Source organism: Myxine glutinosa, chromosome 10 (assembly GCF_964187855.1).
Source record: "Myxine glutinosa chromosome 10, kmMyxGlut1.1, whole genome shotgun sequence".
NCBI classification, from domain to species: Eukaryota; Metazoa; Chordata; class Myxini; order Myxiniformes; family Myxinidae; genus Myxine; species Myxine glutinosa.
The window spans coordinates 75,302,630-75,446,808 of NC_136270.1; the positions used below are offsets into that span (position 1 = coordinate 75,302,630).

The following is a 144,179-nucleotide window of genomic DNA, read 5'->3' on the forward strand; positions in this document are numbered from 1 at the left end:
GATGGACGTTAAAATCGACATTCCCGGCATGCATTTCAATATTTATCCAATAGCCAATGTTAAATTCAATCCCACCTGCCCAATAGCTATTATGAATCCCAATATCCCAATATAAATTGTTTCAACTCGACTTTCAACCAATTTTACCGCCAACAAACCACCATTAACCTACCTCCCCCTGTTATTTATTTATTTTTCGTAAATAAACAAATAAACAAGAAAATAACCTAGTCTGTTTATTGAAAATAAAAAGTTCCCATATGTCTTTCCCTGTAACACTCACCACGGGTGTGCACTCCCGCAAATACCCCCACTCGCGTGCTCCGATGTGCCCCCTCGCACACTTGCCACAACATAAAACTCCCATTTACTGGATTAAACCTTGGCCCTCCGTGGAATCGCACCACAGACTTACGATCAGACAAACAGGCAGACACGTCTTTCCTACATGACATCATACATTGGGACCTTGTCAGTCGGATCACAGGCCACAGGAGAAATATTCCATTTTTAGCTTACAAAAACCTCCAACCTACTCTCCAACACCGTCAGGTTGGAGAAAATATCCGAGTAAGTGTTTCTACGCCCCCTTAACTATTTCTAAGCTTTCTATGCAACCTTTTAAAACTCACAATAGTTCAATTTCAGCAAGATTTTCTTTACTATTTTCCCACGTCATTCATGCCTAATACACCTCACACATCCATACATACAGCACAAGTAGCCAATACCAATCGACATTGCATACAAGAAACCCTTTCATACGTCAATGACACACACACACAATGGACACAAATACATACTTCAATGACAGACATCCATATATACATTTATTCATTCATTCATATACCAATGAGTCTCTCAGACGTCGCGCGAACACCGGATCGACTCCAACCATGCACCTCCAACAGCCACTCCCCTGCCAACCTAGGCAACGCATTTTAAATCATGCGTTTCCCTATACATTCTCCATACCACGTGACTGACAAACCGGCTCGCATTTCAAACCACTGCGCACATTCAGCAGTGTGAACAGTCGCAAAAATTCACAGCACAACGACCTGAGTGGGTCGTGTACAACGCCTTATGTCTCAATCATTCAAAAGAAAGGGGATTCTTAGACCGGGGTGGAAAGGGTGAGTTGGGGTGAAAAGGGTGGGGCAGGGAGGGTGGTGTTGCCTGGAACCCCGGGACAGAGCTCAGGGCTGGGAGGGTAGGGGTTTGGTATCTGCCTGACCCTCCCACGGGGACTTGACTTTCAACGAGCGGCATCAGTCACTCGTTAGCCTGCCTCTCTATTTCCTTAACCGCTTCATCCTGCATTTTATTCACCTGTTTCCTCAGGCCCTTGAGTTTTAATACCTCACCGGCCAGGCTGGCCTGTTTCGATCTTGCCTGTCACTTCATCGCTTCTTCCTTCCACCAACCAAAGACTTTCCAATAGTCAGGTGGGAAGTGTTTCGTGTCCTGTTCTAACTTTTCTAATGCCCCATACAACACGTCCAATTTTTCCAGCGCAAAAGACCCTCCTTCGGGCCACGGTTCACCTAGATCCTTAGTCAGCGCAACCCATGACTTCCCTGGTCTCGCAGCATCATAGCCATACCTCCGAAACATGAAAAATGCTGGGGTATTTCTAAGAGGTTCACCTGCCTTTACAGTCTTATTACCCATCCAGTTCCCCATCCTAGGAAAATTTAGTTTACCGACGTAGCCTTGTACCCGTGAGGTTCGCCCGCCTCGCGAAGTACGGCCTTCTACCTAACTCTGAGAGGCCCGTAGCCTTGTACCCGTGAGGTTCGCCCGCCTCGCGAAGTACGGCCTTCTACCTAACTCTGAGAGACCCGTAGCCTTGTACCCGTGAGGTTCGCCCGCCTCGCGCGATACGGCCGTCTAACCTACCCTTACTGTACTCTCCTGGCGTCCTACGCCCTTATAATACTTCTAACCTTACTTATAATTCCAACGTCTCCCGGGTAGGCCTCGGATCGGGACACCGCCCTTATCCTTACCCTCACAACCCAGAGATCTATTACCCCTTAACCTCGGGCGCCCAACGTGGGCACCCCCCTTACGTAACGTTACCCTGACGAGTCCATAAACAGTCAGTTGCTCCGGGACCCAAGCGGTCCGTATTTAAATTTAGGTTCGTGGATCAGGTTCGAGCAGGGAACGGAACAAACGGCATCCGAGCAAGAGAGTGGGTTACAATTTAGACTGACCCCTAGGCTAAAAAGGAAAAACAAAAGAAAACCACAGCTCACCTGACCCGGATCAATTGCCCGCTGGTCTCACCACTCACTTGCCTGGGACCGCGTCCCGGACTGCACAGACTGATCGACACCGCTGCCACCACTTGTCGGATTGGGACTTAGAACTTGGGACTCAGAAGACTCAGAGAAAGGAGCAACGGATATATTTATTGGAACTCGTTTACACAAGCTTGCGGAGAAACAGGAAGTCGCAGGAAGCTCACATGAAATGACCAACACTACAACAAGATGCTCTGAAATAATTCGATTAAAACATGCTTTATATAAGGAATATCGGGTGTGGTTTTAGCTCACAAGATACAGAGACAGAATGGGCTCATTGGCCCTCCCACCATAGTCCCATCCTGTTGTTCAGTTAGTTAGAGGAAGCTCATCCAAGGCCACTCATAGGTTAGCTCAGATAAGGAGATGGTCAGCAATATGTGGCAACATGTTTACAACTTTCTGTATAGAGACCTTGGTTGGGAAAGTACAAAGGGAGTGGGCACTCATAAATGTGTCAGCCCACAGGATATTGGCAAAGTCATATGGGAGGCAGAGAGATAGCAGCTGCAACCAAGGCCAAAGAGGGGAACTAAGAGATTATGCCATCCCAGGGCAAGAGCTCACAAGCACAGGACTCCTTATTAGGGTATTACACATCCTCAATGCACAAGAAAGGACTAAGTATTATAAAAGAGTACAGCAATCAGTCAAAACAAAACATATAATTGGTTATACTTGGTAATTGGTAAAGCAGCAAGAATTAACAAAGGGGGAGGGGCATAATAGCTCCCTACATATATATATATACATATATACATATATATATATATATATATATATATATATATATATATATATATATATATATATATATGTATATATATATATATATGTATATACATATATCGTTACGGTTCGCGGTTAAGGATGGTATGTTTGCCGAGCGGAGGCACCGCGACCTAACAGTTTCCCCGATTCACCCGATTCACTCGAACGTTGGCCGTATCGCGCCACCGCTATTCAATGAGGGAAAAGACAAAGACGACACGGATGTGAAGAAGAGGAAGACGAAGGCAAAAATAAGGTTTGAAATACGATTACTATTTATTACTATTTACAGGCTCAAATAAACCAAGGAGAAGGAAAGATAATAAAATAATATACAGAAGCTTTTTAGAGACACAGTGAAAATACTAGCTTATACAGCCTTAATTGAATACCCAGGACAGAACAAACAGAACAAACTCATGTACACGAATGGGGAACTTGTAGGCAGGAATGGCTGGAAGGAGAGGAAAGTCCAATGGGTCCGGCAGCACGATCGGCGCGTTGGGCAGCCGCTGTTCCTTCGCGGCCCTGCTCAAAACCGCCGTCCAGGCCCCAAGCGGCTGTCGAGTGTTGTTGCTGCTGTGGACGCTGCTGCTGGCGAGCAAGGCGACGAATAGCAGGCTTTGTGCTTCCCTGGATGATCTCTTCTCTTGGACCTCCCAACCCAGCTCTGCCTTGGACCCTTTCAACTCAGCTCTGCCTTGGACCCTTTCAACTCAGCTCTGCCTTGGACCCTTTCAACTCAGCTCTCCTCTGACGACCCAGCTCTTTTCTTTGCACCTCACCATGCAGCTCAGCTCTCCTCTGACGACCCAGCTCTTTTCTTTGCACCTCACCACGCAGCTCAGCTCTGGTCACTCTTGCGCGCGCGCTTTTATAACGCCGCCGGCGATTAAGCCGCCGGCCTTCAGGACACGCCCATCGGTGTGCTCACCTCGGCCCTGGTTGGTCGCGCGACCCTCTGGCTCCGCCCTTGATGATGACGGGCGGGCACGCCTTTCTTCCCCAACCCTGCCTCGTGGCCAATGGCGGCAATTGTTGGTTGGCAATGCGAATGGCAATTGACGAAAGAGGAAATGGAGGTTTTTGGGAATGGGAATGAAGGGAATCTATCTTTTTCACTTGGTGCAATGGAGTGTCATGTTAATGGAAGACAAGGCCTTACCCTATAACACATAATAAAGGATATAAACTACTGAACAAGGGTTTTATCGTGTCCTTCAATGTGTGCTTTTATGGAATTAACTACCGGGACGCCCTTTGACCTTTACACAACACTGGAGGCAGGAGGGGCCAGACTCAAGCAATAATTCATAACAATTTCCAATACAATACGACACAATCAAAAAAACGCAATCCTCATATCCGCAACAATATATATATATATATATATATATATATATATATATATATATATATATATATATATATATATATATATATATATATATATATTGTTGCGGATATGGCATTTGGCCTCCATATCCGCTTGTAAATATTCCCCTATTTCCCCAATACTCCCCAACTATCCCCAATCCCCCATTCCCTAGTCCCATTGCCTGTAAATAACACTCTGTAGAACCGACCTTCCCCTTTTTCCCCCATTAAATGTCGTGCCCAGGTCCACCGCATCTCACGTAGACAACTTTCGGACATCTTGCTAGTTATTCTTAGTCTATGTCAGTTAAGGACTCGTTTCCATTAATTCTGACTCTTCGTTGCACCAGAATGTGATCGTATGGCACCAGTAGTGAGTTTAGGACCTCCCCATACCTCCTCCCATCTTCCCCATGAAACAACAACCACAACAACTACAACAACAACTACAACAACAACTACAACAACAACTACAACAACAACTACAACAACAGAGGGGCGCGGCGCGGCGCGGGGAGTGTGCGTCCTCACTCCGGCTCGGTTAGCCGCCATTGCCCATGCGCTCCACGGGGTTACCACGAAGGGGCTGGCTGTCAGCTCCTCGTCAGGGGCGGAGCCCGGTAACCCCCCGCAGCCAGTGAGAAGCGGCGGGCCGATTCCATCTGGGGCGGAGCTAACGAGCCGAGGGCGTGTCACTCCCCGCCGGATATGTGCAGCGACTTACCGGATGTGAGATCAGATGCGCCCCGAGCTTGAAGAAGAGACAAGTCGCGACCTCCAAGCGCTGAGCGACCTCCCCGCATCTACTGGACCGGACCGGGTCGATTCTGTCCCTGAGCCAAGGTGCACCTTGAGCCATCGACTACCCGCTTTCCTTGCCATCAATCCCCGTGTGAGTCAGTTTTGTCCTGTTTATCTGTCGTCTGTCGGGGCTACTACAAGACCGTAATTAAGTGCCTACCTTACTATGCTGTCTCTCTCATCCCTGTAATCTGACCTTCCGCAATATTATAACCTCCTCCGGAGGTCTTGAGAACTGAACCCTTGGTGTCGTGTCATTTTAACCCAGCCGTTGTGTCCTTTCCCTCAATTGATTTAGCGTAGCGCGACTCGGCCAACGTTCGAGTATAATCGGGTAAACGTGCAGACGCGGTCATACCAAACCGCTCGGTAAACCAACATCCACAACCGCGTCTGTAACAATTGGTGTCAGGAGTGGGATTCGGACCTGGGACTAAATTTATTAGGCCCAAATTTTGGAACACCAATTGTACCACTAGGGTAACAATTGGTGTTGGGAGGTAGAATTCGATCCGGAGCGCGTTTCCCGCGCTCGAAATTATAACGGCGAAATTTGATTGTGTTTTACAAAATATAAAAACCCGAATTTTGAAAGTCGCGCTATGGCAGACCAAGTCGGCTGGGGTCCGGTAGAGGAGAGTGAGGCAGGGTCGGTCCAGGACCAAAATGAGGGACATAAGGAGAGCGAAGCAGCGAGGGTAGCAGACGCACGAAATAGCGTCGTTGCGCCCGACGTTGCGGGCGCGCAAAATGGCGCCTCGCTGGTCGCGGCGCCCGCGACCGTGGCAGCGCCCCTGGTGGATTCGAACCTTTTCCTCCTGCAAATGAGGGCCCTTATAGACCAAATGGTGGGAATGAGGGCTGATAGTGAGCGGTTGGGAAACCAAATGGGGGTAATGGGAAACCAAATGGGGGTAATGGGGAACCGGATGGATGCTCAGAGTGAGCAATTGGGAGTAATGAGGGACGAAGCGAGGGGTACCGGTGAGGGATTAGACAAGAAATTAGAGGGGTTAGACAATGGGATAGAAGGGGTGAAACATGGGTTAGGAAGTAGAATAGAGGGATTAGACAATAGATTAGGGGAAATACAGGAGGGGTTAATAGGGGTAGAAAACAGAATGGCCGCTCAAGAGAATCAAATGGAAGGGATGCAAAAGGGGTTAGAGGGGTTAGAAAACAGTATGGAAGGCAAATTGAGGGACATGAGGGACCAAGCGGAAAGGGAAGTTAAACAAATGGGGCAGCAGATAGAGGGGGTCAGAATGGGGGTAGAAACCAAACTGGATGCTCACAGGGAACCGAGCGCTGAGAGACCTCCCGCATCCATGGCTTGGCTTTACGAAGCCGGGCTTTGGACAGGAATTGGCGCACCGAGAGGCATTAGTGAGTAGACTGGGTGATGAGGTTAGTGTTTTGGACCCAAAATTAGAGAAAAACAAAATTTGATGATTGGCAAGGGATTGGCAGTAGTGATTGGCAGATGATGGGTAGTGATTGGCAAATTTTTAATTTGTTGAAATTTGATGTGCAAAATTGGTAGTGAGCGATGGGCCCGGTGGGTAAGGCTGGCATCCCTGCCGCCCTTCCCATGGTGGGGCAAAGGAGCTATAGTTTATGGGGTGTATGGCAGTGAAATCTAGCCCGGGTGGGTTAGGATAATGATAGGGCCCTAGAAGATGACAGTAGGTAACGTTAAGTTTAGTTAGTGACTGATACCTGTAGTGGGGACGCAGGTAGATTAGTGTGGATGATAATGACGAGGGAGCGCAATAGTTTAAAGGGACGACTGGGAAGCGCAAGTTTCAGAAGGGAGTAGTTAGCTGAGATGATGCCGTGTGGGTGAGAATTGAACAGGTGTGATTGCACAGGTGTGCAACTGGACAGGTGTGTGGAACAGTGTGTGAGTAGTGAGTGTTGTGGATCAGCGCGAATGCGCTTGGGGAGAGAAGGGTGCAGGTGGCACCAGGTGTGAGAGCACAGGTGTGCAAGTACAGGTGTGTGGAGAGAGTTGGAGTAAGTGGTACGGAGTGGTGTGCATGGTGCGAAGGTGTGGATGGGGGAAGAGTGGACCCCTTTCACGAGTACCCGGGGCGGGTAGTGTAAGTGTTAGGTAGAGGGTATAGGTAAATTGTGGTTGGATATTGGCATTTGTGGTGCGGTTGCAGAATGGTATTGTGGATGGGTGCATTAGTGTTGTGGAAATGGCTGGGCGTGTAGCCTGTTAGTGTGTGTAGTTGGTTGGGCACTCCACCACTGTGAGGATGTCGGCCAGGTGAGGCCGCAGGTGGGCTCTGGGAGCCGGTAGAGTTGTGGATGGGGCCCGAGGATCCGGAGGACGGACCCGGGTAGCCCAGTGCCAGAGAGGGCACCGAGTGGGGAGAGCGCCAGAGGGCCTTCCCCAGGTAGTTAGGTTAGGGTAAGGAGCAGGTAAGCTCGGAGGCAACTGCAGTGGTGGGGGTGTGCAGGTGGGTCGACCCGCTGGGAGAGGTACACGTCGCGGCCCAGAAATTGTGCGAGGGCACCGGGAGATGAATCGGGGGAGTGAGACCCCAAATTGAAAAGCACCACAGTTGGTCAATGGGAATTGGTTTTTAGAACCCATAGTGTAAGTTGGCCAATGGATTGGCAGGGAAAGACCCCGGGTAGTGTAAAGTTGTTAAAGTCATTTCGGAAATAGTTAGGATTGATGAACCTGTCGCACCATACGCAGCCACTTACCTGTGGTGATGATGATGACTCCACACCTGTGTTTTCTTTGTTCTGTTGCAGGAAGTAAGGATTGCTGTTTGGATTTGTGAGACGCATCACGACGTGGATGAGACATTGGGGTGATTCCATCTCTCCCTCCTTAGGAGGGACTGATGATGAATTGGTGATGGCAAATTATGATGTTCAGTTGGAGATGGCAAATTTTGATGAGAGTTGAAAATGGCAAATTTGATTGGTTAGGAGGGAGAGAAGACGAATTTGGTTTATGGGAGGAACGGGGAAGACAGTAGGGACGTTTGTTGATTTGTAAAATAGATGTTTATGGGTAGTGTTGTGTTTTGTGGATGCAGTAAGGGGTAAGGGAGGGGCCATGTAGGTTACCTGGTGGGGGGGGGGGGGCGTACGATAGGAACGTACCTGTCTCACCTGGTTCCCATGTGCCCCCCAGTGTGCATTACCTTACATTGCGTGCACTTTTGCGCCCTTACCACCTTACTCACTTGTCTTCTTCTTTTGTCTCCCACCTACGAGGATCTGGCTTTGGGGCAGAGAGAGAGGGGAGAGAGAGGTGCTGGCTCCGCATTTGTGGGCCTGCACTTTCGCTGCTTGCTGCCTGGATCGATACACCATATGGACCGCAATTTTGGTGGCCACCCACAATGGACCGCAGTTCGTTTGCGGCCAAGCACCACCCGTGGATGGACCTATGGGTCAACGTGGCACCTATGCCATACAGGTGAACCACTAATAGTTGGCCCCTGACGGCCACAATACAGAAATGGACGCGGTTGGCGCCTTTCTTTATTTTTGAAAGCAGTAAGAAGGCCAAGTGCACCACACGAAGGCAAGACCAGCGGCAGACCATCGGCCGGCTGCGACACCACACCGTGATTTATAGACACTTTATTGGTGCACCGGATGGTGCTGACTGTGTGTTGGGGTGGTGCTTTTGGTGCTTGGAAGGGGTGCTCTGCACATTATTAAAGGCCGTAAGGCCACAGAGCACTCGTGGGTTGGTGTATCGATGCTGGCATGCGTGCTCTCTCTATGCATAACATCTGCATGTGTTCCTCCAAAAACAGGTCCTGGATCGTAGTGTAAATAGCAGCGTAGTCTTGTAAATAATGCTCCCTACCGGCTGTATGTTTAGTTTGCGAATTCTTTCCGCAATTCGGTTATCCTGTGGGCGTGTTTCTGTGAGGAGAAGGGTGCAACGTCGCAGGGGGACATATTTACTCATTTGTGAATATCTGTAAAACTGTCGCACTCAGGGTAGAGTTAATAGTAGAGGGAACTACATCTGAGTGCCACACTAAAATAGGTAAAAATTTATCGGGTCGGGACGCCCCGAGGGTAGAGAAGGGTGCAATGTTGCGGATATGGCATTTGGCCTCCATATCCACTTGTAAATATTCCCCTATTTCCCCAATACTCCCCAACTATCCCCAATCCCCCATTCCCTAGTCCCATTGCCTGTAAATAACACTCTGTAGAACCGACCTTCCCCTTTTTCCCCCATTAAATGTCGTGCCCAGGTCCACCGCATCTCACGTAGACAACTTTCGGACATCTTGCTAGTTATTCTTAGTCTATGTCAGTTAAGGACTCGTTTCCATTAATTCTGACTCTTCGTTGCACCAGAATGTGATCGTATGGCACCAGTAGTGAGTTTAGGACCTCCCCATACCTCCTCCCATCTTCCCCATGAAACAACAACCACAACAACTACAACAACAACTACAACAACAACTACAACAACAGAGGGGCGCGGCGCGGCGCGGGGAGTGTGCGTCCTCACTCCGGCTCGGTTAGCCGCCATTGCCCATGCGCTCCACGGGGTTACCACGAAGGGGCTGGCTGTCAGCTCCTCGTCAGGGGCGGAGCCCGGTAACCCCCCGCAGCCAGTGAGAAGCGGCGGGCCGATTCCATCTGGGGCGGAGCTAACGAGCCGAGGGCGTGTCACTCCCCGCCGGATATGCGCAGCGACTTACCGGATGTGAGATCAGATGCGCCCCGAGCTTGAAGAAGAGACAAGTCGCGACCTCCAAGCGCTGAGCGACCTCCCCGCATCTACTGGACCGGACCGGGTCGATTCTGTCCCTGAGCCAAGGTGCACCTTGAGCCATCGACTACCCGCTTTCCTTGCCATCAATCCCCGTGTGAGTCAGTTTTGTCCTGTTTATCTGTCGTCTGTCGGGGCTACTATAAGACCGTAATTAAGTGCCTACCTTACTATGCTGTCTCTCTCATCCCTGTAATCTGACCTTCCGCAATATTATAACCTCCTCCGGAGGTCTTGAGAACTGAACCCTTGGTGTCGTGTCATTTTAACCCAGCCGTTGTGTCCTTTCCCTCAATTGATTTAGCGTAGCGCGACTCGGCCAACGTTCGAGTATAATCGGGTAAACGTGCAGACGCGGTCATACCAAACCGCTCGGTAAACCAACATCCACAACCGCGTCTGTAACAATATATATATATATATATATATGTATATATATATATATATATATATATATATATATATATATATATATATATATATATATATATATATATATATATATATATATATCCTATACACTGCATATGTACACGAAAAATGTTACAGGGAATATGTATAATATGTATATATGGTTGACTAAATAAATGTAAAGCTCACCAGAGACCTAATACACACGTGTCATGTCACTTTTGATTTGAAACCAATATATATTAAGCGATTTCACTTACCGAACATAAATATGAGTAAGGTGATGGTTTAGGGGTCGTGCAGCCCCCGAATCCGTTCGGTGGTAGTCGAGGTCACCAGTTTAGGTGTCGTGGGCGGCGAGAGAACGAGGCCATTTGGTTGAGTTCAAAACATGTTTATTCGTACAGAACCCAGCACACTCTGTGTAGCCCGTTTATCGGGTAGCGATATATATACACATTCAAACACGTCATGTCGGAGCGTTTGCCCGGGAAAGGCGAGACCGGGCATGCCCGGGCATCCTGGGCGAGCCCTGGAAAGGCGAGTCTGGACGTGCCCGGGCGTCCTGGGCGAGCCCTGGAAAGGCGAGGCTGGGCATGCCCGGGCGTCCTGGGCGAGCCCTGGAAGGCGAGGCTGGGCATGCCCGGGCATCCTGGGCGAGCCCTGGAAAGGCGAGTCTGCCCGGAGCCCAGACCCAGACCGCCCAGACCTGCCCGCCCAGACCTGCCCAGACCCAGACCCAGCCCAGACCTGCCCAGACCGCCTGCCCGCCCAGACCGCCCGGAGACGCTCAGTCTTGCCTGTCCCGGGCATGTCCGGACTCGCCTTTCCAGGGCTCCTCCAGCACACTCTGTGTAGCCTGTTTATCGGGTAGCGATATATATATACACACTCAAACACGTCATGCCGGAGCGTTTGCTCGGGAAAGGCGAGACCGGGCGTGCCCGGGCGTCCTGGGCCAGCCCTGGAAAGGCGAGTCTGGACGTGCCCGGGCATCCTGGGCGAGCCCTGGAAAGGCTAGGCTGGGCATGCCCGGGCGTCCTGGGCGAGCCCTGGAAAGGCGAGGCTGGGCATGCCCGGGCGTCCTGGGCGAGCCCTGGAAAGGCGAGACTGGGCGTGCCCGGGCGTCCTGGGTGAGCCCTGGAAAGGCGAGTCCGGACATGCCCGGGAAAGGCGAGACTGAGCGTCTCCGGGCGGTCTGGGCGAGCCCGGGAAAGGCGAGTCCGGACCTGCCCGGGAAAGGCGAGACTGAGCGTCTCCGGGCGGTCTGGGCGAGCCCGGCACAGCGATCGCTCCGTGGTTGCGTCCCCGGCAGGTGCAAGGCGATTGTGTATACCCAGCGGTAACCGCTACAATGGATTCCATCCAACTCGGCGTATTTTAACCGCCCAAATAGCACTTCGTTCCTTGTCTCGAGGAAATCTGTGCATTATACGACCTTGTCCTGGTCTAACAGAACATCCCCAAGCGGCACAACACACCATATTGGTTTATTTTATTGAAATATTACTCAAATGAAATATGCAACGATACGAAGCAATGGCACGGATTGGGTGCAGCGGGAAAGCTGCTCGGCTGAGGTGGTATGCAAAATGGCGCCTGTAAACCACGTGACGCGGGCTCGACCAATCACGGTGGTAGTTGAGCAGATCAAAGGCTGGCCAGACTCTGTTAATACACAGCACTGGTCTGACCCATTGCAAATCATTAAGACATTGGGAGCAGCCACCTTTCGCCTGCACGATGGATCACGATGGCATGCGAATCGCTTGAGGAAGGTTCCTGTATCACCAGGTAGGGCAAGGATAGGGAAGCATTTCTCCTCTTCTTTCCTGGCAGCCGCCAATTGGGATTGACAACAGGCCTGCAGACACACCTGCACCTCCAAGGGCTCCTCAAGTTGTTCAGTGACCTCAAAGGGCTAAGCAACAGCCCACATGGTTGAAGGATTATGTGGTTGGCTAATTGTTTTGAAAAAGGAGAGGGAAATGTTATGTTTGGAATTCACACGTTATAATTCACATGTAATTTATGGTTGGAATTCACACGTTCTAATTCATATGTTGGGGAAACGGTAGTGATGTCATTGGAAACGGAAGTGAAGGAGTTTTGGAGAGTGGGAGGAGCTGAGCAGACACTGGGTTGGAGGCCCCATCGGACTGCAGGTGATTGTCAAAAAGTGCCTTAAAAATGGCGGAACTGGCAACTAGCTTCCGACCAGCTACTTTTGGTATTTTTACAAAGTCGGGGCCTTGACAAGTTCACAAACCAAAAATACCCAGAACAAGTACAGAAACATTCAAAGTACACCGCCCCCATGCCAAATAAATATCATCCAGCGCCTCTGGCGCCCGGCAACACCGCCGTGCAGCTCATAGAGACTGTATTTGGAGGGAGAAGTGCGCAATAATTGATTGATTAATTGCATAATTAAAATCAATAAAAGATTGTCATAAAATATTTTCTTAATAAATTGGTCTCCAAGTGTTCCAACAAATGTACCAAACCAACACATTCGTCAAACTAACACAAGCGCCAAACCGACACATTTGTCAAACGAACGCATGCACCAAACCAACACATGCGCCAAACCAACACATCCGCCAAACTAACACAAGCGCCAAACCAACACATGCGCCAAACTAACACATGCACCAAACCAACACTGGCGCCAAACTAACACATGCGCCAAACTAACACAAGCGCCAAACCAACACATGCGCCAAACTAACACATGCACCAAACCAACACATGCGCCAAACTAACACATGCGCCAAACCAACACATCCGCCAAACTAACACAAGCGCCAAACCAACACATTTGCCAAACCAACACATGCAACAACCTAACACATGCGCCAAACCAACACATTCACCAAACTAACACATGCGCCAAACCAACACATTCGCCAAACCAACACATTCACCAAACTAACACATGCGCCAAACCAACACATTCGCCAAACCAACACATCCACCAACTAACACAAGCGCCAAACCAACACATTTGCCAAACGAACACACGCAACAACCTAACACATGCACGAAACCAACATCATCCACCAAACTAACACAAGCGCCAAACCAACACATTCGCCAAACGAACACATGTGCCAAACGAACACATGTGCCAAACTAACACATGCGCCAAACTAACACATTCGCCAAACCAACACATCCACCAAACGAACACAAGCACGAAACCAACACATTAGCCAAACTAACACATGTGCCAAACCAACACATTCGCCAAACTAACACATTCCCCAAACTAACACATGCACCAAATTAACACATGCGCCAAACCAACACATTCACCAAACTAACATATGTGCAAAACCAATACATCCACCAAACTAACACATGTGCCAAACTAACACATGCGCCAAACTAACACATGGGCCAAACCAACACATACGCCAAACTAACACGTGCCAAACCAACACATCCGCCAAACTAACACATTCGCCAAACCAACACATTCGCCAAACCAACACATTCGCCAAACCAACACATGTGCTAAACCAACACATTCACCAAACGAACACATGCGCAAAACCAACACATTCGCCAAACTAACACATGTGCCAAACCAACACATTCACCAAACTAACACATGCACCAAACCAACACATCCGCTGAACTAACACAAGCGCCAAACCAACACATTCGCCAAACTAACACATGTGCCAAACGAACACATCCGCCAAATTAACACAAGCGCCAAACCAACACATTCACCAAACTAACACATATGCCAAACCAACACATCCACCAAACTAACACAAGCGCCAAACCAACACATCTGCCAAATTCACACAAGTGCCAAACCAACACATTCGCCAAACTAAGACATGTGCCAAACCAACACATCCGCCAAACTAACACAAGCGCCAAACCAACACATTCGCCAAACCAACACATCCACCAAACTAACACATTCGCCAAATCAACACATTCGCCAAACTAACACATGCGCTAAACCAACACATTCACCAAACTAACACATGCGCCAAACCAACACATTCACCAAACTAACACGTTCGCCAAGCTAACACATGTGCCAAACCAACACATTCACCAAACTAACACATGCGCCAAACCAACACATCCGCTAAACTAACACAAGCACCAAACCAACACATTCGCGAAACTAACACATGTGCCAAACCAACACATGTGCCAAACCAACACATGTGCCAAACTAACACGTGCGACAAACTAACACATGCGCCAAACCGACACATTCGCCAAACCAACACATGTGCCAAACCAACACATGCGCCAAACCAACACATTCGCCAAACTAACACATGCGCCAAACCAACATATTCGCCAAACCAACACATTCGCCAAACCAACACACGTGCCAAACTGACAAATGTGCCAAACCAACACATTCGCCAAACCAACACATTCACCAAACCAACACATTCGCCAAACTATCACATGCGCCAAACCAACACATTGCCAAACTCACACATATGCCAAACCAACACATTCGCCAAACCAAAACCAAATTTGTTTTTTTGGAGGGTGCTGCGGTGAGTGTACTTTAATAGCAACAGCAAAAATCACCCGAGCACGCCATTTTGAGTTACATTTTATAGTCTGTGCATTGGAAATGATCCAGATACAACACCATGGATAATACAGTGGCACAAATGATGAATGACCGGTTATACAAGAGCACTGCAAATTAACATTTAAGGCATATATCAATGTCTTATATCAGTTAATTCAAACATATTTACCGAATCGTTCTCAGATTTAAACATGAACTTCCTGTATTTTCATATTGTGTAGATTGCTGTTGAAACAACATTGGAACTTAGTCCTGAACACCAGCCAGATTATTGTTGGTTCTCTTGCATCAAGCGTACTTCTGCAGCTTTGATGGTCCCATCGGTTCCAACTCTGCAACAAACAAGTCTGGAGGTTATGAAATGTCTAATGAGACCTGATGTCTATTTTGTCTTTATTACCTCCGACACCGAAGAGGGACGGATGTTATGTTTTTACCTCTGTCTGTTTGTTTATCTGTGAGGACAATATCACAAAAGGTTATGGATGAATTCGGACGAAACTTGGTGGACAAGTTGGGTGTGGGACAAGGAAGAATTGATTCGAATTTGGTGAAGATCCGGATCCAGATACAATAATTTTTAAGTGATTATTCACCATTGATAAATGGGACCAAAAGCGATATATCGCACGGTATCTCAAAAAGTTGTGGACGGATCATGACAAAACCTGGTGGACGAGTTGGTTAGGTGACAAGAACAAGCCGATTAGATTTGGGTTCAGGTCCGGATCCACATCCGGCCTTTTGGTGAGATACAAAATGTAAACTGTTCAGCCTGGTGGAGGTATGTGCTCTACTGAATGCCGTTCTAGTTATCTATATCTATCTAATGCTGGATTCCATAATTTCCTATGAGGTTCTTATAATTCCTAAATAGATCTTTATCTTTTTCTGATTTTCACTGCTATAAAACAATACACGCACCCATATTTTTATCAAGCATAACTGAATAAAACAATTAATAACATGACAGCATCCAAAGGGAGATGGAATATGCATTGGCAAAGTTTAATGATGGATATTTGGCATCATGTACAAACAATAAATTAGACTGAAGGTTGAATGGGTGACTGTGGAGAAAATTGTGTTCCTTCTTACTTTTCAGATTCAAGGGTTGTGAGCACCTTGGTCATATCCTGTGTTGAAATTTCACCATCAACTCGACACAGAAAAAGGAACATCTCAGAGAATGCAGAGAAGGGGATGCGTGCTTGGCCACCCTCTGGGTCTGTGGACAAGACCTTGCATGCCAGCTGCATGGCCTGTTCTAAGTTCTTACAAAGGACAATCACAAGGAAATAAGAAAGTAGATGTAATCTGCAGAAGTCATCATCTTTAGCTAATGTACCATCCTAAAATATGCAATTTGGCGTCTATCTGTCTGACTGCGATACATTCGGTTGTTACTGATCCAATCTCAACCAAACCTGGCAGGAGGACTAATATAAGGGGAGTTTCCACCTTCGGCAAAATCCTTGTTAAGATGTATATTCATGTTAATGTAACGGCGTCTTGATAGTGGATCATCATCGCTTCTAATAACAAAAGTAATTAAATAGCAACACCAATGATGATAACATAATATTAATGTTATTACAAAACAAAATTAATTCTAATAATATCCCCTCTGATCCCCAAGGCGTTTTCCTCCTCAGACAAACTCCATGTTAATGCATATAAATAGCTTATCGTGGCATTTTGTGGGGCACCTCAAAAACATTATAAACCACAAACACTTATGATTACCTTTATAAACAGTCACTATTGCTGTTTAACATGAAACTGAAAGGGAGGAAACCCGACGACGTTCTTGAGGACCGAGCCTAGATATACTGCAATCTATATACCCCAGAGAGGAAAATACCAGGACCCTTCCTGCGGCTCCCATAGGGAGTGGGTGTGTAATATCAATTCAAATGCACTTTTTGCGTTTGTAGATTTCCAATCAAAAAAGTTGTATGTGTTCAAAAGATCACTTGCCTCTGCCCTCTCAATGTACTCCATTTACCAGAGGCAGAAATACAGCATGTTAGCCTATTCTCATAAATGGGAGCACCACCTGCTGACACAGATATCCAGAATGTATTATATGCTCGAAATAAAAAGCTTGTTCTCATTAAAATTATACGGCAACGTTGAATCTCTGCATAAAGTTCTCTATGTCTTATTCCTTACTTGGCTTTTTCATGTCAAGTAGTTTAAAATCACTGAATAGCCAAAAGGTCAAGCATGTACACATTTTAAAATCGTGTTTTTTTATTTTATTATACATTGTCGAGGCTTGGATAAGTGCTGAGTGCTCGTATTTTATACATTACTCGAATGAGTACCCATCGCAAATGACGGCAAAAGCTCGCAAAAGTATCCGTCCCCAGTAACGGGAAAAGTTTAAATTAATCTTTCAATTTAAATAATATTTAATGTACTTTAAAAAGTTCATTTGTGTTGAACTCTTGGTTGCACTCAGAGACACAGCTTTGAGCTATTTATACTGCCCACCGCAAAATGGTCGAGAAACATAGGGCCGCGGAACTTGCATTTGCTCAAAAAGAGGGCAAAATATCCTGGTTGGGAAAGAAAAATTGGCATCACCATGCCTGTTCCCCCCTCATTTCAAAAGTGAATGTTGAGCTTTTCAAACGCAGCGCGGGAAGTGGCCTCCATAAATGGGAGAAAGACAAACGCATGGGCAGACACCATAGTTCACCATATATAATAGACTAGCAGGAGTACCCGGTGTTGCCGAGGGGAGGTCGGGGTTGCCGGGGGGTGGGGAGGGTGGGAGGCAGGAGAGGGAGGGGCGAGGGGAGTCGAAGGGGGAGGGGGGAGAGGTGAGGGGAGAGGGAGGGGAAAGATATACTACATATACATTTTGGGAGGGGATGGCTTTGACAGGCCCCTCTGTTTTGGGGAGAGGGAGGGAAGCGAAAGAGAAAAAAAATTAATTTGTGCAAAGAGTGATTTAAACTCAGTGTTGTCCAGGTAAAAAAGGAAATTGTAATATCCTCCACCACCATCACCAGGTGGCGCCACACTGTACACATTTACATAGAGAATTTACGCCCCTCCCTCGGCCTCCCAGACCCCTGCATGAGGCCGCAGCCACATAGCCTATGTTACCCCCCAGACAAAGTTGTATTTGTATTTGTACCCTGAGTAAAGTATTATGTCGAGTCTCCTCGGGCAAAGATGGCATTGCCTTTCTATGGCTGGTACACACGTGTAAGTAAGTGTGTGGTATAGACGGGGAGTCGCCACTCCTTTCCGTCTCTCTGCTGGCCGTTGGGGAATTCACCCTCTTCCGCCCATGCTGTTGGGAGTTAACTGGACTCTCATCCACCAGATGTGCAGAGCCGAATGGCTCTGCATGGCGCATGGCTGCGGACCGTTACCCTGGTAAGGGGGGATGACAGGTACTACACCTTGCCCACAGGTGACCTGGGATTATGCAAGGCAGGGGCATCTATCTCCCTGAGGTATCAGAAGACACCCGCATACCTGAAAGCATATAAGCGTTTATAGCTGGAGTACCCAGCGTTGCTCAGGTGAAAAAGAAACATTAACATATTTGAAATGAGGGCAAATATAATGGAAAAGCAATTACATCCAAATCAGAATCCATCTCAAATGTCAAATCATCATTTTACCTTTTCGTTGAATATATGTTGGTGAATGTGCCGTTCATCACGTTTCTGAGTTAAGCATTGTTATGTTTGTGGGGGTAGTGATATGTAGAGTCAGGTAGATTTGTGTAGGTATCATGCTCCGACTGTCGTAAAGAAGAAGAAACACCCCATGAAATAAGTAGAGCACCTGTTTAGCTGAATGTCGGATTAAGTTGTATATTCGTCTCCGTCACGAGGGGGCGGGGCATGTTAACTAGATTAGGGCATAAGGGTAAATTATCCCTTGTAAGTCTTACCCTATGTGATTTATCCTTTGTCCTTTATGGCACCGCAATAGACACTATTGAGAAATGCCCATTAATTGCACTAAGCAATAACCATAAAACCAACCAGAAGCCAGTTCTGAACACTGCCGATGGACACCACCATCTACATCGCCTCACATAGCTCGGGCAGGCCGAAGACAAGCCTTGGGGACTCGTGACGTCAGGGTGGAGCAAGAAGCAACACGCTATTGGGTGGGAGTTGACCAACAGGAAGGCAGGGTAAGAAGGGACTCGTGATTGGCGAAGACTACCAATGACGTCAGGGGCGAGCAAGAAGCGGCGTGCTGATTGGTGGAAAATCGCTGATGACGTCAGGACCGGACGTTAAAAGAACTCAAGGACCGACATTTTCTCTCTTCTTGACCTCCAGCTCGCTGACCCTGGATTCTTGCTTTTTGCCCTTCACACCTGCATTTTGCCCTTCCTCGCCTCTCGCATCTCCCTCTTGTCCCTTGAAGTTCCTTCCCCTCGCTCACCCCTGGCCTTCGACACTTGTACTGAAACCATCCATTGGCGTGCGAGGAGAATGGAGGCCTGACTTCGCGTGCGCGCACGTGCCAAACGACGAGCGGTTTCCCACCAACACCGGAGCTGCGTCAAGACTGCGCGCTGGGGCCTGAACGATTGCCGACGAGGCACCAATTTGAGTTGAGTGCCACAATTAAACCACACGTTTTTATTTTCCAACGTTCTTTTTTTCCTGTCTGTGATATAAGTCTGGTGTGGGGACGTCCCGATTAGGAAATTTATTTTACCGTCGCGTTTTCTTGTTATCGGCATCCGTTTTAATAAACTATTTCATTATTTTCTGTACATTTATAAACCCGGTTTTTGTTTGAGTTTATTTTTGCAGGGTGAAGACGTCGGCGAGACCCGTCCAGGTAAGTCGGTACTCTTCTTCCCCCTCGTGTATAATCCACCACATAGTTGGATTCAAAAAGCCTCCATTAAAGCTCGTTTGCTTTCCATGGTTCTTTCAGTGTTCATTGAGGGAACCACAGGACAGTATGATGACGTTCAGGAAGAAGAAGAAGCCTTACCACCAACTTCGACCACTCCGGAATAGTTTGATTATTTGTGTTCAAATGTCTGGTGATTGTTTTGTATTTATTTATGCGAATGTGTACTTGTATATAACTGTTATTAATCAAAAAGGATTAGGCACTATAGAGCGATTTTTTTTTAATCCCAAAAAACAAACCTTTTTTTTTTTTGGCCTTAAACACTCCTAGGCACTCACTGATGAACCTCTGAAAGTTTGACGAAGATCCGTTCAGCCATCTCTGAGAAACATGGCCACACACTTTCAGACAGACAGACCAACGGCTCTCTTATATAGTAGACTAGCTGAATGCACCCGGTGTTGCCCGGGTTCTTTTTGAATGAATTTAATCTTCTGTACATAGGTCTGACGCGAGCCCAGTATCAGTTAGTGCTCAATGATTCCTTGTTCTTTCTTCTGTTGGGCCCCGTGAGAGAGAATTTTGAAAGCATGTGTTGCAATCAGTCCGGTAATCCTATTAAGTGCATAAGTTGTGTGGTGAAAATGTAAGTTGAACCCAGGTGTGACGCTCACTTAAACCACTGGGCGGTGTCTATAAGACCTCGGGACGTCCGCGACTCGAGGCCACTCCTGCGACTTTATACAATGACATGTAGAATTGAATGGTATGTACCCACTTATATTCTAGGCTTGCTTGCATTGACTGATATATCCAATCTTTCTCATATGATGCCTTGATCCTGACATATATGTTGCATGGTGGATTTTACAGGATGATGTTACGATCTAATTGAAATTAAACCTATCTATGGGACGAGTTGTGGATCTGGTTGATTTTCACAACACTTAATTTCAATTATGATCTTCGGAAATGGCGGGACACGAGTCTTGCGATGGCCGGATGAACGCAGATCACAGACGAGCGTTCCCGACATTCTCCGCGCTCCTGCGAGGCCCACCTCGGAGAAGAATGACCGGCGGAGGACCCGTCGAGCTAGCTCCAGCTACGGAGCTCCGACTACTCTCGCCGCTGGTCTGCCTCAAAAGGACCGGATGCGATGGGGACCTCGCAAGCCTTTTGCGGGACCGCGTCGTCAAAACGCAAACTGCTCTCCTGAGGCCCGAATGCCGGAGCAGGCATGACGGACTCCGGCAAGGCGCCTGCTGAAGGAGGCCACTGGGAAATGTCCTGGGCCGCAACCCCGTCGGAACGACGGACCCGCTAAGGGACGAGTCTAGCCTCGGTTGCTCGAAACGCTAACGGCTTCGTCCGAGAGAATCATCCTAGATTTGCGTGCCTCGGCCCAAGATGAGATTCCCACGCGAGTGATCACGACTCCCATGTCGGCCATGCCTCCAGACGGCCGGCACACTCAGACCACTCGCTACACGGTGGAATCGCCTCCTCCGCGCGGGCCGGCACACTCCGACCACTCGCTGCTCGGTGGAATCGCCTCCTCCGCGCGGATCGCGCACTGCTCGTCGGGATCACGCCGTGCCTCACACGGCCGGCTCACCCTGACCACTCGCTTCTCGGTGGAACCATCTCCTCCGCACGAATCGCGCACTGCTCGTCGGGATCACGCCGTGCCTCACACGGCCGGCTCACCCTGACCACTCGCTTCTCGGTGGAACCACCTCCTCCGCGCGAATCGCGCACTGCTCGTCGGAATCACGCCGTGCCTCACACGGCCGGCTCACCCTGACCACTCGCTTCTCGGTGGAACCACTTCCTCCGCGCGAATCGCGCACTGCTCGTCGGAATCACGCCGTGCCTCATACGGCCGGCTCACTCCGGCTGCTCGGTGGAATCACCTCCTCCACGCGAATCCCCTCGCTGCTCGGTGGAACCACCTCCTCCGCGCGAATCGCGCACTGCTCGTCAGAATCACGCTGTGCCTCACACGGCCGGCTCACTCCGGCTGCTCGGTGGAATCACCTCCTCCGCACGAATCGTCGTGCACTGCACCCATCGCGTGCTAATACTCTGGGAGGCCCACGATTCCATTCTGATTCTGATCACCTCCTCGCCGCGAAGCCGCACGTTGCTCCCTTCGCGGGCCCTACTCGGCGAGGCCGGCGATTCCTATCGCTGCTCGCCGGAATCACCTCCTCACGCACAAATCACGCGCTGCACCATCGCTAGATGGCATCCTCACTAGGCACGATGCGCCAGTCGCGCGCGCCGCATCTTCGCTGGATGGACCCCTTCTTCACACGAAGCGCATGCGATTCCCCTTGCTGGCACTACTCTGTGGCCCCGTTGCTGCTGGTCGGAATCCCACCTACGCATGGCTTCTCAGCGAGGCCGGCGAACACCGCTGCCCGGACTCGCCTCAACGCGTGTGGCTCGTTTGGCTCCACTCGGGGACTCGCCGAGCATGGTCTTCCTAAACTTTCATCTTCTTCCGCTGTCATAACATTAATAAACAATCTTAAAGGGTTCTAAGGGGTTCACGGCACTCGGGGATTTGTGTAATGTGATTTGTGAAATGTGATTTGTGTTGGCGTGATGTATCGTATCATGCTAGATACCGTTGATAACTACCGCACTGCGGCCGCTATTCCCCCGCTTCAACCCCGGACAAACCCTGCCCGAAAGCCATCGAACAAGACGCTACTTCAGGCCTCTCGTGCGTCTCGTGCGTGCGTCTCGTCTCAGCGTGCCACGCTGGCTGGTTTCGCCAACGAACCGCACGTGCCCGAACCAATTGATGACGTCACCGACTAATCACGCGTTTGCTCTACGGCGTCATTAACGTAATTGCGTGCTTCACGCGATCTCATCGGGGATTCGTTTACATTTCCATGTACCTTGGTAAACTACGTACCAAATGTCCTTTACGTAAACGACGTAAACTACGTAACGCGGCGCTACCTCAAGGTCGCGCGCCCGCGCCGTTTAGGGAGTACACGGTGACCTCGTGAAATGGTGACATTGAGCGTCGCGCCCGACTCCCTTGTCACCTGCGCAAGTAACGGGGGCACCGTACTGCCTGCTCGCCCTTGACTCTGGGCTTGTTGTTTATCGGACAGAGCTCTTGGCTCGTATCCACGCACATTTCGAGACTGCGAGACGCCTCGTCTGATTCCATTTTCCCTCTGCCCCAGACTGACTGTGACTCAGACTGACCCAGACTGTGAAGGTCGTCTGACTTCGGTATGCAGCGCGCTGCTGCAACCTCGGTGGGGGGGGAGGGGGGGTGGGATCCCAGGAGGTTATTGTTGCTCGCCCGGATGCCGTCCGGTATAACGACTCCCACCTCGCCCCTTGTGGGGACCCAGGATGACGTCCATGGATGTCTTTGTGTCTTTGAGTGAGTCTTTGTGTCTTTGAGTGAGTCTTTGAGTCCATGGATGGTCGATCCGAGCCATTCAATGAAGGTGTTGAATGGATGGATTGGTCGGACATCCGTGGATGGACAGTCCATCCGGGGCGATGGCTGTCTTTGGGTCTCTGAGTCTTTGCGTCCGTGGATGGTCGATCCATCCGCGGTCCGGCTGGATCCGTGCCATGCAATGAAGGCGTTGAATGGATGGATCGGTCGGACATCCGTGGATGGCCAATCCATCCGGGACATCTAGCATGACAATCATCTCGACATCTAGACAATCCATCCGGGACAACGCTGGGACAAACAAGGTTTGTCCAGCCGGGACTCTCTCTCGGTTTGCCGATCTTCTCCGATCCTCCGCACGCTGTACAGCAGGACAGGATTGCCATATGCATCCCGGAGGTTCTGCGCGCTTCGCTGGAGAGGCGCGTTTCGGTCGTTTTTGTCGTCCATCCGGGACGTTCTCTCGGCAGCCGGTAAAGCCGGTCTTCTCCGATCCTCCGAGTGCTGTACTGCAGGACGGGATTGCCGTATGCATCGCGGAGGTTCTGCACGCTCCGCTGGGGAGGCGCGTTCCGGTCGTTTTGTGCGTCGTCGTAATCAGCCATGCCGGTCGTCCGGGCAGCCTTCAGAGGCCGCTCGTGTCTCGTGCGAAGGATCGCTGCCAACGGTAGATTCGCGTGCCGAAACAAGAGTTTGTAATGCGTATGAGCTGCCGTCAGAGGACGCTCGAGTCTCGTGATTCAACAGGGCCGCTGCCGGTGACGAGTAACTCTCGTTATGGCTCTCATCGATTCTCTCCCTCGGCAATTCCATGACATGGACCTAACATGGATCGACCATGTACCCTTGGGAGCCAAGGCAGGTACAGACTTACTGTAATGGACTTACTGTAGTGGCCTCCTGTCATGTAATCTTCCTTACTGTTACGACTCCTAGGCCGGTACAGACTTACTGTAATTGACTTACACTGTCATGGCCTCCTGTCATGTAATCTTACTTACTGTTACAGCTTACTGTAAAGAGGCTTACTGATTTACACATCTTCCATATCGACACATCTTCCTGTAATGTGTTGCCTTGCGACGAATAGACATGGCTTACTGGATTACACATCTTCCACATCGACACATCTGCCTGAAATGCGTTGCATTGCGACGAATGGACATTCGCTCTTCGACAAGGTACACCTTATGTAATGAGTTGCATATCGCAAAGGTACACCTTATCCAGCACATAGGCCTGTGAGACTAGCCTATTGTGACCCACAGGCTCATCGTCTGCCAGTATCGGACATGTTTACTAACCAGGCTATGAGTGCGCCTAGAGAACATCTGCCGTCCCTCCCTTCGCCTGATACACCCCTGCCTGAAGCGGTGGGGGCACTGAGGTGCCCCTCCGACACCTGCCTCCAGCGGCTACTCCGAAGCAGGGGGCTCCGGATTTGGGGACGACGTACCCGGTAGTTCCCGAACCTGTGCTGGCAGGGTAATTCGCCACACTGACCTCTACGGATGGACCGACTGACCTGTACTACTGATAATGGATTTGTTTCGTATAGCGCTTTCCAGGAAGCCCTAAAGACGCTTTGACAGTGTGCGAAACATAACACAATGGCGCAAAGACAAGAATCAATAGGGATATTTCTTTGACACCCTAATAATGATATAATGACTTCCTCTACCTATTAATGCTGACGCGCGCTCGCTTCCTGCCTAGTGGCAGCATAGTTCTAACGGCGGGGAGAATGTGGTGAAAATGTAAGTTGAACCCAGGTGTGACGCTCACTTAAACCACTGGGCGGTGTCTATAAGACCTCGGGACGTCCGCGACTCGAGGCCACTCCTGCGAATTTATACAATGACATGTAGAATTGAATGGTACGTACCCACTTATATTCTAGGCTTGCTTGCATTGACTGATATATCCAATCTTTCTCATATGATGCCTTGATCCTGACATATATGTTGCATGGTGGATTTTACAGGATGATGTTACGATCTAATTGAAATTAAACCTATCTATGGGACGAGTTGTGGATCTGGTTGATTTTCACAACAAGTTGTACTTCAAGAGAATTTTGAAAGAAGAAGAAGATTTATTGCGAAATGCACCCAGCCCGGCCGAGGCGGCCTCGACCGGCCTCACCACCTCGCCTATAACCTTCCCGGGACCCGTCCCGACATTTTTTGTTTCAGAGGTTTACTCCTATCTTTCACCGTTCAGGAGATTAGCACGTGCAGACAAACAAACAAACAAACAAACAAGAATATAATAATAATAATAATAAAGGAGTCTTATATAGCCCCATCAAGCAGAGTAAACTACCCTCATGGCGCTTTACATTATCATGCGAACGCACACACACCGCACACACATACACAAACATACACACACACACACAGACACACCTTCACTCTTGCCCTATTCCTCTCCCTCCACATTCAAAACCCACAGATGTGTACTCCCCCTCCTCCTCCCCTCCCTCCCCCGCACATGTACACAGACATACTCTCGATCTCTGTCCCACCTCAAACCAAAGGGAAAACAGGACTTAGACTTTGAAAGACTTGTGAAACAGATAGGTTTTGAGGGAGGTTTTAAAGGCAGGAAGAGAGTCAACATGTCGAACAGAGGAAGGCAAGTCATTCCAGAGCAGAGGTGCAGCAAAGGAAAAGGATTTCTCACCAAACGACTTGGTGCTGGTGCGCGGCGGCTCTAAGGTCATAGAGTCGTCGCTTGAACGAAGCCGTCGCCGAGGTTCATAGAGAGTGAGCAAATCGGAGAGATAGTGAGGTCCCGTTCCACACAATTATTTATAACATAGTGTGCAAATTTTGTACTGCACACGAGCAGAGACAGGCAGCCAGTGTAAAGATTCATGGAGCGGAGTAACATGGTCAGACTTCTTCGCCTTACAGACAAGACGAGCGGCAGAGTTTTGAACCTTTTGTAACTTATCCAAGAGAAACTGAGGGCAGCCAGCATACAAAGAATTACAATAGTCTAGCCTTGAGAGGACAAGGGCACAGACCAGAGTTAGAGCAGCTTGAGGAGTAAGAAAGTGGCAAATGGATGCGATCTTTCGCAGCTGAAAGTATGCTGATTTGCAAGTTTGAAGTACTTGCTTGGAAAATGTCATGTTACAGTCGAAAACCACACCAAGGTTCTTGGCTGACGAAACAAAGTTTACATCGGTTTCACCAACATGAATAGTGGTAGGAAGTGAACATTGTAGAGGACATCTGTGTGATCTTACAATCATAGACTCTGTTTTAGCATCGTTCAGCTGAAGTTTGTTTTTGGTCATCCACGCCTTCACGTCGGCAATACAGCCTTCTGTATTGAAGACCTCATGCGGAGCACGATACTTGCAAAAACCGCCCCCCACCCCGAAGAAAAAAAATTCCATTGATACAGCAAATTGTCCATTTCATCAAGATTAAAATTGACAATCTTGATCAAAGATCGGGTCAATAGGAAGAAAAGTGACGATTTTTCAGATGAAAAATGATGATTTTGGAAGGTTGACCTTGAGTTGACCTTTGACCTTTTGACCTCAAAAAGTTAGCTTCCCTATTTAGTGACTCAATGTGCAAATGCTCTTCAATTTTCAAGTCAATCGGATGAAAATTGAGGACTTTAAAAACTTGGCCTATGGTGACCTTTTGGCCTATGTTGACCTCAAATATACTTGGTGGTTGAATTCAGTGACCAGTTATGCAAGTCCTCTTCAAATTTCAAGTCAATCGGATGAAAATTGAGGATTTAAGAAAATTAGCAAAGTTGGTGACCTTTGGCCTGCGTTGACCTCTTGACCCCAAAAACAATAGGCTTCTTGCTTTTGACCAACTCTACCATTTGGTGAAGTTTCGTGAAGATCGGTTGAAAATTGTGACCTGTAGGCCGGTGACAAACAAACAGACAGACAGAACCACAAACGCTACCGACCAATATACTTTAAAAAATCTTCGATTTTGCAAGTAACAAACAAAAACTTTCTTTTTTTATATATACTAGGGCATTGCCCGTACTATATCTATATCTAAAATTATATCCCCCCCCCTCTATTTACATGAAATGGTTTGGTCCAAAGCGAACGGCTTGCGAGTACGGTGACAATCCCCCCCCTCTATTTACATGCAATGGTTTGGTCCAAAGCGAACGGCTTCCGGAGTTTGGTAAAGAAATCGCCATCGCGTGCACAAACGCGCAGGAAAGCGAATGAATCGCAAATTCGGTTTTATTAGTTTTAAAACATAGTTTAACGCCAACATAGTTTGCAAACGTGAAATAAATGAATACGCTCTCAAATGTGCCATCCGAGGCAGAGTGTGTCCTCCACGTTCGGCACACGCGATCGTTCGCTGCTCTCTGATTGGTTGAATCGTTTTTTGGACATAGCTCGGTAAGTAATTGTCCGATTAATATGAAACCTTGAAAAGGCACATCCTCGGGTCCCCAGCAATATACCTGGCAAGTTAAAAGTATATCGGACCCGTGGTTGTCGAGAAACAGCGGTCACAGACAAACGTACAGACGTACAAACGTACAGACGTACAGAGATTACTGGAATTATAGATAGATACAGGGTCCGGCTGGGAGGTGTGACGATTTTCAGAAAACTCGTACACAGTTATTTTTAGTCGAATTTAAATTTTATTTTTTTTAAAGACTACATATATAATGCCATTTAATACACTGTAACAAAGACATTTAAAAAATGTAATTCATGTTTGAATTGGGTATAACAATGCAAGTGGGGGGTCTAGCGCATGCGTGATGGCTGTTGGTTACTCGTTGTTAGGCGCCATTTCAGTAGCCATGGAGCTGTGGACGATTGAACATCGCGTCTTTGTTGTTGAGACGTTTATTCAAACGGGTAGTTCGGTGGTGCTTACACAGCGCAGCTTTCGTACTCACTTCAATGTTGGTCGACGTGGCGCCGTTCCGTCTCGAAACACAATATTGAAGTGGATAAAAAACTTCAGGACAACTGGATCTGTGAGGCCAGGAGCAGCTCGGGGAGGCGATCGAACCGTTAGGACCCCGGAAAACATCGAAAGGGTTCGACAAGCTGTGGAGGCCAGCCCTCGTCGGTCAGCGGTAGGGCACGCTCGCGCTCTACGGATGTGTGGAAGTGTAATTCAGTGTAACTTATTGATTGGCACTGGTAACTTATTGATTAAGACTGGTAACGTAGCAGATACATTTTACCTGCAACCTCTGTGAAAGCCGAGTTCGTAAATGAGTGTCAGGAATGTGCCCGAACATGGTAATCTCTTGTCCACCTGGTCACAGCCCCAGGCTGGAGCACCCTCCTACTGTGTAAATGGAAATCACAGCAGGAGGGGAGCGAGTTGATGCCAGGGCTTGGTGCAATACATGACCTCGGGGCATCAGCGGAAGAAGGATTAACGTTTCAGCGGACAGAGGATTAAGTCCAGTTCGTCCATATAAACTAGAGCAAACGTGGAGTCGACAGGACTTGCTACGTGAAGCGCTGACCGAACGGGAGTGTCGGATGAACGAGAAGGACCAGCGAAAAGAGTTAACCTGATCCATTATATTATGCGGTATCATTTTGGTAATTGGAAATGAAATAAATACAGTTAATAAACCAGACATTTTGTAAACCTGTGTGCGGTCATTGGAGTCCTGTGAGTCATACACAAAATTCTTCCACAATCTTGGAGGCACCGCTGGGATCAATTGTACAAGCAAGTAAAAGGTGAGTGTGTCTTGTCTTGTCCAATATGATTTACGAACTTGGAAGTTATGTGTACATACATGGGGGAGCAGGTGGTCTGGGGCTTCTTTGCGCACCGATGCCGCGATATAGGTGGCGTGAGCCATCACGAATGGGATTTCGATAAACGACTGTAGCAATTTATTCGTTTTTTTTCTAAATGATTTCTGTAAATACGTATTTTTGCGCTGGTTATTAAAGGGCCTTGCTGTGACCTGGAAGCAAACGGAGCAAGTGTGCACCTTGCGACCGCTTGCTTCCAGGACGTGTAAGGCCGGTACACTCGTTTACCCACCCGCACACGTATAAAGTACTACTTTTTTTTGCACTTGTTCGAAGCACTTGACTTGCTCGGCGCTCGGCGAGCGACAGGGAACCGGGAAACGGAATTATATTTATATATATATATATTTCCAATATGGTACACCGGCCACAACGATTTTAGCGATTATCCGAGTTTTTTTTTAACGATTTCTGTAAATACGTATTTTTCCTGCGCTGTGTAATTCTTCTCACACGCGCCACGAAGAAACGCACCACTGATGTGCATGAAGCGACTTGTTTGCCGGTTCGGTAAGGTCCGTACACGTGTACAATCGTGTACACCCGTTTTAAATAGAGAATTTTTTTTTCAGTTTTCCCGCCATAACTAAAACTCGTTCGATCAACAAATAAATTCATGACAGACAATCCCACCTCATGCCGGTCCAGAATTACTGTGAAAGATGGCGATTGGGAAAAAAAATTGCATACCAACACTCCCTCACTGTCCCTCATTGTCCCTCATGTCCATTCCGGCACCCTGTCTCTTTCACCCGCTCTTTTTCCCTCCCTTTACTTCCCGTTGGCGGACGTTTTGCGAGAAGCAAAGCGTTTTGCAGGACGCTTCCACGGAACCAGTGCTGTTGTTTTTTTGACGAAATTTGCTAGATAAATAGCATGGGTGACACGGAACCAGTGCTGTTTTTTTTTGACGAAATTTGCTAGATAAATAGCATGGGTGACACGGATTAAATGATTTTATGATTATGAATTAATGAGGAAATGATTTTATATTTAAATATAAAAAATTGATCTGCTTGGTGTTAGTTTAAGGGCTGTTCCAAATTTATCTTGATTATGAGACAAAAAACAGCAGAATGGGAATCAACAGACAATGGAACAGCTCGCGACGAGTGTTTGTGGGTGACAACCACCCTCTGGTCGAGGCTCATAGAAGGGGTGATGCTTACTGATTCGGCACGCTTACAATAGGTGTTAATGGTGGGATGTCAGAGGTTTTGGTGTGGGTTAATGTTCACACTGTTTTGGAAAATAATGCTCGATGCAACATGATCCTAAAAAAAGAACCCAGCCCTACATCGAAAGATCAGGAAGGGAAGGAATGGAAAATTTGTCAAGGTTTGAAATTAATCGGACAAGGGGGTCCCAAGGTATGGTCACCGTACTCGCAAGCCGTTCGCTTTGGCTCTGCGGATGGACCGAACCATTGCATGTAAATAGAAGGGGGGTTCTGTGGTCGTTCGCTTTGGCTTTGCGAATGGACCAAACCATTGCATGTAAATAGAAGGGGGGTTCTGTGGTCGTTCGCTTTGGCTTTGCGAATGGACCAAACCATTGCATGTAAATAGAAGGGGGGGTTCTGTGGTCGTTACTGCCACGTGGTTTCAAAGTTTTGTTGTTGTTGTTTGCACGCATGTTTTTTTGCAAGCACATACGGGCGAGCACGTACGTGCGGGCACGCCCTAGTATATATAAATTGAGGTAATATTAAGTTATGGAATTAATTGCTTTCAACAATGCAAAGGGTGATAAAATATGGGATTTTAATGGGATTTTTTAATGGGATATTGGTTTAGGAATGTTTAGAGGTCATTGCAATGTGATAATGACTTGTGACCATTTGTTGTTGAAACGTTTGGGACCATTTAAATGTTGGGTTGTGCTAACGTTTCCACAACGTCGCTACAACGTTTCACTTTCGTTGTGGCAACGTTTTGCTCCAACGTTTTGTGAACATTTAAATGTTGGGTTGTGCTAACGTTTCCACAACGTCGCTACAACGTTTCACTTTCGTTGTTGCAACGTTTTGCTCCAACGTTTTGGGAACATTCAAATGTTGTGTTTTGCCGACGTTTCCACAACGTCGCTACAACGTTTCACTTTCGTTGTTGCAACGTTTTGCTCCAACGTTTTGGGGACATTCGAATGTCAAGTGAATCGAATGAGAAATCAGGAATTATTTCATTATTAACGATTAATGAAGTACTTATTTAATTAATTACATTGCTTATTAAATTACAGTAATTACATTACAGTAATTACCTGAGGTAATTACAGTAATTACAGTTCCGGTAATTACAGTAATTACAGTAATCATTACAGTAATTGCAGTAATCTTATTACAGTAATTACATTACATTAACTCAGGCACCTTTTGAGTAAGGAAGCTGATATTTGGACATAACACTGACCAAGGGATGTGGCTGTCAAGGAAAATATTAATTTATTGATTAATCATTTAATAAATTAACTCGTTGATTTATAAATGACTTATTTAATCAAAAGTCCTCAGAAATACATCTTCGGATGAAATACTTACAGATTGGTTATGCTATGAGCCAATTGATTAAGGAAAATATTTTGTGATGGCCATATTGGCAATTTCGTGGCCATATTCGTGGCAACTCAGTTAGTGCCACTGCACCTTTAAAATGCATCCCTGCGTTCATTTTTCGATCGATTGAGTTAAAATTTTGAACAATCGGATCTGGACTGTCGTTATTAACGACTCTAGCACGCACCCGTCCAATCAGGATGGAGCGGTATGGTCCCCGGATTATCACTGCCCGCAGTTTTAATTAATTTTACTTTTTCTCTTGGGCATATAATTTTGAAGACATGCATGTCATGATAGAGGAAATGTTTGTTCTGTTAAACGGAATAAATGTTGTTTATTTGTGTGGGTGTGTATTTTTGGGTATTTGGATATATTTTCACGACTAATTCCAGTTATCGTCCTGCAAAAGGTCTGCTCGTTCTTTTCCTTTGAGTCGTAAATTCCTGTTGAACTCTCATTAAAAAGCGGAATTAAGTACGCTGTGTGATGATGGAGATCCTTGATGACGAATCAGGAATAGTGAATGAGCAGACAAATATCACGGATGGTACACCAGATAGGGAAAATGTAGATGAAACCCCTTTTGCTCAGGTGCTGTGTAGCGCTGCACAAAGATCCATATGAGCGGGGCCTGGGTGCTGTGTAATTAGTACACAAAGAACCAATTACTAGGGTGCTGAATAAACACAAAGATCCATTTTTGGAGCTGGTTCTCCCGGTGCTGTGATTTATTCAAAGAACCAAAATCTTGTAAGAATTAAGATATGATTTGTCGACATCATAAATACTTTAATATATGTAACGATTTTTGTAACGATCATCCTGCAAAAGGTCTGCTCGTTCTTTTCCTTTGAGTCGTAAAATCCTGTTGAATTCTCATTAGAATGCGGAATTAAGTACGCTGTGTGATGATGGAGATCCTTGATGACGAATCAGGAATAGTGAATGAGCAAACAAATATCACGGATGCTGCGGCTGGAGCAGGGGAAGCGATTTTTGAATTGTTCAATGATTATTCGATATTGTTATGACTTATTGTCAATAGGTATACTAAGTGGCCATGAGGTAGCCTGTTGCTATGTACAGTTTTATTCTATTGTTGATTATACCACATAGCTGTGGTGATAAAGGAAATGTTCGTTTTAAATAGATGATTATGATAGGACCATGACTATAAAATCATGATGATTATTATGAATGATATCATAGGGTTCAAATGCAGAATGCTGCATGAACTTGGGAAAGAACTTTCAAGCCCTATGGGATAAATTGGGTATTACAAGCGATGGAGTTTCAAAATTTAGCATGATTGAAGAAATTTTACAGTCTTATTTCAGGAGTTTTACGAAATTTATATTGCCAAGAGATTTTGGATACTATTAAAAGAAAAATGATGAGATATTTTTCCCAATGAACTTTAATATCTGCCATCCATTTTGGCTGTCTCACGAATGAAGGATGAGTTGCCTTTAGTGGTTGCAAAGAAAATTTGTGGAGACCAGGCAAAATGGGGAAATATGTCAGATATGACCCTAGGACAGGACGGTGATTCATCAATTAACATGAGGTACGAACCAGAGGTGACGGTCAATGGATGGACCTGTCCTGACATCATTGGGGAAAGGGCTTATGCAAGGAGTCATCCAGAATGATTAATTTAATTTATTGATGAATATTGATGAATTAATTGAGATTGAATCTAATTGATTGAATTTAATAGAATAAATTTAACTGAATAAATTGAATTGAATATATTGATTGTTTGATTGATGAAAATGCGGTCTCAAGAAAGAAGCTTTGATATCTTTGCGTGATATTAACAATGTGGAGACAACCTGGGAATATTGAGCAAGGTGGTGAGTTTATATACAGATATATATGTGCGGTTACCATTGTGTGATTTCCCCGTCAACAGAGCGGACACCTGAGGATTCACCCATTTCATACTGACCCTCCGGCTCATCTGCAAATACTGATCTGTGAGATTGGATTGTGCAAAAGCCACGGCTGAGGGAGATTCTCTGGAAATCACCGTGCGAACAGGTGGAGAGACCCTTCCTGGAGGTACGAGTGAAGCTTTAGAGGAACAAACTACAACACATCCAACGCTACTTTGATAAAAGGCAGAATGGGAAATGGAGCCTGCAAGAATACACAAGGACAACCAGAGATTCCAAAAAAAGGTACTTGTACACATCATATGTACGACCGTTATGGTGCAGAAGCTATAAGGCAGGTCGAGAATTGGTATTTGTGGACAAAGGGACATGATGAGGAGTTTCCAAGAGATGGTACATTTGAGCGAAGTCGATTGGAAAGATTGGAACAAAGATTGAAAGCCAGGAAGAGACAGAATCTAACGGTAGACTGGCTTGCATTCCATCTTTGGGATGGTGAATCCAGACAACGGGAACAGCAAGAAAGGATAACGGAACTAGAACTTAAAATAAAAAGGATACAGGATACAGTGGAGGAGACAAATGCACAACTGCCCTCGAAATTAGGAATGAAAGTCACAGTTGTCCCATCTGATTTCCAGTTGTCTCCCCAAAAAGGACGGTACAGAGAATTTTTTCGTGTTTCAGGAGATAACGAGAGATTGCAGTGGCAACTCAGGGATGTAGAGATGCAGCCCAGCAATACAAGTGCACAGGTGCACAGATCAGACAACGACAGAAACCGGTGTTTCGAGTGTGGAAAGATGGGACATTGGAGAAGAAGATGTCCGTATGTCAACAGGAAGACAAGGTCATGGGGCAAACCAAGATCAAGGGTACCAGTGCTTACCGGTACCTCAGACAATGATTAGGCCTTCATTGCTGCAAATCCCAAATGATGATTGGCCTCAACAGATTCGATTACTGGACAAACATGAATAACTGTCGATGATTCTTGTGTCTGAAAAGTTTTCAGAGCAAGAATGATTCATTTTTTCTTTTTGCTTGTTAACAAATTAATAATTAATTGATCAAATGCCAAAATTGGATCTTCTATTTTGGGCACAGCAATTTTAAATTTACAAAGTTTGGAACAATTGCGTTGCAATTTTTGGCAAACCAAGTAACAAGAGTCACATGATGATCAGGTGGGAATTTCGGACTATTGTTCCGCACGATTGATAGGTCAATGGTCGACTGACATGCAAATGGGTGTGTAGTCAAAATTTGGATAGATTATTGTGAAGGCAGAAAGGGTAATTTCAATGTGACATCATAAGGGTTTTCTAAGAATGGACTTTTGGTTTATTTGTCTATAAGCATTTTGAATTTGATTGACAAATTTTATGAAATTGAAATAAAATTGACACCCATCTGATCTGTAAATAATGGTTCCAACGCAAACAAATATGCATAATGCATGTGTGTGTGTGTTTTTGTGTATCAATCTTACAAGATTGTTGACACCGACAGTGTGCCTGTCTGGAAATGGATAGTTATATGTGGATGGGATTGGGATATGTGGATGGGATTGAATATCCAGAGAATCCGTAAAATAAAATAGAAATATAATTTGATTATGAACATTATCTCTTTTGTCAAGGGACATGGAATATAAAAATTTGATGTGCTGGGTTATGAGCAGCCATTAATTAATAGTAAAATTGTGAGTAATTTTGGGATTCCATTTTTGATAGAATGTATATGAGAATAACATCTATTTATGGATATGAGCTTCATAAAAGGAAATGAGGAAGTACAAAATCATCCAAATTTGGGAGAGGTCTTACACTGACTTCCCAGAATACTCTGCTCATGGATTTTATATATATAAACTTGAATTTTATCAGCATATAAATTGTGCTGTATGTATGGATGTGTTTTAGGCATAGATGATATGGGAAAAGAGTAAAGAAAATTTTGCTGGTTTGAACTATTGTGGGTTTTCAGTTCTGGAGTTTAAACAAAGTCACTGGTTAACAGATGAGAAAGGATAGTAAATAAATTATTCTCTGCTGGGCAAATTAAGTACGATATTACTAAGACTTATGAGAGCTATTGTTCCGCCTTACAGCAGTGGAAAATTATTGGAAAAAATTAGATCCAACATAATGAATCTATAAAAGAATGTGATAGGGATAATATCCTCAATTTGTACTAATTATTTGATTGTGGGTAAAGGAATTAAGTCATCGTAGTGGATTGTTAACAGCAGCCTGAAAATGTCCTGAGAGTGTGCATCCATGTAATCAGAAATCCCAGATTTGTTTTTTACAAACAACATTTTGGTAGAGGTCTTGTGTGGAACACTTCCTTGGTAGATAAAAAACGGTACTGCATGCTGGCAGCCACTTTTGCGGCCAGTTAGGCCAAACAAATTGAGAGGAAATTGTAGTTAAATACGTAAGTTACACATGGCTATTTGTAAAAAAGGAAATTTGTTGAGATGGGAAACATTTTTTCGAAGGTTTATTAAGGTGTTATAATATGACATGTGGCAAGGCAAACTATTGGATGGGAAAATTAGATCTGGCTATAGAATAAATTTATTGACCCCTTGAAGTTAATCCTTCGAATCATTGTTTCACTGGCATTTTTGTTCAAATTGGAAATAGTTTGGTAGAGCTTTGGTTAAAACCTTTGGTTGCGGTATCTTGGAACGAATTGATAAACCATAGGAGATTGATAAGAATAGAAACAAATATGGACCCAAAATAGAAAGTTGGATTCATGCCTCTCATTGCAAGCAAGCACATGCGGCTAAGGTGGACGATCCCACAGAAAATGAGGCTGCACCTAGCAGCCCAGCAGAACATTCAGTGGTAGAAAAATGATAGTCGTGATTTACAGTCATTTGAATTACATTTTAACACCCCTTGCATTGATAAACATTACATTTTCAACATGCGATATTCCTACTTGGAATAGTGACATTTATTTGCCTACATGACATACAATTACCTGCTGATATTAATACAGCATGAGTGAAAAAAAAAAAAAATGTATCACAACTACACTCATGATCAGGGGATTGAGTTCAACCCCGGGAGATAGGGGGATCAGGGTAAGACAAATAATCTGATTATGTTACATATTAAGGGATTTTCTTTATTTACCTTTTAGGAAGCTTGTTAGTTTGGTATATAATGTTAAATGTCATCGACATATAACTATGTCATAGGTATGAATATATACAAGGAGTAGCAGACTTGTTTGTTGGTTTAGTAGTTATATTGGCAATTGTTTTAGTGGTGGCTTGCTTGAAAGCCTTAGTGACGGTGTGTTTGAATAAGGTAACCAACAACACGATGATAACGCATGAAGTGACAAATGAGGAAAGAAATGTGGAACCAGAAAAGGAAGACTTTTATGGCGACATAAACAGTAGAATTAAGATAATGGCATAACGACAATGTTATGAGTTGTGTCAATTACAATATCAATGAACTCATATCACCACGAGTGACACACTGTTAGGAAAAAAAAGAGGGAAAAGAAAAAGTGGAGAGGAATTATGGTAATAATACATTATGCTTAATTTGTTGGTTTGGGAAAATTGTTGTTGGGAATTAGGTATTCCCGTTTGTGATTGTAATCATATACAATGCTATTCTTAGTTTAGTAATAAAATACATACCTGATTGAATATTATTTGTGTGACGCATATAAATGAATATAACTTTTTGAGTTAAGGAAAAACAACAAATTGTTGAATGTGAAACTGTCGGAAGATATACATGATTATGCTGATTTCATGGTAAGATGTACCCTATCTGATTCAGTGTGTGCGGAAAGCAGATTCAGATATGACTGAGCATAAGGATAAGACGAGATCACATTTTGGAGGGATTGCTAACGGAATTGGGAAGAAGAAAGAAAGAAAATTTGTGGCTAAAAAATGAAGTTAATCGTGGCATACACCCTCTTTCTCAAAGAATGATGAAGACATTCTCCCGTGTAACTTGGAGATGAATGCTTACCTTCACCAAGGAAATTTATGTGACCATTTGCCTGGATCACACTGCAACATATGAAAGAAAGGCGATCACTTACTCTTGTTCGAAGACTTCGAACATTCACCACATCAGAAGTTGCAGGACAACGACATTTTACCTGCAACCTCTGTGAAATGCGGGGACATATGTTATTACTTCACCAACGTCCGGGGAACCAGCATGGAGCTGCAAAAAAACGGCTGTGCCCTTGTCACAACAGCTGTGCACGATTCTGCTGGTTGCTCCTGGTAAGGACCATGAATGACCTGAACACCATGGTCCCAACATCAGTGTGGATGCATCCGGCATCCCTGTTCCACATCTTGCTGGCCAATCAACGTCACACCAATACTTGCTGCCCACTCACAATGAGGGAGGAGGCAAGTCGACTACAACTGGGTGAAGGCCTTGTTCAAGGAATCATTATGGTTCACAGCAAAAAAGTGGCAAGAATGCTACATGGAGAGAAGGGTCAGTCTATGACTCCGCAGTGTTACCACAACAGCGAAATCCTACACGAAGTAGTGCAGGAGCTATGAAGACATTAGGAGAAAATGTTTCATACCTGGATTCAAACACAAGTGATCAGCCCTTCCTTTCAAACAAAGTCAACATTTGTGTGGAGGCAAACGTTTTTTGCCAGATGGTGCAGATGCTTTACAAAACTTGAAAATGAAGTGAAATTGTTGTATCTTGGTGATGGTGAAGTGTTGTTTTGAAAATATATTTGTGATGCAAATGCAATAGATTGAACAATATGGAAGGAGTCAATGACCAACGAAATGTTTTGTGATTCTTGCAGGAGGACGGTGTATGCCTAAGGGAATTTGATTACCAAAGTTATTGATTATTTACTTATACTTGTAATGATGTTTACTTGCAGTGATTGATTATTTACTTATACTTGTAATGATGTTTACTTGTAGTGATTGATTGTTTACTTATATTGATGTTTAGATTAATGGTTAATATAAACAAAAACAAAAAGATGAGGGAATTGTGGAAGTGTAATTCAGTGTAACTTATTGATTGGCACTGGTAACTTATTGATTAAGACTGGTAACGAAGCAGATACATTTTACCTGCAACCTCTGTGAAAGCCGAGTTCGTAAATGAGTGTCAGGAATGTGCCCGAACATGGTAATCTCTTGTCCACCTGGTCACAGCCCCAGGCTGGAGCACCCTCCTACTGTGTAAATGGAAATCACAGCAGGAGGGGAGCGAGTTGATGCCAGGGCTTGGTGCAATACATGACCTCGGGGCATCAGCGGAAGAAGGATTAACGTTTCAGCGGACAGAGGATTAAGTCCAGTTCGTCCATATAAACTAGAGCAAACGTGGAGTCGACAGGACTTGCTACGTGAAGCGCTGACCGAACGGGAGTGTCGGATGAACGAGAAGGACCAGCGAAAAGAGTTAACCTGATCCATTATATTATGCGGTATCATTTTGGTAATTGGAAATGAAATAAATACAGTTAATAAACCAGACATTTTGTAAACCTGTGTGCGGTCATTGGAGTCCTGTGAGTCATACACAAAATTCTTCCACAGATGTCAGACAGATCAGTTCGTCGAATTTTGCACTTGGACCTTCATTATCACGCGTACAAAATCATGGTGGTTCAAGAACTGCAGCAGAATGATTTCGTACGGCGGTTTACGTTCGCAGAAAGAATGCTGGAACTGCTGAGGGATGCTGCTGTGCTGAAAAATGCTGGAACTTTTCCGCGCGTCTGCAAGAATGCTTGGACAAGAACGGCCGCCATTTAGATGATGTCATTTTTCAAACATGAATTACATTTTTAAAATGTCTTTGTTACAGTGTATTACATGGCATTATATATGTAGTCTTTAAAAAAAATAAAAATTGAAATTCGACTAAAAATAACTGTGTACGAGTTTTCTGAAAATCGTCACACCTCCCTGACGGACCCTGTAGAAATAGAAGATAGAGGAGAAGAAGATAGAAGATAGAAGATAGATGACTTCCCTTCCTAGGATCTTCACCACACAAAGACCATTCAGCCCATCAAGCCTGAACAATGGTTGCCAAGCAATGACATTTTTTGTATGCAGAGTCAAAGCTCATGGAAGAGTTTGAAAACTAAATGGATCACGACACAACAGGACAAAACAAACAGTAGTGAGATGGCGGGGGACACCAACAGTTGTTGAAGGACAAAATAGAGGGAGGATTGGACAAAATGGGGTGGGAGGAATAGGGTGGACAGGTTGGATACAGAAGGAAACTTTTTCCCCCACCTCCCCCCAATCCTCCGTATCCCGTCCTCTCTTCCTTCCTTTCTCTCCCCCTTGTCTCCCTTCCCTCTCATCTACTCACCTCCCCTCCTCCTGCCTCCTACCCCTCCCCCACTCACCCAATACCCTGTCTCTCCCACTCCCCTTGTAGTAAAAGTAGCGAGGCTTTAATCGCAGGGGGGGCCAAAGGATGGATGGTGGGTGGGTCGCACCCTTATGGACACTCATGGGCCATGCTGGCGTTTCGACTGCTCAGCTTGTCCTGATGACCCTTGCACGGTAGAGGTGCGGATCTGTCGTGGCCACAAGTAGTTATGTAGTACAGATCACCGTTGGAGGTGGATCCACATACTTGCCAGTACAATGGGAGAAAAGTGAAATTTGGAAAAATTTAATTGGTCCAATGGGAGAAATTTTGGGATTCTGTAGGGTGGATGGCACTTTTGGACCTGACCAACCGACAACTACCTGCACTTGAGGTAAGTGCTTGGATGTGTAACATCGTTCTCGCTCCTGGAGGGGGCGCTTCTGCTTGGATGTGTACTGTCCCATGCTTCAGGACTTGCTATGTAAACTGGGGACATGTAATTTGGAGAAGGGGGCGGGTGAGAGTGATGGCATGGCCGGTGAGAGGGATTGGAATGTGTGCCACACAGTGTCTTGTGGGTGGCGTTTGTTTATGTGTCGAGGTGTTGTGTTTTTATGTCGTCGTGGAGAATGGAAACTGAGAATGAGTGATGACTATTGTGTTCGGTAATGTGATTTGAAATGTGAATGGGGATTTCACATGAAAGCAGGCCATGGCAAAAACCTTTTTGTGACATCTTTTCTGGAAATGTGTTGAAGAATTGAATGGCAGCTGGGGAGGAAATGTGTTTTGTGGATTTTGTGGGTAGGGAAGGTGTGCGTGTCCACAGGTACAGATCGGGCTCTAGAGGAGCCATGACTGTGGCTCCCCTCTGCAGCGATTACCTCTGGCAGCCAGTGGTGACTGGAAATTGGAGCCCGTCGGTGGTGGGGTCTGTTGGGCGCCCTGGGGTGAGTGAGACTCCCGGCGACCCGTGTGGCTGCAAAGAAGCAGGAGGCAACGGAGCCTGGTGTGTGGAGACCCTCACCGGCGGGGTAACAGCGAAAAGAGCTGTTTGGCTATCACGGGCCAAGAGGTAAAGGGGGGGGGGGGGGGGGGAGAAGAAATTGTAAGTCGGGTGACTTGTTTTTGGGACTGCGGGCACCATAGCCTGAAGCGCTCCCACCATCTTTTTGGAGGGGGCGCTTCAGGCTGGAGAGTTTTTGGGGGGGCTGTGTTATGAATTTTGGGAAGGGGGATACAGTCACGTGAAAAAGTAAGTACACCCCATGTAAAGTTTTGACTTTTTCAACATATTTCAACATTCAGCGATTTGATCTTCATTTAAACAATATTGATAGATAAAGGTGATATAATATAACAAATATCATGAAATATTTACATTTTGTAGTCCATTGTATAATTTAAATAAATATAAATGCAAATTTCGCAAATGGAAAAAGTAAGTACACCCTTGGCTCTAATAGGTGGTATTGCCCCCTTTGGCAGAAACAACCTCAAGTAGGCGTTTCTTATAACTGTCTACCAGTCTCTGACAACGACTGAGAGAAATTTTTCCCCACTCCTCCATGCAGAATTCTTTCAGCTGTGCGATGTTTGAGGGGTTTCTTGCATGCACAGCTTGTTTCAAATCCCCCCACAACATCTCAATGGGATTTAGATCCGGGCTTTGACTTGGCCATTCCAGAACCCTCCATTTCTTTCTTTTCAGCCATTCCTTGGTGGATTTACTGGTATGTTTAGGGTCCTTGTCATGTTGCAAGGCCCACCTTTGGTTGAGCTTCAACTTTCCGACAGATGGCCTCACATTATCCTCAAGCACCCTCTGGTACAATGAAGAATTCATAGTGGATTCTATGATGGTGAGCTGCCCAGGCCCTGATGCAGCAAAGCTGCCCCAAACCATAATATTTCCACCACCGTGCTTTACAGTTGGTATCAGGTTCTTGTGGTCAAATGCTGTCTTTGGTTTTCGCCAAACGTGCCTTCTGGTACTGTGGCCAAATAGCTCTACCTTTGACTCAACTCTCCAGAGCACATTGTTCCAGAAGTGCTGGTCTTTGCCTCGGTGTTCATTGGCAAACTTTAGTCTTGCCCTGATGTTCTTTCTGGACAGCAAAGGTTTCCTCCTGGCACACCTCCCATGTAGATCAAGTTTGTGCAGCCTCTTTCTAATGGTAGACTCGTGCACTTTGACGTCAACAGTGGCAAGAGCTACCTGTAGGTCCCATGATGACATTCTGGGGTTCTTCAAGACTTCTTTCAGCATCTTGCGGTCTGCTCTCGGGCTGAAATTGCTGGGGTGACCTGGCCTGAACAAGTTGGCAGTTGTTTGGAATCTTCTCCACTTGTAGATGATCTTCCGGACAGATGGATGATTGATTTCAAATTGTGTGGAGATCTTTTTAAATCCCTTCCCAGACTCATAGGCATCTATAACCTTCTTTCTGAAGGCTTCAGAGCGCTCTTTTGATTGAGGCATGGTGACGCTGCACACCAACAACAAAGAGCAACCCAAACTAAATGTCTGAGGTATAAATAAGACAGGTTCCTCCAAGATCCTCTCTGATGATGTTCTAATCATTTATACCTGAGCTGGTGCACCTGATTTTAATTTTAGGTATTTGAAGTAGTGATAAATGTAGGGGTGTACTTACTTTTTCCACATGCAAAATTTGCATTTATGTTTATTTAAATTATACAATGGACTACAAAATGTAAATGTTTCATGATATTTGTTATATTATATCACCTTTATCTATCAATATTGTTTAAATGAAGATCAAATAACTGTGTGTTGAAATATGTTGAAAAAGTCAAAACTTTACATGGGGTGTACTTACTTTTTCACGTGACTGTATATAGATCCAGGTAGATCTGCATCGGTAGGTGCTTCAATGTCGTGAAGAAGAAGAACCATTTCGATGTACAGTAAGTCAGGGATCTGGTTTGGCTGTTTGTCAGATTAAGTGTATATCTGTGATCATACAAGGATGATTGTGTGATAGGTAGAGGAGGGATTACGCTATTTCCCCTGTATGTCAAACCTGTGATCATTCCATTGTCCCGTATGGCAACGCAATAGACATTAGTTAGGCCCAATAGTTACACCACACAAACACTACTTAAATTCCCCCTCCGCCACAATAATAATAAAACTTACTGGAAGAAGAGTCAGAAACCGGCCACGCATTACGACACCATGGCAATGAAACATCGAGCAGGCAGGCAATGGACAAGCTCAGAGGGGCAGCAATTGGTCAAAGCAAAGGGTGAGTAAGAAGCAGGCCGATGATTGGCAGAGAAGGAGCGACACACTGATTGGCCACCGACCGATGGCATGACACCAAGGGCGTGAAGCGCTCAGCCAATGAGAGGGGACGGATGCGATCAGAACATTCGAGAGGTCAATAAGTGATGCACTGATTGAGGTGAGGGAGAGCTGACGCCACGAGACGGCCAGTAAAACCACTTGCTGGCCGACATTTCCTTCCTCTCGTCTTTGGATTCCTTCCTGCCCGGACCTCTCTTCCTTCTTGCCTTCTCTTGCATTGGATCTCTTTCCGTTTGGACCCTTGCTCGTTGGGCGACGAACTTTGGAGAGACGGTGGAGCGCCACTGATCATCCTCCCCTGTTGTTCACGTATGGGACCTCACGTGCGAGTGACGACCGTGCAGGCGAGGCCTGCAGCAGCGGCGTATGTGGGCCTGGTGGAGCGCGAACCAGGGTGCATCGAGGCCTAATTCCCGCCAACAGGAGCTGCGTCCGGACTGCACGCTTGGGGCCTGGACGATGTGCTCGGACCTAACGAAACCTGACACACCTCAGCTAGACTGAGATAAGCTCGCACCACACAAACACAAGGCTTATTTTAATTTATCCTCCCCATTTGTCTGTTGTGCAAGTCTGTGTGTAAGAGCGCTCACTAGGGGGTTTAGCTTTACCGGCGCGTTTCTTTGTATCGGGGTCCGGCAATAAAGCCGCGTTTATTTTTGTACCATAAATCGGGTTTTTGTGAGTTAATTTCCACAGGGTTGAAGACGCTTGCGCGCGCGGACCGTCAGGTAAAGTTCCGGCATCTTCTTCTTTTCTTTCCTCCTCCCGCACATATGAAGTGAAGTTTGTGTTTGATTTTTGCCTCGGAGCTAAAGCTCGCTTTGGCTATTCGTGATTTTCCCGGTCTTAACCGAGGGGGAGTCACGCGACAATACATACACACACCTTAACATAGATTCCGCCCAAATTGGAAAATCCCCTTGGGGATGGGGGCAAATTAAGTGCCCTTAGTCTGCCTGTAAAGTTTGGTTGAGATTAGATAAGTAATGTCCGAATGTATCACGGTCAAAAATACACAGACAGGCACCAAGTTGCATATTTTAGTATGATGATGATGATAATGAAACAGGCTGTGAGTTGTGTTTGTGATTCAGCTCAAAGCAAAGAGATAAATGTGCACTGTGCAGCTATATGTTCAGTCCTTACTTCACTGAGAGCACTGCAACCAAGCACGAAAAACTGCAGCCATTTAAACTTCTCATCAAAGTCTCCTAGCTCCTTCATGCTGTCCAGATGCTCCGAAAGCAGGCCCAGATCTTGCCACCGCGTCATCAGCTCAGTCCAATCTACCAAGCCCTTGTACCCGAGCTGCAATGAGCAGAGCGTGTGGCAAAGATGGCACATTATTTCAGAAAGTATAAATTCAATCATTCATGTTTAATTAAGGTCGCAGTTTTTTCAGGGCTCGGTGGTGGTGAAGGAAGTCTAAAGTTAAGTTCATGTGTTAAAAGCAAAACATACACATTACACATGCTTCCTCGATTCTCCTTGATTTGTTTTACTCAGATGCTCAGTTGTGGTTGAACTGTGGCTTCAAACAGTCCTATAACTGAGTGATGTCTTTTGATTTTTGTTTTCTCAACTGAGATGGATCTGCCCCAGAGGAGTAAGGATTGTAGACGTTGCTGTTTTAAACATGAAACTCCCAGAGGATCACAATTGGCTTCGAGAGGTGAACGAAGGCACTGCAGTTTGTTCAATTTGTAGTGTTCAACTGAGTTAAATTTAATTCTATAGAAGCTACTTTATATCGTGCAAAGACCGAGGGTATCAAATTAAAGTGTGCGAGCCCAGATGTGATCCAATATAATGGATAGATTCATTATTTGACAAGATAGCCACCGCTAAGGAAAAGCAAGTGTATACAGCTGAATTGATTTTAAAGACATGGGATCGTGCTAGTCTGTAAATTGACAAATGCATCCATTAAAGGAAACAAACGTATTCCCAGTTGCATTCCGATATTTTAATAAAGACAAGGCCACCGACATGTCTACCATAGCCCTCTTTAAGAGTGCGGGCAAATTATCAGAAGCAATCGGCCAATAATTTCTGAAAATACCTTGTATGATTATACTCGTAGATTGGTAATATAATTGTTGCATGTGGAGCAGATAGATAATACATAAAGATTTTGGAAAATACAAGTCTGTTTTCCTGCACCTAAACCATGTTGGATTTGTCAAATATTGTGCGAGGGCATTGCAATGCTCACACACAGCCTAGAAAATACCAGGACGAGTTTATAGCTGGGATGAGATTTGAACCCACGAGAGACATCTCGGAGTTGAGTGGGTGCATACCACTCGGCTATTCTGGCATTCCGGCTTGAAGAATGCTTTCATATGTCCAGAGAACTTGGTTCTCAATGTTTAAATGAATTTTCAGCCAGAGAAAAGAGGATTTGTGAACTTAAAGAGTTTTTTTAAACTTCTTAGGATGTATAAATCCGCCGCTATGCAGTTTGCTGACCTGGTGTAAACATACAATAATGTGCTTATGTAGGCCACAAACGCCACCTGGTGGTGGACAGGCTGCTGAATAATAATAGGGCAGTACGAGGATTTTATTTTGTGAGCAGAAGAGAGGAAAATGTGAGCTATGTAATATGGGCTTGTATTTCTGAGTAACAGGAGGTAGTGTATCTTTCCCTTTTGAAGTGATGCATCTACTTTGTTCACAACGTCATGAACAATTCAGCAATACCACAAATAACATTGAAAGTCGCATCCAGGTACAAAGTGTATGCTACCTGCAACAAACTAAGGACAGAGTTTCTGAATTGACAAGAGAATGGGTTATATGGGCACAACGTGGCACGGTGCTTGAAAAGCATATCGTTAAATAATCATTAAAATTGTTCAAGTTGCACAAAGGGTTTATAACGCACATGCTCCATTAAATGATCAACTGACATCAACACACACAAACACACACACACACACACACACACACACACACACACACAGTCACCCCCTTCTGAAAAAGTTGAACTAGAACGATTCTGAAAAAAAATTATGAAGATCGAAAGAACACAACAAGGAGGCGGATTGGATCCGAAACCTGGAATTACAAACAAAATATTTTAGGCAACAACTCACAAAAATGCCAAACCTAAAAAGGACTGGCACAGATGTAATTCCAAACTTCTGGCAAGAGCAATTGGATGCTCTCCACTTTCACTACGCTTGAGCATTCAATGAACTAATCCAAAGAGACAAAGAAATGGATAAATGGCTCACAGAAGTTGAACACCTTATTGATCCCAAAATCTGAAGAACCCCAACTACCTCACAAATACCAGCTAATAACCTGTTTACCAACAACATGCAAACTTTTAATGGGAATCATCACACAAATGATATAAGCTTACCGACCTAACACGACAAAGACGCCTAATAAGGATGATGATAATGAAACAGGTAGTTAGTTGGGTTTGTGATTCAGCTCAAAGTGGAGATACAGTAAGTGCACACTGTGAAGCTATACTGTATAGTCATGCCTTCATTGTGGTCATTCCTTCCTACACTGAGTGAAGGACACTGTAGAGGACACCTCTTCATGATGGTCGTACCCTCCAACGCAAGTCGGGGGGCAAACCTTTGCCATTCTTCCCTGCTGCCCGGATTTGGCGGGGCAGCACGGTCTCGAGCAGAGTGCCAATTTGGTCCCCATGGTGGGCTTTTTCCCTCTTGTGTTCGTCTCTTTTCTCTTTTCTCTTTTCTCTCTCTCTCTAACTCTAACTCTGTTGTGGCCCTGACTTCATGAAGGCAGGGGTACACCATCCTGGATGTGGGGGATCTCTGGATCACTCATGTGAGATCAATTGGCTGTCTCCATGCCGTGGGCTTGTTCAAGAGAACTGTCCGGGGCGATACAACAACAACAACAACAACAACAACAATGCCTAGAGTCAGAAAAGAAGCGATGTAAAAGAGGATGCTTTGGAATGATAGGACACCTACTGCTAAATGAGACCATACTCAAAAACTGTAAAATGAGATGAACCAAATTGTCCACAGCATGGAAAGGCTACACAAAGTTTTTGACAGTCTTCCACATTCATGGATGGTAAAGTGCATGGAAGTGACACAATATAAACCCCAAATAATTAATCAAACTGAATGAGAAAGCAATAGAGCTCTGGAACACCACGTTGATATTACAGCACTCAGAAGGAAAGACTGAAATACTAGGGAGTGAAAATACTTCGTGGGATCTTCCAGGGAGACAGACTTTCTGCCTCCAGTTTTAGCTTGCTCTGAAACCACTAAGTAACCTCATCAATGAGCAAGGACACGGATACACCCTAACATCCAATAAAAGAACATTCAAAGAAACAATAAAGGTAACACATCTACTGTACATGGATGATTTAAAACGCTCCACACCAAATGACAAAAAACTGGCAGAGCAACTGAAATTAGTGAAGCAGTATTCCAAATACATTCAAATGGAATTTGGGATAGATAGACAACGAAGGGACATACAAATACCTCGGAATAAAGAGAGCCACCATAACAAAAATGCACATGACAATTACCAAAGAATACCTGCAGAAAATGAAGCTGATCTTAAAAACATACCTTTCTCCAAGGAACAAAATCAAAGCCACAAACCAACTCGCAGTACCAGTATTCCACTACAACTGTGGAATAATAAACTGGCCGCAAGCGGAAATCAATAAAGTAGATATCAAAGCTGTGTGGACCTCAAACTTCCGGGGCCTCCATTCCTACTTGACAGATCTCCCAATCCAGGTCGCTGCCGAGAAACCAGACATCGTCTGTCTAACAGAACCCTTCCTCCCACAGGAGGTCCCTGACTCCTTATAGTGTCTCTCTCTGGCTATTGTCTTCTCCGGTTTCATTGACCTGAAACCCGTCATGGCAGCAGAGTTGCACTGTGAATAACAAAAATCAATTTCTCACTCTTTGTGTACTGCTTTTACACCTCCCAAACACCAAGAATACCTCTGGCTCCATGGGCAACCGGTAGATGCAGGTAACTGTGAGTGGTAGGGGAGAAAGCAAGGGATGAACAAATGGATATGTAAGCAAGGTTTTGGGAGGGTTGGGGATGGTTTATTAGGTGTAAAAAGATCATGGTTTTGGATGGGGGATGACTTGAGATGGTGGTGATCAGCTTTCCCTCCTCTCCCACCTCATGTTTCTCCATGTGTTGTACCGTCCTCCCAACAGTGATGACTTCATCTACAACTCTCTCTCAGACGATATGGACCAACTTTTAATCACTCATCCCAACTCTCTCTCCCTCATATGTGGTGACTTAAATTGTCACCATGGTAATTGGGTGGGTGTTGGTACCCCTCTCACCAGCCATGGAACTTCTGCAAAGAACTTCTGTGACTCCATGGGAATGACACAATCCGTGAATTTTCCCACCTGGATCTCTCCCAATAGCAAATCTTTCCTTCTGGATCTGGTGATGACCAACATCCCTGCCAATGTATCTTACTCAGTCTCTGCCCAAATTGGCTCATGTGCTTGTGAAGGTCAACATCTCTCTGGCCATTCTCAGAGAACAGCCCCAGTGCCTGCGAGTCAGGCAGTTCACTCAGGCAAACTGGCATGGACTGCAAGCAGCCATCATGCTTCAGGACTGGTCTCCTATATCTACCGCCCCTGATATTAATTCATCTGGAAATTCTCCCACAGAAACCTGCTTCCTCTTATGCACAGATTAATCCCATCTCTTATTCAGTTATCTTACCCATCCTCCCGCTCTTGGTATTGGTACTCTGAATCCTGTGGTCTCTGTCTCTGTCTCTCTCTGTCTCTGTCTCTCTGTCTGTCTGTCTCTGTCTGTCTCTCTCTGTCTCTAAATTCTAAAAGGACAGTATAGCAAATCCTCCCATCTACATTCTCAACTCTTGACTTCAACCTCTTGAAGAGGTTCAGGCACTCAAACTCTTGGGTCTCACTCTCAGCCATGATCTCTCTTGGGCAAGCCACATTTCAAAGTTGGCCTCCAAAGCCAGATGCCAAACAGGCATCTTCCATCGTGCAAAGTCCTTCCTTGACACACCTGAGCTCCTATCCACCGACAAGGTTTTCATCTGCTCTCCCATCTGAGGTGACTCCCTTGACTCTCGTATTTCTCAGCTTGATGTCATGGAAACAAAGGCTTTTGGGATCATTGGATTGTCTTGCGATGAAGCTGAGTCTATGGGCCTATGACTTCGCCATCGCCAAAGTCTTCTTCCACTTAATTTCTTGTCTTGCACCCTCTCCCTTTCCATGCTCTGTCCTGCCTCTCCACCTCCTCCCCCCCCCCACCCCCCCTTGCCCCAATGTATCTGCAAGAAGCACGCAGTCCAACAGCAACCCCCTCCAAGTGAAACTGCATAAATCCAGATCCACTGCTCACCTGCACCCATTTAGTCCTCGTTTTCAGATCTAGGGAACCATCTTCTACACTCTCTTCGATCCAATTCTTCCCTAAGGGTCTTAAAGACAGCTGATCACCACCATCTCAAGTCGTCCCCCATGCAAAACCATGATCTTTTTATACCTATTAAACCATCCCCAACCTTCCCAAAACCTTGCTTACATATCCATTTGTTCATCCCTTGCTTTCTCCCCTACCACTCACAGTTACCTGCATCTACTGGTTGCCCATCCCCATCGATTTTCTCCCTCTGTCCAGCTATTGGCATTTCACCTTTCTCCTGCTGTTCCGTTTGCTATGTTGTGTCCTGTGTCCTACCTCTTCCACTCTTAGACCTTGTACAAAAAAGCTAGAAAACTACTCACTATCCACAAAATGTTCTACAAAAACCATTGCATCCCAAGAACGTATATATATATATATAATTATATATATATATATATATATATAATTATATATATATATATATATATATATAATTATATATATATATATATATATATATATATATATATATATATATATATATATACATATATATATATATATATATATATATATATATATATATATATAATTATATATATATATATATATATATATATATATATATATATATATATATATACATATATATATATATATATATATATACATATATATATATATATATATATATATACATATATATATATGTCAGCCATTAGGGTTTAAACCCCATGACTCAATTGAGTATAACATCTGAAATTATATATCGTGCTTCTGAAAAACTGATTTGAACTCAGCTGTAGGCAGAGGCGAGTGGACAAAATGTGGTTTCGAGGCTCGACGTGCAGGGTGGATCCTTAGCCCAGTAAACAAGTCCTTGAATGTATGTGCCAAACAGTAGATAATATGCTCGCGACCCACGTACAGGGAAAACATGTCGCTAAACGCCTCCTTCACGAAGGGAATAATTAATTATATATCTTTGTAGTTTCTAGTATGTCTCCTAAAATCAAAGACGTAACCAACCTCGGGAGAAATATAGACATTACATATCCTCGATTGTTATTGTATTCAGCACGTGTATCCAATCATTCATCTACCATTTAGCCTAGTGTATGAGAATATTTACTTCGGCCTGCGCTCGGGTCTGATATGTTTAGATAAAGAGCCAAAAAAGCTCAGCCTATCCCATGCTTACATCTGTTTGTCCAAGTTTGGCCTTCTGTAGGAAGGGACAATGGGAGGTGTTGTCGTTATGGCCCAGGGTTTGCTATGTCTTTAGCGCAGATTCTTGTCTGATATTTTGCTATAAATGAAATGACTTTTTGCTTATTTTTCAGCGAGTGTCTTGAGAAATTGCCCGCTGCGTGTTAGGCGGGTGCATTCTTGAGCCTCGCTCCACACTGTGTGTTTGTAATCGATTCCATTAAACATTGTTGCTCTGATTCTTCTTCTTCTTCCTTTCCCTTGAGGTCTTCGACCGACAATTTTGGTGTCAGAAGTGGGATCATCCAAGTGTGCAGACGAGGTGGACCCTCACGTTCCAGGTCGGGGAGGAGGCCTGCCGGCACTAATTTGGGTAAGCAATTTTTGCACATCGAAATTGAAGCCTCCTGCCTTGCTTTGGACGTGTGGACCTCTGTCGGCTGTACCACCTGGCTTGCATTCCGAACCATATTTAGTTTAAACCAGAGCAGCGGTGGGTAATGAATCGATTATACAGGGCGCCCGAGATAAGGAGGGATATCCCTCAGGTAAGCTTCCTGCGTGGGAAGCAGGTAGACCCATATGTGGGTGATAGATAATAGGTGTTAAGTTACTCCGGCGTGAGAACTGCGTTTAAGGTTAGGGATCGGGGGGCGACCCGATCTTAGGACTACCAGGAGGGACTAGCCCAAGAAAGGTAGGACGATGAGTATTTTAAGTTAAGCTACGCACTGGATGTGTTGGAGTGAGCACAGGTATTTGTGTATAAGGGAATGAATGATCTGTCATTGCAGCGTGTATTTGTGTTTATGGTGTGAGTCATTGAAGTGTGTCATGGATTGACAAGGAGTTCCCCAAATTGCCTACGGGCGTTGGGCAATCCGGATGAGTAAAATTGGGAGTGAAAGTCAAAAATGATAGGCTGACAGTCCGACTGGGTGTTTATTCAACGGCATGGCCGGGGCTTGTATTTGGCCGACTTGGGATGGCAGAATGCGTTGAATGAAGGCAAGAATGACATGTGATGCTGACATGAGTCCAATCGGAAGGATGGATGGTTATGGTTTCACCCGGTCTGTTTATCTGTCTGTCTGTCTATCTGTGAATGGAAATTGAACTGGACTTCGACAGAAGGCAGGTGGGTGGTCACCTGCTGTGAATTGTGGTGGAACATTTGTGACGTCCCCTAATACGAGGGGACGAATTGGTTTGTAAATGTGTTGTGCAGGTACTTTCTCTGTAGGTAGCTAAATTCTACCTGGGATAAGTTCAGGTGGAGAGGGGAGTTGTCTCTGATGCCTTGCTCCACGGGGCAGGAATATTGTTGTCAAGTCTCATGTAACCTTGGTTAACGTATATTTACGGACAAGAGCTGCACTTTATTTTAGTAAGTGACTGGGAAAGTTTGTTTTAAAAGGTGCCAGCGGAGTTGTTTAGAGTTATGGAGGTCACAACTCGCTGGAACCTCTTTATTTATGTTTGGCTGACTTACATTGGCTAGTGTATGAGAAAAGGGGGACTGAAAATGCTTTGATTTTTTCGTGGATTGCCCATTGGGCATGTTTAGGATTTAATAGAGTGGTGGAGTTCTGTGAAATATAATGACGTTGTCTTATGGACACTTTGTGAGTGGCTAGACACGTGCCTGAAAAGGGAAATTGTATTCATAACTCATGTGGGTTGTGTCTGAAGAAAAGGTTTAAAAGGAAGTGAGAAGAAGGTCATGGAAAGTGCAAAGATGATTGGAGTGGAAAGTCGAATCAGATGGATTACTTGTCAATGACAGGTGACTGCAGGAATTGATGAGAAAGTGGAGGAAAAGGTTATAAAAGTTGATGGAAAAGACAAGAAATAAAGAAAAGTGGTTAGTTATGGACTGTTGTTTTGTGATAAGAAGGTGATTGGGGGCTGGTGAAGATTGGATCACGGCTCTGCAGACGAGGTGAACAGAACTCCACCAGGTATATGGGAATCACATCAATTAAATCATTGCTCAAAGGGAGGTGATAGAGCAAAATGAAGAAGATTGGGCCAACCTTAGGCCTTCCCGATTATAAAAAGGCCTTCACACTTTTCACCCATGCAGTAGGGGGATTCGCACAATCCGTATTAACTCAGACTCATGGAGATAGGGAACGTCCAGTAGCCTATTTCAGCAAAAAGCTTGATGCGGTAGAACAAGGCTTTCCGCGGTGTTTACAAGCCGTGGCGGCTGCCCGATACACAGTTGAGCGGACGGCCGACATAGTTATGGGACATCCGGTCCTTTTACAGGTACCGCATTGCGTCCATACACTACTACAACAGCGAAACACACAGCATCTCACAGCCACTCGACTGATGCAATACGAAACGGCATTAATTATGGCACCCAACGTGACGGTGATGCGGTGTACCATTCTTAACCCAGCGACACTTTTGCCAACAAAGGAGGAGGGAATCCCGCACGTTTGCACGGACGTGGTCCAATTAATATCAACGGTAAGGCCTGACTTACAGGACACTCCGCTACAGGAAGCCGATCATACCTATTACGTCGATGGTTCAGCCAAACGGGCTTGGGACGGATCCCTGTTATCTGGGTACGCAGTATGCTCGGATACGGAGACGGTCGAAAGCGGCCGCCTCCCGCCCACCTGGTCAGCACAACAAGCTGAACTGTACGCACTCACGAGAGCGTGCGAAGTAAGCGAGGAAAAAGCAGTGACAATTTATACAGACTCGGCATACGCACACGGAGTGGTCCACGACAAAGGGGCCATATGGAAAATGAGAGGGTTCCTCACTTCAGCGGGAGCACTCATTAAAAATGGGGACTTAGTGCGAAATCTGCTTCATAGTATTATGCTTCCACGTGAAATAGCTGTAGTTAAATGCCGAGGTCACCAGCGTACAGACGACGCTGTGGCCCGTGGAAACACCCGAGCCGACGAAGCAGCAGCACTAACGGCAAACCAACAGGTTGGGTATAATATGCCAGTAGTTACGCGCAAACAGGGCGTTAAAGCGACTGCCCAGACAGACGTTCCGACATCCGCACCTACAGAGTTCGATGTAATACAATTACAAGCCGCGGCCTCAAACGTAGAACATCAAGATTGGATTAAATTGGGAGCTCAGCGCCCCGCAGAAGGACAAATGTGGACGATTAATGACAAACCCGTGGCACCGCGAGCTTTATTACCATGGTTGGCACGCATGGCGCATCAAAATGGCCATGTGTGCCATAGGGGGGTGATGAGGCAGGTCACTTCCACCTGGGCAGCACCAGGCCTTTCGACTGTGGTTACCATGGTCTGTCGCTCGTGCGCTATATGTCAACGGTATCGGCGCCAGTGGATATGGCAGCCCTTGAATTACCTATCATGGATGACATGTTTTTAAAGTTTTGCATAGGTCTATCCCATGTGGCGCGCAGCATACATGAACGTGTTCGGGAGGCCCTACCGGAGCCAACAAGCAAGCCTATCCACACCGTCGAGGCAGGAGATTACGTGCTGGTGAAGCATTTCACCCGTAAGACTGCGCTCGAACCAAGGTGGACGGGGCCATACCAAGTTCTTCTGATCACACCAACAGCGGTGTTTTGTGAGGGCAAGTCGTCCTGGGTACATGCCACACATTGTAAGTTGGCCATACCCACAAACACAGACACCTCAAACGCACCACCACAGATCGAGGATGCTGCACCACCGCCTGTTAGGGGTGGCAATCACATTTAGTTTAATATACCGCTTTGCCAGCACTGCACCTGCCGCGTCACGCCTCAAGTGGGGGGACACGAGGGCATGGGCGGACACGGAGACATATGCATATGGCGACCAAACCGTTAAGGTCTACCGGCAGAGAGTTATCTGGGGTCAGAGGATAAATATACCCTGCTGCCATGTGAAGGAAGACGTATGGACACGGATAATGTGGAGGGCGTTGTACACAGACTCACATGGAAGGAAGACAGGTTTTGCTGCCCTCAGTCGTTTGAAGCAAGCGCCACGACAAGGCAGCGCACCAATAGTAAACATGGCCAGGCCAGGTTACAAATGGGGAAAGGACTCGAACAATTTAACCACGCATGTATTACTGAACAGCGGCACTACTCTGATACTACAATGTGAATTCATGACGTCACAGACCCCCTACGACTATAGGCCACCATGCATCTCATACATATTAATTCCGCACCGACGGATCGAAAGCAGGAAAAAGCCAAAGGAAAATACGTATTGGACAGTGACCCGTGCAATGGCGAAGGTACAGAACCGATCACGTTGTTGGATGTGCATGCATTTTCCCCACACCAGTACGACAGGGATAGAAATGGTAGTGCTGCCCCTGTCCCTACAAGATATGTGCTCAGGACCCTTGCGTACCCCATGTCTGACCACAACCTTGGAACTGATAGGCCCAAAATCCCCAGCAGTGTGTTCCCGGGAGTTTCGATATACCCCACCCATTAAGCAGGCTTTGTTAGACAAACCACCTGATCCAGTCTGGGTGACAGAGCAAAAGGGACGGGTGTGTCTTATAGGAAAGGGACACGTTCAGATGGGAACCTCGGAATGTACCCATACCCTGCCATCCGATACCAGAGGGAGAGAAAAGGGAGGCCCCCTTGTAATAACCATAGATGACCAAGCCCAGCATAACGTAACCAAGCTAACCATATCTTGGGGAGCACCAAGCGCCACCCGCGTTGAGATCGGTAAATGCATGGCCTCGGCCCTTATCCCACCCCATGGAGTAATGTTTATTTGCGGAAATAAAGCATATCCATACTTACCCGACCAGTGGGGAGGGACTTGTTATCTGGGATCCATTTTTCCCAAGGTAAATTTGGTAAATCATGTATTATTAGATGTAGGGAAGATGATTAAAAGGAAGGTATTTTCGGAAATTGGTGAAAGTAAATATGGCATTTGAATTTCCAGACATGACACAGGAAATGCGGCTATGAATAAGCCAACCATCTGAGAGATAAGGTAACTAAATGCCAATTAGTGGGACGGGGGGCTAGGAATTTGATCATGGTGTGTGTAAGAAAGTATTTTACAGGATGGAAAGTGAAGAAGCCGCCGACAACGACTATGGTTCTGACCACAAAGGCCGTCGACCTGAATGGGCCCTTCAACAAGGCAGTTGTGACCAGCGCTCCAGAAAATTGTATTGAATTTTGTGATGACTGTGATACTTGTGTTGATCCCATGTGGGAACTGGCTGCTGCCTGTATTGAATTTTTGTGATGACTGTGATACTTGTGTGGAAAATCCCTTGCGTGTACTGGCTAACACCTCTTATGTATTATGAATGATTGGCTAATAGATAGTCTCGCATTAGTAATGGAACGAATTGGAAACGAAACCCGAATCGCAGAACTACAATTGGAAAACGAATTAGTGCATATGCGAACGATGGTGATGCAGAATCAAGTGGCTTTGGATATGTTGTTGGCAGAAAAGGAAGGAGTATGTGGGGAAAACGATGAACCTATTGATGCTTGGGATTCTGATAATGATGATTTTAGTTGGGATGATTATACCTGTGATTTAGAAAGTGTAGGTTCTTTTAAAGGTTATTGCTATTATGCCAGCAGTAAGGAGCGGATGGCAAACATGTATCCGGAAGAACCACCCTCACCACCACTTACACCACCCAGCAATCACATGTACAAAGCTTGATGGCATTGGACGTCGATTGTTTGCCCTAATTCGCGAGGACCACGCCTGCATAAAGAGGGCCCCTAAATCTGGCTGGCAACTGGGTCGCACCTACGCCGTGACGAGGGTGGATTCGGAATCCAGCCGGGCGGCAGCAATCTCTTAAACCAGGCGCCGTCGTCGCGAATTATGGCTAACAATTCATACGTTGAATGTTAGACGGCCAGTTAGGGCCGATATCTTTCTTGAGCATGCGTGACGCTATGTCGTGCCTGGCATGTGACTAATTGGGATGCTGACCACTGGGGTATACGGTGTCTTTCCAAGGAGGTGTCTTGTAAAGACAAAGGAAGGAACTGTCAGCCATTAGGGTTTAAACCCCATGACTCAATTGAGTATAACATCTGAAATTATATATCGTGCTTCTGAAAAACTGATTTGAACTCAGCTGCAGGCAGAGGCGAGTGGACAAAATGTGGTTTCGAGGCTCGACGTGCAGGGTGGATCCTTAGCCCAGTAAACAAGTCCTTGAATGTATGTGCCAAACAGTAGATAATATGCTCGCGACCCACGTACAGGGAAAACATGTCGCTAAACGCCTCCTTCACGAAGGGAATAATTAATTATATATCTTTGTAGTTTCTAGTATGTCTCCTAAAATCAAAGACGTAACCAACCTCGGGAGAAATATAGACATTACATATCCTCGATTGTTATTGTATTCAGCACGTGTATCCAATCATTCATCTACCATTTAGCCTAGTGTATGAGAATATTTACTTCGGCCTGCGCTCGGGTCTGATATGTTTAGATAAAGAGCCAAAAAAGCTCAGCCTATCCCATGCTTACATCTGTTTGTCCAAGTTTGGCCTTCTGTAGGAAGGGACAATGGGAGGTGTTGTCGTTATGGCCCAGGGTTTGCTATGTCTTTAGCGCAGATTCTTGTCTGATATTTTGCTATAAATGAAATGACTTTTTGCTTATTTTTCAGCGAGTGTCTTGAGAAATTGCCCGCTGCGTGTTAGGCGGTGCATTCTTGAGCCTCGCTCCACACTGTGTGTTTGTAATCGATCCCATTAAACATTGTTGCTCTGATTCTTCTTCTTCTTCCTTCCCTTGAGGTCTTCGACCGACATATATATATATATATATATATATATATATATATATATATATATATATATATATATATATATATATATATATATATATACAGTCATGTGAAAAAGTAAGTACACCCCATGTAAAACTTTTGACTTTTTCAACATATTTCAGCATACAGCTATTTGATCTTCATTTCAACAATATTGATAGATAAAGGTGATATAATATAACAAATATCATGAAACATTTACATTTTGTGGTACAATGTATAATTTAAATAAACATGAATGCAAATTTCGCATGTGGAAAAAGGATTTGTCATGGGGACCGCAATGCTAACCCCCGCTCTAGCAGGGAAAATGGCCTTAAAATGCATGTTGTTGTTGTTGTTGTTGTATATTTGTTATATTATATCACCTTTATCTATCAATATTGTTGAAATGAAGATCAAATAGCTGTATGTTGAAATATGTTGAAAAAGTCAAAACTTTACATGGGGTGTACTTACTTTTTCACATGACTGTATATATAATATATCTATCTATAATTCCAGTAATCTCTGTCTGTACGTCTGTACGTCTGTACGTTTGTTTGTCTGTGACCGCTGTTTCTCGACAACCACGGGTCCGATATACTTTTAACTTGCCAGGTATATTGCTGGGGACCCGAGGATGTGCCTTTTCAAGGTTTCATATTAATCGGACAATTACTTACCGAGCTATGTCCAAAAAACGATTCAACCAATCAGAGAGCAGCGAACGATCGCGTGTGCCGAACGTGGAGGACACACTCTGCCTCGGATGGCACATTTGACAGCGTATTCATTTATTTCACGTTTGCAAACTATGTTGGCGTTAAACTATGTTTTACAACTAATAAAAACGAATTTGCGATTCATTCGCTTTCCTGCGCGTTTGTGCACGCGATGGCGATTTCTTTACCAAACTCCGGAAGCCGTTCGCTTTGGACCAAACCATTGCATGTAAATAGAGGGGGGGGATTGTCACCACTCGCAAGCCGTTCGCTTTGGACCAAACCATTTCATGTAAATAGAGGGGGGGGGATATAATTTTAGATATAGATATAGTACGGGCATGCCCTAGTTATTGTAATACCATTAAACAATCCATTTATGGAGCTCATTTTAGTGTTAGACAGATCTGGTGGACATATTAGAGGAACTGATTACAAGTTGATCTGGAAAAAGCTGAACTTTAATGATTCATTGACGTGCACCAGACATAGGAGGTGCACCACATTTGTGAAGACATAGGAGCAGCTTCGGAAGCTTGTAACAGCAGAAAGGAAAGAACAGAAGTTTTTATTTAAGAAATAGGGAATAAATAAAAGAAAAGGTATATGTGAGAAATGTAAATATCTGATGCTACTGCGTTAATATTTATGATAGTGTTCTTTTTTATTATTCTAACAATACGTTGAAATAAGGGGAGATGGGGAAGATTAACATGGAAGATGGGAAACTTTAACAAGGGGAGATGCAGAAAATATGGCAAAATGGAGAAGATTGTCATGGGGACCGCAAGGCTAACCCCCGCTCTTGCAAGGAACAACAACAACAACAACAACAACATGCATTTTAAGGCCATTTTCCCTGCTAGAGCGGGGGTTAGCCTTGCGGTCCCCATGACAAATCCTTTTTCCACCTGCGAAATTTGCATTCATGTTTATTAACGCACAGGTTGTAAACCTGGTGTGTTATAGCGTTTGCCTGGGAATTTCTGTCTCTCCAAAAGTGAAGCTCCGTTTCTGTCGCTCAGATGTGTAGCCAGTTTCTGTCGCTCAGATGTGTAAACATGACGTCATCAAATCTATATTTAGGCTAACCATGGGCTACCCCTTTGGCTGGTACGCGGCCGCTCGCTAGTACATAATATAGGATATATTTGTTATATGTTATGTTATAGGATATATAGGATATATGTTATATGATATAGGATATATATAGGATAGGTTATAGGATATATATGTTATAGGATAGGAATATAGGACCCAAATGACCCAGAGGACCCAAATGACCCAGAGGACCCAAATGACCCAGAGGACCCAAATGACCCAGAGGACCCAAATGAACCAGAGGACCCAAATGACCCAAATGACCCAGAGGACCCAAATGACCCAGAGGACCCAAATGACCCAGAGGACCCAAATGACCCAGAGGACCCAAATGACCCAGAGGACCCAAATGACCCAAATGACCCAAATGACCCAGAGGACCCAAATGACCCAGAGGACCCAAATGACCCAGAGGACCCAAATGACCCAGAGGACCCAAATGACCCAGAGGACCCAAATGACCCAGAGGACCCAAATGACCCAGAGGACCCAAATGACCCAGAGGACCCAAATGACCCAGAGGACCCAAATGACCCAGAGGACCCAAATGACCCAGAGGACCCAAATGACCCAGAGGACCCAAATGACCCAGAGGACCCAAATGACCCAGAGGACCCAGAGGACCCAGAGGACCCAGAGGACCCAGAGGACCCAAATGACCCAGAGGACCCAGAGGACCCAAATGACCCAGAGGCCCCAAATGACCCAGAGGACCCAAATGACCCAGAGGACCCAAATGACCCAGAGGACCCAAATGACCCAGAGGACCCAAATGACCCAGAGGACCCAAATGACCCAGAGGACCCAAATGACCCAGAGGACCCAAATGACCCAAATGACCCAAATGACCCAGAGGACCCAAATGACCCAGAGGACCCAAATGACCCAGAGGACCCAAATGACCCAGAGGACCCAAATGACCCAGAGGACCCAAATGACCCAGAGGACCCAAATGACCCAAATGACCCAGAGGACCCAAATGACCCAGAGGACCCAAATGACCCAGAGGACCCCAATGACCCAGAGGACCCAAATGACCCAGAGGACCCAGAGGACCCAAATGACCCAGAGGACCCAAATGACCCAGAGGACCCAAATGACCCAGAGGACCCAAATGACCCAGAGGACCCAAATGACCCAGAGGACCCAAATGACCCAGAGGACCCAAATGACCCAGAGGACCCAAATGACCCAGAGGACCCAAATGACCCAGAGGACCCAAATGACCCAGAGGACCCAGAGGACCCAAATGACCCAGAGGACCCAAATGACCCAGAGGACCCAAATGACCCAGAGGACCCAAATGACCCAAATGACCCAGAGGACCCAAATGACCCAGAGGACCCAAATGACCCAGAGGACCCAAATGACCCAGAGGACCCAAATGACCCAGAGGACCCAAATGACCCAGAGGACCCAAATTCTATGTATGCTTCTATGATGATGTATGTTTTGGTGAAAGTACATAATGTGAATACTAGTAGCAATTTTACAAAAACCATGGCATAATTTCAAATCTTGACCCGAGATGATAATTATGCTACATCATAATTTCCATGTGCCAACCTGGGCGGAATCCAAGTGGATTCACTTGACTTGTTTAAATTATACAATGGACCACAAAATGTAAATGTTTCATGATATTTGTTAGGGTTAGGGTTAGGGTTAGGGTTAGGGTTAGGCCTTGGTCTTGCGGCTTTGCGGTCCCCATGACAAGCTTCTCCATTTTGCCCTATTTTCTGCATCTCTCCTTGTTAACCCCCTTGCCCGCATTTCTTCTTCCACCATCTTTAGCCAAGTATTTCTCGGTCTTCCCCGTCCTCTACTTCCTTCTACATTCATTTCCATCACTCTTCTCAATCAGTCACTTTCATCCTTCCTCAACACATGACCAAACCATCTCAACCTGTTCCTCTTCACAGCATCAATCACAGGCTCTATTCCCATCATCTTTCGCAATTCATCATTTGTCTTCCTCTCTCTCAACGATACTCCGCACATCCACCGAACCATTTGCATTTCCACCCTTTCCAACCTTCGTTGCTGCTCTACATTCATTACCAATGTCTCGCTCCCATAAATCATAACACTTCTCACACATGCAGCATACACCTTTCCCTTCAGCTTCAACGACATTCCCCCCCTCATCAGCATGCCACTCAGTTCCCAAAACTTCTTCCATGCACATCTCACTTAAGCAACCGTTACCGAGTCTGATCCACCTTCTCCATTCAGCATGTCTCCGAGGTAGCAAAATGTTTTCACACCTTCCAGCTTCACGCCGTCTCCAAGATCCAACTCAACATTTCCGCCATCTGCAGCTCCCTCTGTGCACACCTTACATTTGAATGCAGCTGCCACACTGGTTAATGACCCTCTCAGACCACTGCATTTTTGATGAACCCACTCAGCGCACATTATACATTGAATGGAGTTCACTCCGACACCCTTCCTGCACACAGCACATGGCCACTTCCCAGTTCTTTCTACCTCACCACATGCTTTACCACTTGCCATCACCTTCGTCTTTCTGATATTCACCTTCAGGCCTTTTGTCTCCATACATTCCTTCCACTTGTTCATCTTTTCCTTCAGTCCATCCATACTTTCCACAATCAACACCAGATCATCTGCATACAACAACTCCCACGGTAAACCCTCCTTTACGTTCTGAGCCAGCACCTCCATCACAGCTACAAATAGTAGTGGACTTAGTACCGACCCCTGATGCACTCCCACCTTCACCTCAAACTCACCACTGTTCCCGTCCTTCGTCCTTACAGCTGTGCGCGCTCTTTTGTACATTGCCATCACTACTCTGATCAACCATTCCTCCACTCCTAACTTCCTCAATGCCCATGTCAATACTTCACGTGGAACCCTATTGAATGCTTTCTCCAGATCAACAAACCCAAGAAACAACTTCTTCCTCTTCTCCATGTACTTCTTCTGCAACTGCCTCACAATAAAGAGCGCGTCTGTCGTTCCTCTTCCTGGCATAAATCCAAACTGCATTTCGTCGATCTTCACCTTCTTCCTTATCCTCCTCTCCAACACCCTTTCCAATACCTTCATTCCATGCTCCAATAACTTTATCGCTCGGTACGAGCCACACTCCAGAGGGTCACCTTTCCCCTTGTATAGAGGGACGAGGGTACTCAGTTCCCAATCCACTGGAATGCGGCCTTCTTTCTTTGCTCTTGCAAGGAAAATGGCCTTTAAATGCCTGTTGTTGTTGTTGTTGTTGTTGTTGTTGTTGTAACAATACGTTGAAATATACAGTTTGGTAAATGACCCGATAGTCTGATTTTAAGAAACTAAAAAGAAGGCCACCCTATAGGTAAGAGTGTGGACAGGTTCCCGGTAACAGTCATATTCTTGGAGTGTAACAACATATAAAGTGTTGAGTGCTACCTGCTTGTGCAGAATTTTTAGCAACCCTGGTGTGAGTCCGAAGTTTTCTGCATGCCCAGCCACAGGCATCTCAAAACAATCCTTCACAGGCAGGGGCTGCCCAGTAGCCAAGGCTTGGAAGTAGCTGGAGAAATCCGATGGGAGAAATGTGGGAGAGGTGGGGGTGTAATTTCAAGGGTAGGAGAGACAATAGTTTCGCACAATATTTTATTACTAGCAGGGTACCCATCATTGATGGGGGTTCGTAGATGTCTCATCTTAAATGAGCAATTTTTTTTGGAGTGTGTATTGGTAGAAATGGGAATTCACTGTAAATATTCAGCGAGCAGATATCGCAATTGGTGTAAGCTGGTAACATCGACAACCTCGTTCCATTCCACCAAATTCCAACCCGTGCTTATTGTACCTCCGAAGCACTGCTTGGTAGTGAGGGTCATATTTTGAAAGCTCGGCTGAGAAGTATGCTTTGGGCCTACCGCCTGATGGAAGATCACCGATGTTGTTTCCATACCAACCGACCACCTCCAGGCATCTATCCCTCTCCACATCGCTTATCTTGCCCCTGACCAGCCCCCTCTCTCTATAATCCCTATAGCTTTGCTTTCAGCAATTTTCATGCAGTATTTCTCACAGCATTTAATTCTGATTTCCCATTCGATGATCCATAGATCAGTTGTTTCAGTTTCACTTTTCAACATCAGTTTCACTTGGAGATATCAGTTTAGATTCGTCATTGCAACTTGTGATGTGACGAGAATAGTGCATGGAAAAGGTCGTCAAAACCGATTTTGGGGGGGATTTTTTTCGATTTTCTAAGGGGTTAACAGTGTTTTAAGGGTCATAAAGGGGTCTAAAGTGTTTAAAGGGTCTAAAGCTCTTAAAAGGGCATAATGGGGTCTAAGGGCAAAAAAGTGAAAGGGGTCTAAAGTTTCCAAATGGTCTTAAATTATCCAAAGGGTCCTAAAAATCTATAGATCTGAAAAGTGTCGAAGAAGGTGTACATGTCTCAAAAGGGTTGAATGGGGATGAAAGGGTCTAAGTCTAAGGGGTGTGAAGGGTTTAATGGGGTCGAAAGGTTTAAAGGAGTGAAGCTGTCATAAATAAATTACCTTGGGTTAGTAAATAAATTAAATCGGGAGTGCAACATGGCAATAACGGGCCAAACGACCCCATCGTGACTGTTTAAACCCTCTATTCAGGTGCATCGTGGTTAAAAGTCTGATCATAGAAAGCTTTAATTTAAAAAAAAAAATTGAATACATATAATCCTTTTTATAATACATAATCCCTAATACATATAATCCAGCCCTTTTTGTTCTGTGAAGAGACTTTTCCATATTTGTCTTGTTTGAATCAAAGGGGCTGGTTGTTATGCTTTTTTTTTTTGTGTGTAGACCACACCTCGAGTGGCCCTGTAGGATTTGTGGTGGGCAATATCCCATAAGAATAAATAAATAAATAAATAATCGTTTGCTTTTTGAAACCCAAAGGGAGGAAGTCGCTCGACCCCTCCTGTCTACCCCATACTCCAATTCTGAAGCTCAATCAAAACAAGGTAGCATAGTGGTGGGTCATTGGGAAGTTGAAGTAGTGAGGAGGAACGGAAAGTAGGAAAATTATAAAAAGACTTTCGAAGAAAAAAATATTGAAAAAGACCAATGTAAAACCCAGCTTCACTGATGTCTTTACTTGACCTGATTCTAACATGTCGAAAAAAAATGAATGGGACGCAAGTAAATAATTGTACATAACAAGAAGGTTTGAGTTCAGGAGAATATAATACAATGTACAGTAATGCAGCTGTACTTTGTGACATATCGTGTCCTATTTTCAGTAATATGATTAAATGTAATGTGTGCACATTTTTGGTCCTTTGCCTGAGGTCGCCATACCTGGTAGCCCAATCAAGCAAATTCAGCGGTTGAGTACGGATCGCTGCCTTGGTAAACTTCTTGAGCATGTCGGGCAGCTCTGATGGAATATGAATCTGTTGAGAGCAGAATATCGTCTCCTGCAAGGGCATGATGTGTGTCCTTTCTGAAATAAATAAAGGAAAGACGAAAAACCACCTTATTCATGCACAAGTACGAGATCCACAGCAATGAATGGAATTATATCACATGGAGGAATTAGATCAATGATATTCTTTCATAATGACCATTCAATGTAACTATATTTGTTGTTACAAAGATTTAACAGGATTCTGATTAAGATGAGATTCAAACCTCCATTAATCACAAGGACAAGCTTGACATCCACAACACAACAGCACTGTTCGTTGACGAGCTAAACTAAAAAGGGTGAGCAAGTTCAAAAGTTACCAAAGGGTGGGGAAGGGGGAGAGTGTGTGGGGAGGAATGGACATACACAAGGAGGAAAGGAGGAATAACACAAAAACAAGTCACAATGGCCAGGAGAGGAGAGGAGCAGAATTGGAAAGAATCAACATGCGGAGACGATATCGTTGATGTACATGTGCGAATGGATGCATGAGGTAGTGATGGGCAGCACATTCTGAAAGACTGAAGTGGGAAATATGAGACAATGAGAAAATAAAAGCGACAATGGACACAAATAAATATGAGACAATGGGCACAAAGAAATATGAGACAATGGACACAAAGAAATATGAGACAATGGACACAAAGAAATATGAGACAATGGACACAAAGAAATATGAGACGATGGATACAAATAAATATGAGACAATGGACACAAAGAAATATGAGACAATGGGCACAAAGAAATATGAGACAATGGACACAAAGAAATATGAGACAATGGACACAAATAAATATGAGACAATGGACACAAAGATAATTCCATAATCGAGACAATATAGCGACGAATATGGATGCAGGTCAGCAACCAGCCTGAACTTTTGGTAGTTTAAGCAGGAGGGGTTACTGAATGCTGGAATGCATAAATCCTGGAGGAGCTGGAGAGAGTCTGAGGCCTGAGAGGGTAGAGGTAGCTGGACCGAAGGTGAGGTGAGAAAAAGAGAGGCCACAGACCTGTCTGTTCTGATATGAGACCAATCGCCTTGTGCTTCGATCTCTTTTTGGGTTATTTCCAATTGCAATAATACAAGCATTTTTAGATTATACATAATTTAGCAATTTTGCTCTTTTATTTTCTCAGGTGTTGATAATCCATTTGCGAAATCCATATGAAATAATCACTGTTCATTGTTCCAGTAGATTCTTGTTTCAAGCTTGATTAGTCAAGCATGACGTGTCGCTTCCACACGTTATGCTATTGCCCATAAATAAATAAGGGCAGGTTATGGGGCAATGCTTCCAGTAGTATTGACATTTGGGATCTTCTTCTTCTATATGCAGCACATGGCTGAGGTTCTCATCATTTTTGGGGGCACACCTGTGCCGCTGATATAGTGTCCCTGTATGTTGGAGCATGAGTTTGTTCAGGGTGCTGTTGACAACTCGCCACATCTACAGAAAGAACAAGTCAGGCAGGATATTCTTTACTTTACACTTTGATGAAAATGGAACAGAGGACTAAACTACACCTCAATCAAGTCCTGACAATGATAACACCTTTACAGAGTGAACACTGAACAAAGGGATAACACCTTTTTTGTCAAATTTCCCAAAACATTGCACAAGATCGACATTTCAACAACTCCACCACACCTTCGTTTACTTTCCTCATGATTTTAATCACCATCCATCCAGACACCTTCTCCATCCCACTGTCTTGGTGTAATGTGGTTATATTATTATTTATTATTTCATATGTAGCTTGTGGCTGCTGGTTGCATCATTGCTGGAAGCACGGCTGCCAACTGATGCAGTGCCCCTGTTACCAGTAAGCTGGTAGTCATGTTGACGACCACGGAAGGAAAGATGACAGACTGAATCAACTCACCTGATGTTATTTAGTGGCACGAGAACACCCTAAGAACTTAAGCTAGCCACCTTAACCGTCAAGCTAACACCGGGCTAATGCAGTTATATAACAACAACTTAATATTGATATTGAAGAATGTAAGTTCAAGACGACCATCCAACCCTTCCAGGCTCATCTTGAGGTCAACCTTTTTTTGTACACAATATTGAGGCTCATGGAGGAGCGAGAACAATAACTGATCAGGACGTAACAGAACAAAATAAACATGAGAAAGAGAGAGGGAAAACACCGAAAGGGACGAGGGACAAAATAGAGGGAGACAGACAAACGAGGGATGTGGGGATCAAGGATGACAACTAAAGGAGTCTCAATTAAACACGATAAACTGTTTCTTTGGATGGTGGTGATATCATACACACACACACACACACACACACACACACACACACACACACACACTAGAAACACACACACACACACAGTAGAAACACACACACACACACACACACACACACACTAGAAACACACACACACACACGTGCACACACTCATACACACATACGTGCACACACTCATACACGCACACACACACACACACACACACACACACACACACACACACACACACACACGTGCACACACACACATACGTGCACACACACATACGTGCACACACTCATACACACACACACACACATACACCATACACACATACACCATACACACATACACCATACACACATACACACACATCCACCGTACACACACACACACACACACACACACACACACAACAACAACAACTCCGCCACCACCACCACTCCTACAACGACACCCACAACCCCTGCTGACCGCAATAATTGAAGCTTTTAATTTACAGTTTTACTTTTCGGCCTGATTAAATGAAACCTGACTAAAATGACATCTTTACATAATTACTCACTTTGGTTTGGCGCACATTGACAATGCGAACTTGTTCACTTTCTTTGTCAATGCGTTTACTGTATTGTTACCTGTGTCGCTGCTGTGCCTGGTTCACTTCCGTGTCGCACTGTGTCGAACGCCGATTGGTTTCTATGGCAACCAGGCACGTGCACTGTCGGCTATCGCGCGCTCTCTCATGGCACCAGCGAGGAAGTCCAGGAATATAAACCACAGGAATGTGAGATGTTTGGAGAGAGGGACAAGGATTGGGGAGGAGATACTTCCTCATTGTTATCAACCAAATAAAGTAATATGTAGACGTTATCACCATCGTCATCATCATTATATGGAAGTAAAATGTAATCCTGTTAAAACGTCCGATCATTATCAAACAGGTGAACGACGGAAGCCCCATTTTGAGCCTCTTTTGTGATACGAGTCCTGTACTCCCACTCCGTATGGGAGCGGCAGGAAGGATTATGTTATTATCCTCTCAGGGGTATATAGATTACAGTAGATCTAGGGTCGGGCCTCAAGAACATCGGGAGTGTGTTTATTTACCAAGTTTCTTGTGGAGAGCTCGCCAAGTGGCTTAAGCACTCAAGCGAGCACTCCATTCAAAACAGTTGATAAGGAACGGCTGGCTTGGCAAGCGCTAGCTAGTTGCTATGGTAACTGAACACAACCTGGTTTCCTCCCTTTCAGTTTAATGTTAAATAGCATTGGCGACTGTTTCAAAAGGTAATCATACGGTCATCATCATAATTCATCATAGTAATTAATTCATTACATAATAATTCATAATAACCATAATAATAAATTAAATCATAATATAATATAATTCATCACAATAATTCATAATTATAATTAATCACACGTGTTTGTGGTTTATAATAATTTTACTTCTAGCAGGTGGTGCTGATCACGTTAATCACGATCACGTTCAAAGACACGTTAATACAGGGTTTGTTCAAGGATAACCCCCTTGTAGAGGTGAGATATTATTATTAATATTGTTTTGTAATAACATTAATATTATGCTGAAGGAGCTGTGCTCCAACTCGAATCGAAAGAATGGACGCGACAAAAAGCTGGAATTCGTCCGAGTTTCTTTATTCCATCAAATCAACTCGGGTAAACTGAAAAGCCCGTTTATCGGGCAGCATTATATACAAGCACTCGAATATCTCATGCCTGAGCGTTTGCCCTTAAAAGGCGCGACTGGGCGTGTCCGGGAGACCTGGGCGAGTCTGGACATGCCCGGGAACGGCGAGACTGGGTGTCGCCGGACGGGCCGGGCGTGCCTGGACATGCCCGGGAACGGCGAGACTGGGTGTCGCCGGACGGGCCGGGCGTGCCTGGACATGCCCGGGAACGGCGAGACTGGGTGTCGCCGGACGGGCCGGGCGTGCCTGGACATGCCCGGGAACGGCGAGACTGGGTGTCGCCGGACGGGCCGGGCGAGCCCGGGAAAGGCGAGACTGAGCGTCTCCGGGCGGTCTGGGCGAGCCCGGCACAGCGATCGCTCCGTGGTTGCGTCCTCGGCAGGTGTAAGGCGATTGTGTATGTTCAGCGGCAACCGCTACAATGCTATTATATTTAGTGTTGTTGTTAGAAACTGCCTTGGACAAACGCCACGATAAAGCTATCTTAAGATGGATATACACCTCAACACGCATCCCCCTTGGTGGAAAAATCCCCTTTTGGAGGGGGGCAAATAAAGTCGCTACAACTTTCATTGTGTGACCCTTAGTTTCCCTGTCAAATTTGGTTGCGATTGGATAAGGCTTCGAATAACGAGCGAATGTATCACCGTCAAAATATCAGTCGCAGACACCAAATTGCATATTTTAGTACGATGATGAGTGGACGATTCCACTTCATTCTCCTTGGGGAAGATTAGTGTCACAATCGACCAAATAGTTATGTAAGCACCAAACTTTGCATACACAGTGGCGCAGTGATGGTTTGTGGCGCTCGGGGCAAAGGTCAAAAACAGCGCCCCCTGCAGGCTCAACAGCAGAGCCCTGGAAGATGCTCAAAATGAGAATAGATTTAGTAATGATTGTCATATGAATATATGAGCTGAGGGCGCGGCCTGGAGAAATGGGCGGGAGATGTGAGCGGAGCAAGGAAAAAACGAGTGGGGGGTTCGGGAGGCCGGATGGGGAATACGAGGCCGAGTGATGTTGCATGCTGTTGTTCATTAAAGCTTGTCATCTCCTAAGTTGAGACTTGGATTCATCTTATTACAATGATCTCCTGAGATGATTAGGCTTATTTACTACAAAGAATCCGGAGAACTTCCTATGTTTCTAAACATGCGCCATGTTAAGGTGTATAGAACAGTTTAATAGGTCCTTCCATGACATGATATTCCTATTAAAAATAAATAACAAAAACAATGATAACATTGTAACAAAGCATTTATTAATACTAATAATATTAACAACAACAATAATATTCGTACCATTTGTCAACAATAAAATGAACGTATAATCCCCGCCGTGGTCCAAGGTCCAAGCAGACCGAGGCCTGGTGAAAGGTAAACTAGTGCTGAAGCAGAAGCGCAGGCAGGTATACTACAAGGTAGTTAACAACAACAACATCAAATATGCATGTAGCATGGTGTGGTATTTATATGGCCTAGACCCTAGAGACTAGAGCTGATGAGACAGAGCAGCAGAGGAAGGCAAGGAAGTTAAAGAACTCACTTGACACGTGTTCCTGGCCATCGCTGATTGGGACATAACACCGTGAGATATCTGGATATGAGCAACAACAACAACAACAACAGGCATTTTAAGGCCATTTTCCCTGCAAGAGCGGGGTATAGCCTTGCGGTCCCCATGACAATCTTCTCCATTTTGCCCTATTTTCTGCATCTCCCCTTGTTAACCCCCTTGCCCGCATTTCTTCTTCCACCATCTTCAGCCAAGTCTTTCTCGGTCTTCCCCGTCCTCTACTTCCTTCTACATTCATTTCCATCACTCTTCTCAACCAGTCACTTTCATCCTTCCTCAACACATGACCAAACCATCTCAACCTGTTCCTCTTCACAGCATCAATCACAGGCTCTATTCCCATCATCTTTCGCAATTCATCATTTGTCTTCCTCTCTCTCAACGATACTCCGCACATCCACCGAACCATTCGCATTTCCACCCTTTCCAGCCTTCGTTGCTGCTCTACATTCATTACCCATGTCTCGCTCCCATAAATCGTAACACTTCTCACACACCTCTAAACAAGGGTCACCTTTCCCCTTGTATCGAGGGACGAGGGTACTCAGTTCCCAAACCACTGGAATGCGGCCTTCTTTCACCACCAGATTACAGATCTCTGTCATTCTCTTCACACCCCAACTTCCTGCTGCCTTCAACATATCTCCCACAACTCCCGTCGGCCCTCCCGCTTTTCTACTCTTCATTGCTTTTATCGCTTCCTCAACTTCCTTCTCGGTTATCTTCTCTGCCGGTCCTAAAACTGGGTTACTCTCTATGTTGCCATCCCATTCATTCTCTGTATTCAACAGCATTTCAATATATCTCTCAATGTAGAAATGTATTGGAGAATTGACTCACTGGGCCTCTGACCTTGTTGTCAGAATTTGAACCGTCGAATGAGGGCGCTCTGAGTGGCTCCGAAATGCGCGGCAAGCACGGCAGTGGCTGCAGCATAGGTGGGTGCAGGACCCAGCGTCAAGAAAATGTGTTGACCCTCAGTGCCCAGGCAGTGTATAAGCAAAGCACGTCTCCGTGAATCCTCCGCGTCTTGCAGATTTGTTGCAAACAGGTAGGTATGAAAGGACGACAACCACCTAGGCCATGGAACGGTCGGTTCGCCCAGTAAAGCCAAAAATGACGCCGGACAGGTAATCGAAAATTCCGCCATGCTTGTCGCCAATGTTGTGTCGCTCAATAAATGCTAAACAATGGTAATGATCGTTATGAACAAGACCGTTTATTTGTGGCACCGATCCACCAGCATATCTGCGACACCGTCAAGATGGCGTCCCTTTCAGTTTCATCTCTCCCACCATCCCATTCCACTTACATCATCATCCCTTCCCAGAAATCCCTAAACATCCGGCAAGTCGCCAACAACAACAACAACCGCAAACTCGGAAATAATCAAGCACGTAAGAATGAACACAACAAAATCCAACCAAATGGAGCATGGAAACGTTTTTTTGAGGGTGTCATTTGGCACCCCATCCACTTCACATCTAGTGCGGTTTCCCCCTCCACCTCCCATCACTACGCCACTTATATACACCGCTAATGGGTCACGTATTAGGAAAAAAACCATTAGCAACTTGAAAATTCAAGATGGCTGCCATTTTTCAAGATGGCCGTCAATCATAGCCTAGCATGGCATTTTCAGCCATATAACTTGACACGGGTAAACGAGTTAAACTATCTTGGTGATAATTCCGATGTTTTTGACAATGCCAAAGCCAATTCTGAATATTTGAGACCTCTCTGATGCTTCATTTTATCACTTGTGACCATTTTAACCCTTGCCAATGGGTTTACAGTAATAATAAACATTTGCTATGAACAGTACGATTCTCATTTACCTATTTTTTTTTTCAACCTTATGCAGTTTATGCTCTGCTTAATAACTGCTTAGCTCTCATGGCTAAACTCACTTTCAAAGCCTGGTAATCCCTGGTAGACTCCCCTCCATCCAGACAATGGGTTCGTCCCAGTCTTGGCCGTGGAATCGGCTACGTGCCGGTCAGCCTTTTCAATGTTTTTTTTTTTTTCCATTCGTTGGACTAATCATACTGCATGCTAATTGAGAGTTATCTTTCATCCTCCAGATCGACGACACTTGCAGTGGTTCTCGCTACTCAGCCAACAGGGAAGTCTCATTTATAGACATGGATACTCATACTCCATCCACATCATCAGCATCTAAATGGCAGACTGATTTGGCCAAATTTTGTCTGTCAACAAGACAAGAGAGAAGACCTCCAGACACCTCAGACCTCATACAGTCCAGAGCAGGATGGCTATACCAATATTTACACAAATGGCCCACTTTTTCAGGCAGTAAATGCTTTGCCCATAAAGCTGTATCCAACAAGACTCGATGAAGGAGAGGGCATTGATGAAACATTGAGGAAGAATGAACTAAAATATCATCAGAGCTCAAGAGAGAATATCTCAAGAGTTCTTTATTTTGCTGTCGTTATGATGTTTAATAACAGCAAGCTACAAAGAGCCCAGAAAATAACATCGTTAGCAAATGAATTGGACTTCCGCTTCCGGTTCCTCCGGCGAGGAAGCGTCCTTCAAGCTCCCCACGTCATCAAAGTTAAGTATTTTCATAATCATGTCACTGTCAAATTTCCACTGGTTATTTTACTGTGTATGTGTTACTGTGTGTTTCTTGTTAGTCTTCCTTTGTAATTTGTGCAAACTTGTGTGAAATTAGTCGTTTTTTGTTTGCACTGTGTGTGGGGCCTGGTCCCTCGAGGCTTCCCTCAACGCATCTGTATTTTGTAAACTTAAGTTCTTTCTTTCGCTGTATTGCTTTTTTCTTTGATTTTCTTTTTATCTCCTATATCCCCCGAACATCTTACCCTTTGTCTAAAGTTTTAAATACTAAAAAAGAAAAAGAAAAAGAAAATAGTAATAATTATTACCTTCTCTCCCCGCCGTCTCCCCTCCCCTTCCTCCTCCCGCGTTCATGTGTTTTCCCACCCCTCCCTTCTATCCATCATAACTTCCTCCTCTTCAGCCGATTCCTTTCACCTTTCCAATTATAATTCACCATACCCCTTCCACCTATATCCTTCTCTCTCAGATCCACTTTCACCTAACCTTCAAAAAAATAGTATTATTATTAACGAAGAAATTAAAAAGGCAACCTCTCTTTCCGTACTCACAAATTGCTTATACACCTCCCATTTCCTTCGCTCTGCTCCCCTGGCTTGCCAATCTATTCTTCTGCATTTCAGGAATTTCCCAAACTGTTCACCGTTTTGCTTTAAAATGTTTAAACTCCCCCCTGCCATGCTGTTCTCTTTTGTATACTGTAACTCGCTCTTTTTCTTCCTGTTCAAAAGGCTGCAATTAATTTGCTAATTAAATCTTTCCATCACAAAAAAAAATTCAATCTCTTACAGTTCTTCCTTTCTTCATTCTCTAACCTCTCTTTCATTCCACCTCTCTGAAAAAGTTTTCAAATGGATCTCTGAATTGAATATCTCAAGAAACTCTTGTGTTTCGACTTCCTTTTCGATGTGTTTTGAAAGAAAATGTTCGATTTCCTTTAATCATTCTAAACTTTCAAAATTCACAACTCACCCCACCCCCTAAAATCTTTCTCCTCACTCCTCCCCCTCTAATCTCCCCCCTCGCCCCTTTCTTCAAATCTCCCCCCTCACACCTCCCCTCTAATCTCCCCACTCACACCTCCCCTCTAATCTCCCCTCTCACGCATCCCCTTCAAAACTCCCAACCCACCCCTCCCCTTCAAAACTCCCAACTCACCCTTCCCCTTCCAATCTACCCCCCTCACCCCTCCCCTTAAATCTCCCCCATCACCCCTCCCCTCAAATCTCCCCCTCACTCCTCCCTTTCAAAACTCCCCTCTCACCATTTTTGTTCAATTCTCCCATCTCACCAGTGGTGTAGTCTACGTGATATGCAGGTATACGCCGTATACCCACTAGGAAAGGTCCAGGATTTCCGTATACCCACTTAAAAATGCGCGAGGATACGTAACAACATAGTTTCGTTACGTGTAGATGCATACTGTATGCATTAGTGAGTGTGGTGGTGCTTATGGGGTGTCGCTTCAGGACGGGTGACTATGAGGCTGGAAGGGAAAAATCACAGTATACCCACAACAAAAAACTAGACCACACCACTGCATCTCACCCCTCCCCTTCAAAACTTCCCCCTCACACCTTTCCTCTAATCTCCCCTCTCACCCATCCCCTTCAAAACTCCAAACCCACCCCTCCCCTTCAAAACTCCCAACTCAACCCTCCCCTTCCAATCTCCCCCCTCCACTCAAATCTCCCCTCACTCCTCCCTTTCAAAACTCCCCTCTCACCATTTTTGTCAATTCTCCCCTCTCACCCCTGCTCCTCAAAGCTGCCTCCTCCCTGCTTACTCTCCTTTCCAACTCATACCTCCACATCCTCCAACCTTCTACTTCACTCTGCCACCTCTCAAACAACTCATCACTGTGCCTCATTCCATCACCATCGAACCTTTTGTCCTCTGCATCCTTCCTCTTCTCCTAGCTCTTCTGCAATCTCCAAAACACTGTCAAAAGCTCTCCCTACCTCCTCCTCTCCTCCCTCATCGTTCCCTACCCTTCCCCTCCCTTGTCCTGTATCCGATGCTCCCTCTCCCTCTTCCTTAATGGTATGGACCTCAAACATCCAGGGCCTTCGCTCAAACATGACTGATCTCTCCATACAGGTTGCTGCTGACAAACCAGACTTAATCTGCTGAACAGAAACTTTCCTCCTTCAAGATGTCTCTGATTCCTTAATTTCTCTCCCTCCTCCGTCCTGGTGGTGAAGTTGCTACCTTTATCAAAAACTCTCTTCCTCACTCTCCCTGCACTTCCCTCACCCCACCACACCCCAAGAGTACCTCTGGCTACGGCTTCCTCTCTGCTCCCACCTTTTGTTAATATGTGTGTTGTACCGTCCACCAAACAGTGATGACTCCATTTACATCTCGCTATCTGATAACATGGACCAACTTCTATCCACTCATCCCAACTCTCTCTTCCTCATAGGTGGCGACTTCAACTGTCATCATGCCAGCTGGCTGGGTGTGGGTTCCTCTTGCACCAGCCACGGCACCTCAGCAAAGGACTTCTGTGACTCATTGGGACTGACACAATCTGTCAATTTCCCGACCCGGATCTCATTCAACAGAGTATCCTCTCTTCTAGACTTGGTTATGCCGAACTTCCCTGCAAATGTCTGCTGCTCTTCTTCTGCTCCAATCGGTTCTTCTGATCATTTGCTTGTCAAAGTGGACATCTCTCTGGCCATTCTCAGAGAGCCTCCTCAGCGCCGACGAGTCTGGCATTTCACTCAGGCCGACTGGCACGGTCTTCAAGCAGCTATCGAACATCCGGACTGGTCTCCCATCTCTACTGCCTCTGACATCAACTTATCCTGGGAATTCTTCCAAAGTACGAGTAAATTGCTCTCTCTCTCTCTTCTCTCTTCTCTTCTCTCCTCTCTTCTCTTCTCTCTTCTCTTCTCTCTTCTCTTCTCTCTCTCTCTCTCTCTCTTTTCTCTCTCTTTTCTCTTCTCTTCTCTTCCTCTTCTCTTCTCTTCCTCTTCCTCATCCTCTTCCTCTCTCTCTCTCTCTGATTTATTCCATGTTGTCTTCCGTTGTCATACCTTTCCTCCCGTCCCTGGTACACTGAATGTCGTGGTGGGGCAGTTGCCCTGAAACAACTTGCCTTTGCCTCATGGAAGGCAAATCAAATGGAAGGTAATCTCAGTTCCTTTCATAAAGGTCGGAACAAATGTGTGTCTACCCTCAGGAGAGCAAGGAAACAATATCTCTCTAATCTAAAGACTGAACTCTCGAATCTGTCTCCCTCCTCCTAATCCTGGTGGCATCTTGTCAAATCTGTTTCTGATGTTTGTTCCCCCTCCATCCCCTCCCTTACCTCAAACGGCTACACAGCTGACTCTGCACGTGAAAAAGCTGAATGCTTAAACTCTGTATTTGTCTCAAAATATTGTGTCCCAAACCCATCTCTCTGTACCCACCTTACCCAGTCATACACAGCTGCTCCTGGACGCTGTGTCCTTCTCTCCCGACAAGGTGGAGAGGTTTCTGTCACACCTCGATTCTGATTCTGCAACTGGACCAGACGGCATCAGCCCACGGGTCCTAAAATCCTGCTCTGCCGCACTTTTACACCCTCTCTCTGCTCTTTTCACCCTCTCTTTTGCTCAAGGTCACCTGCCAGCGTCTTGGAAATCAGCAAACATTACCGCTTTACACAAAAAATGTGCAAAAACAGATCCTTGCAACTACAGATCAATCAGCTTGCTCCCAATTATCAGCAAAGTCATGGAATCCATCATTGCTTCGGATATCAAATCCTTCCTCTTCTCCAATGGCTTGATCTCTGATTATCAATTTGGATTCAGACCAGGTCATTCTACTCTGGGCATGCTGCTTCTGTTGTTTCAACAATGGATGTCCTCAATGCCAAACAGGAAAATTAGAGCTGTCTCTCTTGACATATCTCGTGATTCGATACGGTCTGACACCTCGCTCTGCACACCAAACTCTGCTCCTGTGGTATCCATGGAAACCTCCACGCATGGCTTGCAGACTTCCTCACTGGTCGCAGTCAACGTGTGGTCCTGAATGGGTTTCTCTCATCTTCCCTCCTGTTCAGGCTGGAGTTCCCCAAGGCAGTGTTCTGGGCCCTGTGATTTTTCTGGTCTTCATCAATGATCTCTCCAACTCTCTGGAAAATCCTCTCTATCTCTTTGCTGATGACTCCACTCTCTGCCGCTCCATACCTCATCCCTCAGATCGGCAGTCTGCAGCCTCCTCACTCTCCGCAAACCTGGACAAAATCACAAACTGGTCAAACAAGTGGAACATGTCTTTCAATCTTGACAAATGTCACACTCTCACTATGTCCCTCCGAAAAGACCGTCTGGACAACCCTCCCAACTACTTTCTCAACAATCCTCTCCAAGAAGTTCTGTCACTCAAGCTTTTGGGTCTCACTATCTGCTATGATCTTTCCTGGGAAAACCTCATTTCCAAACTGGCCTCCAAAGCCAGTCGCTGACTGGGCATCCTCCGTCATGCCGAGTCCTTCCTTGGCACACCTGAGCTCCTCACCACATACAAAGCTTTAATCCGCAGCTTGATGGAGTACTGCTCTCCCCTCTGGGCTGGTGCACCTGCCTCACACCTAGCTCGGGTTCACGCTGTACATTTTGGGTCTTTTGATCGGAGTGAACACACTCGTGTTGAAAGATTGGCCTTTAAAACCTACCCTTATAAAGGGGAGCAGACATCAGACATCTGAACAAATGCACAAATACATTGTGTTTTATATGGCAGATGTTGTTACTCTAGAATCAGCTATATATGTTTGTGTATGTGTATGTGTATGTGTAAGTGTGTGTGCGTGTGCGTGTATGTGTAAGTGTGTGTGTTTATACAGTGTGTGTGTGTGTGTGTGTGTGTGTGTGTGTGTGTGTGTGTGCGTGTATGTGTGTGCGTGTTATTTGTGGTATTGCTGAATTCTTCATGTTGTTGGGAACAAAGTAAATGCATCCCTTCAAAAGGGAAAGATATCCGTCATCGGACGCTACATCCTGTTACTCAGAAATACAAGCCCATATTACATAGCTCACATTTTCCTCTCTTCTGCTCACAAAATAAAATCCTCGTACTGCCCTATTATTATTCAGCAGCCTGTCCACCACCAGGTGGCGTTCGTGGCCTACATAAGCGCATTATTGTATGTTTACACCAGGTCAGCAAACTGCATAGCGGCGGATTTATACATCCTGAGAAGTTTAAAAAAACTCTTTACGTTCGCAAATCCTCTTTTCTCTGGCTGAAAATTCATTTAAACCTTGAGAACGTGTTCACCTGACTACGATTTCTTCAACTGCTGCAAATATGCCCACCTTGTGAGTTAGTGGCCAGGTAACCTTTTTTGGTCAAAGTTTGACTGTGGCAGCAATTTAAAATTTGTCCAGAGTGCCGGCGATAACTCGCCCTCTCTTCCAAAGGGCACCTTGGGATATCTAACATCCACTAACTCAACCGTTTAGGAAAGGCACGACAACCACGTGACCATTCCTCACGACTTTCCTTTCATTCCTGGAATGGATCATTGCACAGAAAATTAATACACCGCCAATGGTTTTCTCCGCCAATGGGGATGCGTTTTGGGGGGTATCCACGTGTTACGATAGCTCTATCGTAGCATTTTTTCAAGGCCGCTTCTAATAACCAAAGCATAATATTAATGTTATTACAAAACAAAATTAATAGTCATAACATCTCCCATTTCTCAAAGGGCATTTCCTCCTTGAACAAGCACCGTGTTAACGTGTGTGAACGACTTATTGTGGTGTTTCATGTAGGGCTGCAGATTATTGTCAAAAAGTGCCTTAAAAATGGCGGAACTGGCAACTAGCTTCCTACCAGCTACTTTTGGTATTTTTATAAAGTAGGGGCCTTGATAAGTTCACAAACCAAAAATACCCAGAATACCACTGGGGGAACATGTTTAAATGACGTCATCAAAATGGCTACCAAAAATGTAAAGTTTGGCATTGTGTACAGGTGCTGACGTGGTACCTAACCGTTTATATAGTAGTTTCACTCTCAAGACAAAAAACATCAGCCTTTTCCTGGGATGAACACTTTCATTTGTGGAGAACCAGAGAATAAAAAGAAAGGAATAAAACTTACAGCAGCGAATATGAAGCCAGCAGAAGTTCGTGAGAATGTGCTTACAACAATGGTTCTGATTACAAAAAAGATTCCCAAATACTTCACCGTGCAGTTAGTATTATTCGCAGAGACATAGAAAAATTACAACCAACAACTGAATACCCTAATACCCAAGAAATTGATCTTAATGCATCAGCTGCGTTTAATTTAAATATTATTTAAATATTTAAATTAAATTATTAAATTAATATAAATGCATTTAAATGCATTGCATGCATGCATGCATTTGCAATGCATACATTTAAATTAATTTATTATTTAAATATTTTTAAATATTATTTTAACATTATTAAATATAATTAATAATATTATTTTGAAATATTATGAAATATTAATATTATTAAATAGAATATTTAAATCATATGCTAGTATAATTTTATTACAGATCAGGACACAGGGACCGTCAATGTAAAAATAAAATACAAAAACTTAATAAAAATGGAGGCCATCTTGATGATGTCACTTGACCATGTTCCCCCAAGGGGATTCTGGGTATTTTTGGAGTGTGAAGTAGTCAGGGCACATACTTTATTAAGAATATCAAAATTAGCTGGTAGGAAGCTAGTTGCCACTTCACCCTCATTTTCATGCTCAATCTGCAGCCCTAATGAGAGCACTGGCCCCTACCAGAGGTAAAAATATTATAAACAACAAACACATTTAATTACCTTTTGAAACAGTCGCTGATGCTGTTTAACACGAAACTGAAAGGGAGGAACTGAAAAGGAGTGACCAAGCAGCTAGCTAGCACTTGCCAAGCCAGCCGTTCCTTTCAATAGTTTTGAATTGAGTGCTTGCTCGATTGCTTAAACCACTTGGCGAGTGCTCTACAATAAACTTGGTGAATGCACACACCCCCACCCCCAATGTTATTGGTGCCTGGCAGTAGACCTACTGTAATCTATATGATACCAGAGAGGAAAGGCCGTTCCTGCCACCCCCATAGTAAGGTATTTGTTCCTTACTACGGCTGATCTGATCTCTCAGACAAAACTGGCCAAAAGAGAAAATTTGCCTCAGACCAAGCTCCATTCCGATCCTTATACCATGAAAAATAAATAAATAAATAAAGCTTGTGGCGGCCTTTAGATTGGTCACCAGGGTATATAGAGGTTTGAATAGCGGCCAGTAAACCAGTCGCTAGAGTTCAAAGGGTTAATAATAATTATACTTAATAAAGATTCACCCACACCATCTCAATTTGCCTATGATTATCCTACAGCCCTCATGAGGTATTTTAGCAAAACTCTGATTTGAGAAGTCCAGTCTACAAAGGTAGCCTACACAACTCCTCTTCATGTCCATAAACCATGTCAAATCAACCCTCCCCCTTATCACTGCCAATACGTTCTCCCACCCCTTCCCTGTATCAACCAACTCAGCATCCCTCCACTCCATGTCCCTCCTCTCTGCATCACACATGCCCTTCATCCTCCCATCTTTCCCTCGCCCCGCTAATCTTCCCCTCGCCTCGCCCGGCCGCTCCTATCTTCTCACCCAACCAATTACTTGCCACACCCTTCCCAGCTTCCCGTCCCCACCACTTCCAAGCCATCCCACTGTCCTTCCCTTTTTCAGTTTCCATCTGCCCACCCTGCTCCAAGTTCCGACACCTCTTCTCCAAGTTGCCCCAAACCTGCTTCGGGTTCCTCGACCACCTCTCGATATTCTGTAACCCTGCAAACAGCACCTCCTTCCCTGTCCCTAATTGGGTGGACCTCCAACAAGCAAAGACTCCACTCCAACTTGATAAATCTTTCAATCCAGGCCGTTGATGATCAACTGGACATTATCTGCTTATTAGAATCCATACTCCCACAGAACATCCCTGATTATTTTGTGTTCCTAGCTGGCTATTTTCTCCTGCAGTTGGACAGGTCTGAACCGCATCTTGATGGCAGAGTTGCACTTTACATCAAGAACTCCATTTCTCAGTCCCTTTACTGCTCTTACCTCCAACCCCCTTGGAGTACCTTTGGCTGTGATTCCCTGTCTGCTCACACCTCTTGTTTGTCTGTGTTGTACCATCCACCTAACAGTGTCTCCATTTAATCTTTTTCTCTTTCTCTTTCTCTTTCTCTCTCTCTCCTCCCACTTTGCACAGCTGCCGCTCGCTTAGCACGCACGTGCGATTGCCAGGTCTGTTGCTCAGTCACTGGCGGTACGTGCTGTGTCTCGTGTTGCTTTTTCCTTTCTTCCTACCTTTTGGTCCTTTCTGCTGTCCGAGTGTCGGTGTCCCTTTCTATCGTCTTGTCTACTGAGCGAGAGAGGGAGAGACAGCGCGGTTAAAGTTATCCACTTTAGGTGGTTAACGGGATTTATTTATTTATTTCCCAGTTATTGTTGTTGTTGTTTATTTTCATTTATTTCGGCTTTATAAACCTTTGTACCATTTATTGGTTACTTTTTTCGTTTAGTTACTTCAAATGGCTAGCAAGAATAGTCGAAGTAATGCCGGTCGTGACGCCGATGAGGGGTTAACAGATGAACACGGCATGTGTTTTGTCCCACCGGAAGATGTCTCGCTGGAGGAGACGCTCCTCGCAATCGGAGGATTGATCGGTTGTGAGAACATACGGGCAGCGTCCCGAATGCACCACAAGGTGGTTGTTTTCGTTTCACGTGTCCGTTTCGCGCGCATCGTCGTGCAGAACGGCCTCACCTTGGGCAATGACCAGTTTGTTCCGGTTTCGCCATGGAACACTCCGGCCTCGAAGGTAATACTATCAAACGTTCTACCGACGCTGTCTAATGAGGAAATTCTTCAGAAGCTCGGTCAGTACGGTACTGTGGTGTCGAGAATTATCCAAGCCTCCATTCGCACCACAGACGGGAAGCTTAAGCATATCGAAACGTTTAGACGGTTTTGTTATGTTGTTTTGAAGGATGGTTTGACGCAATTGAATGTCTCTCTCGTTTTTAAGTCGTCAAAACGTGAGCACAGGATTTTTGCGGCAACGGAGAGGTTGATTTGTTACGGGTGTGGTGTACATGGACACACTCGGCAGTATTGTCCTGATGGGGAGAAAACGTATGCCACAGCAGCCGGACCAGCTACCCCCGTGACCATTACGGAGGATTCTGTAGATGATTCGCCTTCAGTGCGGGAATCTACGTCGGACCATCAAGGTACGGCTAAGAGTGGTGCTGATGAGACCCATACGGATGTGCTTCGTGTAAGCGATGAGTCATCCAGTACAGCTGGCCATCGTGCAACCGATGAGTCAGCAAATGTAAGGGAGAAGCCTCTACCTGTAGAGGGAATGATTTGCGAGGAGCAGCAGATTGTAGATGCGGCGTCTCGGAAAAATTTGAAACGGTCACTTGTAAGTGCGAGGAATGAGGACAAAGGTGTTAAAGTGTTGGTGGTGCAGACAGGAAGCAGTTTAAACGATTCAGACAGTCCTCCACATGAAGATCAGCAAGGTGGTGAGACTATGGCTGACATGATACCACCTGCTCAGGATGAAGGGGAACTTTTTCCTGAAGGTTGTAAATCAACCTGCGAAACCGAACAGCCTACTGATGACCATATCAATTCTAATGGGGAATGCAAAATACCCATTACTACTAATAACGACTCCTCCCCCCCCATTGCAATGATGCATGAGGATGAAGAGGATGAAGAACCTAAGGTAGATGGGGATGGAACAGGTGTTTCTGTACAGGTTCAGGAGGAACTCGTTACTAGCGTCACGGAGGGAATTCTAACTACAGAGACACTGATCGGCCATGAGGAACCAGTGGCAATGATTGACAGGGCTCCCCCCCCCTCAGGAGGAAGAGCAGCCTTTGGAGATCTCAAAAGAAAATATTGTCAGATTTTTGAAGGAAACTTTCAGACAAAGGCATGTACGAATTAAGGATCATTTTCCTAATATCCAGGCCTTCCTTGCAGCCGCAAAACCTTTGCTGCAAAGGAGTGAGCATGTGGAAATCTCCGAACCTGAATTTCAGCGGCTGAGGAAATCCATCACGAAGGCAAACAAGGAATTAATTGAGGAAGAGGATTTCACCCCCTAGAAGAATCAACCATGGAACTAAATGTTGTATCCTTAAATATAAATGGGGGTCGTGCCCCCTTACGGAGGGTGCAAACCACTCAAGCGGTTGTAAAAGAAAAGGCTGACATTATTCTCTTACAAGAGACCCACGCTACTAGTGCTCAAGTAGCCGATTGGGGGAAACTTTTTAAAGGGCAATGGTGGCTAAGTGGGTTCCCTACACCTCGGGCCGGTGTTGCCATTTGCCTAAGTCACAAGATTTGTGCTCAACAGGTTTCATTTAAAGAAATCTATAAAGGGCATTTGATCTCCGTAGATTTTCTTTATAATACCCAAAAGATTATCGTAGTGAATGTTTATGCACCGTGTGACCCAATGGAGAGGAAAATTTTCTTTTCCACTCTGCGGGATTTTGTAAAAACTCTGGACCCAACAGCCTTTATCTGTATCGCGGGAGATTTTAATTGCACAATTTGTCCGTCAATTGATAGGAATGGTCATGAGCCTCATGTTGCCTCTACGAAAGCTCTAGAGGACACCATCAACATCTTTCGGTTTAAGGATGTGTGGAGATCACAACACCCACTCTCACGCTGTTATACATGGTGTAGATGCAATGATGGTATTATGTCAATGGCAAGGCTGGACAGATTCTATGTGAACAAGCCAATGTTGAATGTGGTGTCTGTCTCCAAAATTTTACCAACTGGATTCACAGACCACAGTTTAATCTCAATGTCCTTTAAGTTACCCTTTCCACCCGGTGGTAGTGCTTACTGGTCTTTGAATACTCGTCTCTTACATGACAAGGAATTTAATGAGGCCTTTCACGTCGTGTGGGAGAAAATTCGCTCCTCCAGACCTGAGTATGATAGTCTCCGGCTGTGGTGGGACATTGCAAAATCCCAAATTAAGAATTTCTGTCAACAATATAGTGCATACACCACCAAAATCCAATCAATATCAATAGATCAGTTAAAATCTGAAATTATATCGTTAGAACAGAATGTTGACGAGGTTGGGAGAGGTGCACGTGACCAACTAATATGGGCAAAGAAAGCAGTGCTGGAGGAAGCGGTACGGCAACGGGCGATGGGTGCCTTGGTCCGAATGCGAATGAGCTATTTAACTCTGGACATGCCAAACAAAGAGTTCTTTAAGTTAGAGTCTTCCCTCAAAAGGTCACAACAAATTCATACTTTACTCACTCCCAATGGGTCGCTGGTGACCTCTCAGCAGGTGATCAGGTGTACTCTGAAAGGGTTCTATTCTAACTTGTATTCTCCTCAGAACGTGGACAATGAGGTGATACGAGAGTTAACTGCTGGGCTTCCGAGTGTCGAGGAGGATGAGCGATGCATGCTCGATTCCCCAATTTCGGCTGATGAACTTGAAGCAGCTGTGCGGAGCCTGAAAGATGGGAAAGCTTCTGGAATAGATGGCCTGCCCACAGAATTCTACAAGACCTTCTGGGCCCTTGTGGGACCTGACTTACTCGATGTACTCGATGAAAGCATACGTGTCGGAGAACTTCCAATGTCTTGTAGACGAGCAGTCGTTTGTTTGCTACCAAAAGCTGGGAATCTTCAACTGGTTGATAACTGGCGACCTGTCTCCTTATTGTGTGTTGATTACAAGATTTTCTCTAAAGTACTTGCTAATCGTATGAAGACTGTGATCAGTTCAGTTATACACCCGGACCAGACCTACTGTGTGCCTGGAAAATCTATTTATGATAATATTTTTTTGGTAAGAGATATTATTTCATGCAATAAGTTCCTGCGTGACGATTTTGGGTTGCTGTTTCTTGATCAAACTAAGGCCTTCGATCGTGTTGACCACAAGTACCTTTTTTCTGTCCTGAAAGGAATGGGGTTTGGTGAAACTTTCACCTCTTATGTGAAACTCCTGTATACTAATACTCAATGTATGATGAAGATCAACAATAGGTTATGCTCTCCCTTTCCTTTCCAACGGGGTATTCGCCAAGGTTGCCCCCTCTCTGGGCTTCTATATATAGTCGCCCTTGAACCACTCCTTCGGTCTATTAGACAGCAAATACCTCAGGGAATGAGAAGTATAGAAGGAGCAGAATTTGTGCAGACGGCTTATGCTGATGATGTCTGTGTTTTGATTAGAAGCTCCAATGATGTCTCTGCTTTACAACGTTGTATGCGAGATTTCTCTGCAGCCTCTTCCGGTGGGATCAATTGGAATAAAAGTACAGCATTATGGTGTGGCAAAGGCAATCTCTCTTGTGTATCACCACCCTCACTCCCACACAACCTGGTCTGGAGAACGGACGGGGTTAAATATCTTGGAGTGCATATCGGTAATCGTGAAACAGAAATGAAAAATTGGGAAGGAGTGTTGGAGCAAATTATGCACAGATTGAAAGCATGGGAAGGACTGCTGAGGTCCATCTCCTATCGAGGCCGTACCCTTGTCATAAACAATCTGGTTGCAACAAAATTATGGCACAGAATTATTGCTTTACAGCCATCAAACCAACTAATTATGGCTACTCAGCGAATGCTAGTAAACTTCTTTTGGAGTGGCTACCATTGGCTGAGGCCTGAGATATTGTACTACCCCCGGAAGGAAGGTGGCCAGGGCATTGTTGATATCTCTGGTCGGGTTGTGGCCTTTCGGCTGCAGTCTCTGCAGAGACTACTGTTCGCTGAACAGCTGCCCTGGCGGCCCTTTGCATTTTTTCTGTTACAACAGGCTGGCAGACTGAGATATGATCGGCAGCTTCTTTTGATAGACCTCGAGCATATAAACTTTGCCTCTCTTCCGAGATTCTATCAGAGTTTATTGGACACTTGGAAAAGGTTTGACGTCCACCGCTTCCTTGAGGGCTATAATTGTCGAATGTTCCTTCAAGAACCCCTTTTCTTCAATAACTTTTTTCCTGGTATCCCTCATAGCCATGCCCTGATTAAAAAATTTATCCAAGGAGGGATTAACAAAGTATGTGATCTGAGAGATTCATCTGGAGTTAAGTGGAAACCTGCTGGTTTGGTGGCAACCTCAGTTGGATCTCGGTCTGTCCGACTTGTAGACCAAGTTGTACGTATAGTCATAAGAAAATTTAGACAGCTAAACATCGGCTGGGAAGGTGTTGGTAACATTGAGGACTTTCGGTTAGGTTTCCCTGAAATCAAAGTGCTCCTTTCGTCTTCTCTTCAGCCGGAGATTGAACATACCCCCCCTTTTCATCTTGTAACTAAGATTGGAATCCGTGATCTCTCTCGACAAAATAAGAATATACCCCTCTCTGGGAGAACACGAGTAGCTTTGTGGTCAGAGCGGTTAGGGTTGGGGTCTCCCTCTACCCCCCTTTGGCCTCACATGTACACCTTACCAATACATGGTGTGTTAGCGGACATACAATGGAGGTTAGCACACTGGGCGCTTCCCTCCAATATTTTTGTCCACCGTATTAACAGCTCACTGCCGGAAACTTGTCCTTTCTGTGACCAGAAGGAGGACTTGTTTCATGCTTATGTACAGTGTCGTAGACTGACATCGCTTTTCTTGTTCCTTGAATATCTTTTTCACCAATTGTCCTTCCCTTTCAATATGCATATGTTTATATTTGGTGTGTCTTTCAGGCCCACATGTAGGGATGTGGGTGTTCTTCTCAATTTCTTGGTTGCTGTTGCAAAATATGCGATATATAAATCTCGGAAAATTAAAATAGATAACGGCTATGGCTCTGAGGCTATTTCTATTTTTAAAGGGTTTGTCTCAACACGACTCAAGCTAGAATTTGATTTCTTTGTCAGTAATGGAAACGTCCAACTTTTTGAGAGAAAGTGGTGTATTGGCAATGTTCTGTGCTCAGTCGATGATTCAAAAGTGGTAATTACTTTATAATTCCTGATTGATTTGACTTTTTTCTTTGGAACTGATTGCTTGCATATATGTTTCTTCCTGTGTCCTTGAATACATTTCTCTCTCTCTCTCTTAGTTTTTCGCTTAATTTGCTCAATATATATTTTTTGTATATTTGCTGGTTTCTTTTAAATACCCTTTGCTCTTTTTGTGGTGCCTTCATGATCCTTATGCAATTTCTTTAAACTAGTTGCTGTGTTTTTTTTTTTTTTACAACTGCTTGTGAAATGGCTTTACATTGTTTATAATAAAAGGACACAAAAGTCAAAAAGTCTCTCTCTCTCTCTCTCTCTCTCTCTCTCTCTCTCTCTCTCTCTCTCTCGCACGCCCCCTTCTGGATGGTTGTGAGTCGTGCGTGGGTGTGGTAATCATGGCGGCTGTGGGTGTTGAGCTGTGAGTACGGTGCTGTGTTGGTGGTCTTTCCTATCCTCCTTTCACTCCATTTGTGTCCTTGTACGAGTTTGTGAAGTTTCTCCGTGTTTCCCTTCTGCTCTTGAGACAAGAGAGGGAGAGAGAGACAGCACGGTAACGGTTAGCCACCTGTATTAATTTATAACGTGGGTTGGTTATATCGTGCCGATTATTTATTTATTTATTTACTTATTTAACTAATTTTGATTTGTTTGGTTAGGTTATTGCATTGTTACTGTTCAGTTTGTTTAGTTGATTGCCGATAAATGGCTAATAGGAATAGTCAAAGGACTGCTGATCGTGTTAGTGATGAGGTGTTATCGCGTAAGCACGGGCTGTGCCTTGTTCCGCCGGAAGACGTGCAAATGGACGATGTTCTACTTGCAATCGGGGATTTGATCGGGGTAAATAACATTCGTGCTGCGTCTCGAATGAACCACAAAGTGGTGGTTTTCGTGTCACAAGTTAGACTTGCAGACATCGTGGTGCAAAACGGGTTAACGTTGGAACGACCAATTTGTTCCGGTATCGTCCATGGACACGCCGGCGGTTAAAGTTATTTTAAGTAACGTTCCGCCCTTTCTGAGGAATGAAGAAATCCTACGAAAATTAGGGGAGCATGGGACTGTCGTCTCACGAATTATCACGGTCCCCCTGCGAACCAGGAACGGAAGGCTGAAGCATGTAGAGTCGTTTAGACGGTTTTGTTTCGTCGTACTAAAGGATGAGGCAAAACAGCTGAACATATCTATAAATTTTAAAATAGGAGATCATGATTACCGGATCTTTGCAGCTACTGAGACCTTGATTTGCTATACATGTGGGGCATACGGACACACTCGGCAGTATTGTCCTGATGTGAGGAAGAGTTATGCCACAGCAGCTGGGGCAGCCCCCCCCCCACCCCACCCCACCCCACCCCCCCACCTGTAAATGACTTGAACGACCCTGTAGATGAGCCAGGTGTCGAAAAAAGGTCAACACCGGAATACGAGGGTGCGGGTGACAGTGGTGCTGGTGGAGAAGCCCATACGGTAGTGGAGCAACCATATGTGGAGGAGAGGCTGCAACCTCAAGAACAAAGGGACTTCGAGGAGGTGAAGCTGATGGAGACCGAGTCGAGGAGAAACTTGAAACGCTCTCTTGCGAGCGATGAGAATGGAGGAAAAGGAAACAAAATGGTCCTCGTGCAGGAAGATGGTAATACAGACCAACCTGATGACCATGAGCAAAATGGTAATGCAATAGGTAGAGATGCGAATCTGCCCATTTCACAGGATGAAGAGAATCGAAGCATTACCGAGCGTGTCACCGTGTGTGATGGTGGACACCCTGCACCATGCGACGAGCAGTTAAGGACCCCCATCTCAACGGAGGATGATGAGAAAGAGACTGATAAGTCGGTGGCAGACAACAACGATGGGGTAGTTGGTGCCATGCAGACGCAACAAAAATACCATGGTGACAATGACACAGATGAGGTGCCAGTACCTGACACACCACTGGGTGAGAGTGGGGTCGAGGCTGATGAGGAAGGATGCAGTCTTGCTGCCCTGAGTGAGTCTCAGAAGGAGCAGGTGAGGCAAGCAGAGGTGACAAAAGGGAAGGTCATTGATTTCTTAAACGTAACGTTTAGACAACGTCACGTTGTAATTAGAGATCACTTCCCTGATGTCCAAGCTTTCATTAAGGTTTTGAAACCTCTTTTACAGAAAAATGACCCCATGCTCTCAGAGCCTCAATTTCAACGTCTTCGTAAAGCAGTAACAAAGGCGAACAAAGAATTGCAGGCAGACGGTGAGCTACCACCTTAGAATGACAACGCGAGAAATACATATTGCCTCCCTGAACATCAATGGGGGATGTGCCCCCTTACGGAAAATTCAAGCAATCCAGGCAATGGAGAGGGTAAAAGCAGATGTCATTCTATTGCAAGAGACCCATGCCACAAACAATTTGGCAGCTGAATGGTGTAAACTTTTTAAAGGCCAATGGTGGCTGAGTGGGGTTTCCACACCCAAGGCTGGTGTTGCCATCGCCTTAAGTCCCAGGCTTCCCACTCAGAGTGTTATTTATAGGGAGGTCTATAAGGCACATTTGATAGCGGTGGAGTTCTACTGCAATACACAAAAGCTTATTATAGTAAATGTGTATGCACCAAGTGAACCTATAGAAAGAAGAACATTCTTTTCCACACTGCGGGACTTTGTAGAGGGACTGGATCCAGCTGCTCTCACCTGTATCGCAGGGGACTTTAACTGTACAATTGATCCTTCAGTTGACAGGAATGGACATGAACCCCACGGCGCTTCTGCAAAGGTGTTAGCGAGCCTCATCAAGAACTATTGCTTTGAGGATGTGTGGAGGTTGCAGCATCCAACTTCACGGGCCTACACATGGTGCAGATGTCATGATGGCGTCATATCATGGGCAAGGCTGGACAGGATCTATATCAATAAGCCAATGCTGAATGTGGTGTCCACTACCCAAATACTCCCAACAGGGTTTTCAGATCATAATTTAGTGGCAATGTCCTTTAAATTACCCCTGACATCAGGAGGTAGCGCATACTGGTCACTCAATACTCGGTTGTTAAGTGATAAGAAATTTAAAGATGCCTTCCGAACCGTGTGGGGGAAAATCCGGTCATCTAAGCTTGAGCATGCCAACCTTCGCATATGGTGGGACCTTGCAAAGTGTCAAGTTAAAACGTTTTGTCAACAGTATAGTCTGTTTACTACTAAAATGCAAAGTCTCTCAATTGACTCATTAAAGGCCGAAATTGCAGAATTGGAACAGAATCGTAATGGGGCTGGGAAAGATTTTGGATATGATCAGTTGCTATGGACAAAAAGGTCATTACTGACCGAAATGGTGAGGCAGCGGGCAATGGGTACCTTGGTGCGTATGAGGATGAGTTACTTGACTTTGGATATGCCAAATAAGGACTTCTTTAGCTTGGAGAATTCGGTGAAAAACTCGCAGCAAATTCATAAGCTCTGTACTGCTAATGGGTCAACGGTTACCTCCCAACTGGAGATTAAAGCGGCCTTGAAAGCATTTTACTCTGACCTGTATTCTGCCCAGAGTATCAACAGTGAGGCGATACAGGAGCTGATTGCTGGGCTCCCAGAAGTCGAGGAGGACAAGCAGCACACACTGGAATCGTCAATTTCACCTGATGAACTTGAAGCAGCCATGCGAGGCTTGAAAGATGGTAAAGCCTCGGGGATTGACGGGCTGCCTGGAGAGTTTTATAAGACATTTTGGAATCTTGTGGGACCGGATCTGCTTGAAGTCCTTGACGAAAGCCTTCGTGCTGGAGAACTTCCTCTGTCCTGTAGAAGGGCGGTCGTATGCCTTTTGCCGAAGCCTGGGAACACTCAACTCATTGAGAACTGGCGACCTGTTTCCTTACTGTGTACTGACTACAAAATCTTGTCTAAAGTATTAGCGAATCGGCTGAAAGAGGTGATCAGCTCTGTCATACAGCCGGATCAAACCTACTGTGTTCCTGGACGGTCCATGCATGATAACCTGTTTCTGGTAAGAGATATTATTTCCTGTAAAAAGTATGTGCCTGCCAGTTTTGGGTTATTGTTTCTGGATCAAACAAAGGCTTTTGATCGTGTTGATCATGCATACTTGTTTTCGGTTCTTAAGGGGATGGGTTTTGGTGAAACCTTCACAGCATATGTTAAACTGTTATATACAAACACTTTCTGTATGTTGAAAGTAAATAATAACTTATGCTCCCCCTTTCCCTTTCGACGGGGTATCCGCCAAGGCTGTCCTCTCTCGGGACTGTTGTACACAATTGCCCTTGAACCACTTTTGGCATCCTTCAGGAAACGATTGCCTCAGGATATGGGGGTAGAGGGGTTAAAATTTGTCGTAACAGCTTATGCTGATGATGTTTGTGTTTTACTTAAAGGCCCGGGCAGTGTAGCTGCAGTACAGCAGTGCTTAAAAGACTTCTCTGCAGCCTCTTCTGGTGAAGTAAACTGGAGTAAAAGTGTAGCCTTGTGGTGTAGTTCAGGTAACCCCTCAGTCATATCACCACCATCACTCCCACAAAATCTGGTATGGAAAACAGACGGGGTCAAATATCTTGGAGTTTATCTTGGAAACCATGAAATGGAAATGAGGAATTGGGAAGGAGGTGTGGAACAAATCACATATCGTTTAAAATCATGGAAAGGACTACTGCGGTCTCTTTCATACAGAGGCCGCGCTCTTGTTATCAACATTCTGATTGCAGCGAGATTGTGGCATAAAGTCATTACCCTGCAGCCACCCAAGGAGCTGATCCCTGCCATCCAGAGGAAGTTGATAGACTTTTTTTGGAGCAGCTACCACTGGCTGCGGCCCAGTATACTGTACCACCCTCGGAAGGAGGGGGGCCAAGGAGTCATTGATGTCTCTGGGCGGCTTATGGCTTTTCGCCTGCAGTCTGTGCAGAGACTACTGTATGCGGAGGAGCTGCCCTGGCGCCCATTTGCACATTTTCTATTACAACAGGCTGGTGGAATGAACTATGATCGGCACCTTCTCTTGGTGGACCTTGATTGTGTCAGCAGTGCTTCACTTCCCGCTTTTTATCGGAGTTTGCTGGATGCATGGAAAGGCCTTGAGGTTAAACGTTGTCTTGAGGCATATAATTGTCGTAATTTCCTCCAAGAGCCTCTGTTCTATAACAGCTTTTTCCCATGTATTCCTCGTAGCCATGCTTTAATTCAAAAATTCATTAAAGGAGGCGTAAGCAAAGTGAGTGATCTAAGGGATGCATCTGGAACCAAGTGGAGGTCTGCTGGGGTGGTGGCGACAGGTGTTTGTGTAGCATCTGTTCGAGTTGTTCAACAAATCAAACAGGTAGTCGTAAAAAAATTCAGGCAGCTAAACATTGGCTGGGAAGGTGCCGGAACTGTCGAAGATCTTCGACTATCTTTCCCCGAAATCAAGGTGCTGCCCTCTGTCCAGTCCAATGATGATGGGTTTCCCTCCCCCTTTCACTTAGTAACTAAGGCTGGTGTCCTTAAACTCGTGAGGGGGAAAGAAGTCTCATCCCTGTCTGGAGCGATGCGTGTGGCCTTGTGGTCAGAACGGTTAGGGCCGGGGTTTCCCTCTACTCCACTGTGGCATAATATGTTTGTTCCACCCATCTATGGGTTCTTAGCGGATATCCAATGGAGGCTAACACATTGGGCTCTCCCCTCAAACACTTTTATCCACCATCTTAATGCCTCGGTGCCTGTAAATTGTCCCTTCTGCGAACAGGAGGAGGATCTTTTTCATGCATATGTCCAGTGCAGGAGGTTAGCACCTCTACTTTCTGTGATTGCACACCTTTCTTATAAATTATCCTTCACCTTTACCTTGCATATGTTTATTTTTGGTGTACCCTTTACCTCCTCTTGTAAAAATGCTGGTGCCTTGATGAATTTCCTGATTGCCATTGCAAAATATGCAATTTATAAGTCAAGGAAAATTAAGATCGATAAATGTTATGGTGATGACTTCATTCCAATATTTAAAGGGCTGGTGTCAGCAAGATTAAGGCTGGAATTTGATCACCATATGAATAACGGGAATATTGATTTTTTTGAATGGAAATGGTGCACTCACGAGGCCTTGTGTGTGGTTCAGGACTCGAAACTCGTCATGATGTTTTAAGAATTGCATCAAGAGTGTGATGCTTTGGTGTTGTTGTACCTTTTTTCTCTGCCCCTGCTTGTGGTGTAATAATGAAGCATTATGTGTTGTAAATGAATCGGATTGGTTTTTTTTCGTTTTAACATTAAGAACTGTTGTTTTTATTTTTATTTTTCTCTCCTGTAAAAATGTAACTTGACCTGGTGTATTTTTTTGTGTGAAATAAATGGTGTTGCAAATTCAAAATTCTCTCTCTCTCTCTCTCTCTCTCTCTCCCCCTGCCTGCTGTTGCGATTTGGGTGTGGCGTCATGGCGGCTGTGAGCAACTGCTGTGTTGCGGTGAGTCCTTTGTGTGATTTTCTCCTCTCCTGCCCTCCCCTCCCTCTCCTTTTCCATCCTGTGTGCTTTGGCGTTTTGTTTTCATCCGTTCTACACCTCTGTCTTTGAGAGAGAGAGAGAGAGGAATGAGAGCGGGCCCATGTTGGCTGCGGCCTACCGGCTTTGACGACGCTTTGTAAGCCTTTTTGTGCTTATAATGCACGTTCGTTATTTATTTTAGTTCGATTTATTTAGGTTTGTTACCTTCTTGTCCGGATCGGACAAGTGGGGGGTGTTAATTAGCTGGTATGGTGAATACACGCTCTCGGTTAGAGGCGTTCGACAATTTAACGAGGAAGCATGCATTTGTGTGTGTTCTGCCAGAAGGAGTCCTCACTGAGGATGTGGTACTCGCAGTGGGGAAAATAATCGGGTGCGAACATGTCCGAGCTGCCTCACGAATGAATCAAAAAGCTGTTATTTTCGTGTCTGAAGAAAATTTTGTTCATGACGTCGTGAGTGCAGGTTTAACCACAGAAGGTGGTGTTTTCATGTTAGCGTCCCCCATGGATACTTCAGCAATGAAAATCGTCGTATCAAATGTACCACCATTTATATCAAACGACAAACTGATGTCAGTCCTTTCTCGGTATGGAACAATTGTGTCGAGAATGTCCATGATCCCCCTGAAGAGCCGTCACGAGAGGATAAATCATGTTATGAGCTTCCGTCACCAAGTTTACATGGTACTTCCCGATCGTGGCGACGACACAGGGTTAAATATTTCATTTAAAGTAAAATCCGACGATCGGGAGTATCAAATGTGATTTGTACGCCTTGTCAGCCTCACTAACCGGCTTTCACTGTGGAGCCTTTGCCTTTGGTCACGTTAAACGTTTCTGCCCCAAAGTTTCTTGTTCAAAGTGTGGAGAAAATGGTCACGTAGACACCGATTGTAACAACAACAACAACAACAACAACATGCATTTTAAGGCCATTTTCCCTGCTAGAGCGGGGGTTAGCCTTGCGGTCCCCATGACAATCTTCTCCATTTTGCCCCATTTTCTGCATCTCCCCTTGTTATAACCCCCTTGCCCGCATTTCTTCTTCCACCATCTTTAGCCAAGTCTTTCTCGGTCTTCCCCGTCCTCTACTTCCTTTTACATTCATTTCCATCACTCTTCTCAACCAGTCACTTTCATCCTTCCTCAACACATGACCAAACCATCTCAACCTGTTCCTCTTCACAGCAGTGCCGGATTAAGCCTCGGCTGGCCCTGAGGCACATTTTGAAATTTTAGAGAATGGCCTGAACAATTTAAATTAGATCTCTGGCTCATGGAAATGGACCCCAGACAAAAGATGACTGATTCATGAACAAAATATTTAATACAAAAAAAGACAAATATTTAATGTGAAAAGAAACTACTTTCAAACTAGTTTAGTCTATACAATTTGCAGTGTATGAATATATGCATGACAAAACACGCACAGATTTGACACTTTGCTTTACAGTTTACTAGACCTTAGATTGTAACCTTGCACGCATTTACAACTGCAAACTCTTCAATTACGGAACTGAAGTCCAGTTCTCGGAGCAAATCACTTTCAATGCACAAAAGGGCCAACACACCAAGACGCTGTTGATGCATGGTAAAACGCTTCACATCTTTGATTCTCTTTAGCTGCGAAAATGAACGTTCTCCTGAGCAATTGGTGGCAGGGACTTACCCTGGCAGGGACAGAAATTAGAAATAATTTGTTTAAAATAATAAAAATTGACGAAAACTGCTTGTCCATTTTTGTGGCCCGAATTTTTGGCTGGCCCTAAGGCACATGCCTGGTCTGCCTAATGGTTAATCCGGCAATGCTTCACAGCATCAATCACAGGCTCTATTCCCATCATCTTTCGCAATTCATCATTTGTCTTCCTCTCTCTCAACGATACTCCGCACATCCACCGAACCATTCGCATTTCCACCCTTTCCAGCCTTCGTTGCTGCTCTACGTTCATTACCCATGTCTCGCTCCCATAAATCATAACACTTCTCACACATGCAGTATACACCTTTCCTTTCGCTTCAGCTTCAACGACACTCCCCTCCTCATCAGCACGCCACTCAGTTCCCGAAACTTCTTCCATGCACATCTCACTCTTGCAACCGTTGCCGAGTCTGATCCACCATCTCCATTCAGCATGTCTCCGAGGTAGCAAAATGTTTTCACACCTTCCAGCTTCACGCCGTCTCCAAGATCCAACTCAACATTTCCATCTGCAGCTCCCTCTGCGCACACCTTACATTTGAATGTAGCTGCCACACTGGTTAATGACCCTCTCAGACCACTACATTTTTGATGAACCCACTCAGCACACATTGTACATGGAATGGAGTTCACTCCAACACCCTTCCTGCACACAGCGCATGGCCACTTCCCAGTTCTTTCCACCTCACCACATGCTTTACCACTTGCCATCACCTTCGTAAAAAGGATAATAATACTCGGGTTCCAATTAAACCGACTGAAGTTAATCCTGAGAGTTTACCTGTTCCTGCTGTTCCCTCCTGCAGTGAGACGAACAATAGCAGCATCCATATACACTAGCCGAAACCCGTGGAACATCCACGGAAGGGAGGATGTGGTGTATGGATAGAGTGTACCATTATGGATGGCATAGGGGAGCGCTCATGGGATCTTCTTCTTCCGTTAAGCTCCAATTTTTTCTCTTTGAGTTAAGTCCAATCAGTCCTCTCTGCTCGAAGTGCTCAGGCCATGCCTTCCCGCTCTCATACTTTTATTTCCGTTCGGTGTAGAAAGAGATTGACATATCGTTCGTCTGTTTTCAGCTCGTTATCTTTAAGCTTCCTTACGTCTCGCCACCTGCTACACCTCTCTGAGTTACGAGGATTTATGCAACGCACCCCGAGTATCGCAACGTCACTCCATTTAACTTTATTAAAATGACGATAAAGACGTTTCCTTATATATCCTAATTTAAAATGTTCAAGGGAATAAAAAGACCATTTGGTTCACACCACCCATGTTTACACCACTCGACTGTCCAATCAGCGGACGGCTCGCTTCGCCTTCGCCCAGCAGACGCCAATACGATGGCGTCGTAAGATGGCGTCGTATCGGCAGTTAATCGGATGCTTTTGGGCCCCAACGTCGGCTAATTCAGATTTTTCGAGTATGGCTGTACGTGATAAACAAAGAGCGCGGTTCGTAGATCGTAAATCCATGAGTGCCGTGGGCATCAGGTCACTGGGTGCGGCGTAAAAGGGATAACAAAGTCGAGTCCTTACGCTATTATTGTATAGATATCCCGAGTCTTGAAAACGATCATACTTCACTTCCTGTTACAGAAATCGAAGCGACCCCAACTTGTACAACTTTTGCTGTCATTCCCTTATGTAGTGAGGGAATGGAGGAGGATCCTATTATTGGTTGTTAATCGTCGGTTGTTAATTTTACTACCAGTAATCCAAAAAAGGTGGTATTGGAGAAGGCCAGTGTAGCTGAACACGCACCTCAATGTGTTCCTTGTGCTTCCATTGGGCTTGGAAAAATGGATAGTGAATCGGGTGCTGCAATTGTTGACGATAATATTTCTGAAAGTTTGTGTACGAACTCTGTGGATACAAATTGCTATATGGGTGAAATAAGTTGCAACGCTGAATACGTTGATAAACCCTCGAATGAGCAGACAGTGCCTTAGCAGGGGCGTTTCGACTGCTTTGGCATGGATAACAATGTTTCACACACTGTTCGATGTCAGAGTCGAGGTGAGGCCACCAGACATAGTTCCGTGCCAGCGATTTCATTCTTACAATGCCTGGATGACAATCGTGAAGCTGGTCCAAAATCTTTGTGCGCAAGTTTGGAGGAATGACCACTCTGCATCCCCACAGCAAGCAGCCATTCTCGACACTTAGTTCATTTTGCCTGACCTTGTAAGAATTCAATTCAGGGTCAGCATCGCGTAGAAGGCCCCACCCATGCACAGTAGCACGAATGACCTTGGAAAGAAGTAGGTCACGCCTGGTGTAGGTCCGTATCTGGTTGGCATCAATTGGGTTGTCATTCAAAAAGTCCATCAGAGATATCACGCTGCCAGGTACAGGGGGGTCAAACACTGTGTCCAGAAGTGGTAGGCGACTCATGGCGTCTGCATTTGAAATTGTGGAGCCAGGTCTGTACGTAATATCGTAATCATAAGCCGAGAGTGAAAGTGACCAGCGTATGATCCGAGGCGGTAAGACCTCTGAGGTAGCCTTTGATGGATCAAACAAACTAATCAGTGGCTTGTGGTCCGTGTAAATCGTGAAATGCCGACCGAAAACGTACTGGTGAAACTTCTTAACTCCAAATACAATGCCGAGTCCTTCTTTGTCCAACTGACTGTAGTTCTTCTCAGCAGGAGACAGTGTACGAGATGCGAATGCTATTGGTCTCTCTGTGCGATCTGGCATGATGTGTGACAGAACAGCACCAACCCCGTACTGACTCGCATCACACGACAGGACCATGTCTTTGTCTGGGTCGTAGTGAACCAGCACATTTGAAGACTGCAGCATGTCTTTTGACTTCTGGAAGGCTGCTGACTCCAGAATGTCCCATTTCCAGCTGATGCCTTTTTTTAACAGGCAATACAGTGGGCCCAGCATGGTAGCAATGTTTGGGATATACCCGCTGTAGTACTGCAGCATGCCAATGTAAGCCTTGAGTTCAGTAATGTTTGTCAGAGCAGGGGCGTCATTGATTGCTCTGATCTTCTCTTCTGTGGGATGTAAGCGTTTGGCATCGATACGATGGCCCAAATAGGTCACCGACGGAACCATGAACTCGCACTTGTCTCTCCGCAGGCGTAGTCCAGAGTCGGAAATAATATGTAGCACACGTTCGAGGTTGTCCAGATGATGAAGCTCTGAGCGGCCAGTGACTAGGATGTCGTCTTGGTAAACAACAACATGTGGTTCAGCAGCAAACAGGCTGTCCATACAGCGTTGGTAGATTCCTGGCGCCGATTTGACACCAAAACTCAGGCGGTTGTATCTGTAGAGCCCCCGATGCGTGTTGATGGTGAGATATTCTTTGGAATCCTCATCCAGAACGACTTGTAGGTAGGCCGATCTCATGTCGAGCTTGGTAAAGGACTGTCCTCCACCCAGTTTTGCGTATAAGTCATCGATCCTTGCTATGGGATATTTGTCCAAGGTGGAACATTTGTTTGTTTGACATTTTGTAATCCCCATAAAGGCGTATCGACCTGTCTGCTTTCACAACAGGAACAAATGGAGCAGCCCAATTTGAGTACTGAACTGACTCAATGATACCTAACTTTTCCAGTCTGGCTAATTCTGCGCTAACTTTTCCTTGCAATGCGAGAGGGACTGGGCGTGCTTTGCAGAAAATTGGCTTCTCATCTTTCTCAACGTTGAGCTTGGCAGTGAAGCCCTTCAATGTCCCAAGTTCATCCTTGAAGATGTCCGGGTATCTCCCTAGGAGGTGCTGCAGTACAGTTGGTGGCTTGGAAGCCTGTAGTTGGTGGATGTGTTCCCAATTGAGTTTGACAACATCGAGCCAGTTTCGCCCGAGAAGTGTGGGTCCATCCCCAGGGACGACCAAGAGTTGTAATTGGTGAGTGTTGTTTCCGTAGGTTACTGTGACATCACACGACCCACGGGCTTGCATTGACTCACCAGTATACGTGGTGAGTTGGATCGGGGACCAATGGAGGCTGGGTTGTTCACAATTCCCCCACAGGTTACGGAAAGCTGCTTCGCTCATGAGTGAGACGGCAGCACCCGTGTCTATCTCCATTTCCACATTCCGTCCGTCTATATCTACTATAACCAGTATTGGAGTAGACTGTCTGCCAGACTTTGTGTGGAGAAGGTCATACGACTGAACTCTGTGGCTAGGGCTGTCTCCATCAGTCACATCTTCTTGGTTAGGCTCTGAGTCAAGGAGGTGGGTTTTGCATTCCTCTTTCCTTGCTCTCCGATTTCGAGACAAGCACGCAGAGGCGATATGACCCACCTTGTGGCAGTAGTTGCAAGCAGCATTCTTGAAACGGCACGTAGTGGGAGAATGCTCCCCATTGCAGCAGAAACATTTTCCAGCACCAGCTGCCAAGCAGTTTCCAGGTGTTTTGGCGTCGGATTTTCTGGTCGGATGTTGTCCCACCCGATTGACAGATGACAGGTCAGCACGAGGCTGGTAAGTGATGGAGCATGCAATATCTGCAGCATTTTTGTCTGCACACTCCATTGCGATAGCAATGTCCTTTGCACTGGAAAATGTCAGAGTCCGTTCAGCAAGTAGGCGCCGGCGAATTTGATTTTGCTCCACTCCCACTACGAGCAAGTCCCTTAGCATGTCGTCGAATGTAGCACCAAACTGGCAATGCTGGGCAAGGTGTTTCACGTGAAGGTTTCAGGTTGCAGCACCACCAGTGGAGCCGTTTGGTGGCTTTGCACCACGACGATCATCCAGAGTTCGAAAGGCGCCTCCTCGCCTTGACTTGTAGCTAATATTCTTGTATGCATTTTGCATTCGATTTTCAATTTCAATTCAATTTTCGCATTCAATTTTGCATTTGCAATTTTGCAATTTTGTATGTCTGTATTTTTAAAATGCATTGGTATGCTTTTCACTGTTATTTTCACTGCTAATGGGAGGGGGGGGGGAGATGTTATGTATTGCATGAGATTAAACCGGAGGGCGGATATAAAGGAGGCGGGGCATACGGCTTGGCAGAGGAAGCTGGGCCTACGCTGGGCGCTTGTAGTTTCCCCGGCTGCGCAATAAACGACCGATGGTGCACTCAAACTGTCTTCCCAGCCTGATACATTACAGGTGAAATAAGTTGCAACGCTGAATACGTTGATAAACCCTCGAACGAACCGTTACGATCATTAGCCACAGTGAACGAGCAGACAGTGACTAACTCATCCCTCCACGGTGCTGCTCTACCGATGCAGATTCAAAACTGTGTTACCGGGTCTCCTATTGAATCGGTAGATTGTGCTCCACAAGAGGATGAAACCGAGGTTTCAACTTCTGATGAGCACAAATATCACCATGGCAACGTGGATCGCACAGTGGAGCTCCAGTGAATCCCCAGAGATACTGACAATTCCCATAGTGACCACGGAAGCCGACAACCTCGATCCCGGAGGGACCTTGTCAGACTTGTCGGAATCTGATGAGGATGACGAGGTGACCGAGTTGTCTCAGTCTCAGTTGAGTCAGCCAATGGTATCTCCTCAACTCGTACTCTCTTTTTTAAATGAAACCTATAGACAGCGAAATGTAGTTATCAGGGATACATTTCCTGATTTAGGCTCATTTATTCAATCAGCAAAGGAAATAACAAGAAAGGGCAAATAATTTCCACTAACAAGGTCACAGTTTCACCGACTCAGGAAAATTATTACAAAAGCCAGTCTTGAGATTTCGCAACACCCAATCAAGCCTTTTGATAAGGAATGAAGCAAATTACCTTTGGCACCTTGAACATTAACGGCGGAGGTGCAAACCCAAACCGCCAAACTCAAGTGCAACGTTTATTTCGGCGCAAAAATGTCGATGTACTTTTACTGCAGGAAACACACATCACCCAGAACGTAGAATATGATTGGTGTCGCGTTTTTGGGGGACCGTGCTTTTTTATCAACCTGTCTTCTCTTTCGGCAGGTGTTGCTTTCGTACTTAGACCAGGGCTAGTACCTGAGTCAATCCTCTTCCAGGAGATTGTTAAAGGCCGATTCAGCTCTCTTGAACTGGTGGTTAATAATTTCCATTTCACATTATTCAATGTGTACGCACCTAGTGAGAGTACAGAACGGAAAGCTTTCTTTGCGTCTGTGATTAATCACCTGCAGACAGTTGATCTAAACCAATGTGTGTGTATCGGGGGTGATTTCAACTGTACCTTTGAACCTGTAATGGACAGGAACTCGGCAGAACCTCATCCCGAATCATGTATTGATTTATCCCTTTTCCTTTCTCAGGTTGGTTTGCTACATGTATGGAGGGTACTTTTCCCCAATGAACCTCAGTTTACCTGGAGCCGCATTACCAGAGGAAGAGTGTCCTTTGCGAGGCTCGACCAATGGTACACAAACTCACCTTTTAGAAATGCTATAGTCTCTCCGGATTATTTTCTGTCAATATTCTCAGACCATCATTTAGTAACAATGGGGTTTCTTTTTCCTCAGTCAATAAATAAAAGTGCATACTGGAAATTTAATACCAGTCTTCTAGAAGATGGTCTATTTAAAGAAGCTTTCCAAGTTTTCTGGGATAATCAAATCCAAAGAAAGCCCTCTTTTTCTTCAGTTAGTCTTTGGTAGGACAATATGAAAGCCCAGATACGGGTGTTTTGTCAACAGTTTAGAGCAAACATTACAAATGTTAAGAATGTAACAATGACTTGTTTGGAAGCTGACATTGTACAGCTCGAAGGTAAACTTGCTAAAAATAATAATGCAAAAAACTACCAGTTATTACGAGAAAAGAAGACTCAGTTGAGAGAGTTAATCCAGGAGAAAGCAGCAGGGTTGTTGCTCAGACTAAGGGTCAAGAATTTAAAGGTTTTAGATACCCCTAGTAAAGCTTTTTTTCGTCTGGACTCTGTCAGTAAAGCACCCAAGAACATTTTTTCTGTAATTGATCCTGGCGGAGCTGTTGTTGTAAATCCCAGAGACAGACGGTTATGTGTTAAAGATTTATTTTCCAAACTGTTTTCAAAACAGGTTGGTTGTGATGAAACGATGAGACTTTTAACCTCTCACCTATCCTCGTTAACTGAGCCCCAGTGGCTGTATATGGACTCGCCAATTACGCTCGAGGAGTTAACGCAAGCCCTGGCTGGGATGGACTCGGGAAGAGCCCCTGGAATCAATGGACTGCCGGCTGAATTTTATGTGGAATTTTGGGAACTATTAGGTCCAGAACTGATGCATGTTTTTGAATCATCACTGACTCATGGAGAATTGCCTTTAAGTTTAAGAAGAGTGGTGATGTCCCTTCTTCCAAAGGCTGGTGATTTGCAACACATGAAGAATTGGAGACCTGTTTCTCTACAATGCACTGATTATAAAATCCTTTCAAAAGTTCTGGCGAATCGAGTTAAAAAGGTAATTTGCGATTTGGTTCACCCTGATCAGAGTTATTGTATCCCAGGTAGATCTATGTATGATAACATATTTTTCATTAGAGATCTCATAGATGGCAACTGTGTGCAGAATGACTTTGGTATAATTTTTCTTGATTTATAAAAGGCTTTTGATAGCATCGATCATGTCTTTTTGAATCATGTGCTTGAAGCCTGTGGATTTGGAGCTAATTTCAGAACTTATATTGCTTTATTGTACAACAATATATTCAGTTTAGTTAAGGTGAACAATGAGCTTTGTTCTCCTATACAGGTTCAAAGGGGGGTAAGGCAAGGTTGCCCTGTCTCCGGCTTACTGTTCACCCATGTAATGGAATCACTTCTCGTGTTACTAAGGAATAACGTTTCTGGAATGAGTATATCTCCTGAACATCCTCCAGTTGTCGTATCGGCGTATGCTGATGATGTTGCAGTCATTGTTAAAAACAATAACGACATTGCAGCTCTTGGTAAGTGCCTACATTTGTTTGGTTTAGCTTCCTCGTTGAAGTGCAACTGGGAAAAGAGCAAAGCGTTATGGGTTCCCTCTGTCAGGAACAGTGCATCTGGAATGGCGCAAGGCCCGCCAATACACCTTCCTGCAAGTTTAAAGGGGGTGGATGAAGGTGTTCGCTATCTTGGAGTGTTTCTTGGATCCCCAGAGTATGGCCAGAAGAACTGGGAAGGTTTTGCTGAACGCGTAAAAGAGAGATTGAGTAGGTGGAGGAGAGCCTCACCCTGCCTCACCTTTCGTATAAGGGCCGAGTTTTGGTAGTCAAGAATATAGTCGCCTCCTTCTTGTGGCACAGATTCATCTGCCTGCAACCACCAGAAGGCTTGGTGAAGGAAGTGCAAAGGCAACTATTTGAGTTATTTTGGGGAGGTCATCACTGGTTACGGCCAAATGTTGTATGCTGTCCATTGGCTGAGGGTGGCCAGAGTATGGTCGACATCAGGGGCCGTATAATGGCCTTTCGGCTATGCTTTGTGCAAAAACTTTTGGCGAAAGAGCAATTACCAAACCATGGTTTGGCCACCCACATTTTGCGGCAAGCTGGCGGGCTGGGATGTGGCCGCAAATGTTTCTTGGTCCTGCTTCAACAAGTTGACATATCTCCTCTTCCTGTTTTTTTATCAGACTGTGTTGAATGCTTGGCAGAACCTCACAGTGTGCCGTCAAGAAGAAAAACTACGACATCCATATGTTTGCACAAGAGCCTTTGTTCTGCATTCGGCTTTTCCCAAACATGCCCAAAAGTAGGGACCTCTGCCAGCATTTCAAAATTGCCGGCATCACAAAAGTATGGCACCTCCGGCAAGTTTCAGGTTGCGGGTGGAAATCAGCTCGAGAAGTAGCCGAGCTAGCATGAATTCGGTCCGAAAAAGTGACTGCAAAAGTGTTGAGAGAGGTGATACGAATAGGGGTACGGCTGAGAGTATGCTGGTCCCATGAGCTCGAACCATTGCACGATGAGTGGGTTTTTCCTGGGTTATTGGTGCACTTCAAGTCGGAAGACTTACCCCTGGTTAGCATGGGGTTAAGCCCCTTTCAAGAGACTAGCAGTAAAGAGCTATACAAGTCATGTGTGGAGTTACTGCTGGGGGATACGCCGCTAAATGGAGTAATCCGGTGGAAGAGACTGTTGCCTGTGGGACCCCCCTCTGAACCTGTATGGGCCTCCATGTATAGCAAGCTCGTAAGTAAAAGATCTGGTGATCTCCAATGGAGACTGATCCACTGGATAGTCCCCTCAAATAAGTTAATGAACCATTTCTCTCCTACATCCACATGTTGCCCGTTCTGCATATGTACGGAGCACGTGTTCCACGCCTTCATTAATTGTGTGAGATTGGTTCCTTTGTTTCGGTGGTTTAATCTTATGGCACACAGAATGAATGTTGTTTTCTCGTTGCGTTCTTTTATTTTTGGCTTTAATGCCAAGTCAAGCAAGGAAAACATGTTAATGAGGTTTCTTGTCGCAACAGCCAAGCTGGCAATATATCTCTCAAGAAGGGAGAAATTGAACGGTAAACCTGCCGGGGAATGCAATGTTATGTTGTTTTTCAATGCCCTCGTGTCAGCAAGACTTAAACTAGAGTTTTGTTTCTATAAGGATGCAAACAATCTTGATGAATTCACCAATACTTGGTGTCATGAAGGGTTGTGTGAGGTTCGTGAGAACCAACTGTTAATATTTTTGTAGTTTTTTTTTCTTTGTAGGTTGTATAAAGTTAATGGTTTATTTTGGCAATTTGTGTGCCGTGATACTTCTGGAACCTTTTCGTTTCATTGCTTTTTCATGTATTTATGGTTGGTGTAAATATATAAATATTTCTTTTTGTATTATTTTGATAATAAAAGGACATCAAGAGTCAAAAGTCTGTCTCTCTCTCAGCATGGACCAACTTTTATAACCAACCATGCAAACTCTGTTCCTCAAATGTGGTGATTTCAATATCAACATGCCAATTGACTGGGTGTTGGTACCCCGCTCACCAGCTATGACACTTCAGCAAAGTAATTTTGTGACTCCATGGGCCTGACTTGATCAGTAAACGTACCAATCTGGATTTCTATCAAAGGCAAATTCTCTCATCTGGTCTTGGTAATGACCAACTTTTCTGCGAATGTCTGCTGCCTTTCCTTTGCTCCAATTGGTTTGTCTGCTCACTTGCCATGGAGAGTCAACATGTTTCAGGATATATCAGCACTGGTGAGGCTGGCAGTTCATTTCAGCTGACTGGCAGGGATTCCTTTATCTGTTGCCCCTGATATTAACGCAGCCTCGGAATTATTCAAACAGAAACATGCTCTCTAATGTACAGATTATTCCCATCTTCCCACTTCAGCAAAGTAATTTTGTGACTCCATGGGCCTGACTTGATCAGTAAACGTACCAATCTGGATTTCTATCAAAGGCAAATTCTCTCATCTGGTCTTGGTAATGACCAACTTTTCTGCGAATAAGTTGCAAGATATATTGCCAGCTTGGCTGTTGCGACAAGAAACCTCATTAACATGTTTTCCTTGCTTGACTTGGCATTAAAGCCAAAAATAAAAGAACGCAACGAGAAAACAACATTCATTCTGTGTGCCAGAAAAGTTGGTCATTCGCAGAAATTTCTGCGGTTTCTGCTGAACCAACATAGATTATTCCCACTTCCGTGTCCGGTCTTGCTGGCGACGGTTCGTTTTTTCGCAGGTCTCCACGCTCTCCATCGAAATCGAAGTTAAGTCATTGTTCCAATTTGTATTTTCGTTATAACTGTATTTCTTTTATGGTGTATGTACGTATATTGTCCCGTCAAAGATTTTCGGTGCAAATCTTTCATACCTGTATTGAAAATCGCGTTAATTCGTGTCGTCTCGAGGCCCTGTACAGTGTACACTGTACAACCTTGAGGCTTTGTTTTTCTCTCAGCGCCTGTCGTTTGCGATCCAATAACTTTCGTTCTCTGTTTTCGCAGTCTTTCCACCCCAAAGCCTACTTCCTTATGTAAATCTCAACTAAAAAAAAACAAAAAAAAAAGACATTACCTTCTCTGTGCTCATTCGTTTATTCTTTCTTATTCGTTCGTTCGTTCTTCGACCACGTGTTTCTCCCCCATTTCCCCAGATAGATTGTCAAATTTCAATTCGTTATTTTATCGTCCATGTGATATTGTTTGATTATAGTTAGTTTTGGTTTGAATTTCCTGTAACTCGTATTTAATTAATCGTGTTCTGCTCCTCGTGTGTGGCCTTGTACTGTAGTTGTACCCCCGTCGGTGTTTTGTTAACTTAAGTGTGTTTTGCTTGGCTCTTGGTTTTTTCCCTTCTACCCTGAACATAATACTGTCTAACGTTCTAAATCCCCACCCCCCCCCCCCCCAAAAAAAAAAAAAAAAACAACCAAAAACATTTATTTTATTTTCTCCACGTGTACTGTTGTCTCATCCTGTATTTTCTGTCCAGGTGTGCTGTTCGCCCCACCCCCATTATCTCCTTGCCATCCACCGTTTGCCCTGTTCACGTGACTCGTGGTGGTCCCTCTCGGCTCTCCCCCCGTTGGTATTTTTTGTGCATATAAGATTGTTCATAGTTCTGTTTAAATATTTTAAAATATGTTTAACCTTTCCCCTTCTGTTTTTTATTCAGTGGTATATTACAACACGCTGTTTTTCTTCCTATTTAAAAGGCTTTTCTCAATTTCCTCTCCAACTCATTCCACTTCAAAAAAAAGAAATTCAATATCTTATACGTCTCCCTCACTACATGGTCTAAATTCACATTCATTCCATCCCTCCTCCATCATCCTGAACCGGATTGCTAACTTGAAAATCACAACAAACCCAATTTGTTATCAATGTTCGTCTTTCATTAATCATCCACTTTCTAAACTCCCCTCTTGCCCCTCCCATCCAAATCCCCCCCCTTGCACCTACACTCCGAAACTTCCCCCTTGCCCCTCCACTCTTAAACTCCCCCCTTGCCCCTCCACTCCTGAACTCCCCCCTTGCCCTTCCCCTCCTAAACTTCCCCTTTGCCCCTCCCCTCCTAATCCCTCCCCTTGCCCCTCCACTCCTGATCTCCCCCCTCACTCCTCCCCTTCAAAACTCCCCCCCAATCCCTCCCATTCAATTCTCCCCCCATACCATTCCTCTCCAATTCTCTCTCCTCCCCCCTCCTCCTCCAAGCTGCCTCCTCCCCACTTCGTCTCCCTTCTATCTCATACCTCCACCCCCCCCAAACCTTCTACTTTCCTCTGCCCCCCCTCAAACAACCCCTCACTGTGCCGCATCCCTTCACCAGCAAACCTTTCATCCTCCTCATCCTTCCCTTTCTTGGAACTCTTCTGCAACATCTGAAACACTATCAACTGCTCTCCCTACCTCCCCCTCTCATCCTTCATCTTACCCTACTCCTCCCCTCCCCTGTCCTGTACCCGATGCTCCCCCTCTCTCTTCATTAACGGTATGGACCTCAAACATCCGGGGCCTTCGCTCAAACCTGACTGATCTCTCCATACAGGTTGCTTCTGACAATCCAGACTTGATCTGCTTAACAGAGACTTTCCTCCTTCAAGATGTCTCTGATTCCTTAATATCTCTTCCTGGTTACTCCCTCCTCCGGTATGATAGACCTGAGCCTCGGCCTGGTGGTGGGGTGGCTATCTTTGTCAAAAACTCTCTTCCTCACTCTCCTTGCACTGCTCTCTTTCCTCCTCACCCGCAGGAGTACCTCTGGTTACGGCTTCCTCTCCGCTCCCACCTTTTGTTCATATGTGTTCTGTACCATCCCCCAAACAGTGATGACTCCATCTACATTTCAATGTCTGACAACATGGACCAACTTCTATCCACTCATCCCAACTCTCTCTTCCTCATATGTGGTGACTTCAACTGTCATCATGCCACCTGGTTGGGTGTGGGTTCCTCTCTCACTAGTCATGGCACCTCAGCAAAGGACTTCTGTGACTCACTGGGATTGACACAATCTGTCAATTTCCCGACCCGGATCTCAGCCAATGGAGTATCTTCTCTTCTAGACTTGGTTATGACAAACTTCCCTGCTAATGTCTGCTGCTCTTCTTCTGCTCCAATCGGTTCTTCTGATCATGTGCTTGTCAAAGTGGACATCTCTCTGGCCATTCTCAGAGAGCCTCCTCAGCGTCGACGAGTCTGGCATTTCACTCAGGCCGACTGGGACGGTCTTCAAGCAGCCATCAATCGTCTGGATTGGTCTCCCATCTCCACTGCCTCTGACATCAATTCTTCCTGGGAATTCTTCCAAAGCAAACTGATCTCTCTCATGCACAGATTTATCCCATCTCGCCTTCAATTGTCTTACCCTTCCTCCCGTCCATGGTACACTGAATCTTGTGGTGAGGCAGTTGCCCTGAAACAACTTGCCTTTGCCTCTTGGAAGGCTAATCCAACTGAAGGAAATCTCAGTTCCTTCCACCAAGCTCGGAACAAGTGTGTGTCTACCCTCAGGAGTGCCAGGAAGCACTATCTCTCCTCACTCAAGAATGAACTCTCAAACCTGTCTCCTTCCTCCAAATCCTGGTGGCGTCTGGTCAAATCCGTTTCTGGTGTTTGTTCCCCCTCCATCCCCTCCCTTACCTCAAATGGCCACACAGTTGACATCGCACGTGACAAAGCCGAATGCCTCAACTCTGTGTTCGCCTCGAAATCCTTAGTACCAAACCCATCTCTCTCTGTTCCCACCTTTCCCAGTCGAACCCAACTGCTCCTGGACTCTGTGTCCTTCTCTCCTGACAAGGTGGAGGAGTTTTTGTCAAACCTCGACTCTGATTCTGCAACTGGACCAGACGGCATCAGCCCGCGGGTCTTAAAATCCTGCTCTGCCGCTCTATCTCACCCTCTCTCTGTTCTTTTCACCCTATCTTTTGCTCAAGGTCATCTGCCAGCATCCTGGAAATCAGCTAACATTACCGCTTTACACAAAAAAGGTGCAAAAACAGATCCTTGCAACTACAGACCAATCAGCCTGCTCCCAATTATCAGCAAAGTCATGGAATCCATCATTGCTTCGGATATGAAATCTTTCCTCTTCTCCAATGGCTTGATCTCTGATCATCAATTTGGTTTCAGACCAGGTCACTCTACTCTGGACATGCTGCTTCTGCTGTCTCAACAATGGATGGAGGTCCTCAATGCCAAACAGGAAATCAGAGCTGTCTCCCTTGACATATCAAGGGCCTTTGATACGGTCTGGCACCCAGCTCTGCTCACCAAACTCTCCTCCTATGGTATCCATGGAAATCTCCATGCATGGCTTGCGGACTTCCTCTCTGGTCGTAGTCAACGTGTGGCCCTGAATGGATTTCTCTCATCTCCCCTTCCTGTTCAGGCTGGAGTTCCCCAAGGAAGTGTGCTGGGCCCTGTGCTTTTTCTGGTCTTTATCAATGATCTCTCTGACTCTCTGGAAAATCCTCTCTATCTCTTTGCTGATGACTCCACTCTCTGCCGCTCCATTCCTCTTCCCTCAGATCGGCAGTCTGCAGCCTCCTCACTCTCTGAAGACCTGGACAAAATCACAGACTGGTCAAACAAGTGGAACATGTCTTTCAATCCTGCCAAATCTCACTCTCTTACTATGTCTCTCCGAAAAGATCGACTGGACAACCCTCCCATCTACTTTCTCAACAATCCTCTCCAAGAAGTTCTGTCACTCAAGCTTTTGGGTCTCACTATCTGCCATGATCTTTCTTGGGAAAACCACATTTCCAAGCTGGCCTCCAAAGCCAGTCGCCGACTGGGCATCCTCCGTCGTGCGAAGTCCTTCCTCGGCACACCTGAGCTCCTCACCACTTACAAGGCTTTCATCCGCAGCTCAATGGAATACTGTTCTCCCCTATGGGCTGGTGCTCCTGCCTCACACCTGGCTCGGCTTCACGCTGTTGAATCCAAAGCTTTCAAAATCATTGGAATCTCCCGCGATGAAGCTATCTCTGAGGGCCTTTCACTCACTCACCGCAGGCAGGTAGGTGGTCTTTCTGTCTTCTACCGACTCCTCTCCGGCCTTGCTCCCCCAGCTCTCTCTGTGCTCTGTCCCCCAAATATTCCTACAGGTCGCACAAGATCTGCCAGCAACCCTCTGATGGTTAAACTGCCGAAATCTCGGCTCTCTGCTCACCTTCACTCTTTCATTCCTCTTTTCTCCCGCCTGTGGAACAAACTCCCACACTCCCTTCAATCCCTCTCCTCCCTCCAGGTCTTTAAAACAGCTGTTCACCACCATCTCTTATCTTCCCCCATCCATAACCTTGATCTTTTCTACCCCCACTAATTCACCCCAGATCCACCTTGTTTGAAATTCCAACTTATTTCCTGGAAATCCTGGCAGTGTCCATATGTTTATACCTCTCCCACCCCCCCCCCCTTCACATGCCTCCCCCCCTTCACATGCCTCCCCCCCTTCACATGCCTCCCCCCCAAAGCCCTCTCCCTCCCACAGATCTCTCGATGTCTCCATGTCTCTCGGTCCCTGCTCTCAAATGTTGTGTTTGTGTCCTTCCCCCTCTCTCCCCATCTTGTCTACCGCTCCCGATGTTATTTGTTTTATGTGTCTGTTTGTCTTTCTGTGTGATTAATGTTCGCTCGTTCACGAGCCTCGATCTTGTATACAAAAAAAAAAAAAAAAATCTTGTCTATAGTTGTCACAACCATCCTCCCACCCATCGTACACTGAAAACAGAGAAACAGTTGGCTTGAAACAACTTGTCTTCTTTTCCTAGAAGGCATATCTGACCGAAAGCAACCTCAGATCATTCCATAAAGCCTGCAACACACGTGTGCACTATCAGGAAGACACAAAGCAACAACTCGCCAACTGCAAGGCTGAAATTATAAACTTGTCTCCCTCCTCTAAAACCTGATGACATCTTGTCAAGTCTATCTCTGGAGCATGCCCTCCAACCCCCCATTCCATCCCTTCTTTCACTTCAAATGGCACTATAACAGACTGCTTGTGAGAAGGTTGAATGCCTCTATTGTTTGTTTGCTTCCACATCTAATAACCCCAGTCCCTCACTCTTTTTAGCCATCCTACCCAATGGCACCAAACTATTCCTCAAAGCTGTGTCTTTTCACCTGATGAGGAAGACAAGTTTCTGGCAACCCTCAACTCTGATTCTGCAACTGGCCTGCATGGCATTAGTGCACGTCTTAAAAACCTACTCTGATGCTCTTGCAAATACTCTTTCTGCTCTGTTCACCCTATCTTTTCCCTAGGTAATCTTCAATCTGCTTGGAAGTCAGCCAACAACACAGTATTACCTAAACATAGTACAAAAACCTATCCCCTTAAATACAGACCTGCTAACCTACTTTCAATCATCAGCAAGGTCATGGAATCCATCATTGCAGTTGACATCTAATCCCTCATTTTATCTAATGGCCTGATCTCATAACATAATTTCAGATACAGACCTGTTCACCCTACCCTGGACATGCTACTTCTGCTCTCTTAACAATGGTTGGAGGCCCTTAATATCAGACATGAGATCAGGACATTCTCTCTGGATATATAATCGAGCATTTGATCCAGTCTGGCACCCCGCTTTCCTTTTCAAACCCTCTGCCCATGACATCCAATACCATCTTCATGCAAACCTTACTGACTTCTACTCCCATTGCCAATGTGTGGCTGTCAACAGGATCCTCTCATCTTCTCTCCCTGTCAAGGTTAGAGTGCACCCAATGTAGTGCCCTGGGCCCAGTTCTATTCCTAAGCTTCATCAACAATCTTTCTGACTCTGGAAAATCCTCTATCTCTTTGCTGATGACTCCACCTTCCCCTGTAGCATCCCTCATACTTCAGATAGGCTGGAACAGCTTCTTCCCTCACTGCAGACTTTGGTAGAGTGATGAGCAGGTCCTACACTTGGAACATCATTCACATCTCACACTCTGTCTCTCTGGAAAGACCATCTAGTGAACCCTCCCATCTACTTTCTTAACAGTCCTCTTGAAGAACTTCAGTCACTCAAATTTTTGGGCCTTAATAACTGCAATGATCTTTCTTGGGCAAATCACTTATCTAAGTTGGGCCCCAAGCCAGCCGCTGAATGGGCAGGCTCTGTCGTGCAGTCTTTCATTGGCACACCTGGACTTTTATCTACTTAAAATACCTTCATCCACAGCTTCATCGAATACTACTCTCCCCTCTGGATTGATGTGTCTACCTCAAATCTTGCTCAGCTTGACAACATGAAACTAAGGCTAGCAAAACCATTTGTATCTCCCATGATTAAGCTGAATCTCTTGGCATACCACTTTCAAATTGCAGAGGAGTGTGTGGTCTCTCTGTCTTCAACCGCTCATTTTCTGGTCTTTCCCCCTCTGCCCTTTCCATGCCCTATCCCTCACCACCAGGTTTCTCCAGGGTGCATGGTCTGCTATTAACCCCGTTTTGGTGAAACTCCAAACCCAGGATTACTGCCCCCTCCTCCACCTCCCTCCCTATTTCCCCTGATTCTCCAAATTTAACCGTTTGGTTTCCATAGCATCAACCTGAGCAAGGTGTGGTTCAGGCGAGCCAGCCTAGAGGGGAGATCAGTACTCCATCAAGCTGCGGATTAAGGCCATGTAGGTGAATAAGAGTTCAGGTGTGCCAAGGTAGGACTTTGTTCAACAGAGGATACCCAGTCGGCAACTGACTTTGAAGCAAACTTTGAAATGTGGTTTGCCCAAGAAAGATTGGGGCTGATAGTGAGACCCAGCACCAATAATAAGATGAGGTGAGGTTCTCACACGGAGGTTTATTCAGGTAACGCTGCTCGATCCAAGGCCCACTCGCCGAGAGACTGCACACATGCGCGAAACCCCGGTGCACGGGGAGGAGCCATTGGAAACCACACCAACAACAACCACAATAATAACAATAATGGCGTAACTGCCACTTATGTCTTCCTCCAGCATTTTGAAGTTAGCACATTAGAGAAAGCACATCAAAGTACGCATTTTAACGTAAGCATTTTAAAGCAAGCAAAGTACATACATGGAGCAAGACGATGTTGTGAGAGTTATGACAAACACTTGTAACTAAGACCGAGTGGAATATAACCAACAACATTATAATTGTCTTGGTCCTTCGCTCGGCTCAATGAGCCATTCTCCGCTTTGCTGCCATGCCGGAAGGCGGCGAGAACTGCCCAACCTTCTTGAAGGTGGAGAAACAATCTCCTTGGGAGTGCCCGGTTCAGCAGCTGAGACGCCACCAGTGGGTATCTGGTGGTCTGACAATAGCTTCCGGTAGTGTAGGCAGCATAAGCAAATCCGATAGGGCAGGGACCACTTTATGCAAAGGGGCATCCTGTGAGATGGACCCTCACATGGGCATGGGAGAGCCTGACGTGTCCTGTGGAGGGTGGTAAGGTGACGTAGGTTCAGAATCAGACTCGGACTCTGCAGTTACATCCCAGCCTTGAACTGGGTGAACGGGGGCCTGGCCCATTAATGTGGACACAACAGGATAGCAGTCACATGCTCGAACATCATAGGCTTTGCTACGAAGCTGAGAACAGGTAAATTTTCTGATTTGGCACCATCCGTTGTCACGAGAAATCCATGTCACCAAATACTTGTCACGAGCTTTGCATTTGTTTCTGTCACCCTTGAGGAAGACGAGGTCACCAACGTCAAAGCGGATGGTGGCAGTAGTAGAGTGGCCACGAGACTTCGACCGAGTGCTTGGGGCATGGTTCTCCTTCCTGCTCATATTCTGATTGAAAATGAACTGTCTATCTCATATCGGTAACTGCTCGCCAGCGAGTTGGTCCCGTTATGTCCAGACCTCCCGAGCAGAGAGGTCATCTCTGCGTATACGTTGATTCATGTTACCCGTAGCTAAGGCTAAAGTAACTTCTGATATAGGCCCACCCACTGGGGACAAGCGTAAGCATTCCAGGCCTAACTCTTCAATCACTCGTTCAGCCACCAGATTTTTAAAACGATTTTTGGTTTGGCCAATCTGTAAATGAATTCCATGCCTCATTAATGTGGAGTCATTAACTAAGTGGACGAATCTGGGTGCGGGATCAACCCGTATGGTGATGGGGGTATTTTTTATAGTGGGCGTAGCTCTGCACACGTTGCGAGGATAGCATTGCCTAACTGATCCTTTCACCTTTCGTGCCTTTCGCCGTCAATAAGCCTTGTCCATGTGTGGGAGGATACGGTCTCTCGGAGGACAAATATATGCTGGCGATTCCTGCGCATTACATCTGTGGCATACGATGCCCTGACAACAGTGGGTGGCTCAGTGGATGACTGGGGATGTGGATGCACAGGTAAGTACTTTATTAACTGACTGGCACTGTTGACATGAGAGGAGAATGTATTGGTGACCCTGTCGATGTCTTGGGCAAAAAAGTACCTGTTGAAGGCATGCTTACTCTGGTGTCTCGATGGGTGGTTGAACCTGATGTGCAAAGCAGTCAGCAGCCCATCAACCACTTTGTCTGTTGGTTCCAGCTGCGTTTTTCAGGCCTGGTTTTCCAGGCCTCGAGGTTTTGTTGTCTCCTCTCGGCGGTTGTTTGTGGTGCATTTACTTTCGTTCTCTCACTGTTTTTTCCAGTCTATTTCAAACCCCATACTTCCCCGAACATCTTACCCTTTGCGTAAAGTCTTAATAAAATAAAAAAAAATCCAATTTCCTTCTCTCCCCGTGTTCGTTCGTTCTTCGACCACGTGTTTCGCCCCACCTGTTTTTTTTCTCTCCTTCCTTCATAACTCAATCCTCTCCAGCCGACACCTTTCCAATTCCAGTTCTTCTTCAACTTTATCCTTCTTCATCTGAGCCACTTTCACCTAACCTTCAAAAAAACATATTAACGAAGAATTTAAAAAGTAGGCCTCTCCTCCCATACTAACACATTTGCTGATACACCTCCATGTTTCTCCGCTCTCCTGGCTGTCAATCTCCCATTCTTCTGTTTCTGCTTCTGAACCTGTGCTGGAATCCTTAACCCCCCTAAGGAATGCTTCATGTCCTCATTTAGGGAATTTCCCCAGATAGTTTTCACGGTTTCGTTTTAAAATGTTTAAACTTTCCCTGAAGTGTTTTATTCTGTTGTATATTATAACAAACTTTTCTTCTTCTTCTCTAAAAGGTAGTTTTCGATTTGCTCACCAAATCTCTTCATTTCAAATAAAAATTCAATCTCTTACAGTTCTTCCTTCCTACATTCCCTAAACTCACCTGCATTCCACCCCTCCTCCAACGTTTTCAAATGGATCGCTGACTTGAAAATCACAAGAAACTCATTTTGCAACAAATGTTCGTTTTCTATTAATTGACCAACACTTTCTAAAATCCAAAATCATCCTTCCCCTCCTAAATTCCCTCCTTAACCATCCCTTTCAAATCTCCCCCCTTGCCCCTCCCCTCCTAAACTCCCCGCTCACCCTTCCCCTTCTAAACTCCCCCTCTCCCCTCCTCTCCTAAATTCCCCCATCAACCCTCCCCTCCTAAATTCCCCCCTCACCCCTCCATTTCAAAACTCCCACCTCCCCTTCAAATCTCCCCACCCTCCTTTTTTCTCCAATTCTCCCCTCTCACCCCTCCTCCTCAAAGAGTCCTCCTTGCTTCCTCTCCCTGCCAACTCTTACCTCCACTCCTCCAACCTTCTTCCTCACTTCTCCCCCACTCAAACAACACCTCACTGTGCCTCATCCAATCACCATCAAACCTTTTGTCCTACTCATCCTTCCCTTTCTCCTAGCTCTTCTGAAATCTCTGACACACTATCAACAGCTCTCCCTACCTCCTCCTCCTCTTCTTCATCTTACCCTATACCTCCCCTCCTCTGTCCTGTATCCGATGCTCCCCCTTCCTCTTCCTTAACGGTATGGACCTCAAACATCTGGGGCCTTCGCTCAAACCTGATTGATCTCTCAATACAGGTTACTTCTGACAAACCAGACTTAATCTGCTTAACAGAAACTTTCCTCCTTCAAGATGTCTCTGATTCCTTAATACCTGTCCCTGGTTACTCCCTCATCCGGTATGATAGACCTGAGCCTCGTCCTGGAGGTGGGGCTGCTATCTTTATAAAAAACTCCCTTCCTCACTCTCCCTACACTGCCCTCTCTCCACCTCACCCCCAGGAATACCTCTGGCTGCGGCTCCCCTTCACTCCCACCGTTTGTTAATATGTGTGTTGTACCGTGCACCATACAGTGATGAATCGATCTACATCGCGCTGCCTGATAACATGGACCAACTTCTATCTACTCATCCCAACTCTCTCTTCCTCATATGTGGTGATTTCAATTGTCATCATGCCAGCTGGCTGGGTGTGGGTACCTCTCTCATCAGCCATGGCAACTCAGCAAAGGACTTCTGCGACTCACTGGGACTGACGCAATCTGTCAATTTCCCGACCCGGATATCAGTCAATGGAGCATCTTCTCTTTTCGACTTCGTTATGACAAACTTCCCTGCAAATATCTGCTGCTCTTCTTCTGCTCCAATCGGTTCAGCTGACCATATGCTTTTTAAAGTGGACATCTCTCTGGCCATTCTCAGAGAGCCTCCTCAGCGTCGATGAGTCTGGCATGTCACTCAGGCTAACTGGCACAGTCTTCAAGCAGACATCAATCATCTGGACTGGTCTCCCATCTCTACTGCCTCTGAGATCAACTCATCCTGGGAATTCTTCCAAAGTAAACTGCTCTCTCTCATACAAAGATTTATCCCATCTCATCTTTAGTTGTCATACCCTTCCTCCTGTCCATGGTACACATAATCTTGTGGTGAGGCAGTTGCCTTGAAAGAACTTGCCTTTGCCTCCTGGAAGGTAAATACAATTGAAGGCAATCTCATTTCCTATCACAAAGCCCAGAACAAGTGTGTGTCTACCCTCAGGAGAGCCAGGAAACAATATCTCTCTACTCTCAAGAGTGAACTCTCAAACCTGTCTCCCTCTTCCAAATCATGGTGGCATGTCTTGTCTTGAAGACACGCCGCCAGGATTGAGGCAGCACGATGAAGCTAACTCTGAGGGCCTTTCACTCACTCACCGCAGGCAGGTTAGTGGTCTTTATGGCTTCTCCCGACTCCTCTCTGGCCTAGCCCCCCCCCCCAGTCCTGTCTGTGCTCTGTCCCCCAAATTCTCCTACAGATCGCACAAGATCTGCCAGCAACCCTCTTCTGGTGAAACAGCCAAAATCAAGACTTTCTGCTCACCATCACTCTTTCATTCCTCTTTTTCCCACCTCTGGAACAAACTCCCTCACTCTCTTCAATCCTACTCCTCCCTCCAGGTCTTTAAAACAGCTTTTCACCACTAGGAACATCAACTTCTCTGGAGATGGACTTGTAACCTTGAGATTGTCCATGCTTGGCTACAATCTTCTGTTTGACCTCCTGAGACAATTCTCGGGTTTTCTTTCTTTTCTCCATGCTCATTGCAGTACACACAGTGACACAAAACAGCAGAATGACTCCTTTTCTCTATTCAAACTGGTTGAATGAGTTATTTTTATATTTCAGGCACCTGCATCTCACCACTGGTGAGTTAAATTCCAAAGTATAGGAGAATCACCTGCTTGAAATCTAATGATTCCTAACAACTTCTAAAATGTGCCAATAATATTGTCTGGGCCATTTTAGGATTTCTGTGTGGAATAAGCTAAGATTTAGTAATTTTTTCAGCTTTTTTGTTTTGCTCCACTGCAAACCAAAGAAATACATATCCTACCAGTCAAAAGTTTAAGAACACCTCAATTTTTCCAGTTTTTATTGAAATTTACGCAGTTTCATGTCCAGTAAATAACCTGAAATGGTACAAAGGTAAGTACTAAACTGCTTGAGGTTTAATTGAAGGTTTAGGTTAGCAAAAACGGGAAAAGAATGTAAATTGCACAGTTATATTGTAAAAAAAAGGCCTTCTTCAGGGAACAAGTAATGGGTTAACAACTTACAGCTGTTCTGCAGCAATGTAAGTAAATTAAGCCTTGAAAGTTGATGCAAAGAATTCCTACAGGTGTCCCAACCTCTGCTGATTACTTGATTACAAACTCCCCATCTGTATAAAAGCAGCATTGGAACAGACTGTTATTACACCCTCTGAAGCATTATTTGGACAATATTGCACTGCAGGAAGTAGTATATTGGAAACTGGAGGAAACTCTGACAGGAAGAGGTCTGGCAGACCAAAAGCCACAACAGAACCAGAAGACAAGTTTCTGAGAGTCAACAGCTTGCATGATAGGCGGCTCACAGGACAACAGCTTCAAGCACAGCTTAACACTGGTCGAAGTAAGCAAGTCTCAGTTTCACCTGTGAAGAGAAGACTTCGAGCTGCAGGTTTGACAGGTCGAGTGGCAGTAAGAAAGCCATTGCTAAGATGGCAAAATAAGAAAAAGAGGCTTGCCTGGGCCATAAAGCACCGCCATTGGACTACTGAAGACTGGAAGAATGTCTTATGGACCGATGAATCAAAATCTGAAATCTTTGGTTCATCACGCAGGGTTTTTGTATGCCGTCGAGTAGGCGAAAGGATGGTTCCTCAGTGTGTGACACCAACTGTCAAATATGGAGGAGGAAGCGTGATGGTCTGGGGCTCTTTTGCTGGATCCAGAGTCGGCGACTTGCACAGAGTGACTGACACCCTGAACCAAAAGGGCTACCACAGCATTTTGCAACGCCATACAATACCCTCTGGTATATGCCTAGTTGGTCAGGGGTTCATCCTACAGCAAGATAATGACCATAAACACACCTCCAGGCCAGGTCAAATCTACCTTCGAGGAAAAGAACAAGACGATAATCTTCAAATCATGGAATGGCCAGCACAGTCTCCAGACTTAAACCCCATCGAGCTGGTTTGGGATGAACTGGACAGAAAGGTGAAAGCAAAGCAACCTACAAGTGCAACACATTTGTGGGAACTTCTGCAACAGTGTTGGGAAGAACTTCCCAAACAATATTTGGAAAAATTGAATTGGAAAAACTGGAAAAATTGAGGTGTTCTAAAACTTTTGACCGGTAGTGTATGTGGATACCACAATATTTTTTAATTTCAACAATTTTCTGGAAGAAATGATGCATTATTTGAAAAAAGTGCAAGGCTGCCAATATTTCTGGCCACGACTGAACATACCAGCACCAAGTTTGACTAAGATCCCTTTAGCCGTTGTCAAATTATCGCGGTAATGAAAACCTATCATGGACGGATGGACAGACGGACAGCCTGAAAACACAATGCCTCCGGCAACTTTGGCGGCAGAGGAATAAAAAAGTCAAGGGGTGTGAATACTTTCTGAAGGCACTCTACATATCCTGACATGTGTTGATGGGAAGGAGGTGACGATTCTCTGGTGCGATCTTGAAATGGAGGTAGAACAAGACGATAATCTTAAACCCCATCGAGCTTAAACTTAAACCCCATTGGACCTGCAAGTCCAACTTCGTGAAATACCAGCTCTCTGCAAAGTTCGAATATATCTCATCAATTGATGGCAGTGGATACTGCTCCACGTAGAAGATGGTGGTTAATGGTTGCTTTAAAATCACCACGCAGGCGGATACCTCAAATCCGCTTCAGCACTGTGACCATGCGCTGCCCACTCAGAGTGCTCCACCAGTTCAATGACACCAATCTTTTCCAATTGGTTGACACGCCGCTTTGACCCAATCATGAAGAGCATATGCACAGGTTGAGGCTTCCAGAATCGCGGACTGACACCCTCCATGTGTAGATGACCATGAGCACCGACAAGCTTCCCGAGCCCAGGCCTGAATAGAAGGTGCTGTTTTCCGAAGATCCCCTCAAACTAGGAAGGAGATAGAATGAACACTGTAAATGTCTGCGCAATCCAGACAAATGAATGTGCAACCAGTAACGACCAAGGAGAGATGGTCCAGAACCATCAACCACATGCAGGATCAATACTGCTCGCTGTTCCCGATTACAAACCACTCCATACAACAAACCTAATGGTTTGATCAACTCTAAAGTGTATGTACGAAGGGTTGTGTGTAATGAGGCTAATTCCAGACAACCCAAAGACACCAGGTCTGCTTACTCATGAGACTGACTAGTGCCCCAGTAGCCACTGTGAAGTTGACTGGCCCCTGTCATTCACACTGACGGCCACCTCAAAAAGGCTATTTGCAGCTGTCTTCATCGGAAATATGTCAAGTTGATCAACCCCACTGCCTTGACCACATTAACCGATGATGGTGCCTGGTCCTGACAGACCCTCCACCCATGACCTGTCCTACCACACCGGTGATACACTGCATTCCGAAATGGAGCGGTCCGATGAGAGTGTGAACCACCACACCCCTGAAAAGACTGCTTTGATAGCTGACCCTGAGATGCACTACTTGCATGAAGCTGGGACAAAAGAGGTTCCTGGTATGCTGACCAAGATGGGGACTGTGAGCACATGACCTGCCAGCAGCTATGACATTGACAGACAAGTCCTCTCAAATAATGGTGCAAACATCCTTTCTAGCTTGTTACACGACAGACGCAGTTTTAACCGCTTTGGCAAATGTCATCTCTTCAAACTTTATTCGAAGAACTGATGCGATCATTTTCTCATCCAGCAAACCAGCGATAAAAACTATCCTTCAATCTGTGACCCTTCATTGTCCCCTGAGACTGGGTACGTTTTTTGCCCAAGACTTTAACGACCCTGCTGTACAGTCACGTGAAAAAGTAAGTACACCCCATGTAAAGTTTTGACTTTTTCAACATACAGCTATTTGATCTTCATTTCAACAATATTGATAGATAAAGGTGATATAATATAACAAATATCATGAAACATTTACATTTTGTAGTCCATTGTATAATTTAAATAAACATAAATGCAAATTTCGCATGTGGAAAAAGTAAGTACACCCCTACATTTATCACTACCTCAAATACCTAAATTTAGAATCAGGTGCACCACCTCAGGTGCAAATGATTAGAACATCGTTCGAGAGGATCTTGGAAGAACCTGTTTTATTTAAACCTCAGACATTTAGTTTGGTTTGCTCTTTGTTGTTGAAGTGTGCGGCGTCACCATGCCTAGATCAAAAGAGCTCTCTGAGGCCTTCAGAAAGAAGGTTATAGATGCCTACGAGTCTGGGAAGGGATTTAAAAAGATCTCCAAACAATTTGAAATCAATCATTCGACTGTCCAGAAGATCATCTACAAGTGGAGAAGATTCCAAACAACTGCCAACTTGCTCAGGCCAGGCCGCCCCAGCAAGTTCAGCCCGAGAGAAGACCGCAACATGCTGAAAGTAGTCTCTAAGAACCCCAGAATGTCATCACGGGACCGACAGGTAGCTCTTGCCACTGTTGATGTCAAAGTGCACGAGTCTACCATAAGACAGAGGCTGCACAAATTTGATCTACATGGGAGGTGTGCCAGGAGGAAACCTTTGCTGTCCAGAAAGAACATCAGGGCAAGACTCAAGTTTACCAAAGAACACCTTGGCAAAGACCAGCACTTCTGAAACAATGTGCTCTGGACAGATGAGTCAAAGGTGGAGCTATTTGGCCACAGTACCAGAAGATATGTTTGGCGAAAACCAAAGGCAGCATTTGACCACAAGAACCTGATACCAACTGTAAAGCATGGTGGTGGAAATATTATGGTTTGGGGCAGCTTTGCTACATCAGGGCCTGGGCAGCTCACCATCATAGACTCCACGATGAATTCTTCATTGTACCAGAGGGTGCTTGAGGATAATGTGAGGCCATCTGTCGGAGAGTTGAGGCTCAACCAAAGGTGGACCTTGCAACATGACAATGACCCTAAACATACCAGTAAATACACAAAGGAATGGCTGAAAAGAAAGAAATGGAGAGTTCTCGAACGGCCAAGTCAAAGCCTGGATCTAAATCCCATGGAGATGTTGTGGGGGGATTTGAAACGAGCTGTGCATGCAAGAAACCCTTCAAACATCGCACAGCTGAAATAATTCTGCATGGAGGAGTGGGCAAAAATATCTCCCAGTCGATGTCAGAGACTGGAAGACAGTTATAAGAAACACCTACTTGAGGTTGTTTCTGCCAAAGGTGGCAATACCACCTATTAGAGCCAAGGGTGTACTTACTTTTTCCACATGCGAAATTTGCATTTATGTTTATTTAAATTATACAATGGACTACAAAATGTAAATGTTTCATGATATTTGTTATATTATATCATCTTTATCTATCAATATTGTTGAAATGAAGATCAAATAGCTGTATGTTGAAATATGTTGAAAAAGTCTTTTTGTGTGATTAATGTTAGCTCTTTCACGAGCCTCGATCTTGTATACAAAAAAAAAAAAAAAAAAAAAAGTCAAAACTTTACATGGGGTGTACTTACTTTTTCACGTGACTGTAAATGCCTGACATTCGACTGATTGGTGGCACAGGAATGTGGAATTTATTCGTTCATGGTTTGGCATTCGCTGTTTCAGCAATGTTTGTTTGCCTCTGGCCTCCCACCCGTGTGTAGTACAGATACCAAGCCAGTGAGTGGATATGAAAGAGATGATTAAGATAATTCATGTAAGATAATGATCATGAAGGGCACAGACAAAATAAGTGCAGAAGACTTTTTTGAGCACAGTCGACAGTGATAGGACCAGGGATCCTAGTCTGAGAGTAAAGACAAATTAAGATGGTAGTGAGATAGGGGTCTTTCACTGAGAGTAGTTCATGCATGGAATGGTCTCCCTAGAAAGGTGGTGGAAGCAGAAACAGTAGATCAGTTTAGATTGGAATTAGATAGACGATAGGTACCGAGAGGCATTTAAGATAGAGGGGTGCATGGTTGCTGGTACGACTGGTAGGTAGTTTGAGTAAGGATGGGTGGTAGTGTACATCTGTGCTGAATGTGATGTCTGTGAGAGGGTCTGGTCAACGGATAGTGTGTGTGCTTGGTGTTGTACGTAAAACCGACTTCACACACCTCAGCTCTTTTTTTTTTTTTTTTGTGTACTGAATCGAGGCTCGTGAAAGAGCTAACATTTATTTCACAAACAAATCAACCAGACAAACAAAATATACAAAAAGAGGGAGCGGAAGACAAGATGGGGAGAGAGGGGGAAGCACACAACCACAACATTTGAGAGCAGGGAGAAGTGTGGGAGGGAGAGGGCTTGGGGGCAGGAGGCGTGGGAAGGGGAGGGGGGGTGGGGGGGGGGGGAGAGGTATAAAACACAAGGGGACCGAAATTAGCGGGGGTAGAAAAGATCAAGGTTTTGGATGGGGGAGGATAAGAGATGGTGGTGAACAGCTGTTTTAAAGACCTGGAGGGTGGAGTGGGATTGAAGAGAGTGAGGGAGTTTGTTCCAGAGGCGGGAGAAAAGAGGAATGAAGGAGTGAAGGTGAGCAGAAAGTCTTGATTTTGGCAGTTTAACCATAAGAGGGTTGCAGGCAGATCTTGTGCGACCTGTAGGAATATTTGGGGGACAGAGCCCAGAGAGGGCTGGGGGGCAAGGCCAGAGAGGAGTCGGTAGAAGACGGAAAGACCACCAACCTGCCTGCGGTGAGTGAGTGAAAGGCCCTTGGAGTTAGCTTCATCGCGGGAGATTTCAATGATTCTGAACGCTTTGGTTTCAACAGCGTGAAGACGGGCTAGGTGTGAGGCAGGAGCACCAGACCAGAGGGGAGAGCAGTATTCCATAGAGCTGCGGATGAAAGCCTTGTATGTGGTGAGGAGCTCAGGTGTGCCAAGGAAGGACTTCGCACGACGGAGGATGCCCAGTCGGCGACTGGCTTTGGAGGCCAGATTTGAAATGTGGTTTTCCCAGGAAAGATCATGGCAAATAGTGAAACCCAAAAGCTTGAGTGACAGAACTTCTTGGAGAGGATTATTCAGAAAGTGGATGGGAGGGTTTTCCAGTCGGTCTTTTCGGAGAGACATCGTAAGAGTGTGAGATTTATCAGGATTGAAAGACATGTTCCATTTGTTTGCCCAGTCTGTGATTTTGTCGAGGTCTGCAGAGAGTGAGGAGGCTGCAGACTGCTGATCTGAGGGATGAGGAATGGAGCGACAGAGAGTAGAGTCGTCAGCAAAGAGATAGAGAGGATTTTCAAGAGAGTCAGAGAGATCATTGATGAAGACCAGAAAAAGCACAGGGCCCAGAACACTACCTTGGGGAACTCCAGCCTGAACAGGAAGAGGAGATGAGAGAAACCCATTCAGGGCCACACGTTGACTACGACCAGAGAGGAAGTCCGCCAGCCATGCGTGGAGATTTCCATGGATACCAAAAGAGGAGAGTTTGGTGAGCAGATCAGGGTCCCAGACCGTATCGAAGGCACGTGAAATGGCAAGGGAGACAGCTCTAATTTCCTGTTTGGCGTTGAGGACCTCCATCCATTGTTGAGAAAGCAGAAGCAGCATGTCCAGAGTAGAGTGACCAGGTCTGAAACGAAATTGATGATCAGAGATCAAGCCATTGGAGAAGAGGAAAGATTTCATATCTGAAGCAAGATTTGGGTCTTCTTCGGGTCTTCCCCCAACCCACAACTTATTTATGATTATTCCATTTTTAACACCCTTGTGATGTCTCTGAACCTGCCACATATTTATTTCTCATCCCTATTTCTCCCTCCATATCCCCTATAAAATGAAGTCGTTAGCTTGACGGGTTTATTTAATCTGATATTGGTGTCTTGGAGGTTTGATCAGAATGGCCTACTCATGCATCAAATTTTCCTGTTATAGCGTCGTGGTAGTCGCACCTCAAACATGGCAGCTGGCACCACCCGAGCCCCACGCCCGAGGGGGTCGCTTGTCCGCAAGTCTGACCATGGTTGAGCCAGGCCACCAGAACTGAACACAATATTGTAGATGAGGCCTCAAAAAATTCATGTATAGAGTTGAAAACTTGCTCTTTTGATATATATTTTTCATTCTGTGAATAAAACATAAACCCTATTAGCTTTACCTATTGCTGCCTGGCATGGTGCTGTCAGTCTGGTGTTGGTTTAACGGTTAAGGTGGCTGGCTTCAGATCTTCGGGTCTTGAGTTTGAGCCCATGTCGTGCCGACTCACCTGTCATCCATCCGAGGTCGGCAAAACGAGTACCAGCTTGCTGGTAACGGGGCACTGCATCAGTGGCACAGCTGTACTTTCAGAAATGATACAACCACCAGCTATACGAAAGAACACGTGCTGTCTGCTTATCCCAGACATTATTGCGTTCGATTTTAGGTCGGCACCTCTCAGCCTTGTTGAAAGCTACTCGACATGTTTTAACATTGTGAATACCATAGTTGATTTGATGTTCATCATACCATTCAGATACACGAGCACCGTGGACCAAGGCACACCTAAAAACACATGTGTTCCATTCACCCTTTGAAGATCACTGTGAATTACAGAAGCCAAACAGCACGACCTTCAATTTCCACAGTTCTTTGCCCATCAGTTTTTCCCACCGGGGACCAGAAGACACCTCAACTTACCGGTATCCCTATTTCAAAACCGTGCTGGAGAACCAAACCATTGGGCTTGCTCTCCTCAAGCATATTTAAAAGGTGTTTATCCCTTATTTAATTATCTTTGGACAAAAATAATTCAGCAGCAATAATGTTTGTATTTTACAAAAATGATATGTACAGTGTATTGCATAAATCCATTTCCATTTGAGTTACACTTCATTCACCTATCAATGTACCAAATATATGATGCATACGCTTGGGGTTTGGGTTGCAGGGAGGGGGAAGGAGGTGGGGTAGGGGTAGAGGGGTTCATGCACAAACGCAGATACCTTCCCCTAGCTGAAGTTCTATTTGTATCAATAGTTATGTGGTTTGTGATATTAAGGGTGACAAGTAACTTAAGGAAATTTATAAGTTAAACGAGCATAACCTTCAATGCATTTTCCCAAACGAATTACGACATATTATTATTATTATTATTATTATTATTATTTTTCTGTGCAACTTGTAAAATCCCTTGTCATTAGAGATCATCAAACTCCCCAATTTGAACTCATGTATCTCAGGGGTAAACTGAACATTTTATAATTGGCCTCCATCGCAGATGTATTCCAAAGAATTCCCTCATGGCTGAGCATGCAACATGTTTCTTCCTGCTTAATCACTCCCAAGACACTGTGAAAGGTAATTTGTCCCATGAGGAAATGAAAAAGTTACAAACATATTTAATTCTTTATTATTATTACGATCTGTACTCCCTTAACCCTAACTCGCATCCTCCTCCTCCCACATCCCCCCTGCTCCCTCTTCTCACTTCTGCTCCTCCCTGATAGTTTAACCCCTTTATGCAAGCATTTGCAGTGTGGAGCTATGTAGTTGACAATGTGGAAAGTTCATGGACATCTCCATTGCAACCTCCAAATTCCCTCGACAAATATATCTGATGACATCAACACGTGTCATTCACTCTTGGTTAACCAATCTACTCCTCCTCTGCAACTTGTGCACCTTCATCTTGTTGCAAAAATGATAATTTCTGCATTTCATTGTGACAATTTGCTTTGATGAAGTGGAATGGTTGATGATGTAATTATTGTTGCTATGAAACTTGGTATTCGGTATATGCATGGTTATTATTGCTTCGTCATATAAATTGTTACCACACTCGGTGGTACATATAATGGTTATAGTGTTCGCTATGAGTCTGGGAGGTCGGTGGCTCAAACCCTGGTCGAGTCAAACCAAAGACCTAAAAACAATAAACGGACAAACAACGCTGGGAAGCCAATAGTAAGCTGCGCAGTACAACCCTTGCCAACAAACAACTTCAGCAGCACCAATGCACTCACTGTAAAGAGTATGTTACATCAAAAAAAAGTTTCATATTTACAATGTTTATATGAGTTCCCTGAGAAGGAACTTCAATGAAAGAGGAGGAAATTAGGCCCATCTCCAAGACTGTACAATTGTTGACAACCTGTGGTTGTTTGTACGTGCTCTATACTTTTGACATGGCTAGCGTCAAGCAAGGAAGCAGCACGTATCATTTATTAAATCTTTGGTACGATTTGGCAGGGGTTCGAACCACCAGACTCGGAGCACAAGCATATTACACCTAGGCTGGTTCATAGGTAAATCGAGAAATGTGAACCGGTTTGAAAAAAGTATGAAGTAGAACGGCACTCAGTAGAGAGCATACCTCCGCCAGGTAATCAGTTTACGTTTTGTATCTCAGAGTATACGAGAAAATCACAACACATAATCACATTTAATCAAAATCATCCGTTCACACCTTTTTGAGATATCCTGTTATGTATCGTTTTTGGCCCAATCTCCCAATGGTGAAGAATCACTTAAGAAGTTATACAAGCCGTTTCTGTACCCGGATCTTCACCAAAATTGAATCGATTCGCCCTTGTCACACACACAACCTGTCCACCAAGTTGCGTCCATATCCGTCCATAACTCTGAGATATTCTGCTATATGTTGGTTTTAGCCCAATCACTCAATGGTGAAGAATCACTTAAAAATTAAATAATTCACATATCCGAATCCATATTCAGATCTTCAACAAAATCGAATCGATTCGTCCTTGTCACACACACAACCTCTCCACCAAGTTGCGTCCAAATCCGTCCATAACTCTGAGATATTCTGCTATATGTTGGTTTTAGCCCAATCACTCAATGGTGAAGAATCACTTAAACAATTAAATAATTCACATATCCGAATCCATATTCAGATCTTCACCAAAATTGAATCGGTTAGTCCTTGCCACATACGCTACCTCTCTGCCAAATGTCGTCCGAATCCGTCCACAAATGTTTGAGATATCTTTTTCACAAACAAACAGACAGACACGGGTGAAAACATAACCTTCATCCACCTTTGGTGGTGGAGATAACTAGAACTGCACTCGGTAGAGCGCATACCTCCACTCCACCAGGTGAAGCAGTTTACATTTTGTATCCACTGATAGACCGGATCTGGCTTCGGACCTGAACCACAATCTAATCGCTTGTTCTGTTCACTTACCCAACTCATCCAAATAGTTAGAATTTTTAGTTTCCAGATCCAAAATTCAAATCTTCACCAAAATCTAATCATTTCGTCCTTGTCAAATACCGAACATCTCTACCAAATTTAGTCCGAATCCGTGGACAACTTTTTGAGATATCCTGTTCACAAACAAACAGATAGCCAAACAGACAAACAGAAAATATACCCTCCATCCACCTTTGTTGGCAGAGGTAATAACGAATACGAGATGGTGCCAGCACATAACACAATCACCATGGATCAAGATCATCAGCAGTCTTCTTGGAGCAAAGATTTGCTCAGGTGAGTGCAAGGGTTGTCCACCTGTAAAGTATTTTTCTCCAACCCATGTTTTGACAGCAGTGTCATTTTGAAGTCACCTAAATGGCTGGTGTGTATTGGAGCATTCAAGGCTCTTTGGCCATGTTACAACCTTGAAGGCCTCGGGCACCTATGAGATCACCTTTTGAGAGGCAGGGATGTGCTTGGATACAGCTATTAAAAGTGCACTGAGAGAAGATACAAAAAAATGCTAAAATTTACAATTGTGACGTTTTATCGCATCGCTACTCACATCTTATAATATTAACGTCAGTCTGTTTAATAATGTAACTAAAGGATAAACTGGTATACAGTATTAACTAATTTAAGAACGTTGTCGACTAGTATAGGCCTTGTGATGCCTTATAATTAAAAACAGTTAATATAGAAATTAAACATACAGGAATTAAATGCGCATCTCAACTGCATGTGCACAAGTCAAATTCAACATTAAATATTGTTATGGTTCTACGCCGCCCTTCTTCCCCTTACCAAAGGGGGATTAATCCCCTTGTTCTTGCTGGGCTTGGCGGAACCGAGGCTTGATACGTCCTTTCCTGACAAATGCAAGGTAGGGTTTCGGGACCAAGTCTCGCACGTACCTAAATACCTGCGCTGCCACGGAAGCGAGGAAGCAAGCCTCGCACGAACACGTGTGGTTTGAGTACACCGAGCGGATTGAGTACCACGTGGTCCGTGCAGTCTTAGTTTAGTGGAACCCGATTTGAGCGGTTCTATTCGTACCATGCTTAGCCAATGAATAAACCACAGGAACGATCGAATGGAAGAAAGGAAGAACACAGGTTTTAATTATTCCCACACGTATTTACAATGATCGGGGACGCAGAGACACAGAGTAGCCTTAATCAGTCTTAGCTTATTACCCAGACAACGGGCCCATCTCACTCACACAGGGAATTGCAGATGGGTAGATGGTCGGCCAACGCGTCGACGTAGTTGTCCAGAGACGGCCTCCGTCCGGCTCTCCATGGTCCCGGCACGTCCCGCGAAGATGGTAGCAGGCGATGGCAGGAACTCGTAGCGCGTCTCCCGAACAAGGCAGATAACGAGGTGGAATGGCAAAGGGCGGGCCTTCCAGCGCGGCTGGCGATTACTCAGCCGTTTTCCTCACTCGCGCGTCTCAAATGCACTGTATAGTGATCGGCCTAAAACTCAACCGAGCGTCACTCATAAAAACGCGTCTTTTCAGTTCATGCGCATCGGCTTCGCCCGCGTATATTGTACAGCTCTCGGACACTCACAACTCCTCTTCCTCGATCCTCTGAGCTGGTTGGTCATTGCACGCGAGTTCTTTGCTTCAGTTCTTTGTTCATCGGCTTTCCTGCGCTAGTCCTCGTGCAAGTCCTTTGTTCATCGGCTTTCCCGTGCTAGTCCTCGTGCAAGTCCTTTGTTCATCGGCTTTCCCGCGCTAGTCCTTTCGAGGGTTGTGCAGCGGGTTTTATAGCTATGCCCACGAACCTTCTGGTACCCTCTCGAACCTTCTCACCACGCCCTGTGACGCAACGCCGCCGCCACCACCTCTAAGCTCTGATTGGCGGCTCGTGCTTACCGTCAGCGCTTCCGCCACTCCGCGCTCGGCTCCGCCCCGGTCCTCCTAGCCTGCCTCGTGTTAACTCGCCCAAAATGAACCAACGTTAGCTCAAAAGGGATTGAGGCTACGGACGTTGGATATTCGGTGGCAGTAGGGCCTATTCTCCTGACTCTACTTCAACACAGAACTAACAATGGAAAGGAACTAAGCTCACAAATACTAAGACATAACTATACTATCGTGAGGCTACATGTTGCTTGTGTGACTAACTATGGGGGGCAAATTTTAACCTTTATTAGACTCACTGTACAAACTCAAAACCGCAACAATATTAAAGTTTAATGCGTGATTCAAGGAGAAATTACTTTGCATTTCATCCAGAGCAGTGGTTCTCAAGTCGTTTCAGTACACGGAACACCAGGCCAATCAAAATTTTTTCTTGGACCACCTCCTTTTTGAGACATGATAAAAAAGAGTAGACAACAAACATTTTGGTTTGAAATTTATTTCTCGCACCATGTGAGTTTGGACAATGTTTCTGTGGACCACCGAAAATAGTCACCATGGACCACCATTTGAGAACCACTATTCGAGAGAGTACGTTTTCTAAAGTGCTTTATAGTCAACAAAAGTAACATTTTGGGTAATATGACAGATGTCACACTTATACATTAACCATTATTACCATAAAATAACAAATAATGGACAAGAACTATGTTTTAAAAAAGACAAAGCCCCCAAAGACCATTAAAGACCCTTTAAACCCAAAGACCCTCAAACACCCTGAATAAGAAAAATATCCCAAAGACCTTTAAAAACCTAGAGGACCCAAAATACCCTTAAGACCCAAAAACCCCTGAAGACACCGAAGACCCAAAAGACCCTGAAGATCCCAAACAACCCAAAGACCCAAAAATCCCTTAAAGGGCCAGATGATTCCTAAAGACCTAAATGGCATTGAAGACCCAAAACACCCTGAAGATCCAAAAGACCCCAAATAACCAAAAACACCCTGAAGACCCAAAAGACCCAGAAGATCCAAAAGACATGAAAGACACGAAAGACCCAAAATACCCTGAAGACCCAAAACACCCTGAAGACCCAAAATGTCCTGAAGACCCCAAAGACAATTTAAGACCCTTTAGAACCTGAAGACCTCAAATACCCTGAAGAACAAAAATATCCCAAAGACCCTTGCAAGACTCAGAGGAACCAAAAGACCCTGAAGACCCAAAGACCCAGAAGACCTCAAATACCCTGAAGACCCAAAACACCCCAAAGACCCAAAAATCCCTTGAAGGCCCAGATGATCCAAAAGACCCTGGAGACCCAAATGGCCCTGAAGACCCAAAACACCATGAAGACCCAAAACACCCTGAAGACCCAAAATACACCGAAATGGTCAAAGATGCCTATCCCTCTTAAACGACGTGTCGTGAGCTGCGCGGAGCGATGTAAAGATTAACTGATTCGATTTTGGGGACAAAGGTCACAGTCTGTAATCTATATATATAAAACACAGTTTGTGTGTGTGTGTGTGTGTGTGTAATGTTACCGATAGACTCCTCAACGGAGAGGCTCACGTGCTTGATATTTGGCATAGACATGGCCATTGAGCCTGGGAAGAACATGGCTGACCTAAAAAAAATATTTCATAATATTTTTTACCATATTTTTACCTCAGCGCATTTCAGCGAGGAATATTATACACAGAATCTGAGATGGTGGCAGAGCAGCGCGCTGATTCGCTCAGAGCGATCACGTGATGTTCCATCCTTGCCGCCATAATCTCACAGTTACGCCTTCGCACGTAATTCAGAGTGAAAAGCGATTGCGTTTTTTCACATTTCAGCGAGGAACATTGCCATTCACACCAAATAGGTTTTTTTTTCTTTCATCTTTAGATCCATATTTTTTGCCATAACGTCTCAAGGTAGCCAATCACCTGGGAGCATGAGGCCACGTTGGCCACGCCCACGACACGACGCAGAGTTGCAATCTTGACGAAGACTCACTGTGATAAAGGCAATGACACCGAAGAAAAGAAATTTGTCGCGTTCAACCTCCCGAGCAAGGAAAATCGCTGATCGGAGACTCCATGAAACCGATGAAGATACTTTTCACCACCGACAAGCCTATCAAGAACGTGTCTCTAGATTCAGACAGCAAGAGACAGAAGATGAGAGAACGGCACGTCTAAACGCCCATCAACAACGTCTGGCGAGGGCCAGACAGCGAGAGACAGAAGATGAGACAAACTGTATTTCAAACAAACTGTATTTCCCATCTACACGGCCATGTATTCCTATTAACGTTATGTAAAGTACATAAATTGTGTGGATTACATAATTTGTGGATGTGATCAATTGCCAGTAACCATCTATATCCCTTCCCTCCCCCTCCCTTTCCCCCCTACCCCTCCCTTTCCCCCCTTCCCCTCCCTTTCCCCCCTTTCCCCTCCCCCTTCCCCTCCCCCTCCCCTCTCTCCTCCCCTCCCCCTCTCCTCCCCCCGTTCCCCTCCCCTCCCCTTCCCTCCTCCCCCTCCCTTTCCCCCCTACCCCTTCCCCCTCCCCCTCCCTTTCCCCCCTACCCATTCCCTTTCCCCCCTACCCCTTCCCTTTCCCTGCTACCCCTTCCCTTTCCCCCTTCCCCCTCCCCCCACTTCTACACCCTCCCCCTCCCTTTCCCCCTCCCCCTCCCCTTCCCACCTCCCCTTCCCCCCTCCCCCCTCTCCTCCCCTCCCCCCTCTCCTCCCCTCCCCCTCTTCTCCCCTCCCCTTCCCCCTCCCCCTCCCTTCCCCCCTACCCCTCCCTTTCCACCACACCCCTTCCCCTTCCCTTCCACCTCCCCTTCCCCCTTCCCCCTCCCCTTCCCCCCTCCCACCTCCCCCCTCTCCTCCCCTCCCCCTCCCCCGTCTTCTCCCCTCCCCCCATTCCCCTCCCCTTTCCCCTCACCCTCCCTTTCCCCCCTACCCCTCCCTTTCCCCCACACCCCTTCCCCTTCCCCCTCCCTCCCCCCTCCACCCTTCCCCCCTCCCCCCTCCCCCCTCCACCCCCCCTTCCCTTCCCCCCTTCCCCCCGTTCCTGTCCCCCTCCCCACATTTCCCCCCTCCCCCCTCCCCCTCCCCCCTATCCTCCCCTCCCCCCCTCTCCTCCTCTCCTCCCCTCCCCCCCGTTCCCCTCCCCTCCCCTTCCCCCTCCCCCTCCCCTCCCCCACCCGGCAATGCCGGGTACTTCTGCTAGTAGGTCTATAAATTGAGAATGGCTGAAGTGATCTAATTCAAACTTGGTACAGTTATGTATAATGATGTAAAGATTATGTGATTAAAGTTTGGGGTCCCAAGGTCAAAGGTCAGTCTGTAATAGGTCTATGACTTGAGAACAGCTGAAGTGATCTAATTCAACCTTGGTACAGGTATGTATGTTGATGTAAAGATTAACTAATTCGATTTTGGGGTCAAAGGTCAAAGTTGAATGGGTCTATAACTTGAGAACGGCTGAAGTGATCTAATTCAAACTTGGTACAGTTATGTATAATGATGTAAATATTAACTGATTAAAGTTTGGGGTCCCGAGGTCAAAGGTCAGAGTCTGGAATCGGTCTATAACTTGAGAACAGCTGAACTTATATAAGTCAACCTTGGTACAGGTATGTAAAATGACGTAAAGATTAATTGACTAGAATTTGGGGTAAAGAAGTCAAAGATGAAAGGTCAAAGTCTGTAATAAGTCTATAACTTGAGAACAGCTGAAGTGATCTAATTCAACCTTGGTACAGGTATGCATAATGATGTAAAGATTAACTGATTAGAATTTGGGGTCAAGATGTAAAAGGTCAAAGTCTGTAATAGGTCTATAACTTGAGAATGACTTAAGTGATCTAATTCAAACTTGGTACAGGTATGCATAATGATGTAAAGATTAACTGATTAGAATTTGGGGTCAAGATGTAAAAGGTCAAAGTCTGTAATAAGTCTATAACTTGAGAACAGCTGAAGTGATCTAATTCAACCTTGGTACAGGTATGCATAATGATGTAAAGATTAACTGATTAGAATTTGGGGTCAAGATGTAAAAGGTCAAAGTCTGTAATTGGTCTATAACTTGAGAATGACTTAAGTGATCCAATTCAAACTTGGTACAGGTATGCATAATGATGTAAAGATTAACTGATTAGATTTTGGGTCAAGAGGTCAAAGGTCAAAGTCTGTAATAGGTCTATACCTTGAGAATGGCTGAAGTGATCTAATTCAAACTTGTTACAATTATTTATAACAATGTAAGGATTATTCGATTAGATTTTGGGCTCAAGAGGTCAAACATCGAATGTCAAAGTCTGTAATTGGTCTATAACCTGAGAGCAGCTGAAGTGATCCAATTCAAACTTGGTACAGGTATGTATAATGATGTAAAGATTAACTTATTAGATTTTGGGTCAAGAGGTCAAAGGTGAAAGTCTGTAATAGGGTCTATACCTTGAGAATGGCTGAAGTGATCTAATTCAAACTTGGGACAGTTATGTATAATGATGTAAATATTAACTGACTAGATTTTGGAGTCCCAAGGTCAAAGGTCAAAGTCTGTAATAGGTCTATAACTTGAGAATGGTTAACTGGATCTAATTCATACTTGGTACAGATATGTGCAATGATGTAAAGATTAACTGATTAGATGTTGTTGTGCCGAGGTCAAATGCCAAAGGTCAGAGGTCATGTCAGGTAAAAATGTGATAACTTGAGAACAGCTGAATGGATTTAAATCAAACTTACTGTAAGTATTATAATGATATAATAATGTGGGCGGAGGCATATCGGTCAATGTCGTGACGTCGAAGAGTGTCGTTCTAGTTTTTAACATAGATTAAGAAACATTGCTTAAGGCAATGTATAAATAGATGACTCGTTCCCAGTTTTTCTTTGCACTCCAAAACCTCATTCTTATTACTATACGGAAAATGTACCTTATTTTTGTGTCGCACTTAAAACTGAAGCGTTGATAGCTTTTTAAGTTAAGCCATTTAGTGTTTATGTTTAAAGGGATTCAGCAAATCGTTAAAAGTGCTTGGATTGCACACCATTGCATAAAGGTACCAACGACATTCCCGTTATATCTGAAAATCTTAAACATGGGTCGGAGTTATTTTTATTTTCCTCTGCAGGATTGTCTCAATTTTGTCCGTTAATTATTTATAATCACCTGCTTTACAGTTGCACGGTGTGTTCGTTTTGGTAGGAAACCAATTAGGCCTGGTTACTGTACGTGTGGGTTCTTGCTGCTGTTGTAACGGTCCCCGCTGAATGTACACAATCGCCTTGCACCTGCCAGGACGCGGCCAGGGCGCGATCGCCATGCCGGGCTCGTCCGGACGGGCCCAGACGCGCCTCTCCTGGGCATGCCCGGACTCGCTGTTCCCGGGCACGCCCGAACCTCCCGGGCACGCCCGGTCTCGTCTTTCCCGGGCATGCCCGCTCTCGCCTTTCCAGGGCTCGCCCAGAGCGCCCGGGCACGCCCAGCCTCGACTTGCCAGGCCGCGTCCAGGATGCCCGGGCATGTCCAGACTCGCCTTTCCAGGGCTCGCCCAGAGCGTCCGGGCATGCCCACTCTCGCCTTTCCAGGGCTCGCCCAGAGCGCTCGGGCACGCCCAGCCTCGACTTGCCAGGCCGCGTCCAGGACGCCCGGGCATGTCCAGACTCGCCTTTCCAGGACTCGCCCTTGACACCCGGGCATGCCCGGTCTCGGTTTCCCCGGGCAAACGCCCGGGCATAAATGTGTATATATATTGCTGCCCGATAAACGGGCTTTTCAGAATACCTGAGCTGTTTTGTTTCAATAAAGCAACTCGGACGAATTCCGTCTTTGGTCGCGTCAATTCTTTCGACTCGCGTTGGAGCGCAGCTCCTTCACTGGTGACCTACCGACATGGACACGGCAGTGACTCTTAAACTGCCTACCTTCTGGGAGGCTCACGCGGCTGTTTGGTTCGCCCAGGCGGACTCCCAGTTCGCCCTGCGAGGCATCACCGCGGACGACACCCGCTTCCACCACGTCGTGGCAGCGCTCGGTTCCGCCACCGCGGCCTGCGCCCTGAGCCTCCTCGAGCACCCGCCGGCTGCTGACAAGTATGACGCGCTGAAGACGCTCCTCCTCGACGCTTTCGCCCTCTCACCGGCGGCACGCGCACGGCACCTGCTCGACCTGCCCGAGCTCGGCGACACGCGCCCGTCAGAGCGTATGGACTATATGCTCTCGTTGCTCGTTGAGCACTCTCCGGATTTTCTGTTCCGCGAGCTGTTCCTTCGCCAGCTGCCTCACCCGGTACGCCTCGCCCTGGCTGGCACGTCGATCACCGATCCCCGCGCCCTCGCCAGGGAAGCCGATAAGATCTCCTCGGCGGGCCAACACATCGGCGCGGCTACCTGGAGCCTGCCGCCATCCGAGGCGACGCCCACGACGCCCGAGCGCCCTGCGTGGTTGGAGGCCGAACTGCCTGTGCAACTGGCGGCCGCCACGCTGCGCCGACCGCTTCCGACACAACGGCCAGGGCCTCCACCTGACCAGGCGTGGTGTTATTACCACGCCAGGTTCGGACACAAGGCTCGGACGTGCCGACCCCTGTGCACTTTCGGCAAGTCGGGAAACGACCGGGCCAGCATTCATTCCCAGCCATGAGCGCCGGCCACTCGGGCAACTTGCTTTTTATTCGGGACAAAGCGTCCGGGCGGCGTTTCCTTTGTGACACCGGCGCCCAACTGAGCATCATACCCGCCTCTGAGCAGGACAGGCGGGACGCCGTTTGCGGCCCCTCTTTGGTCGCTGCTAATGGCTCGGCCATACGCACTTTCGGCCCACGCGACGTCACCCTCTGCTTCGGCAGCCAGCGCTTTCAGTGGACCTTTGTGACCGCCTGCGTCCCCATGGCTTTGCTGGGCGCCGACTTCCTCTGCGCGCACGGGCTGCTGGTCGACGTCAAACGTCGTCGCCTTGTCAACCCCGAGACCTTCAGCTCCCTGGCGTGCACGATGAGCAGCTCCGCGCCGACCGAACTGGCGTGCGCCCTCCCGACGGCGAACGAGTTCGCTCGCCTGCTCGCAGAATTCCCGGCCCTCACGCGGCCGACGTTTTTGGCCATCGCAGTGCGGCATGGGATCGAGCACCACATACCCACTACGGGCCCGCCTGTCTATGCCAGGGCCCGCCGCCTCGACCCGGCCAAGCTCGCCGTGGCACAGGCCGAGTTCGACGCGTTGGAGCACCTCGGCATCGTGCGGCGCTCCAATAGCACGTGGGCCTCACCACTGCACATGGTGCCAAAGCCGGGGGGCGGATGGCGCCCGTGTGGCGACTACCGCCGCCTCAACGACGCTACCACCCCCGACAGGTACCCGATCCCGCACATCCAGGACTTTTCCGCCCGTTTGGCGGGACGGGTCATATTTTCCAAAATTGACCTGATACGGGGATACCACCAGGTACCTGTCCGGGCGGCCGACGTCCCGAAGACGGCCGTCATCACGCCGTTCGGCCTGTTCGAATTTTTGAGGATGCCATTTGGCCTCAAGAATGCGGCCCAGGCGTTCCAGCGCTTAATGGACGGCATGCTGCGCGACCTGCCCTTTCTTTTCGCCTATCTGGACGACATCCTCATCACCAGCACGTCCCGCACCGAGCACCTCCTCCACCTCCGAACACTGTTCGGTCGCCTCAGCGAGCACGGCTTAATTGTCAACCCGGCCAAATGCCACTTCGGCACGACGACCGTTGATTTTTTGGGCCACCACATCACCAAGAACGGGGCCGTGCCGCTGCCAACCAAGGTCGAGGCCATCACCACGTTCCCGCGTCCCCGCACCATAAAGGCCCTGCAGGAATTCCTGGGAATGGTGAATTTTTATCCCCGCTTCATGCCCCGCGCTGCTCAACTCATGCGGCCCCTCTACGAAGCCCTCCGGGGCAAGCCGGCCAAGCATGACATCGTTTGGTCCGCGGCCATGGACGCGGCCTTCACGAGCGCAAAACGGGCCCTCGCCGACGCAACGCTGCTGGCTCACCCGGTGCTCAACGCGCCCATCGCCCTCACTACGGACGCCTCCAACTACGCGGTGGGTGCCGTCCATGAACAATGGGTGGACGGGGTTTGGCAGCCACTCGCTTTTTTCAGCCGGCAGCTCCGGCCGAACGAGTTAAAATACAGCACGTTCGACCGCGAGCTGCTCGGTCTATTCCTGGCCGTTCGCCATTTCCGACACCTCCTGGAGGGCCGCCCATTCACGGCTTTCGTCGACCACAAGCCGTTGGTCTACGCAATGGCCAAAGTCACGGAGCCGTGGTCGGCCCGCCAGCAGCGCCACCTTTCCACCGTGTCGGAATTCACCACGGACATCCGGCACATCGCCGGCAAAGACAACGCCGTGGCCGACTGTCTTTCTCGGGCCAGCGCGAACGCGGTCCACCTCGGCGTGGACTTCGCGCTCATGGTGGCCGACCAGACCACCGACACCTCGGTGCAGGCCCTCCGGGCGGTGGACATGGGCCTCCGCCTGGCCGACATCCCCTTCGCGGGCACCGTCCTGCTCTGCGACGTCTCCCAGGGCCAGCCTCGCCCCATCGTGCCCGTTTCCTGGTAGCGCCGCATCTTCGCCTCCATCCACGGCCTTTCTCACCCGGGCCGGAAAGCTTCTCAGAAGCTGGTGTCGGCGCGTTTCGTCGGGCATGGCCTGTGATGGAACGTCCGCAACTGGGGCAACGCCTGCACGGCCTGCCAGCGGGCCAAGGTCCACCGCCACACCCAGGCCCCGCTAGCACCTTTCACCGTGCCTGCACGGCGTTTCGACCACGTCCACGTGGACCTGGTGGGTCCCATGCCCCCATCGCGGGGGTTCACCCACCTGCTCACCATGGTGGACAGGACCACCAGGTGGCCGGAGGCCGTGCCCCTCACCTCCACCACCACCGCCGATGTGGTGCAGGCGTTCATCACCACCTGGGTCGCGTGCTTCGGCGCACCGGCGGACATCTCGTCCGACCGCGGCCCACAGTTCACGTCCGAACTTTGGGGCGCGGTCGCCCGCTCGTTGGGGGTCACGCTGCACCGCACCACGGCCTACCACCCCCAAGCCAACGGGTTGTGCGAGCGGTTTCACCGCTCCATGAAGGCCGCACTCATGGCCGGCCTTCAGGACGACGGTTGGACCGACCGGCTGCCGTGGGTCCTTTTGGGCCTCCGCACGGCCCCCAAGGAGGACCTCCGGGCGTCCGCCGCCGAGCTCGTCTATGGCCAGCCACTCCGCGTCCCGGGCGAGTTCGTGCCCGACGCTACCAGTCCCTGGTCCGCTGCACACCAGCGCTCGGACCTCCAGGAGGCCGCCCGCCGATTTGCCCCCGTGCCAACGTCCCGCCACGGTGGCCCCCAGTCCTACGTCCCCCCGGCGCTTCACACAGCGGAGTACGTCTTTGTGCATCATGACGCACACCGGGGGCCACTCCGGCCGCCGTACGACGGGCCCTTCCGGGTCCTGCGACGGGGCGACAAGTCCTTCGTCATCGACGTCGGCGGCCGGTCGGACCGGATCTCTGTGGACCGCCTCAAACCGGCGCACGTGGACGTCGACCGACCACCACGGTTGGCCCTTCCTCCACGGCGAGGCCGCCTCCCGTCTACAGTTCCCCCCGCTCGACCACCCACCACCGGATCGGACCCCCCACCACGACCCTCCAGGAGTCGCTTCGGCCGGGTCATCCGGACCCCCCTTAAATTGACCCTGCCGGTGCAGGTCGATTCTGGAGGGGCGTGTGTAGCGGTCCCCGCTGAATGTACACAATCACCTTGCACCTGCCAGGACGCGGCCAGGGCGCGATCGCCATGCCGGGCTCGTCCGGACGGGCCCAGACGCGCCTCTCCTGGGAATGCCCGGACTCGCTGTTCCCGGGCACGCCCGAACCTCCCGGGCACGCCCGGTCTCGTCTTTCCCGGGCATGCCCGCTCTCGCCTTTCCAGGGCTCACCCAGAGCGCCCGGGCACGCCCAGCCTCGACTTGCCAGGCCGCGTCCAGGATGCCCGGGCATGTCCAGACTCGCCTTTCCAGGGCTCGCCCAGAGCATCCGGGCATGCCCGCTCTCTCCTTTCCAGGGCTCGCCCAGAGCGCTCGGGCACGCCCAGCCTCGACTTGCCAGGCCGCGTCCAGGACGCCCGGGCATGTCCAGACTCGCCTTTCCAGGACTCGCCCTTGACACCCGGGGTTGCCCGGTCTCGGTTTTCTCGGGCAAACGCCCGGGCATAAATGTGTATATATATTGCTGCCCGATAAACGGGCTTTTCAGAATACCTGAGCTGTTTTGTTTCAATAAAGCAACTCGGACGAATTCCGTCTTTGGTCGCGTCAATTCTTTCGACTCGCGTTGGAGCGCAGCTCCTTCACTGTATACTAAACGTTTTTCTGTACACTTTTATTTCTACTGTACCCAAAACGATTAATGTACAATAAATTTTTCTGGACTCAAGCTGCATGGACTCGAGCTGGAATGGGGCTGAGTCCGATTTCTTGGCATTCAAATTCTGAGTCCAAGACCGAGTCATGAAGAGTCAAGTGTGAGTTCAAGTCCTCCAAAAGGTGGACTCGAGTCCAGACTCAAGTCCGACATCACCATCACATAGATCGGTAAAAATAAATAAATAACTAGAAATCATCCCAAAATGCAAAGCCCGTCCGTGTCCATTTGGATTCAGATTTCTTCTTCTTCTTCCATATGCTAAACATTACGAAAATGGTTTTTAAAAATACAAAATGGAAATTGACGATTTTATGCTGCCTTATCCTTTGAGATTTTGATCTAAAATATAATCAGCTTCAAACTTTTGATTGGTAAACCAATTCTGTGATCCAATATGCAAATTCTTAAAATGTCAGGTTAATCGGATGAAAATGGATGATTTCATGCAAACTTGTCATTTGACCTGTTGATCTATAAAATATAAAATCGGCTCCTAACTTTTGATTCGTGAACAAATTCAGTGACCTAATATGCAAATTCTTTCAATTTCAGGTCAATCGGGTGAAAATTGGCAATTTTCTGCAACCTTGATCATTGGCCTTTTTAATGAGACATCGCCTGTCACAAAGCCTGGAAGGCCACTCGAGGTGGGGGCTACATAAAGAAAGGTATAGATATTAGATTAGACGAAAGGAGGAATATATTGACATTCCGCTTGAATTGAGGTAGGTTGGGATATAGGGGAAAGCAGGATGCAGGTAAACAGTTCCAGAGTTATGCCGTCCCCAGACGAAAAAAAAAATAGAACAATACCTCATAGTTTTACTCCTTGGGACAAATACAGTGTATGGATGGGAAGAAACTGCCAAACGTGTAGAGCAACTGAAAGTATGCTCATGTGGAACAACCTGGGATAGACCCTCAAAGCAAATTCCGTGGTAATATCTGTAGAAAAGGCTGAAGGAAGCAACAGAGCGGCGGACTGAGAGAAGTTCCATGGATGATGCCAACTCCTGTCCCACCAGCATGGCAGCACGTCGCAGGATTCTGTCAAGAGGAGATAGGTGACAGGCTGGAGCACCAGCCCAAATATGGCAGCGATACTCCATGACAGGACGTATAGTGGCTTTGTATAGATGGAGCATAGCAGTTTGAGAAAGGTGTCACTAATAGGTGAAAGGCTGAAGCACCAGCCCAAATATGGCAGTGATACTCCATGACAGGACGGCTTTGGATAGATGGAGCCGAACAGCTTGAAGAAGGTATCGCCGAGCACGAAATAAGCAGCCAAGACGCTGGGAGGATCTTTTAGCTATACCAGAAATGTACTTTTCCCAGCTGAGGTTTGAGCCAATATCCAATCCCAGCAGATGGATAACAGGGAGTTTCTGCAAAGGTGAATAATTCGTAGACAGGGTTGGAAAACAAGGTTATCTTGAACTAGACACAGACAACAAGTGGGTCTTTTTTTGGTTGAAAGTAACAAGCCAGTCTTTTCCCCAGTTCATAACACTCTCCAGGTCCTGATTGAGAGTGGTACTGGTATGGTCACTGGAAGGAAGAAACAAGGTTCCTGGGTAGGTAGTATACAGTGTTGAGTCATCTGCATGTCTGGGTTCTTGGTAGTTGGACTCGGTGTCGCGTAAGTGCATAAAGGGGCGCCCTACATCTGGCAAATAAAATACATTTACTTCTTCATGCAGCTGCATGAATCATTTTTTATACGATAAATATTTTAAATATTTACATTAAATAAATATATTTTTAAATAAATAAATTTAAACATTAAAAAAATATTTTGAATATAGATACATTTTAAATACGAACAAAATGCATTTGTTCATCGTACAAGACTTTATTCAAGACGATATCAAGGACTTGAAAAAGTGAGGGGAAGGAAAATATTCAACCCAGCCAGGATTCAAGCCCACAATCCCCAGCTTGGTAGTCTGATGCCTTATCCATTCAGCCATTGGGCCAGCACATTAGATTTGTGTAATAACATTAAACAAAGAAAGTTCGAGGAATCCCGAGATCCGAGAGGTAAGTTTTACATACAGAAATGAGCGAAGATCTACTGTAATCTATATACCCCACAAGGGTTGGGTAAATAACATGCCCCTTCCTGCCGCTAAATTGGCATTTTTTGTAGCGGCCTTTTGAAAACCACCAATTAAGGTATTTGTTTTGGAAACCACCAATGAAACCCACTTTTCCTGCTGTTTAACACGAAACTGAAAGGGAGGAAGACCAGGTGTGCTCATTAACCAAGCAGCTATCTAGCGCTTGCCAAGCCAGCCGTTCCTTAACGGTTTTAAATTAAGTGCTTGAACGAATACTAAAACCACTTGGCGATCTCTCCACAAGAAACTTGGTAAATTAACACACACCCAATGTTCTTGAGACCCGACCATAGATCGACTGTAATCTATATACCCCAAAGAGGAATGACCCTTCCTGCCGCTCCTGCTCCCATCACTATAAAAAAAAACCGAGGCAAATTCCTTACTTCCGCAGTTGTTAGTACTGTACACTGCTTATCATTGATTCATGAACCATAAACCGCTTCAATCCATCAACTTTGGATGTACCCATTTATATGGGAACACAAATTATTGACTTGTCAAAGTTGTTAATGTATGACTACTTCTATAACAACCTACAAGAAGAAATATGATGATGGAGTTAATCTACTTTTTATGGATACAGACAGCTATATTTTGAAAATCAATATGGGAGATGTTTATGAGGATATGACACAAGATGTCAATATAACAATACACAAGCAATAACAAACCAAGTAGTAGTCGGTTATTGGAAAGTTTAAAGATGATTTGGGTGGTTCAATTATGAGTGAATTTGTAGGATTGCGAGCAAAGGCTTATGTTTATAAAATGCTATTCTTCAAAGGTTGGTGATTCTAAATGCGATAAAAAGTTAAAGGATGTAAAGAAAAATGTAATCAAAGAAACAGGAAACTTTAAGCATTATTAAAACAGTTTAGATTTTAAAAAAAGAAGAGTAGAGAAAAATGAATACAAGAAGTTACAAACATTAATTATATACAGAACAAGTAAATAAAAAGGCTTTGGGAACTTTTGATGATAAAAGATACATTTTAGAAAATGGGATTGACACCCTCCCTTATGGACATATACATAATATATAATATATTGAGTGAAGATATTTAAGAGTTAAGATATTCATAAATGTTTAAATATACCCCAAGTGTTGATAATATATAAGATAAAAGATAATATATAAGACAAAGTAAAAGAGTTAAGATATATAAGTATAAGTGATAAGATATTGTTGTTTGTGGGGGGGTAGGCAATGAAATACCTTAGTCCACATGGAAGTGTATATATTACCATGCTCCGTATGTCACGATGAAGAAGAACCCCCATGTACCATAAGTAGGGAATCCGTTAGACTGGATGTCGTGTGAGTGCATAATTGTCCTCATGACGAGGGGTGGGGTTATTTTAATTAGTTGGAGATTAAGGGTAATTAATCGCCTGTATGTAATCGCCTCTGTACTTTTCCCTTTGTTCCTTATGACACACACCACACCAGCCATGCACGCTACACCTAAAATAAACATGAAATAAAACCAACCAAAACAGGACATTGAACAATAACGCTGGTGCCACCACCTGCCATATCGCAACATCAAGCAGTCAG

General features: G+C 45.7%; 1 protein-coding gene and 1 long non-coding RNA gene across 3 annotated transcripts; one reads left to right on the forward strand and one right to left on the reverse strand.

Moving 5' to 3' along the window:
- Positions 1 to 15,035: 15,035 nt before the first annotated feature.
- On the reverse strand, positions 15,036 to 67,963 carry ROPN1L (rhophilin associated tail protein 1 like). 2 transcript variants are annotated; one of them, XM_068126727.2, is made up of 6 exons: positions 67,826 to 67,963; positions 64,835 to 64,979; positions 62,943 to 63,066; positions 44,458 to 44,619; positions 16,133 to 16,308; positions 15,036 to 15,366 (listed from the first exon to the last, which is right to left on the reverse strand). In XM_068126727.2, the coding sequence occupies exons 2-6, from the start codon at positions 64,963 to 64,965 to the stop codon at positions 15,303 to 15,305; spliced, it is 657 nt and encodes a 218-aa protein (XP_067982828.1). In that variant the 5' UTR covers positions 64,966 to 64,979; positions 67,826 to 67,963; the 3' UTR covers positions 15,036 to 15,302. The 2 variants fall into 2 exon arrangements, with proteins under 2 accessions (XP_067982828.1, XP_067982829.1); XM_068126728.2 differs by having other exon boundaries at positions 67,756 to 67,902.
- LOC144894057 (uncharacterized) lies at positions 53,938 to 57,665 on the forward strand. The gene is made up of 2 exons (XR_013624756.1): positions 53,938 to 54,540; positions 55,959 to 57,665. It is a non-coding gene; the product is annotated as an uncharacterized LOC144894057 (long non-coding RNA).
- Positions 67,964 to 144,179: the final 76,216 nt, after the last annotated feature.

Bases quoted from the DNA above. Each gene is read 5' to 3' on its own strand.
- ROPN1L (XM_068126727.2), bottom strand. From the start codon at position 64,965: ATGCCCTTGCAGGAGACGATATTCTGCTCTCAACAGATTCATATTCCA. The intron at 16,309-44,457 runs GTAAGGACTGAA...GTCCTTTGTAAG, and splicing joins GTTGCAGTGCTCTCAGTGAA to AACTTAGAACAGGCCATGCA. The intron at 15,367-16,132 runs GTAAGAAGGAAC...TGTTTGTTGCAG, and splicing joins ACAACCCTTGAATCTGAAAA to AGTTGGAACCGATGGGACCA.